General features: G+C 40.1%; 1 protein-coding gene and 2 pseudogenes across 4 annotated transcripts; all 3 read left to right on the top strand.

Moving 5' to 3' along the window:
- Nucleotides 1-25,149: 25,149 nt before the first annotated feature.
- TMEM150C (transmembrane protein 150C) lies at nucleotides 25,150-141,730 on the top strand. 3 transcript variants are annotated; one of them, XM_090266206.1, is made up of 8 exons: nucleotides 25,150-25,497; nucleotides 122,464-122,553; nucleotides 123,912-123,965; nucleotides 124,092-124,124; nucleotides 124,562-124,629; nucleotides 134,407-134,534; nucleotides 137,520-137,697; nucleotides 141,185-141,730. In XM_090266206.1, exons 2-8 carry the CDS (start codon nucleotides 122,474-122,476, stop codon nucleotides 141,391-141,393), a joined length of 750 nt encoding a protein of 249 aa, XP_090122332.1. In that variant the 5' UTR covers nucleotides 25,150-25,497; nucleotides 122,464-122,473; the 3' UTR covers nucleotides 141,394-141,730. The 3 variants fall into 3 exon arrangements, with proteins under 3 accessions (XP_090122332.1, XP_090122334.1, XP_090122333.1); XM_090266208.1 differs by lacking the exon at nucleotides 25,150-25,497 and adding an exon at nucleotides 25,655-25,730; XM_090266207.1 differs by lacking the exons at nucleotides 25,150-25,497; nucleotides 123,912-123,965 and adding an exon at nucleotides 25,670-25,730.
- LOC150019162 (cytochrome c oxidase subunit FA4 pseudogene) lies at nucleotides 103,079-103,332 on the top strand (annotated as a pseudogene).
- Nucleotides 124,571-134,232, top strand: LOC150019161 (small nuclear ribonucleoprotein-associated protein B' pseudogene; annotated as a pseudogene). The gene is made up of 2 exons (XR_016509039.1): nucleotides 124,571-124,629; nucleotides 133,343-134,232. The product of XR_016509039.1 is annotated as a small nuclear ribonucleoprotein-associated protein B' pseudogene (transcript).
- Nucleotides 141,731-144,179: the final 2,449 nt, after the last annotated feature.

The raw sequence follows: 144,179 nt of genomic DNA, 5'->3' as shown, positions 1-144,179 counted from the left end.
ATTGCTGACTTTGGGCCACTTTATTGGGGAAGTAAATGTTGTGCACTCTGGGCTCTCCAGCCTTGGGCAAAGCAGACCCAGTAGCCCTCGGGAGTACTCTGAAGAAGGTGGCAATGGTGAGATGCTGGAAGAGAAGCAGGGAGAAGCAGGGATGGGCACACAACACCTATGAAAGGCACCCTGCTCAGAACAGTGCTCCAAAAGTCCCACTGCACAGTGGGTAAGAGCATAGTCTCTAGAGGCATATCTGGCTTTACATTCTGACTTCACTATGCTAGATATGTAGCCTGTCCTTGCTAAGCCTTGGGTTTTCTCCATTGAGTAATGGGAGTAATATCTTCTGGGGAAGGTGTAAAGATTTAAGATACTTCATTTGAAGGATTATCTTGATGACTATCATAAGCAGGTGCTCAATAAATGGTAGCTATTACTTCTAGCTTGATATAAAGATAATTTTGAAATGTACTTAGTCCAGCTGGATCATATACATAAAAATTTTTTTCATATTATGAAATATGTATAAGTTATATAGAGGGATGATATATTTTTCCTATCACTTCACCTGTGTAGACAACTCTTCCCTTAGAGAAAGTCATAAGTCTGGAAATCAAAAATAAGCTTCTTTTAAGCATGCAAGCAGGAAGAAACCATATTCTTGCTCACCAATGCATTTTACTTCTAACTTTTTATGAGGAAAATCTTTAAACATACACAGAAAGAGAAAAGAGAGCATAATGAACCCCTGGAGAGTAAAACAAACCCAGTTTCAACAATTACCACCTCATGGCCAATCTTGTTTCATCTATAACCCACCATTTCCCTCTCTTCCACATTATTTTGAAGCAAATATTAGATATTGTATAATTTCATTTATGAATATTTCAATATGTATCTTCAAAAGATGAGGACTTTTTAATTTTAATTTTTAAATTAATTTTCAGTAGAACTGCCTCTATGATGTGTGTCGTCGTCGGCAGCCGTCCGTCTCGAGAGACGATGGTGTAGCTTCTTAAGTGTCTATCTGCACCGCCGAGAATGGCTGTGCAGTCCGACTCGGGAGTGACACGGCATCTGTCTCCTCCCGTGTTGAATCGACATCTTGCGATAACGCTGGAGTGTCCTCTCCAGTGGAGCTGAAGCTACAGAGCCTGGGCAGGGTGATATGGAGGGTCTGCTGTTGCCCATGCAGCAGACCCCCCCTCTCTTCGCAGCTGAAGGGTCCAAGGGAAAGACGGAGTCAATACAGCTTGGCTTCAGGTGCGCCGCAGGAGTTGCCGGTGTTGACTACAACGTCAAACCGCCTTAGGGACTCCGGCTCCGGATTTTCTGTCGGGGTTTACTCCCTTAGCCTTTCCCCAGAAGAGGTATGCCGCAAGGCAGCGGAGGTTTTTTGGAGTCAGAGTTTTCCTTCTCTGATGTACCCTGACTGGAAGATCGAACCAGCGACACTTAGCTCGCAGGCCGACGCTCAATCCACTGAGCTAAACATAGTTCCATAAATTATAACACATGTATAGATATATGTAACCATCTTTGCGGTCATGATACAGAATACTCCCACCACCCCAGAGGGCTCTTTTTTTAAAAATCCATAGCCACAATATCATTATCACACCTTTAAAAAATTGAGAGTAATGAATAGACTTTTAAGATATGTATGATCCTATTTCTCTACAATATGAGATAACACACTCTAATTCATAGCATTCCTTTTACAAAGCAACGTTCATGTCAAGACATTCAGGCGTGCCATAAATAGAACATGTTCCAAGCATCCTTCACCTTTTTTCTGACTAGAAGGCCAAACACAGATGCCCCTTTCATAACAATTATTCATTGTCTCCCAGATACAATAACTAACCTGCTCAATATAGATCTCTTTCTTTGATAAACATTTCACAATACCTCAATGCTCCCAATTAATAGACTTATCCACCTTACCATGACTGTTTAGATTTATAAAAGGGTGAGGTAGTCTTAATCAGTTTCAGCTGAGCAATGAAAAGTTTTATCTAAAATAATTCAAGTGTTGCCTTTATTTCTTAAGAAAATAACCTAATACCTTAGATCTGGAAGGGAGTTTAAAAGCTATTCACTTGCATCACCTCATCTTATGGATTAAAAACTCAACTCAGAGAAGTTTAAAAACTTACTAAAGGCATGCAGCTGGTTGGAAGAAGAGCTGAGCTCGGAATGGTGTCTCGTAGTCTTGAAAGCTCTTTCTACTACTTCGCATTGTTGGCTATCCATTCCCCTCCATTCTGCTGTCATCCAACTAAGGGGCACATTTTCAACTGAGTATTCCTATGCCATGAAAAGCAGTTAGGAATATTTTCAGCTACAAAAAATTTTTATGAAATGTCAAGAAAACACAAATATATACAAATAGAAAAAAATTAGCATGGGGATTGGCTGCAGACTGGCACAAGAAATATTTTTGAGGTGATGAAAGTGATCTAAAACTAGGTTGTAGTGGTGACTTCACAACTCTGTAAATTTACTAAAATTGTACACTTAACATGGGTGAATTTTATGATGCTTAAATTAAATTTTACCACAGTAAAGTTGTTTTAAAAAATGATTGCAGACTACTGGCCAAGATGGAGGTGTAGACAGACACTCAACGTCTCCCTCCACAACTAAGAAGGAATGCAACTACCTCAAAACTAGAGACAACGAGGAGTTCCAAAAATTAGGCTGCATGGAAGTCCAGCAAACAAATATATAAGAAGAAATATTTATCCAGACAGGTAGGAGGGGTGAAGCCAAGGCAGAGAGGACACAGTGTGGTGGCAGCAGCAGTGGCAGCAGTGGCAGGCCAGGAGAAAGTGTAGTCACATCTTTAAAAAAGTAGGGAGGAACACCTAGGTGCTCTGAGCACCACACAAGACCACACAGCTCGCGGATCCAGCACAGAGAAAAATGAAGCCTCATTGCTTCTGACTGTGGAAACAAGTGGAGGTTGGGGTGGAGGAAGAAACTGCAGGTCTCTCAGTAGAATTCGTTTGTTTAAAGGGCCCCCACAGTCCTAGAATATCTGCAGGCCCACTCACTCTGGGAACCACAGCCAGGGCAACAGCTACAGAGGTGCCAGTCCCGTACAGAAGTGCGATAAGTGCCTGGAAAGGGGGCAAGTGCTGATCAGGTGGCATTGTTCTCTCTCAGACCCCTCCCTCACAAACAGCGCCATAATGTGATGAAACCAGTCACCCATATTGATGAATACCTAAGGCTCATCCCCTTACAGCATAACAGGTGTGACAGCTCTACCTAAGACAAAGAGGTAAACAAACACAGGAGCCTGTCAAGAAGAGGAGACAGAAAAGTATGGCCCAAAAAGGGAACACATCAATGTTCCAGTGGGAGAACTAAGCGATGAAGAGATAACCAACCTAGCAAATGAGGAGATAGCCAACCTAACAGATGTAGAGTTCAAAACACTGGTGATAAAGATGCTCACAGGCTTGACAGATGTGCTTGAGTATGGCAAATGCATAAGGGGAGAAGTGAAGGCTATGCTAAATGAAACAAAGGAAAATCCACACAAAACCAATGGTGAAGAAAAGAAAACCAGGGTTCAAATCAATGATTTGGAACATAAGGAAGAAAAAAAATCAAGCAGGAAACAAGAATTGAAAAAAATGAGGAGAGGCTTAGGAACCTTGGGACAGCTTTAAACATGCCATCATCTGAACCATAGGGGTGCAAAATGGAGAAGGGGAAGAGCAAGAAATGGTAAACTTATGTGAAAAAATAATGAAGGAGAACTTTCCAAATTTGGTGAAGAAAATAGACATACAAGTCCAAGAAGCACAGAGAGTCCCAAACAAGCTAGACCCAAAGAGGACCACACCAGGGCACATCATAATTAAAAAGCCAAAGGTTAAAGATAAAAAGAGAATCTTAAAAGCAGCAAGAGAAAAGCAGAGACTTACCTACAAAAGGGTGCCTATAAGACTCTCACCTGATTTCTCAAAAGAAACTTTGCAGGCAAGAAGGGACTGGCAAGCAGTATTCAATGTGATGAAAAGCAAGGACCTACAACCAAGATTACTCCATTCAGCAAAGCTATCATTTAGAATGCAAGGGCAGGTAAAGTGCTTCCCAGATGAGGTAAAGCTAAAGGTGTTCATCATCACCAAGCCATTATTATATGAAATGTCAAAGGGACTTATGTAAGAAAAAGATGATCAAAACTGTGAACACTAAAATGACAACAAACTCACAACTATCAACAACTGAATCTAAAAAATAAAAACAAGATCCCACTAAGCAAACCAGAATAGCAACAGAATCATAGGTATCGGGATCATTCAGGGAGTTATCAGCTGGGAGGGAGAAAGCGGAAAAATGGGGATATGGTGCAGGGATTAAGAAGCATAATTGGTAGGTACAAAATAGACAGGGAGACGTTAAGAATAATATAGGAAAGGGTAAGGCCAAAAAACTTATATGCACAACCCATGGACATGAACTAAAAAGGGTGGGATTGCTGGAGGGAAGGGGGGTACAGGGCAGAAGGGAGCAAAGGGGGAAAATTGGGACAACTGTAACAGGATAATTAATAAAATACAGTTTAAAAAATAAGAGACTCAATCTCAGCCCCACCCAGCTCATCGTGTGACCTTAGGGGAGTTAATTAACCACTCTGTGCCTGTTTTCTTCACTCTAAACTAGCGATAATTCTAACACCTACTTCATTGTGTTATGTGAGAATCTAATGTGTTAACACATATAAAGTGCTTAGAACAATGCTTGGCATATGGTAAGCACTGTGTGAGTACAGTTTTGATGTATGTATATGATTACATGTAAATTTGTTATCTTGGCAGTCCTTTATTCATTATCATCCTTTTAGTTAGTAAATATTTCTCTTTTATTTAAAGTATATTTTATTGATTATGTTGTTACAGTACTTCCAATTCTTTTTCCCCTTTGCTACCCTCTGACCAGCACCCCCATTCCCTCCAGCAATCTCACCCCCCTTTGTTCATGTCCATGGGTTGTGCATATAAGTTCTTTGGCTTCACCCTTTCCTATATTAATCTTAACTTCTCACTGTCTATTTTGTACCAACAGATTATGCTTCTTAATCCCTGCACCATATCCCCATTTCTCCCCCTGCCCCCTCCCAGCTGATAACCTTCTAAATGATCCCCATACCTATTATTCTGTTCCTATTCTGGTTTGCTTAGTTGGATTTTCTTTTTATTTTTTAGATTCAGTTGTTGGTGGTTGTGAGTTTGTTGTCATTTTAGTGTTCATAGTTTTGATCTTCTTTTTCTTAAGTAAGTCCCTTTGACATTTCATATAATAATGGCTTGGTGATGATGAACTCCTTTAGCTTCACCTTATCTTGGAAGCACTTCATCTGCTTCCATTCCAAATGATAGCTCTGCTGGATAGAGTAGTCCTGGTTAGAGGTTGCCTTTCATCACATTGAATACTGCTTGCCAGTCCCTTCCTGCCTGCAAAGTGTCCTCTGAGAAATCAGCTGATAGTTCTATAGGCACCTTCCTGTAGGCAACTCTTCGTCTCTCTCTTGCTTCCCCCAGGACTCTCTCTTTACCTTTAACCTTTGGCTTTTTAATTATGATGTATCCTGGTGTGGTCCCTTCTGGGTCCAGCATGCCCAGGACCCTCCGTACTTCCTGGACCTGTATATCCATCTCCTTCATAAAATTTGGGAAGTTTTCCTCCATTTTTCAATTCTTGCTTCCTCATTCTGCACTGGTTAACTGTTTTTTTCTTCCTTATGTTCCAAATCATTGATTTGAACCCCGATTTCCTTCCCTTCACCAATTTTTTTTTTTTGTGGATTTTCCTTCGTTTCACTCAGCATAGCCTTCACTTCTTCTCTTATGTGTTTGCCATACTAAAACATATTTGTCAAGCCTGTGAGCATCTTTATCACCAGTGTTTTTAATTCTGTGATGTTAGTTGTCTAGCTCCTCATCTGTTAGATAGGCTATCTCCTCGTCACTTGTTCTCCCACTGGAACCTTAATCTGTTCTTCCTTTTGGGCCATACTTCTCTGTCTCTTCATTCTGACAGGCTCCTGTGTTTGTTTGCCTGTGTGTCCCAAGTAGAGCTGTCGCTTCTGCTATGTTGTAAGGAGCAGAGCCTTAGGGATTCATCAGTACAGGGTGACCTTGTTCACCACGTTGTGGCACTGTATGTGGGGGATGGGTATGAGAGGGATCAATGCTGCCTGCCCAGCACTCGCCCCTTTTCCAGGCATTTCTCCCACTTCTGTATGGACTGGACCCTCTCTAGCTGTTGCCTTGACTATCATTCCCAGAGACGGTGGGTCTGTGGACATTCTAAGACTGTGGGGGCCCTTTAAACAAGCGGACTCTGCCTAGAGACCAGCAGTTTCTTCCTCCACTCCAACCCCCACTGGTTTGAACAGTCAGAATCAATGAGGCTTGATTTTCTCCAGTGCTGGGACCGTAAGCTGTGAGGTCCTGTGAGGAGCTGGGAAGGCTCCCCAGGTGTCCCTCCCCACTTTTTAAAATGCGTGACTGCACTTTCCACTGGCCTGCCGCTGCCACCACCACATTGAGACCTCTCTGCCCCTCCTACCTGTTTGAATGAGTATTTTTTCTCTATATCTTTGTTTGCTGAACTTCCATACCATTTGAATTTCTGGAACTTCTGATTGTTTCTTGTTTTGAGGTAGTTGTATTCCTTCTTAGCTGTGGAATGAGATGCAGCATGTCTTCAACGCCTCCATCTTGGCCAGAAGTCCTTAGTCAGTAAATATTTCTTGAATATATAATATGTGCCAGGCAGTGCGCTGGACATTTGGATAAAACTATGAACAACATAGTCTTATGACCTTGCTGAGCTTGAATTCCATTGGGAGAAACTGGCAATAAATAAGTCAACCAATACATAAACAAGGTAATTACAGATTGTGATAAATGCTGTGAAAGAAATTAACAAGGTGATGAGAGAGAATAAAAGAAGCTGCCTTATTTTTAATCCTCACCTGAGGATGTGTTAATTGATTTTAGAGAGAGAGGAAAGGGGAGAGAGAAACATTGATCGACTACCTCCAGTATGCTCCTTGATCAGGGTTAGAACCCAAAACCTAGGTAGATGCCCTGAGCAGGAATCATACCCACAATCTTTTCATGTATGGGATAACACTCCAACCAACTGAGAAACCTGGACGGGGGAATAGCAACTGTCTTAGAGGAGGCAGGAAACAATTAAGCTGAGATCTGATGAATGAAAAAAGAGTAGTCATATGAGCAGCCAAAGAAAGAACTTTCCAAGCAGTGAAAACAATTAGTGAAAACACCTGGGGGGGAGAAAGAGTTTGACCTTTTCTAGACTGGTGGGTGCTGATATCACTGAAACCAGGTGAAGAGGGGGTAGGACTGAGGAGATACCAAACCCCAGACCACACAGCACCTTGTAGGCAATGTGAAGGTGATTGGGTTTCATTTTTAGTGTAATGAGCAGCCACTGAAGAGAGAAATGGTCTGCTAAGTATATTTATTATAACTACTCTGTCTGCTGTGTGGACCAAGGAGACAAGATAGATGTAGGGAGACCAGTTGTAAATGATGACAGGTTGAATGACAATAGTGCAAGAGAAGTGGGTAGGAACCCAAGGAACTGTGTATGTGTGTATTTAATAAGGAACATGTGTCCCACCATTAGGCTCAGTGAGGGATTTCAAACTGTTTCAAGTCTTCTCACGTTGATCAGGAGCACAAGCTGCCATTTCATTCCACCACCACTCCTCAAAATGTCTAGAGACCCATCTTCAACTCTAGACAGTGTATCTGGGTGATCCAGGGCTGCTGTACACATGAGGAAGTCATAGGAGAGGCAAGCATCACTGGCTCAAGAATGGACAAGCATGTGCCAACCACTGTCAATTGATGGACCTCAGGTACTGGACACAGAGTTGGAGGCCTCCTGGTGTTGAGAAATGAGGCTTCCTCTGGAAGAAGCTTGACATTTGTCAAACTTAAAATCTTTCTATCCTTATTGCCCTTTCCCCCTCCTCCTCTTTTCCAGCCCCACAATAGTGAGGGGAGACTTACCTACAAATATTCACCTGAATCTCTGGTTTACATGTAGACTTAATAACTGAGTGTTTGCAATCTTGGTGTTTTGTTCTGAAGTGGGTGACCCTTGTCTGTCTGTCTAGGATGGTAGGAAGTCTTCAGGGGCAAATGAGAGAGAATTTTTTTCATAAGATGGGGGAGGTTGATTAATTAATACTTTCAAATGTTAAGCAGACACATGCACATAGGTACACTAGGGATAAGGGTAGAGCTGCTCTTATAGGATAAGACATTGGTTTTATTGCTCTAGACTGAAAAGTTTGGGAGTGAGAAGGGGGAAGGATTGTTCATACATTCCCATGGAAATGGTTTGGGTAGAGTTCCACAGGATGCAATGGTTGAGAAGAAAGCACAGAATGACCCCGCCAATTGCAGCTTTAAAAAAAATCCACTTCAACAAATGGTGTTGGGAGAACTGGATAGGAACATGCAAAAAAATGAAACTAGACCACCAACTTACACCATATACCTGAATAAACTCAAGATGGATCAGAGACTTAAATGTAAGCTGTGGCACCATAAAAGTCCTAGAGGAAAACATAGGCAGGAAAATTTCAGATATCCCACGTAGCAACATTTTCACTGATATATCTCCTAAGGCAAGGGAAATAAAGGAAAGAATAAACAAATGGGACTACATCAAACTAAAGAGTTTCTGCTCAGCAAAAGAAAACATCAGCAAGATGAAAAGGGAGCCAACCATATGGGAAAATATATTTGCCAATGATACCTCAGGCAAGAGATTGATCTCCAAAATATATAAAGAACTTATATGACTCAACACCAAGAACACAGACAACCCAATTAAAAAATTAGCAAAGGACCTGAACACTTCCCCAAAGAGGATATACAGAGGGTCCATAGACATATGAAAAAATGCTCAGCATCACTAGCCATCTCAGAGATGCAAATAAAAACCATAATGAGATACCACCTCACACCAGTCAGAATGGCCATCATCAACAAATCAACAAACAACTTGTGCTGGCGAGGATGCGAAGAAATGGGAACCCTGGTGCCTTGCTGGTGAGAATGCAGACTGGTGCAGCCACTGTGGAAAACAGTTTGGAATTTCCTCAAAAAACTAAAAATGGAACTGCCTTTTGAACCAGCAATTCCATTGCTAGGATTATATCAAAAAAATCCTGAAACACCAATTCAAAAGAACCTATGCATCCCTATGTTTATAGCAGCACTATTTACAATAGCCAAGTGCTGGAAACAACCTAAGTGCCCATCTGTAGATGAGTGGATCAAAAAACTGTGGGACATTTACACAATGGAGTACTATGTAGCAGAAAGAAAGAAGGAACTTCTACCATTTGCAACAACATGGACGGAACTAGAGAGAATTATGCTTAGCAAAATAAGCCAGGCAATGAAAGAAAAATACCTTATGCTATCACCTATTACAGGAAACTAATGAACCACACAAATAAATCAGCAAAATTGAACCAGAGGTATGTAAACAAGGAGTAGACTAACAGTGACAAGGGGGGAGGTGGGAGGGAGAGAAGGGGGTAAGAATGGGAAGGGTCTAGTCAAAGAACATGTATAAATGACCCACAGACATGGACAACTGGGTGGGGACTGAATGTGGGAGAAGGAGGGGCAGGGTGTGGGGAAGCAAGAGAGGGAAAAAAGTGGGACAACTGTAATGGAAAAACAAACAAAAAAATTTTTAGTGGGGAAAAAAATGAAAATATAAAGAATAGAAATGCCAGTTCAGTGAATATTAGAAGGACAAGGATTTTCCTTCACGTTGTATATTTTTCTCCTTTTCTGATCCCTCCAGAGTTTGGCATTCTAAAGAAGTAAGTAATGACCTAACTTTCTTTGCATAAAACTAATAAGACCAGTTGTTAATAGAGGTGTTTTGTTTTTTTTAACTAAGACTTTGACTAGAATGTCATGCCTAAAGGAGACATGCTTGGGCTCTAGTTGTTACTGAAAAGCCCTGAGGAACTGGGATTGACTTTTGAAGGTAATAAAAGCCCATGAGATAAAAGGCCTGGTACCTTGGTTGGTTGTGCAGTCCACAGCAATCTTTCCAGGGAAGAAATGAAGGTTGTTTTCCTGAAAGATGGCTAGATGGGACCTTAAGGCACAATGGAAAACCAGAAGGACTTGGAAAAGACAGGTGTTTACAGGCAAGGCTGAATGCTAGGTATGTGGCTCAGCTTCTGTGCCCTGAAGGACAGACTGAAGGTCACCCTAAATGTTCCTTGCGTAAGTTCCAGCAAAGCAGAGCTAGTAATCATAAGTGATCATTTTCTGCTCTTGTTGTGTTTATGCAAATGAACAGGATAAATTAAAAATGGACTTAATGCAGTCCCTTTAATGACAAGGAGGGTAATCTTAGGGAGAAAAATCGTGATTCAAGGAAAATCATAATGCTCAGTGGTAGACTATAAAGTAGTGCAACTAACCGTCTTTAAAGTTTCTTTTCATTCGAAAGTTAAACTATGTCTGTGGTATCATCAAAGATGTTTAATTTACAGGCAAGAAGAATGTCAAATGCCTTGCAACTGGATGTCTTTCTGATAAGACAGTCCTACAGATTTAGAGATTTGTTTGTGGGTTATGTTACATAAATTAACACGTGTTTTCTGTTTTCAAAGGGCATAAGCCTACGATCTCATTACCTGAGTGATTGTCTGTACGTATAGGCCTCACTTAATCCTGTCTGCATTGCTGCCTCCTGAGACTCAATGGTTCGGCTGAACTAAGTGGCTGGGTTGGTGAAGAATGGGGTGGTCTGTGGGCTTCACTTTAAAACAGGTTTCTCTTTTCTGTCCTAAAGGCTTGGACAGAAAGAGCCCAGAGGCCCAAGAGGGGGGAAACCTAAAATATTTCCCTCAGCCCAAACTAAGTATAATGGGTAAAAGGGTTTTGGACAGGTGAGATGTACCTGGCACACCTTCCTCCAAAGAAGCCCTTCTTTTCCCTAATGTGGGACATTGAAAAATTAATACCTGTCTTTTGTCATCTAGTGGTTATGGATTGAATGATGTCCTTTAACCCTGTTGCCAAATCTGTTGCCTCCAGAATACAACAAGGTTGCCAACCTGTTAAATCAAGCATGCCGTTGTCTGGGGGCAGCCAACCAACCTGGAGTCTGCGCAATCCTTCCCCATGTGGGAAGGCCACCCTCCCCTCCACATCCCCACTCTTATTAGGGATTTCTGGACCCAAGGGTAGGTAGGACAATGACCATGTCCAGCTTGAAGCAGCTAGAGGAGCTTGAGTCCTTCAACTATTGTCCTTTATAAGATTATAAAGGGTCTTTAGTCTGAGAGGGAGGGATTGTTATTTTTTATTGTTAAAATAATTAATTAATTAGAAAAAAGAAGAAGAATATATGAAAGGGTGAGGCAGGAGAGCTTGTATGTATGACCCATGGGCATGGACTTGGGGGGATTGTTGGGGGAAAGGGGTGCTGGGCGGAGGGGAGCAAAAGGGAAAAAATTGGAACTATTGTAACAATATAATCAATAAAATATACTTAAAAAAGAAAGAAAAATTTATTTATTTATTTATTTATTTATTTATTTATTTAAAGAAGAATCTATGAAAGGGTGAAGTGGGAGAGCTTGTATATACAACCCATAGGCACGGACTTGGGGGGGGGATTCCTGGGGGAGGGCGAGTGCTGGGCGGAGGGGAGCAAAGGGAAAAAAAGTGGAACTATTGTCACAATATAACCAATAAAATATACTTTAAAAAAAAGGGAAAAAATATTTATTTTATTTTTTTTTTTAAAAGAAGAATCTATGAAAGGGTAAAGTGGGAGAGCTTGTATGTACAACCCATGGGCACGGACTTGGGGGGGGATTCCTGGGGGAGGGCGAGTGTTGGGCGGAGGGGAGCAAAGGGAAAAAAAGTGGAACTATTGTAACAATATAACCAATAAAATATACTTAAAAAAAAAAATCCAAACCAGCCCCACCCCTCTGTCAAAATGTTGGTGACTGGTGGTCTGCAATCATGATGCACTCTCTCCTTTTAGTGTTAGAAGCCCTAATTAACCAACCAAAGCTGCTCTTAATGTTACTTCTAGTCAGGTTTCAGCTGCATAAACTTATTAATGGGGAGGGACAGGGGATCCCATGGTGACTTGCCTCAGCTCCATTCTGCATGGGTAACTCTGTATCTAAAATCGTAGACCATACAAGCTAAGAGGTCATGTAAGGTCCAAGACTTCAGTTTTATAGCTGAGACCCAGAGAATATGGCTGGCTCAAGGGGACACAACCAGTTGATGACCCAAGGACCACCTTGGACTAACTCCGTTCCCTGGCAGGAGGTTGTTGGGTGGAGTTTAATTGGATTGGCTTGACCCAGTCTATAGGAGGCTGTCATGCCTATTTATAATGCAAAATGGCCCTTTGGAAAGTTGTGCTTGTGGAGTCCTGAACTTAAATTTAGACTCACTAGCTCAAGGTGGTGGGGAGAGCAGACTGAGCTGGTGAAAGTACTGTAGAACGCTTTAAAACAAGAATGGTTCTATTACTTTCAAATATTGTATCTATAGTGACAAAAATGATTAACAAAGAACAGCCAAGAAGAGGAGCAGCCAGCGCCCCCAGGGACAGGATTGTGTCAGCTTGCCTTTTCAAGGCTCAGGGTTCTGTGGGTTTGAAAAGGCTGCCTGCAGGTCAATTGGAGGGCTGGTGCTCTGGAGGGAGAATCTGTAGGGGCCAGGTGCTGAGATCAGTAGGCAGCAATGTTGGATGCTTACTTATCAATTAGTGCATTTGAAGAAGCAAAAGGTGAGGGAGATAATTAATTGTGCATATGCAGTGCTGAGTTGCATATAAAAATTTGACACTCACATAGTGGTGGCTGTGGTCTGAGGCTGCAGGCTCTTGGGAACCTGTTCTTTAGAAATGAATAACCCAAGGTTTGTTCATAACTTTGTCCTAGGAGACAGGCTCCAGGTGAGTTTGGAATCCATGATAAGTCAGACCCTGTGCTGACCAGCTTACCTTCTTTCATAGGTCACTGTGGTTCAAATGAAGGTAGAGGCAGTCTTTAAGGAGATAGGGCAGGAAAAAATGTTGGAAAAGGAAACAAAGTTAGCAAGGAAGCAGCCTCAGCGTTCTGAGTACTTTCACAACTCAGTGAGCAAAAATGAAGTGCCTGCCTTGTGTATCAGGAGCTGTGCTAAGATACTGGTGTACCTGTGGTGACAGGGCTTACTAAGGTGAACAAAGCAGAGGTCTCCCTTCAGTGGCCACACTCTTCTCTGGATGTATGTGTCTGAGGCTCACTTTCTTCTTAGCACCAACAGGTTCTACTCAATCCCCCTTCAATCTTCAGCAACCTGGGGTCTGCCACACTCCCCAAGTGTGTGTACGTGGTGGGGAGGGGGGTGGTTGAGGCAGAGGAGGTAGTGCTGGAAAATTATGGAATATTGTAAAGCTGTTAAACATAATTTAGCTCAACTTTCCTTTTTTAATATCGTTCAGTCTTGGTGGAGTGTAGAGAAGCTGATGTTCTCATCCATTCATGGCAATGGTTCAAATTGTTATAATTTTTTTGAAACTATATCTGGAAATGTCCACAAAAACTAAAATATGTATACTTTTTGAATCAGAAATCTCATATTTAAGGATTTCCTTCAGAAATAAAATCATAAATACATAAATATTTATGTCCAGCACATTGTTAATAGTGGCAAAAATGGAAACACACTAAATGTTTATCAATAGGGCTATGGTTAAGTAAACTGTGTTACATCCTACAAAGGAAACAGGGGACTCATACTAAACCTGACAAGCTCAGGGCAGGCCTGAGTGGCAGCCTTACAACCTCAGAGGCCAAAGTAACCACATAGGATGTTCTAAATATAACACTTCCTAACTAAAAGCAGGTGATGGCGGGCAGTCACTTTCTATGCCTGTAACTTCCTTGACAAAAATCAGTCTTTACCTTAACTGAGCCTGTCTACTGTCTTTTTGCCTCTAAGATAACATTCCCTTGGAATGTCAGAGTAATTTCCTTTTTCCAGACCACTCAGGGCAGACCTGCCATCAGAGTACAAGACCACAGAACTCTTCATTATTCCCTGCAAACCATCTTTATGTGCAGGAAATGTTAATCACTAACTATCCTGTACCCACCAATGTAAAAGAAGTATGTGTCTCTTTGTTTTACTTTTTACCCAATGTCGGAGATTTCTCCTGCCTTGCTCCCTTAATCTACACCAAAAGATTTCATGTAACCTTCCTTACGTCTCCTCCTTTTATTCTAATGTATGAAATAAGCTGCAAAACTGCCATTCTCTGGAGCATTTTCTCTGTCCGTTAAGATTTTGCTTCCCAGAAATGGTCGCCAATTTGGCTCAAATAAACTCATAAAAATTCTCTATAGATTTGGATGTTTCTTACACTGACAATCCAAATTATGAAATTATTTAATAATATTTCATAAGCTGTTAAAAATGACAACTCATTTTTTGAGGCCAGTATTACCTTGACACCAAAGCCAGACAAAAACATCACAAGAAAACTACAGACCAATATCTCTTATGAAAATAGCTACAAAAATAGTCAGGAACATACTATCAAACTGAATCCAGCAACATACTCAACAGATTATTATATACCATGACCAAGTGGGTTGTATTCCAGGAAAGCAAGGTTGGGTTAGTGCCCCAAAATCAATTAATATATCATAATAAAAAATAAAGGACAAAATGGTATGATCACTTTAATAGAGAAGAAAGACTTGACAAAATCCAATACCCCTTCATGACAAAAGCATTCTACAAACTAGGAACAGAAGGAAACTTCCTTCACCTGTTATTAAGCCATTTACAAAAACCCCACAGCAAACACCATATTCAATGGGTGAAAGAATAAATTTTTGCCCCTAAGATCAAGAGCAAGATAAGAATATTTGCTCTTGCCCTGGCCAGTGTGGTTCAGTTGGTTGGAATGTCATCCCATACACCAAAAGGTTTGGAATTTGATTTCCAGTCAGGGCACATACCTAGGTTGCAGGCTCAGGTTGCAGGTTCAATCCCTGGTTGGGGAGGAAACCAATTGATGTTTCTCTCTCACATTAATGTTTCTCTCTACCTCTAAAATTAGTAAACACACACACACACACATATATATGTGTGTGTGTGTGTGTGTATTAAAGTATGTAAAAAATGTTTGCTCTTGCCACCTCTATTCATCACTGTATCAAAGGTTCCAGCCAGGGTATATACGCAAGAGGAAGAAATAAAGGACATCCAGATTGGAAAAAAAGTTGTAAAAATATCTTGATTTGCAGGTGACATTATCTTATATATAGAAAATCCTAAGGATCCACACAAACAAAAACCAAAAGTCCAAACATTAGAACTAATTAGTTCAGCAGGGTTGCAGGTAACAAGATCAATATATAAAAATTAGTTATATTTCTTTTTGTTTTTTAGTTCTCACCCAGGGGTATGTCTATTGTCCTTTAGAGAGAGGAAGGGAGAGAGAGAGAGATGGAGACAGGGAGCAAGAGAGAGAGGGAGAGAGAGAACTCTGATGTGATAGAGAAACATTAATTGGTTGCTCCTCACTCCCATGCACCTCAACCTGGGGTTGAACCTGCAACCTAGGTAAGTGCCTTGACTGGGAATCATACTGGCGACCTTTTGGTGCACTGGATGACACTCCAGCTGATCCCACTGGCCAGGACAATTGTATTTCTATACATTAGCAGTGATGTTGTGATTTATAATTAGAAATATATATTTATCTTTATCCACTGTTCCTGGCAGATAGCTTCCAAAGTCATTAAAATTTCCCAAGTTATAAGAGTAATAAAGGTGTCTTTGTTTTTCATAACAAGATTCTTTCAACCACACCTCAGTTTATGTTAATGAGATTACTTTTGGAAAGCCCACAAGCCAAGTGACTAAGGGGTTGAAATTTTCAGTCCCATCTCCCTGACCTCTGGAGAAGGGAGAGGGGCTGGAGGTTGAATCACGAATGGCCAATGATATAATAAACATGCTTTGTAATGAAGCCTCCATAAAAACCCAAAAGAACAAGTTTTGGAGGGCTTCCACGCTGGTGATCAAATGGAGGTGCTGTGAGAGTAATGTGCCCTGAGAGGGCATTGGAAGTTCCATGCCTCTTCTCACATAACTTGCTCTAAGCATGCTTTCTCTCTGGCTGTTCCTGAGCTTTTTTTTTTTTTTTTTTTTTTTAAATAATAAACCAAAGTCTGGGAAGACAGCGGAGGAGTGAGGGGAGGCTGCGCTTTCTGGCTCCCGAGACTCGTCTGTAGTTTGAACTAATAGCAGACAGAACATCTCAGTGAGCAGCTAGACACTGGCGGAAGTCTAGCCTTGGCACTGCTGGATTAGAGAAAACCATCTGGAAGTGACCTGTTTGGTGAGGATAGCAGAGGAGAAAGGGTTGAGACGGGGTTTCTGACTGGGTTGGCTCTCCGAGCTGCAGCTGGAAGTACACGAAGGTTTTTTGGTGACCACAAGCTTCCCCAGAAAGGAATCGGGAGGAGAGTGGAAAGGTCGGGGGTGATAGGACATTCTTGAGGAGTGCAGGTGCAGAAGTGTGCTCGCCCACTCCCCAACCCTCCCCTTGGGTCACGCAGGCACACACAGGGAAGTGCCCTCATTCACTGGCCCAGGTGCGCAGGGCCGCGCGTCCAGGTGCCCCTCGAACACAGGCCAACAGACATAAGATCACTGCCCCAACGGGCGCAGGGAGGCCCACTGGGCACTCAGAAGACCATGTGCAGACACCCGTGGCCAGCCCCAGTGGGCACCAGGCCGAAGCGCAGACCACTTGCACGGGTGCTGCTTGTGCCCGCCCAGGCGGGTGCGGGAACAGCAGGCAGCTTCGGCTCAGGAACAGTGGGTGGTGGTGACACACAGACGCTCATTTCCACTGTGCACAAGTGTCCGGGGCCCCGCCCAAAGGGGCGAGAGACCAACTCCCAGGGCACGGCTCAGCAGGCCTGAGGCTAGCGCGAAGGCCACCTTGCGCGCGCACGAGCACTCTGGCCGGCTCCAACAGGCGCCAAAGGAACGCTGGCCACCACAGGCACACACCGCTGCTGCAAGGAACAGGAACCTCTGGCCCGCCTCATTAGACCAGCTGTGAATCCAGAAAAAGAAGACGACACACAAAGGCTGAACTGATTATAAACTTTCCTTTTATATATATTTTTAATTTTTATTTCTATTTTAGTTTTTTTATTTGTATTTTATTTTATTTCAATTCTTTTTAATTTTTAATTTTTATTTTTATTAAAAAAATTTTTTAAAGTATCTCTTTAATTTGTTTCATACCATCTCTCCTTCTCATCCTTCCTCTTTAATTTTTGTTTATTTGTTTGTCTGTCTAGTTTAGCCTTCCTTTCACACTAAATCAATAGAATATAACTACTATATAAATCTAATACTGTACAAGTCCACTTTTTTACTATATTCTGCATTCTTTCCTCTTTTTCTTTTATTATTATTAACATACAAAGTAAATATTACCTACTGTCTTGCATAGTCTCGACACTACTTGCTACTATTATTAATCTATCATCCCCTCTCTCAAAAATCATATTTTTCCTCTTTAAAAACAACTCTTATCTCTTCTTCCTATAGTATAAAAGCCGTAATCTCTCTACATTTATATTAATACTGGCTCATTTGCTGACGATAGTGGGATAGAGGGTGGTGGATATTTTTGAAGGTGTGGGTTCTCTGCCTGGGCTGTGTGTTTATGTTTTTAATAGCATCTCCAGAAAAGAACTGAAGACAAAGTGGATAGAGTGACTCTCAATCAACTAGCCAGAGGGTAGATCCTACCAAAAAGCATCTGAAATATAATCAGACAGCATAAACAAATGACATAAAGGGTATCCCAAGAACATCAGGCTCAGGAGATCAAAGAGACTACACCACCGAAACCCCCAGATCTCCTATAAAGAATCTCATACCTCAAAGGTGGGAAGTCAAAGCAGACAAATCCAAAAAACAAAAACAAACAAGAAGAATCCAACATGGTAAGACGCAGAAACAACCACTCAATAAAAAGAAAAGAGGAATCCCCAGAAAGGGAGATAGATGAAATAGACATAGCCCAAATGTCAGACATGGAAATCAAAATAATGGTGGTGAAGAAGCTCAATGTACTCAACAACCTCAAAAACAACTATGACAACCTCCAAGGAAGTTACCAACAGCTCCAAGAAAATTACAGGGAACTTACAGAGAACTACACCAGCATAAAAAAGGACATAGAAACTATTAACAAGAACCAGGAATAAATGAAGAATACAATCTCTGAACTGAAAAACACAGTAGAATCAGTCAAAAGCAGGCTAAAGGAAGCAAAGGATCAGATCAGTGAGTTAGAGGACAATGTAGAAAAAAGTTCCCAGACAATACAACAAAATGAAAAAAAGATTGAAAAATATGAACAAGATGTAAGGGAATTACAAGATAGCATGAGAAAAAACAATATCAGGATCATCAGAATAAAAGAGAAAGAAGAAGAGGAGCGAGCAATAGAAAAGCTGATAGGAGAAGTAATGATATAAAATTTTCCTAACTTGATGAGAGAAAAAGTTATGCAAGTTCAAAAATCAGAGAGAGTTCCAATGAAGAGGAACCCCAAAAAACCCACTCCAAGACACATCATAATTAAAATGGTAACACTCAAAGACAAAGAGAGAATCCTAAAAGCAGCAAGAGAAAAACAGCAAATGACATCTAAGGGAGTTTCAATAAGGATATCGATCAATTTCTCACCAGAGACACTACAAGTCAGAAGGGAATGGTCAAAAATATTTCAAGCAATGAAAAACAAAGGCCTACAACCAAGAATACTCTACCCAGCAAGGCTCTCATTCAAAATAGAAGGTGAAATAAGGGGTTTCCCAAAGAAAGACTAAAAGAATACATCTCCACCAGACCAGCATTGCAAGAGATGCTAAAGGGAATGTTTTAAGAAAAAGAAAAAAAAGAGGAGAGGAACACAGGTACAAAGGGAAATGAATAAATACATGTCAATAATAACCTTAAATGTAAATGGATTAAATGCTCCGATTAAAAGACATAGGGTAACGGAATGGTTACGAAAACAGGACCCTCATATTTGCTGTCTACAAGAAACACACCTCAAAACAAAAGATTTACACAGACTGAAAGTAAAGGGATGGAAAAACATATTCCAAGCAAACGGACATGAAAAGAAAGCTGGTATAGCAATACTCACATCAGACAAAACGTATTTCAAAGCAAGGGCCATAAAAAGAGACAAAGAAGGACATTTCATAATACTTAAGGGAACAATCCATCAAGAAGATATAACACTGATAAACATATACATCCAACATAGGAGCACCCAAATACATAAAAAAAAATACTGGAAGACCACAAGAGGGATATTAACAGCAACACACTCATAGTAGGGGACTTTAACACTCCATTATCAACAATAGACAAATCTTCGAAGCAAAGAAACACCAAGGATATACAGGCATTGAACAACACACTAAACCACATGGACTTAACTGATATATATAAAACTTTTCACCCCAAAGAAGCAAAATATACATTCTTTTCAAATGCACATGGGACATTTTCAAGGATAGACCACATGATAGGACACAAAACAAGCCTCAACAAATTCAAGAAAATTGAAATTATATCAAGCATCTTTTCAGACCACAATGCCTTGAAACTAAAAATCAACCTCAGAGGAAAAAATCAAAGATATCAGAACTCATGGAAAATGAATAACATGCAATTAAATAATTAGTGGGTTAACAATGACATCAAAGAAGAAATCAAAAAGTTTCTGGAAACTAATGATAATGAACACACAACAGCCCAAAACCTATGCGACACAACAAAAGCAGTGCTGAGAGGGAAGTTCATAGCAATACAGGCATACCTGAAAAGGATAGAAGAATCTCAAATAAAAAATCTAGCCCTAAAGCTACAAGAACTAGAACAACAACAACAAACAAAGCCTAGGGCAAGAAGAAGGAAAGAAATCATCAAGATCAGAGCAGAATTAAATGACATAGAGACCAAACAAACAATTCAAAAGATCAATGAAACTAGGAGCTGCTTCTTTGAAAAAATAAACAAAATCGACAAGCCTTTAGCCAGGCTCATCAAGAAAAAAAGAGAGAAGACGCAAATAAACAAAATCAGAAACAAAAAAGGAGAAATCACGACTGACACAACAGAAATACAAAGGATTGTAAGAAATTACTACAAACAACCGTATGGCAAGAAATTTGACAACCTAGAAGAAATGGACAAATTTCTAGAACATATAACCTTTCAAATTGAATCCAGAAGAAATAGAAAGTCTCAACAGACCAATAACAAAGAAGGAAATTGAAACAGTAATCAAAAATCTCCCTCCACACAAAAGCCCTGGACCAGGTGGCTTCACAGGCGAATTTTACAAAACATTTAGGGAAGAACTAACTCCTACCCTCCTCAAAGTATTCCAAAAAATCCAAGAAGAGGGAAAAATCCCAAACTTTCTATGAAGTTAGTGTGACCCTAATCCCAAAACCAGGTCAAGACACAACAAAGAAAGAAAACTACAGGCCAATATCACTGATGAACATAGATGCTAAAATCCTCAACAAAATATTGGCAACAGGATCCAGCAATACATTAAAAAGATCATACACCACAATCAAGTGGGATTCATCCCAGGGATTCAAGGATGGTTTAATATTCACAAATCAATAAATATAATACACCACCTAAACAAAATGAAAGACAAAAATCACATGATCATATCAATAGATGCAGAAAAAGCATTTGATAAAGTACAACACCCATTTATGATGAAAACACTCAGCAAAATGGGAATAGAGGGAGCATACCTTAACATAATTAAGGCTATAGATGAGAAACCTGAAGCTAACATCATACTCAATGGGCAAAAACTGAAAGCATTCCCCCTGAAATCAGAAACAAGACAAGGTTGTCCACTCTCTCCACTCCTATTCAACATAGTGTTGGAAGCCCTAGCCATAGCAATCAGACAAGATAGTATACATAGTATGATAGTATACATAGAAAACCCTATAAACTCCACTAAAATACTACTCAATATAATAAGCAAATTTGGCAAAATAGCAGGGTACAAAATAAATATACAGAAATCTAAGGCATTTCTGTACACCAACAATAAAATATCAGAGACAGAAACAAAAAAGAAAATACCATTTACCCTAGTAACAAGAAAAATAAAGTACCTAGGAATAAACTTAACCAAAGAGATAAAAGACCTGTACTCTGAACATTATGTAACACTGAAGAAAGAAATTAAGGAAGATACAAATAAATGGAAGCATATACCATGTTCTTGGATGGGAAGAATCAACATCATCAAAATGGCCATACTACCCAAAGCAATTTACAGATTCAATGCAATCCCTATCAAAACACCAATGACATATTTCACAGACCTAGAACAAATACTCCAAAAATTCATGTGGAACCAAAAAAGACCCTGAATAGCAAAAGCAATCTTGAGACAGGAGAACACAGCAGGAGGAATCACAATACCAGACATCAACAATACTACAAAGCCACTGTGATCAAAACAGTCTGGTACTGGCATAAGAACAGACATATAGATCAATGGAACAGAATAGAGAGTCCAGAAATAAATCCAGAAATATACGGTCAACTAATATTTGATAAAGGAGGAAGGAATATAAAATGGAGTGAGAAGAGCCTCTTCAACAAATGGTGCTGGGAGAACTGGACAGGAACGTGCAAAAAAATGAAGCTAGATCACCAACTTATACCATACATGAGAATAAACTCAAGATGGATCAAAGACTTAAATGTAAGCCATGACACCATAAAAGTCCTAGAGGAAAACATAGGCAGGAAAAATTCAGATATCCCACATAACAATATCTTCACGGATACATCTCCTAAGGCAAGAGAAATAAAGGAAAGAATAAACAAATGGGACTACATCAAACTAAAGAGTTTCTGCTCAGCAAAAAAAAAAAAAACATCAGCAAGGTGAAAAGGAAACCAACCATATGGGAAAACATATTTGCCAGTCATATCTCAGACAAGGGACTGATCTCCAAAATATATAAAGAGCTTATACAACTCAACATCAAGAAAACAGACAACCCAATTAAAAAATGGGCCAAGGAACTGAACAAACACTTCTCCGAAGAGGACATACAGAAGGTCCATAGACACATGAAAAAATGCTCAACATCACTAGCCATCAGAGAGATGCAAATAAAAACCATAATGAAATACCACTTTACACCAGTCAGAATGGCCATCATCAACAAATCAACAAACAACAAGTGCTGGTGAGGATGTGGAGAAATGGGAACCCTACTGCACTGTTGGTGGGAATGCAGACTGGTACAGCCACTGTGGAAAACAGTATGGAATTATCTCAGAAAACTAAAGATGGAACTGCCTTTTGAACCAGTAATTCCACTGCTAGGATTATACCCTAAAAATCCTAAAACCCTAATTCAAAGGAACTTATGCACCCCTATGTTCATAGCAGCACTGCTTACAACAGCTAAGTGCTGTAAACAACCTAATTGCCCATCTGTAGATGAGTGGATCAAAAAACTGTGGTACATTTACACAATGGAATACTATGCAGCAGAAAGAAAGAAGGAACTCCTGCCATTTGCGACAACATGAATGGAACTAGAGAGAATTATGCTTAGTGAAATAAGCCAGGCAAAGAAAGAAAAATACCATATGATATCACCTAATACAGGAGACTAAAGAACAATATAAACAAATGAACTAAATAGAACAAGGAGCAGAATAACAGTTATTAGTGGGGAGCGGGGAGGGAGAGAAGGGGGATAAGTAAGGGAAGGGTTTAGTCAAAGAACATGTATAAATGACTCATAGACAAGGACAACAGGGAGGGATATGATTGTGGGAAAAGGGGTGAGCTGGGTGGGGGGGAGCAGTGGAGAACACTGGGACAATTGTAATTGAAAAACCAAAAAGTAAAATTTTAAATAAATAAAAAAAAAGTTTTTATGTAATAAATTTCTTCCAAAAAAAAAAAGAAAGAAAGTAATACTACTGCAAGAGATTAGGAGAAGTGGAGAACAGAGGAGTGGCCAGGCTGGATGACTCAAATATAAATGACTGAGAAATTCTTGGTGAAGTATCAGTCTGACTTTGTGCTAAAGTGATGTAACATAGGAATTATATAAAAGGGAAGATTTGTCTGACACTGATCTGTTAGAGAGGTACCTATACTTCAAAGGCTCCTTCACTTACATAGTTAAAGTTCCTAAAATTATGGCTTTTTCCTCCTTTTGGCTATATAGCAAACTGTTTCAATCCACGGTTGTGCCTTATTGTTCCATTAAAACTGTATTCTCTGATCCATCAATAAATACTTATAGTTAAAACAATAAAAAGAAAGAACACAGGATGAATCTTTATGTACATTTTTTTAAAAGACATCCAGCACTGGGATAATATTTTAATTTTATACTCATGCATGATTTAAAATATCTAAGGTCATATTGAACATATGGTGGGAAATTTTTAATGGCTGGGATACCAAGACCAATAAAAGAAAATAAAAAGCACAGTTAAATTTATGTTTTGTCTTCAGTTCTCTTGAAGCTTCACTACAATTCTCATGACATTAACAGAATCTGTGTGTAGCAACCAACTCTCCTTCAGGCTAGCATTTTAACATAATATTTCAGCTGTCAATATTACTGCCAGGGATTTAATTTATTTCACCCTTTGGGTTTATTTAGATAGACATTTTGGAGACGAAGGTGGCAGTGATTTAGGGCTGCTGACAAATAACAGTGAGCTACCTTGCTATCTTCACAAATTCAAGTTGGTTTCTTAAGCAAAAGTGAACCTGACTCTGAGTGAAAATGAAAATGTTCAAATAAATTAAATATAGTACAAGGATTCCCAGTCCTCTCATAGAGAAAAGGAAAAGCAAGGGCATTTCACCATTCAGGGATCCTATTCCCATGAAAGGCAGTGTTTTAGTCATGGGCATGTCAGAATCACCTGAAGCTCTTTTTAAAAACACCCATGTACTGGCACATGTACCCACTTCCTCCTCAATCCACCCACGCCCACTCCAGGTTCTGATGGGGGATCTGAGGTGGACCCAGGCATTTGCGTTGTTCTGAAGTGCCCCCTCCAGTTGAGAGGAATCATACCTGTTTGGATGGATCCAGAAGTTTTAACAAAATGGATTAGAAAGTCTGGCTGGAGAGTTTCTTCATTCATCACAGAGAGAAAATAATGCATAGAGGAAAAAAGGAGTGCTGGGGGTAAGAGGGGTGTCACATCAGAGCTGGGGTTCATTCATAGATAGGCCTCAAGCAAGTCTTAACTTTGAGAAACTCACAGATCACTTTGAGAGTCTAATGAAAGCTATAGTTACACTTAGAAAAATAGACACAGGTCAACACCCACAAAATTTAGCACATAGTTTCAGGGGATTCTAGATTAGAATTAAGTTTCTGTTATTTACTATTTTAACCAAATGGATAACACTCACATTTATTAAAGTAAGGAAAACAAGAGAGGCCAGTATCTGGCCTTAAAGGCTCATAGTCTAGAAGCCAGGAGAAAACAGTAACAACAAATCAATATGTAAATATATACGTAGATAAGAATCACAGGAGTGTGGGGGAAGGGAGAGTTCGAGAATGGAGAATTTGAATTGTGTGCTTCCAGAGGCAACAAATTAATGAGACAGGTGTGGTACGGAGAACCTCCCCCCCCGCCTCCCCCAAAAGAATGAAGGTCAGTCAGGTGTGGTATGGAGGCCCCCCAAAAGAATGGAGGTCAGTCTGACTAAGGCAGATTGATAAAGGAGAACCTACTGTGTGTGGGAGCCCCCTAATGCTACGTTTGGCATAGAAGTTAATGGTGAGCCTGTAACAAAAATGACGCCAATCCAGCTGCTGCTAGAGGTCACTGACATGGTGTAACTGATAGGTCAGGGTCGGGGGTGCGGAAGCTATTAAAATGCTGTTGAATACAGTTTTGAAACAGACTTGGAGGAGACTGGGAGGAAGAGAGCAAGCTGTTGCTGGGAGGGCCTTGAGTCCGCTCTTCATTGCTAGGGTTAGAACTTGGTCCTGTGTTTGTTCTTTAGGATGAAAGAAAAACGCAGGAGAGCGCTGAGTGGCAGAGAGCAACAATCAGCCAGTGGGCATAAAAATGAATCTTAGCTGCTATGTGCAGAACCCCTAGGTGTGTGGACAGAAGGCGCCAGCCAGAAGGTTACAACGCGTCGGGAATAAATAACCACAAGGCGGATTCCATCCTTCCTTTGGTTGGGTGAGGAGCGCCAGGCAAGCGCATCCACAAAGGCTTTGGAAAGAAGCGGTTCAACTGTCCACTCTCGGCTCCAGCCCCGGTAACTATTAGGGACCCCAAGGGGTGGTAGGAGCGGAGGCCTGGGGGGACTCAGCTCTCTCCGGGAGGCCTCGTAGCACGGACCCCAGAATAAGTCGGGGGCGGGCCGCGGCTCAGCGGGAGGGCAGATCCCACCCCTTCCTGAAAGAAGCGCCCTGCTCACCGCTACTGCAGCCGCCAGCGCCGCAGGTCACAGCCCCGCGAGGCTACCGCGGCCCCGCCGCACCAGAACAGGTAGGCGCGTCGCCCACTGCATTCCGTCCTACGCCGGGCCCGCCGGGCAGCCAGGGGGCGTTGGGCCCGGCTCCGCGCCCATCCCGGAGGCGGAGATCGGGGGCAGCGGGCGCGGCAACGGGGTCCTCTCGACACCGGGGCCCTGCCCGGCTCTGGCTTCCTCCCCGGAGCGCCAGGGGCGCGGGGCAGTCTGCCCGAGCCCCTGAGAGCACACGCTCGGAGCGAGGCGCAGGTGCTGGGCGGTGTCCCGGAGTCCCTGTAGACGTTCCCCCATGGATTGAGCGCCGAGCCGGCTCGCGCGCCGCCGCCGCCGCCGCCTTGCTGGCCGCATACCCCCTGCGCCGCCCGCCGGCCGCGGCTCCGGTCGGGGCCTTTGACAGATTCCCTCACCCGCGCCCCAGCCGGATCCCAGGCCTTTTGTTGTCGCATGGACTCGGGTCGCAAGCGACCGCAAGTTTGGCCTCCCAGCCTCACTGTCATTCGCGGTTCACTTTACCGTTACCCAAGTCTGGCTAGCTCAGGGAGCAGGGATCCCGGGAAATGAGGCACAAACTTGCCTTGCCCTGTGCACCGCCCTCCACTCTAAATGCAGTCTTGCGTTCTTTTCCTGGGAGCACGCTGGGGAAGAAATGGGATTTTCGGTTTCTCTGGGGAAACGGTGGTGGGGGATTACCGAGGCTGTTCTGGAGCATCCGTTACAATAAAAAAAGCAATTAGCTTGGGTTATGGAGAGAGCCCTTGTTTAGAGGTTTTCTCCTCCTTAAATAAATCCAGTAGAGGATGAGAGAGTTTTCTCATTTTTAATTCATATTCCTTTTCTCTATTCACCCCTCTCCTCCGTCCACCCATACCTCCACTGCACTTTATTGTATCGCCAAACACTTAACTGATTTTTTTTGGTCAGGTTTATTCTGGCCAGACCTCCTTTGACGGCTGAGCCAGGATTGTGACTGTGAATATGAGAACATAGCCCAGTTGGAAGGGAAGCCCCTTTTCTTGAGTGAACCGATTCCGACATGCGAGGTACTGTTAGGTAACCAAATATACTAAATGATATGTTTTACTTTTTTTTTTTTTTTTTAATTCTTGGATCTATCTTGCACCTCACTTTTCATTTTAAATATATCTTGGGTTTTCTTACTCCATATATGGCCGCTTATTGCTTAATTGGTAAAAAAAATTATTATAAATGCTTCAAAAAGAAGTTATTAGATCTATTACAATAAGAAAGCCTAAACGGTAATGTTGGTTTCTGCTTCTTTATTCCTCTGCTTGAATCAAAGGCAGATTTTTAATAATGCAGGGCCGTAACTCCATTCTGGGCTGCAGCTCATCAAAAGGCTAGGCAAATGTGGGTGTGTAAACTTCATGGTAGCAGTTAATAAGTTGACCTACTTAAAATTCTCAAAGAAAATTGTTGGGCTCATATACATATGATATTTGCAGATCAAAGAATCTTAGAGTCTCTGCTCTCATGCATTAAATCTCAAACTTTTTTTTTCTGTGTGTCCTAGAGACACCATGTTTCCAAGATTAACTATAGCTGTCATCTCTTAATGAACTAGAAATGTGATCTTCAAAGCATATAAGTGTAGGAATTTTAGTGGTGTATCCTTTGCTTATACACATTTAATAAATGTCTTGCAAGCTTCCCAAGTTAGAAGCTAAAAAACTGGATGTGGAAAAAAACGAGTAAGTTTTGCTCACAATAATGACTACATGGCAGATGTTATGACATTGAGCAAAAATAAAATACTTGGAAAAGGCATGTTTATATAATCTGCCATTAGCTGAAGGCAATCTGTTTGGATTATTTACATCAACGTTCAAGTGTCTTTATAACAATTGCTTAATTCAGATATTTCACATCGAATGCCTTTCATAGGTTGCTTTGCAGAGATTTGCTCTGTGGCATAATTTTTTTTGCATGAACATGATAATGCCTGATGGCCTGATGTTAAGCTTTGTCGTAGAACAGTGATTTTCAATGAGTGTGCTGCAAGAATTTTTAATACATGCAATACCTGATTCTTTAGTCAAGGGCACTCACCTCTTTTCCCATGGATTGTTAAATTTAAAAATGACAACAGCCAACACAACAGTAGTCATCTGGTTGTGAATTAATCAAAATTATACCTGTTTTCTTTATCAGATTGGCTAAAAAATGTAATAAAATCTTTGTGTGCTGGAGAATTTTAGTAATTAGTTTATGTGTGCCATGAGATTTAGAAAAAAAAAAAAACTTGAAAAAGCGCTGTTATAGAACTATCACAGTCATTCTTACAATAGCTTTGCAGATTTTTGTTTTCTTTTGTTTTGTTTTTTACACTCTTGTCTATTCTCCTACTTTGTTTCCGCTGTGACCTAGGCACACCACTGCAGAGCAGTGGCCGGATTAGCAGGGCACCTGGAATCATGACAGAGGGAAAACTAGCTGGTTCCACAGTCTTAGCTAGTTGGTTTCTCTATAATCTGCCCACTTGTGATCAGTTCAGTAACCAATTAAGCAAGACAGACATAGACAAGGTAATATGTTTCCTCTCAGCCTTCCACTTAAAGAGAAGGATCTATAGTGCTCAGAATCCACATAGAATCCACAGTGGTGAGTGATTAGGTTCTCTGTGGCTCAAATGAGATACGTGCTGAAGTTCTCAAAATGTGATACAAACACCAGGTATTGTTGAATTTGAGTCTAAGTTTATAAAAAGGCTAGGGCAGACCCAGGTGTGTAATAAATATTTTCTTTATCCTAATGGTAAGAGAAGTGAGTCCCTACTTATTTTAACTATAAACTTCTATTCCTGAAGCTTATGGTACCATATATTTTTATGTTTTTTGATAAATTGCTCTAAACACTTTCAGACTAAGTTAATAGAACTTTAACAAGTCATTGTGGTCATCCAATAATCATTTCCTGGCATGTTTTGTGTTTCAAAGACAACTTGTGACAATGCAAGGTCAGTGCAGATATTAGGTTGGTTGGAATGATATTCTGAGATAAAAATGGAATCATTGGTAGTAGTCTTTAAATTCAACTACACAGTATTCAAAGTCAAGCCAGTTCTGGCAGATAGAGCTTGTAACTATTTTACCAAATGATAAATTAATAATTTTGTTTTTAGCATCTGTAAATGGCTTTTATGTAGGTCAGTGCTCTCCAATAGACTTTCTGCAATGATGGAAATGTTCTATAATCTGCCCAATGTGGCAAACAAGAGCCACATGTGGCTGGCCATTAAGCACTTGAAAATGTCTAGTGCAATTGAAGAACTAAATTTTCATTTTTTAAATTTAATTTTAATTAACTTAAATAGCCACCAAAGCTAGTGGCAACCATACCGGACAGTGCAGCTCTAAATTCTCTCCACCATCTCCAGCAGAGATAACACTTAATGGCAATATTCCTTAGAAGAAAGTGGAACTTAACATTAATAGAACCAGGAATAAGGAAAATCTGACTATGTAATCCTGTCATTACAAAAACAATGCCAAGCCCTGGCTGGTGAGGCTCAGTGGATTGAGCACCAGCCTGTGAACCAAAGGGCTGCCAGTTCGATTCCCAATCAGGGCACATGCCTGGGTTGCAGGCCAGGTCCCCAGTTGGAAGTGCGCGAAAGGCACCCACACATTGACATTTCTCTCCCTCTCTCCCTCCTTTTCCCTCTCTCTAAAAATAAATAAATAAAATCTTTTTTTTTAATGCAAAAAATAAACCCGTGTGTGTGTGTGTGTGTGTGTGTGTGTGTGTGTGGAGATTTACAATGCATAATAGCATGGTAAGAAGAGATACATAGACTTATTTAAATTTTTTATTGTTAAGTGTTTTCAAAAAAAATTAACAACACTTAGAGTATTTTTCAAACTACGTGTCTTGGGTCATGAAATCAATTTAACAGGTTGGGATTAACATTTTTAAAATTAAACTAATTGGGGCAACATGTTTAATAAGATTACATAGGTTTCCAGTGCGCATTTCTATGATACGTTATCTGTACATTGCATTGTGTGCCCACCACCCACAGTCAAATTGTCTTCTGTCACCATATATTTAACCTCCTTTACCCTTTACTATCCCCCACACCCTTACCCTCTGTTAACCACCATACTGTTGTTCGTATCTATGAGTTGTTTTTCTTGTTTGTTCATTTGCTGCTTTCAATTTCACATCCCATATATGAGTGAAACAATACAGTTCTTGACTTTTTCTCTCTGACTTAATTTTGCTTAGCCCAATAATCTCAAGAGTGATCCATGTTGTCACAAATGGGAGTATTTCATCTTTTCATATAGCTGAATAGTATTCCATTTTTTATATGTACCATGAATGGCAACAGATGAAAAGATACTCAACTGCACTAACTACTAGGGAAATGCAAATAAAAATTACAATGAGATAGCACCTCAAACCAGTTAGAATGGTTGTTATCAGCTTGACAAGTAATAACAAGCGTTGGAGAGGTTGTGGAGAAAAGGGAACACGCATTCACTGCTGGTGGGAATGTAAACAGGTACAGCCACTATGGAAAACAGTATGGAGGCTCCTCAAAAAATTCAGAATAGAATTACTATATGACCCAGCAACCTCCCTTCTGGGTATGTGCCTGAAAAATTTGAAAACTTTTACTTTGCAAAGATACATGCCCCCTATGTTCATTGTAGCATTATTCACAATGGCCAAGACATGGAAACCACTGAAGTGTTCATATAGTAAACACTCTATAATCATAGTCATTATTTGTATTACTATTATTATTAAATGTGTGTGTATATAATAGATTATAATGGAAAATACTGCTTCTGAAACTAAGCTTGGGACCCACTTTGGGAAGTACTGATGTAAGACATATGTAATGAAGATAATATGTAGGCATTATTGAGTACTTACCAAAGGCTCCATGCTGAATGTTTTACATATATTGTTTTGGTTGTTTCTCACAGCAGTCCTTAGATGCTCGCACTGCCATAATCCCACAGTACCTACATCCCAGTAAGTCATAGAGGCAGAATATGAACACTGGGCAGTTTGGTGACAGAGCCCACGAGTTCAACCACTTCACCTCTCATATTACAATGTGATGTTGATATATAGATGGACATCTATGGGCCTGTGAGACTCAAATGTTGTACAGCATTGCACAAGAGCAGAAATGAACTGACAACAGTTGTTTTCCGTGTAAGACGAGGCTTGATCTGTGAGAGGGGAGTCATTGCACATTTAGGCTGGAAGAGACCTCACTGCTGCCAGCCTGTGGCCTCTGAAGGTTAATGCCCTTGGACAGGCAACCTGGTGGTGCACAAAGAAACCCAAATGTACCAACACAGTTCAGTCTTTCTGTCCTAACCACTTCCAAATATGACAAATGGTCTAAATAGGTATGTCCATCCCATCCATAAATTTCCTACTTTTACTACGTTCTAAATTTTTTTCAAAATCACTGCTTGCCTGGAAGTGCTTCATTTTATAGTATATTTGACAATATAGCATTATATTAGTTTCAGGTATACAACATAATGATTCGATATTTGAGTCTATTGTAAAATGATCACCACAATAAGTCTAGTTAACATCTTTCACGATACATTTACAAACTTTATTTTCTCATGTTGAGAACTTTTAAGATTTACTCTCTTAGCAACTTTAAAATATACAATACCGTATTAGTAACTGTAGTCACCCTGCTGTACATTATATCCCCAGGACTTGTTTTACACAGGAAGTTTATACCTTTTGATTTAATTTTTAATGTAATACATGGAAAATGATGTTTTAAGAATTTCATGTAAAAGATGTCTGTAAGTTGAGGCTGGAAATCTTTTTTGTTTTCCAGTGCAATCTAGAAAATAAAACTAATTTCACTTTGGAAGTAGATTTCAGTTTTCCTTAAAGGCCAAATTACAATCAATAGAAGTGATTAATGTTCCATAGATTTTGTGAGGTAGAATAGAAGAGGCAACAGCTTGTCATCATGGTTACTTTTCTTTTATAAAAAGTACAGAGGCAGTGTTTAACATACTGAAAATCCTTAAGATATTCAGATTTTTGTTCAAGGCTGCAGAATCATCCACCTCCGGGGACAATGATACCAACTGTCTCTAGAATATAAAGGAGTGACTTGAAGTGTCTTTGAAAGTCATGTAATACTTTTAGGCAAGTGTAAACAAAGCTTAAGGAGTAATATTGTAATTAACTATGGCAGTAGAGGAAATTAGCCTGTAGTTTAAATGGTCTTATTTAACTCTGAAGTAATTATAATGAATTATAATCATTTTCAACTGAATGTAAACATAAATGTCTCCAAAAATAGCATAGCCTTACTGTTCACAGACATTTCATTTATTAACAAAGTAGACTTCTTCCTAGTTTTTTACACTTATGATGTAATTTAATTGCCAGGGAAATATTTTTAAATGGTAATAATTGAAAGTTTTAAAGCATATGTGGATAAAATGGTATTATATTTTTTAACTGGGCTGCTTAATGAAATAATCATTTAAATTATGTTCCATTTTATTGATCCATGAAGAAAAGGTTTTATTTAAGAAATGCTGATAACATTATAAAGCAGTTGTTATAGAAATGTAACTTTTTACTGAATTTGAGGTGGATAAATAGAATTAGAATTCTCTAAAGTAATTGTCCTGAAATTTCTAACAGAAATACATCTCCTGGAATTTCTAAATTTCTAATTTTCCAGTCTTGTCAATGAAAGTACAGTTTTCATATTTATCTCTCTGTAATTTTAGCAGCTAAAGGAATTTTTCTTGAGAAAGCTGATTATCTTGTCTGACATTTTGATTAGTGTTTTTCCATTTTAATTTGAGCTTGTATGTGGCATAAAAAAAATGGATTTATGTGAAAAATAGTGGGTTGTAATTTGTATACCAAAATTTTTATAATATGTGTATGCTATAAAAATAAAGACAAAAATTTCCATTACTTGATTTGGAGAAAGGACACAAATGTAATCAAATAGTGACCACTGAACCACGTGAATGTTCAATTACAATGCCATACATTTGACAATTCAGAAATGATGTTCTTTATTAGCTATTGGATAATATTTGTGAAATCCTTAGCATGGTCCCTAGACAGAGTAAATTCTTTTTTCACTGTCACTTTTTCCTTATCTATAACACAGGTTTTTAACTCATTTTATCACATGGGAAATGAGAGAGGATTGTTCTTTATAATAACTGCTCCCCTATTGCGCATCTAGGGCTAGAAAAAGCCTTTGGAAGTCACATAATTTATTTCTTAGAGCCTTGGCATGAATGACCACAGCCATCACAGAGAGACTCCATTCTACTTGTAGCCTGTGAACATTTTACATTAGTTCTTGGCATATCGTTTACCCAAGCTGATTTAACAGTGATCTGAAGTTAAACCTAGGCTCACTTCAGTTTCATGTATCTTCTGGTTTGCTTGCTTGTTGCATATTTACCTTGTCTTTCCAATTAAATCAGTGTTGATTTGTGTGTAGAAATTATGTAATCTTCTTGTATCCCACTGGTTTATCTGAGGAAAGGGATTGGCAAACAATTTTGTAAGTAAAATTTTATTGGCACACAGATATGCCTATTAGTGACTGCTACCTGTGACTGCTTCTGAACTACCACCACAAAGGTGAGTAGTTGAAACAGAGTGCATCTGGCCCATAAAGCTGAAAATCTCTACTCTCGGCCCTTCATAAGAAAAGTTTGTAGACCCTGTTCATAGGATATTCTTCTTACAGGGTCCTTGAAAAAAATGTGGAAAAAATGGTTTGTTACAAATTATACCTACCTAATTCCTTTCTGTAGTGACAGATTTCACATCTGAATAACTGACTGAATGACAAATAGCTTTTCTTTTCCTGTTGTTGCACTGCCCATTTTCTGTGAAAGAAAGTGTCATCAGCATAGGCTTAGGTGTCATATAGACTTGGGATAGTAACTGCATAACCTTGAATATGTTACTTAATCCTTTTTAAGTTATTGTTTCCTCATGTACAAAATGACAGTTCTCCATGTGTCCCATGCATTTTGTTAGGTCTAACTAAGAGAGGCACTCACTGCCTTTTTGTTCAGGACTGTCTTTTCAAGGATGTTTGTAGTGAACAGTCTTGGATGATAGAGATAGTGTTGCCCTCAGAAGCAAAGGGCAGATATGCTTATATCCTGTAGGCTTGTGTTTCCCCAGATCAGAGTTCCTCTCCAGTAAGGCTACTCACTGCATATGCAGGTGTCACATGGTCCTCTTGGTGACACCCTATGGGAATTGGAGCTGAGGAGCTACAAGGAAATGCTGATAATGCATGTTACTGCTGGTGCTGTGAGTAATAGTCCTTTGTCTCTAACCCAAGAGTCTTGTGTCTTCTGCTATCATCTATGAAGGTGGCAGGCCAACTTGTGCAAATAGCATTAAGCTCTTCATAGTTCTTGAGCACCTATTGTATGGCGTTATTATGAGACTTGAATAAGATAATATGGGTTGGCATATAATAAGTGCCCCCAGAATGTTAGCTATTAATTATCACCTAGCTGGCTGTTAACCCTGCAGTGTGAAGTTGAGTTCCAGTTTTATGTGGAAACATATGTTCTGACAGTAGTTTTCAAACTGAAGTCACTAGGGCTATGAAAACAATTAAGCAGCTTAATTTTTTTAATGAAGCAAAACAATATAATAGAATGATAAAGAAAAATCGACTGCTAGCTTCAGCCCTGGTTGGTGTGGCTCAGTTGGTTGGAACATCATCCTATAACCTAGGGGTTCAAGGTTTGATTCCCAGTCAGGGCACGTACCTGGGTTGTGGGTTTGTTCGCCAGTATGGGTGGGTACAAAAGGCAACCAATCAGTGCTTCTCTCTTACATTAATGTTTCTCTCCCTTCCTCTAAAACAAGCAATGAAAAAATGTCCTCAGGTGAGGATTTAAAAAAAAAAAAAAAACTTTTACCTTCAGTTATACAAGGTATACATATATATTTGTATACTGGGTTGTGACATATTTTTTATTATTGGTCATGGTCAAGAAAAGTTGGAAAACTGCTGCTGCCCTAATACATAAATGGAACTGTTCAGAAAAACTTTTGTTCTTCAGTCCCATAAAGAGGTATAAAGAGCCACCCTGAGTCATCTAGATGTGGTTGCTGAGAAGAAATGATCAGAGATTCAGTTTACCTTCTGCATACCTCAGGTTCATTTTGTCCATGATTAGCAGAAAATGAATATAATCAGGTTATTTTCTGAAGAAAAGTTTGTTTTTATTGTTGAAATTCTGCCTTTTTTTCACATTTGACTTTATATCTCTAGGTAACACAAATTCTCATAAATTAAAACGACATATTTTGATAATTTCTTTTATTTTCCCCTCAGGGGGAATGCTTTCAGTTTTTGTCCATTGAGTATGATGTTGGCTTCAGGTTTCTCATTTATGGCATTTATTATGTTGAAGTATGCTCCCTCTGTTCCCATTTGCTTAGTGTTTTCATCATAAATGGGGGTTGTGCTTTATCAAATGCTTTTTCAGCATCTATTGATGTGATCATGTTTTTGTCTTTCATTTGTTTATGTGGCGTGTTACGTTTATTGATTTGTGAATATTAAACTATCCTTGCATCCCTGGGATGAATCCCACTTGATCATGGTGTATGATCTTTCTACTGTGTTGCTGGATCCAGTTTGCCAATATCTTGTTGAGGATTTTAGCATCTATGTTCATCAGCGATATTGGCTTGTAGTTTTTTTTCTTTGTTGTGTCTTGACCTGGTTTTGGGATTAGAGTAATACTGGCTTCATAGAAAGAGTTTGGGAGTCTTCCCTCTTCTTGGATTTTTGGAATAGTTTGAGAAAGATAAGAGTTGGTTCTTTACTAAATGTTTTGTAAAATTCACCTGTGAAGCCATCCGGTCCAGGGCATTTGTGTGCCGGGAGTTTTTTGATTATTGCTTCAATTTCACTAGTTATTATTGGTCTGTTCAGGTTTTCTGCTTCTTCTTGATTCAGTTTTGGAAGATTATACATTCCAGAAATTTGTCCATTTCATCTAGGTTGTCAATTTCTTGTGATACAGTTGTTTGTAATAATTTATTACAATCCTTTGTATTTCTGTGGTATCAGTCGTGATTTCTCCTTTTTCATTTCTGATTTTGTTTATTTGGATCTTCTCTCTTTTTTTCTTGATGAGCCTGGCAAAAGGCTTGTCAATTTTGTTTATCTTTTCAGAGAATCAGCTACTGGTTATATTAATCTTTTGAATTGTTTGTTTGGTCTCTATGTCATTTAATTCTGCTCTGATCTTGATGATTTCCTTTCTTCTCCTCGCTCTGGGCTTTGTTTGTTGTTGTTCCTCTAGTTCTTGTAGCTGTAGGGTTAGGTTTTTTATTAGAGATTCTTCTATTCTTTTTAGGTAAGCCTGTATTGCTCTGAACTTTCCTCTCAGGACTGCTTTTGCTGTACCCCATAAGTTTTGGGTTGTTATGTGTTCATTATCATTTGTTTCCAGAAACTTTTTGCTTTCTTCCTTGATGTCATTGTTAACCCATTTATTATTTAATATCATGTTATTCATTCTCCATGAGTTTGAATGTCTTTGAGTTTTTTCCTTGAGGTTGATTTCCAGTTTCAAGACGTTGTGATCTAAAAAGATGCTTGATATAATTTCAATTTTCTTGAATTTGTTGAGGCTTATTTTGTGTCCTGCCATGTGGTCTGTTTTTGAGAATGTTCCCTGTACACTTGAAAAGAATGTATATTTTGCTTCTTTAGGGTAAAAAGTTCTATATATATCAACTAAGTCCATTTGATCTAGAGTGCTGTTCAGTGCCTCAATATCCTTGGTGTTTCTTTGCTTTGAAGATCTGTTCATCGTTGACAATGGGCTGCTAAAGTCCTCTGCTATGAGTGTGTTGCTGTCTATATCCTTCCTGAAGTCCTTCAAAATTTTTCTTACATATTTAGGAACTCTTATATTGGGTTTACAAGGGTTATATCTTCTTGATGAATTTTTCCCTTAAGTATTATGAAATGTCCATCTTTGTCTCTTTTTATGGCCTTTGCTGTGAAATCTGTTTTGTCTAATGCAAGTATTGCTACACCAGTATTTTTTTCATGTTCATTTGCTTGAAATATTTTTTTCCATCTCCTCACTTTCAGTCTGTGTAGATCTTTTGTTCTGAGGTGTGTCTCTTGGAGGCAGCATATATGTGGGTCATGCTTTTAATACATTCAGCTACCCTATGTCTCTTGATTGGTACATTTAATCCATTTACATTTAAGGTTATTATTGATAGATACTTATTCACTGTCATTTTCCCCCTTTGTACTTGTGTTCCTCTCTGTCTCTCTCTGTTTCTTCATCTCATTAAAGCAGACCCTTTAGCATCTCTTGCAATGCAGGTTCGGTGGAGATGTATTCTTTTAGTCTTCTTTTGTCTGGGAAACTCCTATTTCACCTTCCATTTTGCTGGGTAGAGTATTCTTGGTTTTAGGCCTTTGTTTTTCATTGCTTGGAATATTTTTTGCCATTCCCTTCTGTCTTGTAGTGTTTCTGTTGAGAAATCTGATGATGACGTTATTGGAGCTCCCTTGTGTGTTATTAGCTGTTTCTCGTTGCTTTTAGGATTCTCTCTTTGTCTTTGAATGTTGCCATTTTAATTATGATGTGTCTTGAAGTGGGCCTATTGGGATTCATCTTCATTGGGACTCTGTGCTTCCTGGACTTGTGTGACTTTTTCTCTCATTAAATTAGGGAAGTTTTCTCTCATTAGTTTTTCAAACAGGTTTTCTATCCCTTGCTCCTCTTCTTCTCCTCTGGTATTCCTATGATACAGATATTATTACATTTCATGATGTCCTGCAGCTCTCTTAAAACCTCTTCATTCTTCTTCAGTCTTTTTTCATTTTGTTGCACTGTCTGGGAGTTTTTTTCTACATTGTCCTCCAGCTTGCTGATTCAATATTCTGCTTCCTCTAGCTTGCTTTTAATTCCTTCTACTGTGTTCTTCAATTTAGAAATTGTATTCTTCATTTCCCTCTGGCTCTATTGATAGCTTCTATGTCCTTTTTCATGCTGGTGTAATTCTCAGTAAGTTCCTTGTAGTTCCCCTGGAGTTCCTTGTAGTTTCCCTGGAGTTCTTTGTAGTTTCCTTTGAGCTCTCTGAGCTCATTAAGCTTCCCTATAATCCATGTTTTGAATTCCATGTCTGATAGTTTGCTTTCCTCTATTTCATTTAGCACTCTTTCTGGGGATTCCTCCTTCATTACGATGGGGGGGAGGGGTTCTTTCGCCATCTCCCCATTGTTGTGACTCTTCTTGTTTGTTGCTACTTCTTAGATTATCTGCACTTCCTGGATCTGCCCCTGGTGCATCAGACTGTGTACCAGTATGGACCTAGGCAGCCTGTTGGAGACTACCAGAGATCTACTGCCTTCGTCTGTCTCCTTTAATTGTTAATCTATTCAATCTGTTATCAGTCATCAGGCTTAAGCACTGAGGGTGGGGCAGATTAATTCCTGCAGGAGGTGCTTTTGCTTCCCCTCAGGCTGATGCCACTTGGAAGGGAATGGTTTGCCTGCAATATGGGGAATGAGTCAGCACTGGGACCTGGTTGGTTGCTCCCTCAGTTCTCTCCTCAAAGCTCCACCTCAAATTCCCCCCAAGCATCTCTAGTCCTCTCTGCCCTCCCTCTGTTTGAGCCCAGGGTAAGTGGGTGCCAAAATATTTTCACACATGATCTGTTTAAGAGATCTTTGTCTACAGCTGTTTCTTGCAGGCCAACAAAAAACCCTGTGGCTTTTCACATTTCACAGCTGGATACTGTTTTACTTTTTACTCTGTTGTTGTAGGCTGGAAAGCCCTGCTGGGGGTTAAGATACTGCCCTTCTCAAGGGGGAACCCCTGGCTGCTGAGCTGTTTCTCAGTCCCTTCAGCTGCCACCTGTGGGAGCCCAGCCATCCCTTTTGCATCTCCGCACTTCCTACCAGTCACGTGATGAATCAGCCTTTTCTGTCTCTCTGTGGTTATAAGACTTCTCTCCAGCTAGTGTTCAGTTCATTACTCCAGATGATTTCTCCACAATTAAATTGTAATTTCAAACTGGTCCTGGGAGGAGGTTAGTGTAGCTTCCACTTATTCCTCCACCATCTTGGATCATTCGCTGATTTTGATGATTTCTTGACTTCTTAACTTATATCCCAAGTCCATATTGTTTCTCTAAGTGTCAGGCTCAAGACCCAGGCTTTTATTTAACATCTTGACTTGGATGTCCTTAGACATCAAATTTTACATATTTTCTTTGGTTGGCTTCCCTGGAAGCAGGTCCTGAGAGGAAGATTTGGGAGCAAGTAATGTATTAAAGAAAGTGTTCTGTGTTTTTTTTTAATGTTAGCATTGTCCAACAAAACTTTCTATGGTGATGGAAATGTTCTGTTTCTGCACTGTCCAATGTAGTAGCCACTAGGAGCTGTTCAGCATATGAATGTACAACTGAGGAACTGAAAAAACACTCCTGGCACACAAAAGCCCTGAACTGGATGACTTCACAGGTGAATTTTACCTTGTATCCTTCTCAAGCTATTCCCCAAAATTCATTAAGCAGGAAGACTCCCCAACTCTTTTTATGAGGCCAGCATTACCCTAATTCCAAAACCAGGTGAAGACAACAAAGAAAGAGAACTATAGGCCAATAATCACTGATGAGCTTAGATGCTAAAATCCTCAACAAAATATTGGCAAACCAGATCTAGCAATGCATTAAAAAGATCATACCCCACAATCAAGTGGGATACATCTGAGGGATACAAGGATGGTACAATATTTGCAAATCAGTAAACATAGTACATCACATAAACAAAATGAAAGACAAAAATAACATGATAATATCAATCGATGCTGAAAAAGCATTTGATAAAGTACAGCACCCATTCATGATAAAAACACTCAACAAAGTAGGAGTAGAGAGAGCATACCTCAACATAACAAAGGCAATATATGAGAAACCTACAGCCAACATCATACTCAACAGGCAAAAACTAAAAGCTTTATCTTTAAGATCAGGAAAAAGGCAAGGGTGTCCACTTCTATTCAACATAGTGTTGGAAGTTCTAGCCACAGCAATCAGACCAAAAAAAAGGAAAGAAATAAAAGGCATCCAAGTTGGAAAGCAGGGAGTAAAACTTTCATTGTTTGCAGATGACATGATAGTGTGCATAGAAATCCCTATAGGCTCTACCAAATAACTACTCGACCTAATAAGTGAATTTGGCAAAATAGCAGGGTACAAAGTCAATATTCAGAAATTGAAGGCGTTTTTGTACACCAACAATGAAATATCAGAAACACAAACTAGGAAAACAAGAAAAATTTACTATAGCAACTAGAAAAATAAAGTATCTAAAAATAAACTTAACCAAGGAGGTAAAAGAACTGTACTCGGAAAACAGCAGAACATTGAAGAAAGAAATTAAGGAAGATACAAATAAATGCAAGCATATACCATGTTTGTGGATGGGAACAATCAACATCATTAAAATGTCCATACTGCCCAAAGCAGTCTATAGATTCAATGTAATCCCAATTAAAATACTGATGGCATATTTCACAAATATAGAACAAATATTTCAAAAATTTATATGGAACCATAAATGACCCCAAATAGCCTCAGCAATTTTGAGAAAGAAAAGCAAAATAGGAGGGATCACAATACCTGATATCAAACTATATTACAAGGCCACTGTAATCAAAATAGTCTGGTACTGGCATAAAAACAGGCACATAGATCATTGGAACAGAATAGAAAGCCCAGAAATAAACCCAAATGCCTATGGTCAATTAAAGTTTCACAAAGGGGGCAGGAACATAAAATGGAGTAAAAATAGCCTCTTCAATAAATGGTTGGGAGCTCTGGACAGGTACGTGCAAAAAAAATGAAACTTTCCACCAACTTACATCATACACCAGAATAAACTCAAGATGGAGAAAAGACTTAAATATGTCATGACACCATAAAACTCCTAGAGGAAAACATAGGCAGTAAAATTTCAGATATCTCATGCAGCAATATTTTTATTGATATATCTCCTAGGTCAAGGGATATAAAGGAAAGAATAAAGAAATGGGACTACATCAAATTATAAAGCTTCTGCATGGCTAAAGAAAAGAGCAAAATGAAAAGGAAACCGACTGTGTGGGAAAACATATTTTCCAATCATACCTCAGACAAGGGTTTGATCTCCAAAATATGTAAAGAACTTGTACAACTCAACACCAGAAAGACAAATAATCCAATTAAAAAATGGGCAAAGGAACGGAACAGACACTTCTCCAAGGAGGACATACAGAGGGCCCATAGGCATATGAAAGAATGCTCAACATCACTAGCCATCAGAGATGCAAATTAAAACCATAGGAGATACCACCACAGAGGGTCAGAATGGCCATCATTAAAAAATCAGCAAACAACAAGTGCCAGGGAGGATGTGGAGAAAAGGGAAGCCTAGTGTATTGTTGGCGGTAATGCAAACTGGTGCACCCTCTGTGGAAAACAGTATGGAATTTCCTCAAAAAACTAAAAATGGAACTTTCTTTTGACCCAGGGATCCCACTGCTGGTATTATACCTTAAGAATCCTGAAACACCAATTCAAAAGAACCTATACACCCCTGTGTTCATAGCAGTGTTATTTACAATAGCCAAGTGCTGGAAACAGCCTAAGTGCCTATCAGTGGATGAATAGATTTAAAAAACAAAACAAAACTGTGGTACATTTACACAATGGAATACTACACAGCAGAAAGAAAGAAGGAACTCCTACGCTTTGCAACAGCATGGATGGAAATGAAGAGTATTATGCTAAGTGAAATATACCAGGTAGTAAAAGACAAATACCATATGATCTCACCTATAAGTGGAACCTAATGAACAAAACAAACTAATGAGCAATATAGAACTGGTGACATAGAAATAAGGAACAAATTGACAGCAACCAGAGGGGAGAGGGGAGGAGGATAAGGGGGGAAAGAAGGGGAAGGGTCTAGTCAAGATACAAGTATAAAGGACCCATGGGTGTGCACAAGAGGGTGGGGATTGACTGTGGTAGTGGGGGGTGAACGGAGCAGGGGAGAACAGTGGGGGGGAAATTGGGACAGCTGTAGTTGAACAACAATAAAAATATATAAATAAATAAATATAAATAAATTTCGATTAATTTAAACTTAAATACTCTTTGTGGACAGCACAGTTTTAGACTGAACACAAAAGGTGTGGTTTCCTTCTGGACAAGTAACTGTATGGTTTGGCTTCTGGTATTGTCCTAAGGAGCAGTGTCTTCCATGGGGTTGTTCAAACAACCCTTGACCCTTACCCAGGGCTGGCTTTGGCAAACATTAGGGTGTAGAAGTGCTTGACACAATGCTACTTTGGACAGTGCCACAGCCAGGAGGAAATGTCAAGGGGCCAAGGGGCAAAGGTTCTCAACCGAGGCTGTGCAATAGGAGTCATCTGAAGAGCTGTAAAAATCCAAGCTGCACTTAACACCAATAAAATCTGACATTTTTTAAAAGCTCCCAGTGTTCTGTTATGCTCTGTATCACAGGTGAGCAGAGCAGCCCACGCCCTTCACGGCTCCATTATGGCATCACAGATGGTTCAGGAAGTGGGGAATGGGCACATGAAAGACCATGGACCCCTCTCGTATCTTAAACAGAAAGACTCCCACTTATCTTTGGTGTTGGGAGCTGAGCTGATTTCCCACCCATGTGCCTTGGCACAAAGGCCCCCTTGCTCAGCGGGGCCAAAGTGTGAGTTTCTGTATGGCAGATTTGAGCTTCAAAGAAGGAAAAATACAGGCTCTTATTGACCATCTCACATGACCATCTTACTTTCTGTTAAGTGATTTCTGTATATATCTTCAGCAGACATTTATGGAGTCCCTACTGTGTGTTCCAGATATGCTATTCTTGCTCAGTATGGTGGGGGAGACCAACATGTAAACAGTTATACTGTTGACTTAAGAATGTCCAAACTTGTAGAGAATTTTTATGAGTTTATTTGAGCCAAACTAACTGCATATGCCAGGGAGCAAGATCTCAAATGTCCCAGAGAATAACAGTTTTACATGTTCTTTTATGCATTTGAAATTAAGGAGGGAACATAAGCAATATTGCATGAGGGGGAGAAGCAAAGTGGGGGCTGGATTGCAGGATAGTTAATAATATTATGTGCTTTCTTGAGGTTGCTTATTTCAAAGGTGTGTTAACCTAGATGCTTAGAAACAATGGACAAGGCTTGCTTAAGGCAAAGATATACCTTTTACTAAAATGTTATATGCCTGAGGTGTGACTACCCACCATGACCTTCCCTGTTAGGAATTTATCATCAGACCACCCTGTGAGGTTACTTTCCACAGAACCTTTTTTTTTTTTTTTTTCATCCACAATACAGTAAGCATAACAGAAGAATCATCAGGTGCCTTGAGAGCACCCAAAAGGGGGCAACTGTCCTGGATAGGAGGAGAGGCTTGAGGAGGGCTTCCCAGAAGTGGTGACACTCAAGCTGAGTCCTCTAGGATCAGAAGGCGTAGTCACATGAAGAGCAGATACAACCTGGGAGGAGGCTAACATGTCCTGTCCCTCTAAGATGATCACCCTAAGATAGCTCCATTTGGGGAAGACCCTACCAGCTATTTTATCAAACCTCATGGGATATCCTTATCATAACTGGCCTTCATCATTTACTCATTCATTCATTCAAAAAATGTGTTTTATTGAGGCATTACTAAGTGCACACATGGTCTAGGTGCTGGTGATAGAGCAATGAACAAAATAGATGGCGTCCCTGCCCTCAGCAGGGTTTATATTCTAGTGGGGAAAACTGATCAGAAAGGAACTAGAATAGTGTATGGGTAATGTGCTCCAGAGAAAACTCAATCATGTTAAAGAATGTGGAGGTACTAGAAAATGTGCTCTGAAAGCTAGAAGTCTCATTGCTGTCTCTTGCAAACTTAATAGTGATTCTTACCAATTTTCTGAGACTAGACCTGGGTCTGCAGTTATGTTTTTTCCTTTGTTCAAGCCTGGCCATCCACATATGTCCATAACTATATGTCCTACAGCACGACCTCTCATACCTAGCCCCCCTACTCCCACATATTATATCTCATATTTTTACTCCCTCTTAACTCTTTCATTTCTAGTCCTCTTTGATTTCCCCCCAACTCTTTTCCTCTTCACCCTAGGGAATCCATGGTTGAAATTCTCAGCTGTTTTGCTGATTGCTCTTTCAACCTTTTTGAGTCACTGCATGAAAGGTGTATCACCACCAACTTTGAGGCAACTTTTCTTCCAGCTCCCAATCACCTCCATTCATTTCTTGAGGAATTGAAGACTTGGCTCTATGCCTTCTCATACCTCCCTGTCCTCTCCAACTCCTGTTGTAACCTTGGCAGTGACACCCTCCTAGATGATCTGACCATGAACCCGGTCTCAGAATCCATTAGACCTTCTTCATTAATGAGTTCACTTTCACTAAACCACAGCTACTCACTCCCAACCCTCTACCCAAATTCTTGTCTAGCTGGTACTTATTCACCTTAGAAATCTTAACCCCAGTATCCCATTCTTTGAACAAATTTGTGTATGCTTCTAGCTCTTTCATTTATACCCCACTTCCTCTATCTCTTTGACTTTACTGGGATGTTCAGTCTCTCAACTTCCTTCAACTACCCTAACTCTCCCTTACACATGTAAATATTTTCATCTTCATCTTCATCTCCTTTTTCATCAGAGCATGTGGTATCCATATAATAATCCCCATGTTTAAGGTGGGCCCATTATTTAAACCTCAAATACATCTTCTCGTGCCTCCTTTAGAACTGTTGCTCTATTAATATTCCTCTCTCTTCTGTGGTCTTATATCTCTCTCTGTTCTTTATGGGCTCCTCATCATCAACCAAGCATTCATAATTTTCCTCAATCATAAAAAATAATTCTCCTAAGTTAAATAAATTAAAGTGGATTTCTACAATAGGATGCTATGCAGTCATCTGAGATATCGATAGAGGTGTATATGTCTCACATGGAAAGATAATCACAAAAATAAGTGAAAAGAGTATTAAAAGTTTTATTAATTTGCTTATATTTTTGTTTTTAATTTTAGTGAAATACATATAACATAAAGTACACCATCTTAACCATTGTTTAGTATACAGTTCAGTGGTGTTAAGTTTATTGGCATTGTTGTGCATCTAATCTCCAAAACTCTTGTCATTTTGCAAAACTGAAACTCTGTACCCTATTTCTCCCTCCTCCCCCAACCAGCATTTTACTTTCTATGAATTTAACTATACTAGGTACCTCATATAAGTGGAATCATGCAGTATTTATCTTTTTCTGATTTGTTTCACTTAGTAAAGTGTCCTGAAGGTTTATCCATGTTGTAGCATATCTCAGAATTTCCTTCCTTTTGTAAGGTTGAATAATATTCCATTGTATGTATATATCACATTTTAAATAATTTCACTTTTGAAGAAAAATATATTTGTTAGTATATGTAAAGATAGATATAATATATAAATACACACACTGGGGTGAGCAAAAGTAGGTTTGCAACTGTTCCTATGGAAAATGCAATAATAAATAAATAATAATACAAGAATAAACTCTGTTTTGCATGCTTGCAACCTACTTTTGTCCACGTATGTGTAAAAGATTATACATCTAATTGTTAACAGTGGTTATCTCTAAGTTTTGGAATTTTGAATGCTTTTCATCTTTTTCCTGGTCCATACCTTCTGAATTATTTACAAGAAGCATATTTCCCTCTTGGAAAAGCCAAAGGAGACAAACCTTCAATGGCTTCTCCTCAGCTACAATCTAGTCAGCCCTGTAATTGCGCAGCAGCTCTCCTCTCTTGCTCAGCCTTCCCCACTCCATGACTTACCCATTGTGCTCTGGACACCACAAAATTCTGGTTCTTGCACACACAGTGGCTGGATGCTAGGGAAGCCCTGGCTATGCCACATCCACAGCCACATGGGAAGCCTTCATGTCCCTGAAGATTCAGCCCAGGGTCATTTCCTCCTTGCGTGCCCTCGCTGCTCTTAGTGCTGGCTCAGTTTCCTCCCTTACGAGCTCCTGATTCTCTGTACCCATCTCTGCTGCTGCACTTGTCTCCTCATTACCTAGTAGCTGCTTGAGGATAGGGACCATGCTTTCATCTTTGTATTTGCAGTGCTTAGAACAGAGCCTGGCATACAATCTAGGCAGCTTGGGGAGCCACTGATTGTTCAGAGAGGCTGGATCACTAGATGCCCAGAAAAGAGGCTGGAAAAGTAGGTGAAAGACTTGCCCCATGCCCTTCATTCCACTGTGCCCTGCTTCCCCTTGCATGAACCATGTAAACATTTAAAAACACTTTGCATTATACTAAAAATAAATTAGATATTAAAATTATTGAAAACACTGCATTTCTACCTTAATGATATTGGTGAACTCTGGCCCTGTCTTTGGTCACATGGGCCATGCTTGGTTTCCTATTGTGTTGGCTTCATAACACATATTCAGTAAATACCTGTTAGCCTGCTTAATAACTCTAGTAGCACTGTATGATTAAACCTCTCATCCTCAAATTCAGCTACTTTGAGAGACTGGGACAGCATTTATTTAGGGGAACTTGAGGCCTTTATTATCACCCTCCACATCATATGATAGTGACTGGCTGCCTACATTACATGTATGATGGATTCTGATTAGGAGCTTTTAAGAAATAAAAAAGTAGTGAAAAGATCTACTACTAACATGGCTTTGAGTGCTGTGTTAAAGCACTTGGTGGGAAAAAAGGGCTAATGAATCCTTGCTGCCCTTGCTGTTGCCAGCTACACCTTGGACTGAGAGTGGCTTAAAGACAAATTGTGAGTAATGGTAGCTCACACTGAAAAGCTGGAAGGAGCCATCCAAATTTGGTAAAACAAATTGTGTACAGTTAGATAGTTTAGGACAATTCTCTAACATATAAAAAGATTCTAGGCATCCTTTAGGGGGCATTAAAAGGACAGAAGGAAAAATTTAAAAATAGGTTTAATTACTGTGGAACTGAATTGGTTGGGGCCATCTTTGGCTTCTCAGCCCACAAGGATTTATTTTGGTTTTCCTTGAGAAAGCTGGTCCAGTGTGAGTGATTCACCCAAAGCATCTCAACTAGTTTTAGACAAAATTATTGGTGACAGGACATATAATGTTTGAAGTGATACATTTTTCACCTGTTGAACCAACATGTAATATATAGGCATAGACAGCCTGTGCTGTTTGTCTCAGAATCATGACGGCTTAATTTAATTTTTCTTCTTACCAAGATCAGGATTTTTTTGTTGAAGTTTGGCTAGACTAGATAGTCCTAGTTATGGTATTGTTTTGTTTTCTTGTGGTTTTGCCCAGTAGGCCAAAAAGGGAAGTAACAAAACCACCTGAAATAAATATTAGACCTGAAGGTGTATAGTCAACATATAAGTCCTGGCCTAATCACCCTTTATACTGGCTGCATGCTTAGATGAGTGATTTAATATATGGAAGCTTAGAGTTTCTGTTGTTCATCAATAAAATGTGGATTTATTTGTCTGTCTTGCTCACTGGACTATAAGCTTCTTTGGAGTAGGGTCTGTGGCTCACCCATAGCTGAAAACTCAGTACATGGAATGGGGCCTGGCAGGTAAGAACTCTAAATATTTGTTGAACAAATCTGACTCTTCTTAATGCTTCATGGGTTGTTTTAAAAAGCAGCCATCGAATGTAGTGTTCAGAGTACAGGCCCTAGTGTTAGCCCCCTAGATTCTAATCCTGGCTCCAGCATTCCCAGCAACATTGGGCAGGTTACTAACCTCTGTGCATCTGTGAAAGTGGATGACTGTTCCTACTTCCTAGGGTTGTGAATATTAGATCTGCATGCCACACAGTAAGTGCTGTATACATGTCAGTTATTAATATAACACGTGAAAGGGCTTTGCATAGTGCTAGTCACATAAAGGTTATATTTATTTGATGCAGTCTTGCCATGTACTGGACACACTCTGAAATCCTTTCAGTACTACGTTTTTCCCTATCTTAACCAGCAGTAATTCTGTTCTGTTCCACATTTCCTAAAGCCCAATTAGGGTGTCTTTCACCTGGACCCCTTTGATGATCTCCCTGACTACCTTGATGCAAAGTACAAGTTCAAAGAATAGCTGATCTTGGGCTGCCAGGCCTGGAACTGCAATTTGCTCTCGTTCTTTACTGTTTGCTGTGTAGAAATAACTCCAGTCAATTCCCAGGCTACACATATTTTTAAGATTATGTTAAGTAATAATGATTTCATATGTAAAAACACTACAGTAGTTTCCACACTGGTTTCCCTGCCTCCTTCCTCTTGGCTAGTTGAGTGCACAGTGCTGTCTGCTCATCTCCCCAGCATTTCACTTTTATTCAGTATAAGGTCTTCCACACCCAGGAACACTCCTGAGATAGTATCTTATTTATAGGACCAAATCTAAGCTACTGGTGTTGGCACTGAAGGCAATGCATAATCTGAACCCATTTTATCTACCCATGTTTTTCTTCCATTTCTTCTCTAATGTAGACTTTTACTGGCCACTCACCTGGATGTCGTCTTGTCTTCTTACATTCATCGTCATGTTTCCCATACTGAAATGCCCTCCCTGGTCCATTCTACTTATTGACATTTGCCCATAGATTTAAAGCCCACTTTTTTCATAAGACCTACCTCTTCATGAACATTGATTGGCTTCTTCCTATATTTTTGTGTTAGATTTTTATTTCAGAGCTTTATTAGGTACCATTTTTAAAATTAGTATCTTCTCTGAATGGCTCAGATTGTTAGCTTGGTAATATTAATATTATTATAAGCTTACCAATTAGGCATTTGGGAAAATATACTGGTTTTATATGATTAAGTAAAAACATAATAATAATATTGTCCTCTTGGCAGCTGTAATTCCACCCGACTATATAAATAAAGCTCTGGAGTCCATTCCATATGTAAAACAAAATAATATTGTAGAGAAAGGCAGGGCTGCTATTGCTATTATGGGACTATTAAGTCTTTTTTCACTTTTATAATACATGATATTTTGACTGCTTCAGTATATCAACATTTCTTTACCATTAAACCATGGATAGACTACAGAATTAAGAACCAAACCCTGAAATTATTTAAGTACATTGTGGGAGTTCAATAATATTTATATGGACAAATTGGTTTCTAGTATAGTTTTGTCTCCTCATTGATATAGTCAGATTTGTACATGTCAATTCACCTCTCTGTACTAATATAGCATTCTCCTAAAATACTAAGATTTTATTAAACAAGATATAATGAAATATTGGGTTAGCCAAAAAGCTCATTTGGGACTTCCAGTCAGGATGTATGCATAGGTAGAAAGGTTTTACCTTCTCACACAACCACAGAAAGAATTACAACTAGACCTCAAAACAAGTAACACCCAGAACCATCAGAAAATCAAATATATGGAAGTCTGACAACAAAGGATTTGAAGAAGCCACATTCATCTAGTTGGGTAGGAGGGGCAGAGATGCAGTGTGGCACAGAGTGATGGTGATGGCAGTGGTGGTGGAACAAGGCATCCCACATTCATGTGTGGTGGATAAAAATCAGGAGGGATACCTTGGGAGCAAGCAATCCCAGCCCCAAGCCAAACCACACAGCCCAGGGTTCCAGTGCTGGGAAGATAAATACCCAAAACTTCTGGCTGTAAAAAACAGTGGGACTTGGGGCAGCAGAAGAAAGCACCAGATCTTCAGGAGATTCCACTTAAAGGGCCCGCACAGAATATACACAAATCCACCAACTCTGGGACTCAGCACCAGAGTAACAGCTGGAAGGGCACCAGATGCATAAGGGGGTGTGTGCTGTGACCAGAAGCTGGGCAAGTGCTGGGCAAACCTCCAGAAGCCAGACAGGGGCATTGTCTCCTCTCTAAGCCTTCCCCACACATAGAGCCACAAAGTGGTGAAGCAGGTGGCCCAACCCTGGTGATTACCTAAGGCTCCACCACACATAATTTATAGGTACCTTTTCTACAATAGACCACACTACTAAGACAGGGAGTCAAAACAGTTCTATCTAATACACAGAAACAAATACAGGGAAGGTGCCAAATTGAGGACATAAAGAAATATGGCCCAAATGAAAGAACAGAACAAAACACCAGAAAAATAACTAAATGAAACAGAGGTAACCACCCTATCAGATGCAGCGTTCAAAACACTGGCAGTCAGGATTTTCAAAGAACTCATTGAATACAGCAGCAACATAATGGAAAATATGAAGATTACACTAAGTGAAATGAAAGAAAATCTACAGGGAGCCATCAACGGAGGGGAGGAAGCCAGGATTGAAATGAATGATTTGGAACATAAGTAAGAAATAAGCATTCACCCAGAACAGAAAGAAAAAAAGAATACCAAAAAAAGGGGGGGGGGTAGTATAAGAAGCCTTTGAGACATCTCCAAATGTACCAACATCCAAATCATAGGATACCAGAAGGAGAAGAGGAAGAGACCAGTCTAGGAAGCACAGAGAGTTCCAAACAATTTGGATCCAAAAGAGGACCACACCAAGATACATCGTAATTAAAATGCCAAAGGTTAAAGATAGAGAATTTTAAAAGCAGCAAGAAAAAAAGTAGAGTTACCTACAAAGGAGTTCCCATAAAACTACCCTCTGATTTCTCAAAAGAAACTTTGCATGCAAGAAGAGGCTGGCAAAAGTATTCAAAGTGATGAAAAGCAAGGTCCTACAACCTAGATTACTCTAGCCAGCAAAGTTATCATTCAGAATGGAAGGGCAGATGAAGTGCTTTCCAGACAATGTAAAGCAGTAAAGCTAAAGGAGTTCATCATCACCAAGCCATTATTAAACAAAATGTTAAAGGGACTTATTTAAGAAAAAGAAGATCAAAACTATGACCATTAAAATGGCAGCAAATTCACAATTATCAACCACTGAATCTAAAACAACAAACAAAAAAAATTTAAGCAAACATCCAGAACAGGAAAAGTATTATAGATATGAAGATCATTTGGAGAATTTTCAGCTGGGAGGGGGAAGGGGAAGACTGGGGGAAAGGTACACAGATTAAAAAGCATAATTGGTAGGAACAAAATAGATAAGGGGATGCTAAGTATAGTAAAGGAGATAAGACTACCAGCTAAGATGGAGATGTAGGTAGATACGCTTTGCCTTCTTGCTCAACCATAAGGATTACAACTACCTCAAAACAAAACAACATCAACAACAAAAACCCAGAATTGACAGAAAATTGAACTATATGGAAGTCCAATAACCAAAGATTTAAAGAAGTAAAACTCATCCAGATGGGTAGAAGGTGTGGGTTGAGGGAGCCAGGGCAGAGAGGACATGGTGTGGCAGACGTGAGGCAGCAGCTGTGTCCAGACAGCAGAATGAGTGGTCACACATTATAAAAGCCAGGGGTGGAGGGACACCTGGGGAGTGATTCCAGCCCTAGGCCAGTGAATGCAGCTCACAGTTCCAGCTCTGGAAAAATAAAGCCTCATTGCTTCTGCTTCTGAAAACCTGTGTGGGTTGGGGCAGCAGAAGAAACTGCCCATCTCTCAGGAGTGTCTGGTTTGAGAGCCCCTGTTTTCCTGGAATGTGTGTAAACCCACCCACTCTGGGAACCATCACCAAGGCAACATCTAGAGGGGCACCACCTGCATACAGGAGGTGGGGAAAATGACTGGGAAAGGGGGGAGTGCTGAGAAAGCAGTATTGTTCCCTCCTTAACCCCTCACTCCATGCAGCACCACAAAGTGAAACTGGTCACCCCACACTGATGAATACCTAGGGCTCCACCCCTTATAACAGGTGCGTCAGCTCTACCTAATACATGGAGGTAAACACAGGAAAGCTGTCAAGTTGAGAAAACAGAAGTATGGCCCAAAAGAGGGAGCAGATCAAGGCTCCAGAGGGAGAACTAAGCGACAAGGAGATAGCCAATCTAACAGAGGTAGAGTTCAAAACACCTGTAATAACAATGTTCATAAAAATGATTGAGTATGGCAAATGCATGAGGGAAGAAGTGAGGTCCACACTAAGTGAAATAAAGAAAAATCCACACAAAACCAATAGTGAAGGGAAGGAAGCCAGGGTTCAAATTAATGTATTGGAACATAAGGAAGGAATAAACAGTCAACCACTAGAGAATGAAGAAACAATAACACTGGGGAACACAATTTTCATTGAGTTAGATCTGACACTTGTTTTTGACTAACTTTTGGCATCTGAATCCAAAAATAACCCCAGTTTTTCTCTATTACATCAACTTTTTAAGGTACAGGATACCCTCCCTTTGTCCCCAAAATTATATGAAATGTGCATACAAAGGAAAATAAAGAAAAAATTACCTGAATATACTGTTTATTTAGAGTTATTTTATTCATATAAAGGCTATATATTGTTACTGTAAGTCAAATTGTGTACAAGTAGTAAAGTTCTGCTACCAAACATACATATTAAGGGATTCTATCTTTTCAAATGACAGGCTAGGTAATGCCAAAATGAGATACTTGAAACAGTTTCCTTAAGTTGGCAAAGCTTTAACAAATTGTTTCATGAGACCCAGTTTTATGTACAGAGGTGGGAATATAATGTTCTTTCTGTCAATGAGTGGCTCATGTAGAATGTTTGGATCACCAGGTTTGAGGTCAGATCTTGGAGGCCAATTTGACTCCACCCAATGCTCCTCACAAGCTCTGCTGTCCCACATACACAGAGAACAGGGATACTTGGTGTATCCGCGTTGCTGACCAAGAAGGAAGCAGACCATTTGAAGGTCGACACAGATGGTCCAATTGTGCTTGTGATATTGCAGTTGATAAATTACTCTCTATATCGTCATATTCTTCATGAAAATAAACTGCATGGCCAATTGGGACTGCACCAAATAAATTGCCAATGTGGAGGAGGACACACTTCAAGCTCCGCTTTGAGCTATCAATGAACAGTCAACAGTCAGTTGCGTTATAGATTGGAATTCCCAATTCCTCCATTAAATCATGTATGTTATGGCACATAACACATACACAAAGCCACAGTCACTTTGAAGGTACTACAGAAATGCACTTTCTCTTGATCAAAAGTAGAATACCTTTGCTCCTTTTCCAAGCAAGTTTTTCTCATGCAGTCTTGATGCTAGGAGTTCTGAAGCCTTTTTCGATAGTCCCAAATCTCATGCCAAATCATTCAACTCATGCTGATCAAATCCCTTATGAACTTAGGCATCTTCAATTTCAAAATCTTCGTCATTGCTATAACTTAGTTCTTCACCATAATCCTGTTTTTTGAAAGAGGGTAGTTCAGTGAAAACTGGCACTGGGATTTCAGCTGAATGAGGCACTGGGCATATAGCTGATGGTAGACTAGGATACTCTATTTTACATTTATTTTTTCTGTTATATCCTGACATTTTCACTATACAAAAGTAACAGTCATTTGAATGATCTCTGGATGCTTGCCAAACCATAGGTATACCAAATGGCAATATATCACGTGTTCCCTTTGTCCACATCCATAAACTCTCAACACACTGCTTGCACACCTTGTGAGGGACCTGAGACTTATCTTGATCACCAAGTTTTACTTTACAATGTGCAAAATAAGCTTGCCTGACAAATGCGTTGATGTTTGTCCTTTGACTGCGAGCGGTGAAACTGCCACAGATATAACAAAATAAATCAGGGTTGTTTAGGCACTTACGATGATAAATAGCAGAGGCAGACATGATCTGAAGGAAATAAGTACGTATGTACATATGTAAATAAAAAAATAAATTCTGTTAACTCCTCGTATACAGACAAGAACTCGGACTACACTTCGGAATATGATTCACTATATAGAGCAGCACACAACCTCTCACCACATGGTCTCATGTGTAACTGAATAGCCTAGACAAGTATGAACCTGTCGCTGGTCTCCAAGGTCATCCCCCACCCCTCCCCACTCAAGGGAGGTTTGCTCTCAGCCAATAGGAAAGCACTAGTGCTTCCTTCAATCCAGGTTTGACCCAGCCTAGAGTGGTCGCATTAAGATAAGCTGTAGAGAAAAACTTGACATGATAGAAGAAAACTAACTGCAGTTTTGAAATCAGCATGCCTACTTAAGTCTAAAACAGCTGAAAAATTGAATTCAACATGAATTATGTTAAAAATTGTTCCCCTGTGTATTGTAAAAAAAATGAGGACAGAATTAGGAACCTCTGGGACAACTTTAAACATACCAACATCTGAATCACAGGACAAAAGGACAAGAGGAAGAGCAGGAAATTGAAAAACTTATCTGAAAAAATAATGAAGGACAGCTTCCCTAATTGGTGAAGGAAACAGACATACATGTCCAGGAAGCATAGAGAGTCCCAAACAAGTTGAACCCAAAGAAGACCATACCAAGACACATCATAATTAAAATGTCAAAGGTTAAAGATAAAGAGAGAATCTTACAGCAAGAGAAAAGCAGGAAGTTACCTACAAAGGAGTTCCCATAAGGCTATCAGCTGATTTCTCAGAAGAAACTTTGCAGGCAAGAAGGGGCTGGCAATAAGTATTGAAAGTCATGAAACACAAGGACCTACCACCAAGATTACTCTATCCAACAAATCTATTATTTAGAATGGAGGGGCAGATGAAATGCTTCCCAGGCAAGGGAAAGCTAAAGGAGTTCATCATCACCAAGCCATTATATGAAATGTTAAAAGGACATAGTTAAGAAAAAGGAGATCAAAACTATGAACATTAAAATGAGAACAGATTCACAACTATCAATGAATGAATCTAAAAAACAAAAACAAACTAAGCAAACAATGAGAACAGGAATAGAACCATAGATGTGGAGATCATATGGAGGGTTATCAGCAGAGAGGGGAAGGTAGAAAATGGGAGGAAAGGTACGGGGATCAAGAAGCATAACTGGTAAGTACAAAATAGGCAGGGGGGAGTTAAGAATAGTGAAGGAAATGGAGAGCCAAAGAACTTATATGCATGACCCACAGACATGAACTAAGGGGGCTATTGTTGGAAGGAAGGAAGGCATTAGATAGAGAGGGGCAAAAAGGAAAAAATACTGGGACAGCTGTCATAGCATAGTCAACAAAATATACTTTAAAAAAATAGTAAAGGAAATGGAGAAGCCAAAGAACTTATATGCATGACCCATGGTCATAAACTTAAGGGGAGTGGAGATTGCTGGAGGGAAAGGAGGTACAGGGCAGAGGGGGCCAAAGGGGAAAAAATTGGGACAACTGTAATAGCATAATCAATAAAATAAAAAGTTTTTAAAGTTTGGTTTTTTGCTGTAAAATGGCTCTAGTAGCACTTAGTTGTCGTTAAATTTATTCAAAACAATTTTGTTAGATTGTACTGTAACAGCTGTCATATCAGCATGAATTTATAAAATTTATCAAAATTGGTGACTTTTAATATAGAAGATGGAAGAAAATAAGCAACATTTTTGGTATATAATGCTTTATTATCTCAAGAAAGATAAAAACACATGTGAAACTCCACAAAAGATTTCTGCAGTGCATGAAGAAGGTGCTGTGACTGTTCAAATGTGTCAAAAGTAGTATGTAAGTTTCATGCTGGAGATTTCTCACGGGATTATGCTCCATGATCAGGTAGACCAGTTGAAGTTGATACCGATCAACTCTAAACATTGAGAACAATCAATATTATATCTACCACGTGGGAAACAGCAGACATACTCAAAAATATCCAAATCAGTAGTTATTGGTGAAAATGAAAAATGTGTCTTTTATTTTACAGAAGAAACTAAACAGACATTTTGGCCAACCCAATATAATTTTATTGTGATAGTACAAACATATTATGCATATCATGAGAATCAACATTGTTTTCTTTTCCTTTCTCCTTCTCTTCCTTCTTTTTCTTCTTTTCTTTCACCTCAAGGGGCATCCAATATGTGGAAAGCATTGGACTAGGAACTGTGTGGACTTGTAGATGAGTAAACATTTTCTTCTGTAAGAAATTACAGCCCAGCACAGGAAACACCTATATGAACAACTCACTATGTTCTAACCATAATAGAAGAGTGAATTAAAATGGGGTAAATAGTTACATAAGTAAACTAGGGAGATAAAGAGAAAGAAGGATACTTTTGGAAAATATATAATTTACAATGAACCATACTGAGTTTCTAATATGTGTCAAGCTTTGTGCTAGGTAGTAATCATGTGACTATTCTCACCACAAATATTTGAGGTAGGTATAGTAATCTATTTTTCAAAAATATTAGAGCACCCTGGGAAAGAGGCAGAGCTAGGATTCAACTCTTGACCACTCTTTTATTATACCAATCTGTCTTTATGACAGTATAAAAATAAAGTTTAATATATTTTTTAAAACGGTTAGCAATGGGTACTTTTAAATAGCCACAGAGCTTTGCAGGGATTTGCATGTCCCTAGAGGAAATTAGTCAGGATAAAAAGTAATAAAGTACAAAAGAAATAATGCACAGGGGGGGAAAAACTTAAAACATCAGTTTTGAAGCCTCCCAAGTGATAAATGCTAATCTCTTATTAACTTAACTGCTAAAAGAACAGGTAGAGATGTTGAATGACTCATTTTGTGAATTTCCAAATAAAACTTTCTTCAGAATTATTAAGTAGATTGTAAAGAGGGACTTAGATGCAAATTTTTGTACGTAGTTATGTGTTTCATCAGTTATTTGAGATGAATGTTAGAAACATTGTCAAGTCCCAAATTAATCCCCTTAAAGTTTTTAAAATTGAATTATCTGATGTTTCTAAATTAATTTGGAAAGAATGGCTTTCTTCACAACATTCTAATTAACCCTCCAGGAATATCCATTCAAGTTTTTGTGGCTCTCAGAGCTTTGTGGTTTTGTTTTGTTTTTTTTTCATGTACATTTTGCATTACAGATAGTCCTAGATATTTTATGGTTTTTGTTGCTGTTGTAAATCTCTATGTTTCCATTTTCTGCATAAAGACTGAATTTTCATCTTTTATACAATCCTTTATATTTCAATGATATTTTAATCAATCCTATGGTCTTATTGTTGCTAATAATAATTGTTTCTGTATTTTTTTATAACTAGACCCCTTATTTCTGTTTCTTGTCTTACTGAATTGGTAAAAACTGCCAGAACAGTGTTAATCATGATAATAGTATTTATTCTTTCATCCTAGTTTTGCTTAATAGTGAAGCTGTTTTTTTACACTAAAAAATGATATTGGCTTATGGTTTGCAGGAGACACTCATTACAGAATCCTTCTATTCCTAGTTTTCCTGGATATTTTGTAAGGTATGAGCACTGAATTTTATCAAATGTCTTTTTAACATCCTCTTAGAGTTTCTCTTATTTTACTTGTTAGTGTATTGCATTATGTTTCTAATAATAATTATATATTTCCTGGGATAAACTCTCCTATGATATGGTTTATTTTTCTTTTAGTGTCTGTTGACTTTTTGTGCTGTTTTCTATTTGGAATTTTTTACTATGTTATTCACCAGGGTAGTAAGTATGTGTTATATATATAGTTGCATTTGGCAATCACATTGTACATATACATATTTGTATCTTGAAGTTTCTATTTTCTACACTGTAGCATTTTCCTATGCCATTATCTTCAAAACATATCTTAGTGGCTGCACAATATATTATGCATACATTATAACAACCCTTCTTCTATTTTTTCATTTCTTTTATGTTATCCCTAATTTTTTGCTGTCACTAGTAATGTGCAAAGGTGAACATCTTTATATGTTTTTTATTCATATCACTTATTGTTTCCATAATGTATTAGTTTCTAAGGGCCACCACAACTTTAATGGCTTAAAATAGCAGAAATTTATTCTCTCACTGTTCTGGAGGTCAGAAATTCAAAACCGAGGTGTCAGCAGGGCCATGTTCCATTTGGAGGCTCTAGGAAGAGAATCTTTTTTTGCCTTTTCCAGGTTCTGGTGGATCCTGGCATTCCATTGCTTGTGGCAGCTTACTTCTAATCTCTACTTGGTCTTCTTCTCTATGTATGTCTTACTGTATTCTCTGCTTGTTTTATAAGGGTACCATGATAGTGTCTTCCCAAGATACTGAACTAATTTTACCTGCAAAGGCCTATTTACAAATAAGGTCACATTTACAGGTAACAAGGGTTAGGACTTGAACATTTCTTTTCTGAAGGGGGCACAATTCAACTCCCTACACATTTTGTGACTAAAAATACAGTCAAAGGACAGGAGCTTTCTTAAGTCTCTTGATACTTAATACTAAATTGGTTTTCAAAATGTGTAAGAGTCCAGCTCATTTATCACCAGTGGGGTATAGAATACCCATTATCCACATCTTCACTTGCATTAGGTATAATATTACCATTTAAAATAAATCTTTGCCTCTTAAATAGGACAAAAATGGAAACTCATTATTTTTAAAATTTCATTTCATTAATTGTTGGTGAAATTAACAAAAATGTTGTGTACTTAATATAGGCATTTGTAATTTTTCTACTTTAAAATCTTTTTTCACATCTTTTGCCCATTTTTATTTTGATGCATTAGTCATTTTCTTTTTTCTTTTTTTGTATGTTTTATTGATTATGCTGTTACAGTTGTCACAATTTATTTTCCTTTTTCTCCCCTTTGCCCAGCACTCACCCTCCTTCCAGCAGTTCAACCCCCCTTAGTTCATGTCCATGGGTCATGCATATGACTTCTCTGACTTTACCCTTTCCTGTACTATTCTTAACATCTCCCTGTCTGTTCTGCACCCTCCTACTATATTTATTAATTCCTGCACCATTTCCCTCCTTCTCCCCCCTTCCCCTTTCCAGCTGACACCCTTTTACATGCTCCCCATACCTATGATTCTGTTCCCACTCTGGTTGTCTGCTTAGTTTGTTTTTGTTTTTTAGAATCTGTTGTTGATAGTTGTGATTTTGTTGTCATTTTAATGTTCATAGTTTTGATCTTTATTTTCTTAAATAAGTCCCTTTAACGTGTCATACACTAATGGCTTAGTGATGATGTACTCCTTTAGCTTTCCCTTGCCTGGAAAGCACTTTATCTGCCCTTCTTTTCTAAATGATAGTTTTGCTGGATAGAGAAGTCTCAGTTGTAGGTCACTTTGAATACTTCTTGCCAGTCCCTTCTTGCCTGCAATGTTTCTTTTGAGAAATTAGCTGATAGTCTTATAGGAACCCCTTTGGAGGTAACTCTTCTTTTCTCTTGATGCTTTTAAGATTCTCTTTTTATCCTTAACCTTTAGTGTTTTAATTATTATGTTTCTTGGTGTGGATCTCCCTGGGTCTAGTTTGTTTGGGACTCTCTATGCTTCCTGGACTTTTGTGTGTGTGTGTATATATATATTTCAAATTAGGGAAGTTTTCCTTCAATATTTTTTTCACATAGTTTTTCTAATTTCTTGCTTTTCCTCTTCTCCTTCTGGCACCCAGTACAATTGAAGTTATCCCAGAGGTTCCTAAGCCTCTCCTCATTTTTTTTTTCAATTTTTGTTTCCTCCTTCTGTACTGGTTGTTTATTTCTTCCTTACGTTCCAATTCGTTGATTTGAACCTTGGTTTCCTTTCCTTTGCCACTGGTTTTGTGTGGATTTTCCTTCATTTCACTTAGTATAACCTTCATTTCTTCCCTGTCATGCTTAATCTTTTCTGTCAAGTCTGTAAGCATCTTTATCACTGGTACTTTGAACTGTGCATCTGTTAAATTGGCAATCTCCTTGTCTATTAGGTTGGATATCTCCTTGTCGCTTAGTTCTCCCGCTGGAACCTTGATTCTGCTCCCCCTTTGGAGCCGTACTTCTCTGTCTTCTTATTTTGACAGCTTTCTGTGTTTGCCTCTCTGTCTTAGGTAGAGCTGTTGTACCAGTTATGTTGTAAGAGGCAGAACCTTAGGTATTCATCAGTACGGATGACCCATTCCACCACGTTGTGGCACTGTATGTGGGGGAGGGGTCTGAAAGTGAACAATGCCGCTTGCCCCACACTCATCTTTTTTCCAGGCGCTTCTCCCCCTTCCCATACTAAACAAGCTGCCTCCATTGAGAGACTGGCAGTTTCTTCCTCCACCCCATCCCCCATTGGTTTTCACAGTCAGAAGCAATGTGGTTCTGTTTTCCCCGGTGCTGAAATCACAAGCTGTGCGGTCTGGTCTGGGGCTGGGACTGGTCTGATTTAGGGCTGGAATCACTTCCCAGATTTAAAATGTATGACTGTGCTTTTCACCATGGCTACAGTCCCTGTGCCACTGCCACTGCTGCCAGCTGCCACTGCTGCAATGCCACACCTCAGTCTCTCTGTTCCGGCTCTGCCCCTCCCACCTTTCTAGCTGAATATTTCTTCTTTATTTCTTTGTTCGTTGAACTTCCATGTAGTTCTGTTCTCTGGGTCTTCCGGGTTTTTTTAGTTTTGAAGTGGTTGTAAATTCCTTCTTAGTTGTGAGGAAGATGCAGTGTGTCTACCTATACCTCCATCTTGGCCAGAAGTTCTAGTCATTTTCTTATTGAAACTATCATTATATATGAAAAATATTAGATCTTTGTCATATTGGTTGTAAATATTTTCCCAATTTGTCACTTACCTTTTAATTTTACAGAAGTTAACCTTATGTGGTCAAAGCTATCAATAATTCCTTTTTCTCTTTCTTTCTTTCTTTCTTTCTTTCTTTCTTTCTTCTTTCTTTTCTTTCTTTCTTCCTTTCAACTTCAGAAAATGCTTCCCTATCCAGACATTAGCTAAATATTTACCTAAATTTCCTAGGCATGTCATAGTTCCAAGTTTTACATTTTATTATTTAGTAACCTGAAATGTATTTATGTATATGAGATGAGATAAGGATCTAAATAGATGGTCCCCCCACCCCCATTTTAAATTTGATTTTCCCAGCACACTTATTAAATAATTTCTGTATTCTTCAATGATTCCTTTAAAGCAGTGGTCTTAACTGAAGGTAATTTTTGCCACCTGGGGATATTTGACAATGTTCGGGTAACTTTTTGGTTGTCATAACAGATGGGAATGCCATGGGCATCTAATGAGTATCCAATGGGTAAAGACAGGGATGATGCTAAACATCTTACAATGCCTGGGTACGCCCCACTACAAAGAATTATTTAGCTCAAAATGTCAATAGTGGCCTGTGGAGAAACCCTATTTTAAAATTTATCTTAGATTAGCAGACCTTTCCCATATTAGATACTAGTTGTTAAATATGTAAGCCACTGCTGCTACTCACTCTAGAACCTATTACCTAGGGTTGTCCCTGTGAAAAGCCACCCAGGTCAGTGCCTACCTTTCCTTGGGACTTCCTTCCCCCACTCCCCCGGTTAGAGGTCCTTTTTGATTACATCTTTTTACATCTGGAATGCATCTCCTGACTAGGAATAGCATGGCCTCACCTTGTTCTCATTTTTGTGGTACTTCTGAGGTGTACTATATTCTAAATCTTTATATTTTTCTGCTTTCTCAGTATCCCCACAAACAGGCCGCATCCCTTGCTGCTGTCCCTTTTCTGGCCCCCAACCCCATGGGGGTCTCATGGATCCCATTCATGCAGACTAGTGCCTTAATGTAAAAAAAAAAAAAAAAAAGGAAAAAGGCAGAGGGGGAGCATGAGGGAAGGAGCTTTTCCTTTTAAATATTTTATTGTTTATGCTATTACAGTTGTCCCAATTTTTTCCCCTTTGCTCCCTTCCACCCATTCCACTCCCCATTCTCACAGACAATCCCCACAACATTGTCCATATCCATGGGTCCTTCATATATGTTCTTTGTCTAATTCCTTACCTTCTTTCAATCAGTCCCTCTCTCCATCCTCCACTCTTACAGCTGTCAGTCTATTCCACATTTCTATGTCTCCGATTCTCTTTTGGTTGTTAGTTTATTTTGTTCATTAGGTTCTACTTAAAATTGAGATCATATGGTATCTGTCTTTCATTGGCTGGCTTATTTCACTTAGCATAATAGTCTCCAGTTTCATCCATGCTGTCACAAAATGTAAGAATTCCTTCATTTTACTGCTGTATAATATTCCAATGTGTAAATGTACCAGAGCTTTTTTATACACTCATCCATTGATGGATACTTAGACTATTTCCAGCACTTAGCTATTGTAAATAACACTGCTATGAAGATAGGGGGTATATATTCATTAAAATTGGTGTTTCAGGATTCTTACAATATATTCCTAGAAGTGAAATTGCTGGGTCAAAAGGCAGATCCATTTTTAATTTTTTGAGGAAGATCCATGCTGTTTTCCATAGTGGCCACATCAGTCTGCGTTTCCACCAACAGTGTACTAAGGTTCCCTTTTCTCCACATCCTAGCCAGCATTTGTTTGTTGATTTATTTTGACAGGTGTGAGGTGGTATCTCCTTGTGATTTTAACTTGCATCTCTCTAATGGCTAGTGATGTTGAGCATCCTTTCATATATCTATGGGTCATCTCTACATCCTCCTTGGAAAAGTGTCTATTAAGGTCCTTTGCCCATTTTTTAATTGGATTGTTTGTCTTCCTGGTGTTGAGTCATATGAGTTCTTTATATATTTTGGAGATTAAACTTTTGTCCCATGTATTATTGGCAAATCTGTTCTGCCGTACAGTGGGTTCCTTTTTCATTTCGATGATGGTTTCTTTAGCCATGAAGAAGCTTTTTTAATTTGATGTACTCCCATTTGTTTATTTTTTGTTTGTTTCCCTTGCCCTAGAAGATACTCTCATACATCAGCAAAAATATTGCTATGGAAAATACCTGAAATTTTACTGCCTATGTTTTCCTCTAGGATTTTTATGGTATCATGACTTATATTTAAATCTTTTATCCAGTTTATTCTGGTGTATGGTATAAGTTGGTGGTCTAGTTTCTTTCTTTTCTTCTTCTTCTTTCTTCTTTTTTTTCTTGCAAGTACTAGGACAGTTCTCCCAATATCATTTATTGAAGACTTTTTTAAAAGATTTTATTTATTTATTTAGAGGAAGGGGAAGAGAGGGAAAAAGAGATATAGAAACATCATTGTGAGAGAGAAACATCTATTGGTTGCCTCTCTCACACCCCCAACTGGGGACCAGGCCCACAACCCAGGCATGTACCCTGACCAGGAATTGAACCATCAACCTTTTTCTTTGCAGTACAATGCCCAGCCAACTCATCCACACCAGCCAAGGCTGAAGAGACTATCTTTACTCCATCATATACTCTTGCTTCCATTGTCAAATATCAATTGACCTTAAAGGTGTGGGTTTATTTCTGGACTCCGTTCTGTTTCATTGATTTATGTGTCTGTTCCTATGCCAGTACCAGACTCTTGATTACAGTGGCCTTATAGTATAGTTTGATGTCAGGTATTGTGATCTCTCCAACTTTGTCCCTTTTTTCTCAAGAGTGCTGAGGCTATTCAGGGTTGTTTTGGTTCCATATAAATTTTTGGAATATATTTTTAAGATCTGTGAAATATGCCATTGGTATTTTAATAGGAATTACATTGAATCTCAGAGAAGGAAAACTCTGACTCCAAAAAACCTCCGCTGCCTTGCGGCATACCTCTTCAGGGGAAAGGCTAAGGGAGTAAACCCCGACAGAAAATCCGGAGCCGGAGTCCCTAAGGCGGTTTGACGTTGTAGTCAACACCGGCAACTCCTGCGGCGCACCTGAAGCCAAGCTGTATTGACTCCATCTTTCCCTTGGACCCTTCAGCTGCGAAGAGAGGTGGGGTCTGCTGCATGGGCAACAGCAGACCCTCCATATCACCCTGCCCAGGCTCTGTAGCTTCAGCTTCACTGGAGAGGACACTCCAGCGTCATCGAAAGATGTCGATTCAACACGGGAGGAGACAGATACCGTGTCACTCCCGAGTCGGACTGCACAGCCATTCTCGGCGGTGCAGATGGACTCTTAAGAAGCTACACCATCGTCTCTTGAGACGGACGGCTGCCGACGACGACGACATTGAATCTGTATATTGCTTTGGGTAGTATGGACATTTTAATGATGCTAATACTTCCAATCCATGAACACAGTATATGCTTCCATTTATTTATATCTTCCTCAATTTCTTTCTTCCGTGTTCTGTAGTTTTCCAAGTACAGGCCTTTTATCTCCTTGGTTAAATTTATTCCTAGGTACTTTATTTTTTGTTGTTGTTGCAATAGTAAATGGTATTGTTTTCTTAGTTTCTGTTTCTGATATTTCATTACCGGTGTATAAAAATGCCATCAATATATAAGTATTAATTTTGTATCACACTACTTTGCCAAATTTATTTACTAGGTCTAGTAGAGGTTTTTTGTTGTTGTTGTTTTTGTGGTTTTTTGTTTTGTTTTGTTTTGTTTTGGTGGAAACTTTAGGGTTCTTTCTATATAGTACCATGACAACAATAAGCAATAACAGTTTTACTTCCTCCTTTCCAATTTGGATGCTTTTCATTTCTTCTTGTCTGATTACTGTGGCTAGGCCTGCCAGTACTATGTTGAGTGAGAGTGGTGAAAGCAGACACCCCTGTCTTGTTTCTGATCTTAAGGGAAACACTTTTAGGTTTTGCCTATCGAGTATGATGTTGGCTGTAAGTTTCTCATGTATGGCCTTTATTATGTTGAAGAGGTATGACCCATCTGTTCCCACTTTGCTGAGAGTTTTTTTCATATATGGGTGCTGGATTTTATCAAATGCTGTTTCTGAATCTATTGATATGATCACGTGATTTTTGTCCTTCATTTTGTTTATGTGATGTACAACATTTATTGATTTGAGAATATCATACCAAACTTGCATCCCTGGGATAAATCCAACTTCATCATGGTGTATGATTTTATATATATATATATATATATATATATATATGTATATGCTTTATTGATTATTCTGTTACAGTTGTCCCAATTTCTTTTCCCTTTGTTTTCCTCCATCCACTGACCCCCCCTCCAGTTGTCCACACCCCTTAGTCCATGCCCATTAGTTGTGCTTGTAGTTCTTCTCTACATCTTCCTATCTACTCCACTCCCACCTACTATGCTTCTTAATTCCTGTACCATCCCCTCCCCACTAACCTCCCCCCAATATGTTCCCCATACCTATAATTCTTTTCCCCCTCTCGTTGCCTACTTACTTTGCCTTATTTCGATTTCATAGCTTCTGCTGTTGGTTGTAGTGATACAGTTTTCATTTTAATGTTCATAGTTTTGATCCTTTTCCTCCCAAACAAGTCCCTTTAACATTTCTTATAACAGTGGTTTGGATCTGATAAACTCCTTCAGTTTTTCTTTGTCCTGGAAGCACTTTCTCTGCCCTTCTATTCTGAATGACAGCTTTGCTGGTTAGAGTAATCATGGTTGTAGGTTTTTGCTTTTCATTACTTTGAATATTTCTTGCCAGTCCCTTCTTGCCTGCAGAGTTTCTTTTGAGAAATCAGTTGATAGTCTTATTGGGACCCCTTTGTATGTAATTCTCTTCTCTCTTGCTGCTTTTAAGATTCTCTTTTTATTCTTAATTTTTGACATTTTTATTATAATGTGTCTTGGTGTGATTCTCCCTGGGTCCAGTTTTTTTGGAACTCTCTGTGCTTCCTAGACCTATAAGTCTATTTCCTTTCCCAAGTTAGAGAAGTTCTGCTTCATTATTTTTTCACATAATTTTTCAATTTCTAGTTATTCTTCACCTTCTGGCAACCCTATGATTCAGATGTTGACCCACTTATAGTTGTCCCATAGGTTTCTGAGCCTCTCCTCATTTTCCTCACTTCTCTTTTCCTCTTTCTGCACTGGTTGACTGTTTGTTCCTTCCCTATGTTCCGATTTGTTGATTTGATCCCTGATTTTCTTGCCCTCACCACTAGTTTTCTAAGTGTTTTCATTCATTTCAGCAGGACTAGCCTTCATCCCTTCCCTGTCTTGTTTAAGATCTTCTCTTAGGTCTGTAAGCATTTGTATAACCAAAGCTCTGAACTGTGCCTCAGAAAGATTTCCTATCTGCTGCTTTGTTAGGTTAGATATTTGCTGTCTGGTCAGCAGTGTCACAGGGATCTCTATCATGATCTGTGCCATTCTGACAGTTTTGTGTTTACCTTTGCTTCCTGAGCAGGACTGTCACACTTCCTATGCTATAGAGGGTGGAGCCCCGTGCACTCATCACTACCAGGTGGCCCTTCTCACCACACTGTGGCATTTTGTGGGGGGGCAGGGGTTCAAGATGTATTCCTGCCATTCACTCTCCACTGAGAGGCCAGGAGCCTCCTCCTCTGTCCCCACGCCCTCCGGCCCTCACAGTCCAAGACAATGGGGGTCTGCCTTCCCTGGCATTGGAATCGTGAGCTGACGAGTTTGGTCTGCAGCCGGGGGTGCTCCCCAGGCGCTTCTTGCCTCTTTTTAAATATGGGTGTCTATGCTTACCGCTGTCCCGCCACTGTCACCGCAGCTGTCACCGCCAGCACCGCTTGAACTCTCTGCCCTGGCTTCGCCCCTCCTACCCGTCCAGATGAGCACCACACTTTTATAACTTCATACATTGGACTTCCATGTAGCTTTATGTTCTGGAACTTCTGGTTATTTCTGGTTTAGCAGTAGTTGTATTCCTTCTTAGTTGTGGAGGGAGACGGAGCGTGTCAGTCTACCATGGTGTATGATCTTTTTAATGTATTGCTGGATCCAGTTTACTATTATTTTGTTGAGGATTTTAGCATCTTTGATCATTGGGGATATTGGCCTGTAATTTTCTTTCTTTGTTGTGCCTTTACCTGGTTTTGGAATTAGGATAAGAGTGGCCTTGTAAAAAGAGCTTGGAAGTCTTCCCTCTTCTTGAATTTTTTGAAATAATTTGAGAAGGATAGGTCTTAGCTCTTCTTTGGATGATTCATACAATTTGCCTGTGAAGCCATCTGGTCCAGGACTTTTGATTCCTGGAAGTTTTTGATTACTGCTTCCATTTCATTAGCTGTTATTGGTCTATTCAAATTTTCTGCTTCTTCCTAATGCAATTTTGGAAAAGTATAAGTTCCTAGAAATTTATCCATTTCACCCAGGTTGTCCAATATCTTGGCATATAGTTGTTCATAGTATTTTCTTACTATCCTTTGTATTTCTGTAGTATCAGTTTTTACTTCCCCACTTTCATTTCTTATTTTATTAATTTGAGTCCTCTTTTTTTCTTGATGAGAAGGTTAAAGGTTTGTCAATTTTGTTTATCTTTTGAAAGAACCAGCTCCTGGATTCGTTGATCTTTTGAATTGTTTTTTAGTCTCTATATCATTTACTTCTGCTCTGATCGTGATTATTTCCTTCCTTCTACTCACTCTGGGCTTCGTTTGTTGTTTTCTAGTTCTTTTGGGTGTAGGGTTAGATATTTGATATTTGATATTTTTCTATTTTCTTGAGATAGGCTGGCAATGGTATGAACCTCCCTCTCAGTTCTACGTTAGTTGTGTCCCTTAGGTTTTGGGTTGTTATGTGTTCATTTTCAATTGTTTCCAAGTACTTTTTGATTTCTTCCTTGATCTCATTGATGACCAGTTCATTATTTAATAACATGCTATTTAGCCTCTATGTATTTGAATGCTTTCGAGTTGTTTGAATTGAGGCTGATTTCTAGTTTAATGCCATTGTGATCCAAGAAGATGCTTAATATAATTTTAATTTTCTTGATTGGTTCAGACTTATTTTGTGTCCTACATGTGGTCTATCTTTGAGACTGATCCATGTGCACTTGAGAAGTATGTGTATTCTGCTGCGCTGGGGTGAAATGTTTAGTAAATACCAATTAAATCCATTTGATCTAGTGTGCTGTTTAAGGTATTTGTTTCCTCGTTGATTATTTTGTCTGAAAGATCTACCCATTGATGACAGTGTGCTGTTAAAATCCCCTACAATGACTGTATAGCTGTCAATCTCTCCCTTAAAGTCCACCAAGATTTTCCTTAATATTTAGGTGCTCCTATTTTGGGTGCAATACAAGGGTTATATCCTCTTGTTGGACTGATCTTCCTAGTATTATGTAGTGACCTTTGTCTCTTGTTACAGCCTTTGTTTTGAACTTATTTTGTGAGATATATCCCAGCTTTTTTTTTTTGTTGTTCCCATTTGCATGGAATACTTTTTTCCATCCCTTCAGTTTCAGCCTATGTAAATCTTTTGTTCTGAGGTGGGTCTTTTGTGACTAGCATATATATGGGTCATGTTTTCTATCCATTCTGCTGTCCTTTGTCTTTTGATTTGAGCATTTAATCCTCTTACATTTAGTATAATTAGTGATAGATACTTATTTGTTGCCATTTTATTCCTTTATACCTATGATCTTTTCTCTCAATTTTCTCTTCTTTTTCAAGAAGTCCCTTTAACATTGCTTTTTTAAAAAGAGTTTATTTATTTATTTTCAGAGAGAGGAGAAGGAATGGAGAAAGAGGAGAAAAGCATCGATGTACGAGATAACATCGATCACTTGCCTCTCACACACCCCAACCTGAGGACCTGGTCCAGAACCCAGGCATATGCCCTAACTGAGAATCAAACTGGTAACCTTTTGGTTTGCAGGCTGGCACTCAGTCCTCTGAGCCACACCAGCCAGGGCCTTTTAACATCTCTTGCAATGCAATTTGGTGTAAATAAACTCCTTTAGCCATTTTTGTAAGGGAAGCTCTTTATTTCGCCTTCCACTTTAAATGATAGCCTTGCTGGATAGAGTAGTCTTGATTGCAGATCCTTGCTTTCATTACTTTGAATTCCACATGCCAGTTTCTTATGGCCTTAAGTGTTTCTGTTGAGAAGTCAACTGACAGTCTTATTGGAACTCCTTTGTATCTAACTGTCTCTATCTTGCTGCCTTTAAGATTCTCTCTGCCTTTAAATTTTGCCATTTTAATTATGATGTGTCTTTGTGTGAGTCTCTTTGGGTTCCTCTTGATTAGGACACGCTGTGCCCCTTGAACTTGTGTGACTTTTTCCTTCACCAGGTTAGGGAAGCTTCCTGTCATTATTTCTTCAAATGTTTTCTATCCATTGCTCACTTTGTTCTCCTTCTGGTGTCCCTATGATACAGATATTTTTATGTTTCATGTTGTCCCAAAGTGCCCTTAAACCATACTCACCATTTTTAGGTCTTTTTTCTTTTTTCTTTTTTTAAATTTATTTGTATTGTTTTTCTATTACAGTTGTCCCACATTTTCCCCCATTGCTCCATTCCCACCCAACCCATTCCTTCTCCCACAGTAAATCCCCACCCCATTGTCAATATCCATGGGTTATTTATACTAGTTCCTTTACTAAACCCTTTTCCTACTTACCCCTCTTCTCTCCTTCTCCTCACCCCCATGGTAACTGTTACTCTGTTCCTTGTTTACATGCCTCTGGTTCAATTTTGTTCATTTGTTTGTGTTGTTCATTAGTCTCCTGTATAAGGTAATATCATATGGTATTTTTCTTTCATTGCCTGGCTTATTTCGCTAAGCATAATTCTCTCTAGTTCCATCCATGTTATCACAAATGGCAGGAGTTCCTTCTTTCTCTCTGCTGCATAGTATTCTATTCTGTAAATGTACCACAGTTTTTTGATCCATTCATCTACAGATGGGCACTTAGGCTGTTTCCAGCACTTGGCTATTGTAAATAGTGCTGCTATGAACACAGAGGTGCATAAGTTCTTTTGAAGTGGGGTTTCAGGATTCTTTGGGTATAATCTGAGCAGTGGAATCGCTGGTTCAAAAGGCAGTTCCATTTTTAGTTTTTTGAGGTAATTTCATACTGTTTTCCATAGTGGCTGCACCAGTCTGCATTCCCACCAGCAGTGCACCAGGGTTCCCTTTTCTCCACATCTTTTCCAGCACTTGTTGTTTGTTGATTTGTTTATGATGGCCATTCTGACTGGTGTAAAGTGGTATCTCATTGTGGTTTTTATCTGCATCTCTCAGATGGCTAGTGATGTTGAGAATTCCTTCATATGCCTATGGGCCCTCTGTATATCCTCCTTGGAGAAGTGTTTGTTCAGGTCCTTTGCCCATTTTTTAAATTGGGTTGTCTGTCTTCTTGTTGTCCAGTCATGTTTTTTATGTATTTTGGAGATCAATCCCTTGTCTGAGGTATCTTTGGCAAATATATTTTCCCATATGGTTAGTTTCCTTTTCATCTTGCTGATGTTTTCTTTTGCTGAGCAGAAACTCTTTAGTTTGATGTAGTCCCATTTGTTTATTTTTTCCTTTATTTCCCTTGCCTTAGGAGATGTATCGGTGAAAATATTGCTATGTAGGATATATGAAATTTTCCTGCCTATTTTTTCTTCTAGGACTTTTATGCGGTCACAGCTTACATTTAAGTATTTGATCCATCTTGAGTTTATTCTCATGTATGGTGTAAGTTGCTGGTCTACTTTCATTTTTTTGCATGTTTCTATTCAGTTCTCCCAGCACCATTTGTTAAAAGAGATTCTTCTCACTCCATTTTATGCTCCTTCCCCCTTTTTCAAATATTAGTTGACTATATAGACCTGGGTTTATTTCTGGACTCTCTATTCTGTTTCAATTGATCTATATGTCTGTTATAATGCCAGTACCAGACTGTTTTTGTTTGTTTGTTTTTGTTTTCTTTGGTGTATGAGTCACCTGTAATTTTTTTTAAAGTATATTTTATTATGTTGCTACAGTAGTCCCAATGTTTTTCCCTTTGCTCCCCTCTGCCCCATTCCACCTTTCCCTATGGCAATCTCACCCCACCTAGTTCATGTCCATAGGTTGTGCATATAAATTCTTTGGCTTTACACTTTCCTATATTATTCTTAACTTCCCCGTGTCTATTTTGTACCAGCCAATTATGCTTCTTAATACTTGCACCATTTCCCTATTTTTTCCCCTTCTCCCTCCCAGCTGATAACCCTCCAAATGATCCCCATATCTATGATTCTGTTCCTATTCTGGTTTGCTTAGTTGGATTTTGTTTTTATTTTTTAGATTCAGTTGTTGATAGTTGTGATTTTGTTGCCATTTTAATGTTCATAATTTTGATCTTTTTTTTCTTAAGTAAGTCCCTTTGACATTTCATATAATAATGGCTTGGTGATGATGAACTTCCTTAGCTTTACCTGCACTCGCATTCTAAATGATGGCTTTGCTGGGTAGAGTAATCTTGGTTGTAAGTCCTTGCTTTTCACCATCTTGAATACTTCTTGCCAGCCCCTTTTTGTCTGCAAAGTTTCTTTTGAGAAATCAGCTGATAGTCTTATAAGCACTCCTTTGTGGGTAACTCTCTGCTTTTCTCTTGCTGCTTTAAAGATTCTCTCTTTATCTTTAACTTTTAGTATTTTAATTATGATGTTTCTTGGTGTGATCCTTTTTGGGTTTAGCTTGTTTGGGACTCTCTCTGCTTCCTAGACTTGTATGTCTATTTCCTTCATCAAATTTTGGGAGTTTTCCTTCATTATTTTTTCACAGAAGCTTTCAATTTCTTGCTCTTCCTCTTCTCCTTCTGCATCCCTGTGGTTCGGATGTTGGCATGTTTTAAGTTGTCCCAGAGGTTCCTAAGCCTCTCCTTGGTTTTTTTCAATTCTTGTTTCTTTATTCTGTATTGGTTGACTGTTTTTTTCTTCCTTATGTTCCAAATCATTGATTTGAACCCTGGTTTCCTTCCCTTCACCGTTTGTTTTGTGTGGATTTTCCTTCGTTTCATTTAGCATAGCCTTCACTTCTTCCCTTAAGCGTTTGCCATATGTAAGCATATCTGTCAACCCTGTGAGCATCTTTATCATTCATGTTTTGAACTCTACATCTGTTAGGTTGACGGTCTTCTTGTCTGTGAGATTGGCTGTCTCCTCGTCACTTAGTTCTCCCACTGGAACCTTGATCCATTCCCTCTTTTGGGCCATACTTCTCTGTCTTTACATCTTCACAACTTCCTGTGTTTGTTTGCCTCAGTGTCTTAGGTAGAGCTGTTGCACAATTACCTTGTAAGGGGTGGGGCCTTAGGTATTCATCAGTACAGGGCAACCCGTTTCATCACATTGTGGTGCTGTATATGGGGGAGGGATCTAAGAGGGAAAAATGCCACTTGCTCAGCACTCGCCCCCTTTCCAGGTACTTCTCCCACTTCTGTATGGGACTGGCACCTATCTAGCTGTTACCCTGGCTGTCGTTCCCAAAGTGGGTGGGTTTGTGGATGTTCTAGGACTCTGGGGACTCTTTAAACAAAGGGACTCTGCTGAGAGATCAGCAGTTTCTTCCTGTGCCCCAGCCCAACTGTTTTGCACAGTCAGAAGCAATGAGGCTCTATTTTCCACAGCGCTGGGACCATGAGCTGCACAGTATGGTCTGGTGCTGGGAACACACCCCAGGTATCCCTCCTGATTTTTTTAAATGTATAACTGCACTTTCTGCCAGTCTGCTGCTGCCTCTGCTCCTGCTGCCACCGCGCCACATCCTCTCCACCTTAGCGCTGCCCCTTCTACCTGTCTGGATGAGTATTTCTTCTTTATATCTTTGTTTGTTGGACTTCCATGCAGCTCAATTTTCTAGAACTTTTAGTTGTCTCTAGTTTTGAAGTAGTTGTATTCTTTCTTAGTTGTGAAGGAGGATGCAGCATGTCTGTCTAGGCCTCCATCTTGGCTGGAAGTCCCCAGACTGTTTTGATTACAGTGGCTTTGTAGTATAGTTTGATGTCAGGTATTGTGAGTCCTCCTACTGTGTTCTGTCGCAAGATTGCTGTGGCTATTTGGAGTCTTTTTTGGTTCCATATAAATTTTTGATGTATTTGTTCTAGGTCTGTAAAATATGTCACTGGTATTTTAATAGGAATTGCGTTGAATCTATAAATTGTTTTGGGTAGTATGGACGATTTTAATGATGTTGATTCTTCCCATTCATGAACATAGTATATGCTTCCATTTATTTGTATCTTCCTTAATTTCTTTCTTCAGCGTTATGTAGTTTTCCTAGTGCAGGTCTTTTATCTTTGGTTAAGTTTATTTCTAGGTACTTTATTTTTCTTGTTGCTATAGTAAATGGGATTTTCTTCTAGTTTCTATTCTGATTTTTTATTGTTGGTGTACAGAAATGCCTTCAATTTCTGAATACTGACTTTGTACCCTGCTATTTTGCCAAATCCACTTATTATGTCGAGTAGCTTTTTAGTGTGGAGTCTATACCGTTTTCTATATACACTATCATGTCATCTGCAAATAATGGCAGTTTTACTTCCTCTTCTCCAATTTTGATGCCTTTTGTTCTTTTTCTTGTCTGATTGCTGTGGCTAGAACTTCCAACACTATGTTGAATAGGAATGGAGAGAGTGGACATCCTTGTCTTGTTCCTAATCTCAAGGGGAATGCTTTAAGTTTTTGTTCATTCAGTATGATGTTGGCTTCAGGTCTCTCTTATATGGTCTTTATTATGTTGGGATATGTTCCCTCTTCCCATTTTGCTGGGTGTCTTCATCATAAATGGGTGTTTTACTTTATCAGATGCTTTCTCAGTATCTATTGATATGATCATGATATTTTTGTCTTTCATTTTGTTTATGTGGTGTATTACGTTTATTGACTTGTGAATATCAAACCATCCTTGCATCCCTGGGATGAATCCCACTTTTTTGCAGTGTATGATCTTTTTAATGTGTTACTGGATCCGATTTGCCAATATTTTGTTGAGGATTTTAGCATCTATGTTCATCAGCGATATTGGCCTGTAGTTTTCTTTCTTTGTTGTGTCTTGACCTGGTTTTGAAATTAGAGTAATACTGGCTCCATAGAAAGAGTTTGGGAGTCTTCATCTTCTTGGGTTTTTTGGAATAGTTTGAGAAGGGTAGGCATGAGTTCTTCCCTAAATATTTTGTAAAATTCACCTGTGAAGTCATTCCATCCAGGGCTTTTGTGGGCCAGGAGTTTTTTTATTACTGCTTCAGTTTCAATCTTTGTTATCACTCTGTTCAGGTTTTCTACTGCTTCTTGATTCAGTTTTGGAAGATTATCTGTTTCTAGAAATGATTATATGTTTCTAGAAATTTGTCCATTTCATCTAGGTTGTCAAGTTACTTGTCATACATTTGCTTGCAGTAATTTCTTACAACCTTTTGTATTTCTGTGATATCAGTTGTGATTTCTCCTCTTTTGTTTCTGATTTTGTTTATTTGGTCCTCTCTCATCTTTTCTTGATGAGCTTGGCTAAAGGCTTGTTGATTTTGTTTATCTTTTCAAAGAACCAGCTCCTAGTTTCATTGATCTTTTGAATTGTTTGTTTAGTCTTTATGTCATTTAATTCTGCTCTGATCTTAAGAATTTTCTTCCTTCTACTTGCTCTGGGCTTTGTTTGTTGTTGTTCTTCTAGTTCTTGTAGCTGTAGGGTTAGATTTTTTATTTGACATTCTTCTATCCTTTTTAGGTAGACCTCTATTGCTATGAACTTTCCTCTCAGGACTGCTTTTGCTGTGTTCCATAGGTTTGGGGCTCTTGTGTGTTCATTATCATTTGTTTTCAGACACTTCTTGATTTCTTCCTTGATGTCATTGTTAACTCATTCATTATTTAATATCATGTTATTTATTCTCCAAGAGTTTGAATGTCTTTGAGTTTTTTCCTTGAGTTTGCCTTCTAGTTTCAAGACATTGTGATCTGAGAAGATGCTTGATATAATTTCAGTTTTATTGAATTTGCTGAGGCTTATTTTGTGTCCTACCATGTGGTATATTTTTGAAAGTGTTCCAGTTGCATTTGAAAAGAATGTATATTTTACTTCTTTTGGATGAAAAGTTCTATATATATCAACTACGTCCATTTGATCTAGAGTGTTGTTAAGTACCTCAATATTTTTGTTGTTTCTTTGCTTCGAAGATCTGTCCATTGTTGACAGTGGGGTGTTAAAGTCCCCTACTATGAGTGTGTTGCTGTCTATATCTTTCTTGGAGTCTTTCAGAATTTTCCTTACATATTTGGGTGCTCCTTAGTTGGATGCATGTATATTTATCAGGGTTATATCTTCTTGATGGATTTTTTTCTTAAGTATTATGAAATGTCCTTCTTTGTTTCTTTTTATGGCCTTTCTTGTGAAATCTGCTTTGTCTGATATAATTATTTTTACCCCAGCTTTTTTTTATGTCCATTTGCTTGGAATACTTTTTTCCATCCCTTTACTTTCAATCTGTGTAAATCTTTTGTTTTGAGGTGTGTCTCTTGCAGTCAGCATATGTGTGGGTCATGTTTTCATAACCAGTCCACTATCCTATGTCTTTATTTGGAGCATTTAATCCCTTTACATTTAAAGTTATTATTGACAGGTATTTATTCATTTCCTTTTGTACCTGTGTTCCTCTCCCTCTATCTTTTTCTTCTTTTTCTTAAATCATTCCCTTTAGCTTCTCTTGCAATGCAGGTTTAGAGGCGATGTATTCTTTTATGCTTCCTTTGTTTGGGAAACTCCTTATTTCACCTTCCATTTTGAAAGAGAGCCTTGCTGGGTAGCGTAGTCTTGGTTGTAGGCTTTTTTTTTCATTCTTTGAAGTATTTTTTGCCATTCCCTTCTGGCTTATAGTGTTTCTGTTGAGAAATCAGTTTATAGTCTTATTGGAGCTCCCTCGTGTGTTATTTGCTCTTTTTCTCTTGCTGCCTTTAGGATTCTCTCTTAGTCTTTGAATGTTGACATTTTAATTGTGATGTGCCTTGGAGTGGCCCTTTTTGGATTCATCTTCATTGGGACCCTCTGTGCTTCCTGGACTTGCATGACTTTTCCTGTCATCAAGTTAGAAAAATTTTCTGTCATTACTTTTTCAATCGGGTTTTCTATGCTCCTATTCTTCTCTTTCTTGTTTCCCTATGATACAGATATTGTTTCATATCATGTTGTCGTGCAGTTCTCTTAAACCCTCTTTATTCTTTTTCAGTATTTTTTCATTTTGTTGCATTTTCTGGGAATTTTTTTCTACACTGTCCTCTAACTCACTGATACAACCCTCTGCTTCATTTAGCCTGGTTTTGATTGCTTCTACTGTGTTTTTCAGTTCATAAGTTCTATTCTTCATTTCTTCCTGGTTCTTATTGATAGTTTCTATGTTCTATTTTATGCCTGTGTATTTCTCAGTAAGTTTCTTGTATCACCCCTGGATTTCTTCGTAGTTTCCCTGGAGTTCTTTGTAGTTCTTTGTAGTTCCCCTGGAGTTCGTTGTAGTTTTCTTTTAGTTTGTTGAATTCATTGAGCTTCCTCATTACTATTGTTTTTAATTTCATGTCTGATAGTGTGCTTGCCTCTATTTCATCTGTCCATCCTTCTGGAATTTCCTTCTGGGGTGTTGTTCCTGTTTGGTGGGGTGTTATTGCACTTTCCCATTTTGGGTGGCTGTTCTTGTTTGTTTCTGCTTCTTAGATTGACCTGCTTCTATTTTCTGCCTTTGTGGTGTGACCTTCTGTGGTAGGAATCTGTGTGATTCAGTGGTGCAGACTCCTTGATCTCCTCAACTTGATGCTCTTGTGATCCCTTTATGCCTTTTATTTGGACTCTGGTAGTATTTGGTTTTGTTTGTTGTGTTGCTCTTTGGTGGGTCTTTCCTTTGAATTAGCTGACTGAGTGTCACTCTGCCCATTTATGACAGTTGTTGAGCTGCCACTGGCTAATGCCTCTTGGAGGGGAGTAGTCTGCTTATGAGATTTCTCCCATAGCACTGAGGTTGAGTCTGCGCTTGGATCTGGTCTGATGCTTCTCCAGTTTTTTCTCCAGAACCAGTGCCCAAAGTTTTCCAAAGCTCCTCTAGTTCATTTCACCTTCTTTAAGCTGCAGCCCAGTTTGAGCGTGGCAAGTGCACTTTTTTCTGCCAGCTGGCAGGTGGGATGGGGTGGCAGGCAGGTGCTAGGGTGGTGGGTCGGGAGGGGGGCTATTGTTCCCCTGTGGTGGCACACATGCTGGGGGCATTCCTCTGCACGCTGGCAGGTGAGTCAGGAGCATTCTTGCACGCTGCCGGGAGGAGGCGTTCCTCGCTCTGGCTGGCGTGCACACAGGCAAGGATTGATCCCCTGCTCTGGTGTGTTGGCAGGCCAGGCCAGGGGTGTTCTACCACGCTGGCTGGCGGTGGGTGTGGGGGCCGAGCACATCTCTGCAAGTGGGCTCATGTGTGTGTGCTCCTCAAAGATCTCTCTCTACCCTTAGCCTTTCCTCCCATCTGCAAAAAACAATCAATAAATTATTTAAAATTTTAAAAAGAGAAAAAGAAAAAAACAAACCACACCAAAAAAAAAAAACTAAAAAAAAAACAAAACCACTGCTCCCAGTCTCCCAGAGCCAGACGTCACCCAGCCAACTCCTGGCTTTGCTCATGGGCACAGGCTGGATCTCCACCTCCAGCTTCTCTCAGGGGAGACTAAGAGGCATTCAGAAAATTTTGTGCTCCTCCAACCGCTGCCCAGGGAGCCAAGCCATCCAGAACTCGTGGCTCTCCCACGTCCCCTCCACAAACCTCACCAGACAGGTCGCTCAAAGGTGGCCTCCTCCACTGCCAGCAGCGCCAAGGCTCAACTCCCACCAGTATCCATATGTTAACAGATGCTCTGTTCACATTCAGCTGAAACTATAGACCAGTCTCAGGAGCAAGCAAGGGCAGCCTCTCCTCACTCATCCGCCATCTTCACTCTCATCTTGTTCCTTAAATCTTTTTTCTTTTTGTTGCCCTGACTGGATGTTTTTTCTACCTTGCCTTCCAAATAACTGATTTGATTCTCTGCTTCATCTAGCCTGCTTTTAATTCCTTCTAGTATTTTCTTCATTTTAGATATTGCATTCTTCATTTCCAGCTAATTCTTATTCATAATTTCCATGTCCTCTTTCTTTTACTTTTAAGATTTTATTCATCTATTTTTAGAGAGACGGGAAGGGAGAAAGAAAGAGAAGAAGAGAAACATAAATGTGTGGTTGCCTCTTGTGCACCCCCAACTAGGAATTTGACCTGCAACCCAGGCATGTGCATTGACTGGGAATCAAACCGGTGACCCTTTTGTTCACAGGCTGGCACTCAATCCACTGAGCCACCCCAGCCAGGGCTCTATGTCATTTTTCATGCTGATGTAGTTCCCACTAAGTTCCTTATAGTTCTCACTGAGTTCCTTGAGCATCTTTGTAACCATTACTTTGAACTCTATGTCTGATAAATTGCTTGCCTCTATTTCATTTAGCTCTTTTTCTGAGGATTCCTCCTTTCCTTTCATTTGGTGTTTCTTTCTTTGTCTCTTCATTTCAGCTGAGTTTGTTTACTTATTTCTATGTATTCAATAGACCTGGTTTGACTCCCTGTCTTCATGGGGTGGCCTTATGTGGTAGGAATGCTGTGGAATTCAGTAGTGTGGTCTTCTTGGGACAGTGCCAGCCCCTTTCCCATTCCCACCCTTCCTACTGGTCTCAAGGTCATTTCTGCCCATTCTTGACTAAGGATCTCCTCTTCAAGTAATCTTTGGTTATTTATTCCTGGTGGCTGTTGCCCTCTATTTTTATTTCCACTTTTGGTCTAGGAGCCAGTGCATGACAGATCCTCCTACTCTGCTGCCATCTTGCCCACCCCATCCAGGAAAGAGCATTTTGATCCTGTTTCCCTAAAATATCAGAGGAGGTTTCTCAGCTCATTTGAGATTATTAACCTCCTGGTCGATATGCCTGGGAACTTTTAAATGCTGCTACCTATTGACATGCTAAGAGTCTCCTTAGAATTAAATTGTCACAAAACAAAGAATTTAAGACAAAGTTAAGGCCACTACTGCTCTCCTACTTGTAGATCCGAGCCCCTTAAAGGTTGATGCAAACCCCTCAACACACAGCAGGGGTCACTCAGAACCACCAAGAATTTGTCAGGTAGACAGCCAAAGAGAGGAAAAATCTTAACTGCTTAGAGATACAAAGCACTCTAAAGGATTTTTGTTTAACAAAACAAAGAAAAGAGGTGGGGCACTGATTATCCTGGGGTTGGTGGAGGATTGTTCCAGAGAGAAACTATAGCCTAGAGACACCAGGGGCCTTCCTCTTTCCTCCTTTCCTCTTTATCAATCTGAGGCAGAAATAAAGTCTTCACTTTTCAGGTAGCTAAAAGCCTAAAAGAGAAAAAATGGGGGGTGGAGGGTGGGAATCAGGGGTAGGGGGGTATTGCTACTTCAAGCATCTACAACCCCAAGGGGGAAAAAGAAACTTAACACCTTACATGAAGAACAAACTCATGTCTAGCAAACACAATGCTAGTCCTGCATTACTTATTGGTTAAAACAAAACAAAACAAAACAAGAACAACAAAATGCCCTAAATACAGGAAAAAGTAAATAAATTAAAAGTAATTAAATACATTAGGTATATGTGTGTATGTATAACTCGGTTAAAGCAAGGCTTTATAATTTAATCCAACTGGAAATCCAGAATGAATATACAACTTTTATATACTGAAGAATTCCTATAACGCAAAGATTAAAAGGGTGTTACAGAACCCCTGGGCTGCTCCAATTGAAAACAAACCCATGGGCTCTTTAGTTAGGGGCCCGATTGCCCGCCGCCAAAATTATAACTCTCAATACCAGAATTTAGTGAAAAGAAAAAGAATTGTTTATTTAACAGTTATATAGATTTAGTTATTTGCAGATTTCTGTTGTTAAGTCTTATGTTCTTTGAAACACCCATAAACACATATCCTTGCCTCCCCACTACCAAACCAGGCTAGTTTTAGAAAAGTTAGAGAAACCGTTTCCCCACTTTCCAAACACAGTTCAGCTTTACCAGCAGCTGCCAATCACTCTTCTGATTGGGGAGGTCCTTTCTGTGCTGTGGTGCCCTCCAGCTCTCAATGCAGAACCGCCTGAATTCTCAGCCTCCTTGCAAACTGCCTTCTTCCTGCAAACCACATGGATCTCCTCTCCTCAAAACCACATGGCGAGAGCCTCTTAAAGCAGCCTGGAGACCCCCTCTCCAAGCCACACGGAGAACTTAGCTTCTTTATTCCACATGGAGAAGGTCCCTTCACCAAGCCACATGGAGGGGGCGAGAGAGCGAGAGCGTGAGAGAGAGAGCTAAAATGTCCGCAGCTGCTTATATGTCCCTGACTGCGTCCTCTGATGCAGTGGGCGTTGCAAACAGTTCTGACCATTCACAGAACCTTACATAGGCTCTGTGTGCTTTTTCCATACCATCCCCTGGTTCAAGACTCCTCCCATCTACCTGAGGCTTTAGATGCATTAAAGCCATTTTGCATAAGAAAGACACTAGCCACCAGCCTCAGGCATGTGGAGGCATTCTAAAAGCTGCTTCCTTCTCCCTATCCCCCAGCCGCAAACTCTGGGGATTTTTGGACTCCCCTGTTTCTGTAACAAGGGTACTGATTGGATTTTGTGCCTCAGCATCGTGACTCTACATTAACTTGAATGTTTGCTAAAATGCACCAATTAATAAAATGCCTCAGACTTAATACTAGGGCTCAAATTAGAGTTGCATGTGGGCATCCCACTAAATTTAAACATGTTCCCTCTATAATCTTGGAAAGCTAATTAAATATAAAACAGAGAAAAAAAAGGTATTCCTCACTTTAACTATAGCCTTGCCTAAATTTCCCATAGTCACAGCACTCATTGCCCTAAACTATTCCATATTAGACATAGATACTCTAATATAGTGGATAATAAAAATAAATGAATGTAAGTTTTTGGCACTTACTAGTTGGTTTGATAAATGGAGCCCCTTTAAAATAGTTAATATGGCCCAAATAAAATAGGACCTTCAAAGATTAAAATATATAAAACCTAGTCAGTAAAGGAGTGATTATCCCCACTGCTTCTCCATTTAACATTCTGATTTTGCCTGTTCTTAAATCTGAAAAGCAAATAAATAAATGGCACCTCAAAGGCATTACTGCAACCCTAATGCTATGGTCCCATCCATCAAGGCCCCCACACCCAATATTATTGAAATTACAGATTCTATTCAAAGAACAATGAGTAAGTAAATGCTTTGCTCTTATAGATTTGGCTAACATGTTCTATTCAGTGCCTATTTCAATAGTCAACTGCAGTTTGCCTCCACCTTCGAAAGGACAGAACATACTTTTCCAGGCTACCCACAGGGTACCTTAACAGCTTTGCTATCACAGTCTTTGCAGACGAGACCTTGACTACATCTATCTTTCTCCAGTAACACACATGTGACATTACATTGATAGCATCCTCCTCCAAGGAGATTCATATGACACATTTGTTAATGACACATAAATACAACATCATTTAGTCCTTTTTGGGTCTGGTGACAACATAGTCCTCATTTACAAATTTTATTTACAAATTAAAATCAACAGGCACTCCTGTTAGTACCTTCAAAAATTCCCTCACTGTAGAGCCTTTGACAACCTCATCTCTTGCCTCCTGGAGTCTCTGAACCACTTCTGATGACCATTGGTTGCCTCAGGGCTTCTGATGCAAGGACTTCCACCTCTTGGTCTCTCCATTAAAACCACAAATAACTAGCTACCTACTGGGCTGTTCTGGAAATAGAGGCTCTCATAGACCCTGAGCCTGTGACCCTGCATATCCATTGCCCCTTATTCTTTGAATCATAAATACTGTATCCCACAAGCTCAACACAGCCAACAGGCCTCCTCAAAACAGGTTGGAGCCAAATTTTGGCATTCTGGCATATTCCACCTGCAAGAGGGGGTGACTTTCCTTGTCCTCAGTCCCTTGCCAGATGCCAGACAAGGTACTAAAGGAAGTCACTTCTCCCCCAGACCCCCTGCCTCCCTGGGGAACCTCTTGGGATTAAGTGAACAATAATGGCAGTGGCACAGCTAACCATCATAGGTGATGGAGCTCCGTAGAATGTTGCTGCTTTTCATCCCTTAGCCAGAATGTCCCTGGTAAAGTATGGGACCCAAGAAACAACATACTTAGCCAAACTTCATGTAGTCATCTTGTTATGGCTACACAGGCAAGATTAAACACTCTGAAGTGGTGTATAAAGTTAAGCAAAGGATTTTAATAATGGCCAGGAGTTGGGCAGACCCTGAGCTGGTCTTTAACATGCTCCAATCTACAGTGGAGTCTAAACGCCAGGTTTTTATACTGGTGCAGTCTCTTTGTTTCTTCTTTGGCGGGAAACAGCCTTCGGAAGAGGGGCGGGGCTGGGCAGGACCAAAGGAATGTCTTGGCAGTAACAGGAACAGAAATTTGCAAGGCTATAAGGTTATCTCCAATGGCAGCATAGCTCTTCAGCCAGAGAGGAACTCCCTGCAAAGCAATCTATTTTCAAATGGCTAGACACTCTGCAAAGCACAACCTTCACAAATGTTATAAACCAGACACAAGCAAGCAAATGGAAGGTGATAGAGGCTGAAGTGCTTTTAGCTTGTATAAACAAGACACAAGCAAATACAGGCTGAGGTGCTTTTAGCTTGTAAATCACTAATTGCTATAACACTCCTTCTTACATTCCTTTTTCCAAGGCCTTTTAGCAAGTCCTTGCTACTTCTTACAAAGAACATTTAAAGCCCTTACATACTTACATATTGAAACTTTTTACAGGGAATATTTGGTGCCCCTACAATCTTAGTGCCTGGGTGCTCTGGCCAATAATGTCCCCATTTTCACATTTATTATAAACTGTTGGGCTATTTCCTAAAAGTTATCCCCTTCAGGGTAAAATATTTTAGAAATCTCTTTCCTCAGATACCCAAAATAAAACTCAAAATTACACTTGCGTCTGCATATACTAGGGCCACAACACAAGGCTTTGCCAGGACATTCCTTATTCCCTTCAGAGTTATAGACATTATGGGTAGTAACCACAACACACAGTTTCACTTTTCAAAATACACAATGAATGCTGGGCTTTTGGAAGAGGTGCTCAATAGAACTTTCATGTCCCTGATAAGTCCCACATAGAGACACATATGGTCTTCTAAAAACAACTCCTTTCCAAATTCTAGTATAATGAACTCTAAAGTTCTTTACTTGCCCCAGGTCTTAATTTAGTTTTATAAATTTTCTGTCTTACCCCCAAAGCCATAGGACTGGAGGCCAGAGCAATGACACATACTATACTCTTAGAACTCATTAAACTTGGGTTGTCCCACAGGCCAGGCAATTGCTCATCTGATAAGAGATCCATTTGAACCCTGATTTCCACCAAAACCTAAAACAAATACTGTACACTATTGTGTTGACTGCTGCTGTTATTACTACTGGTCTGGGTGCTTTCATTGGTTTACAGTCTGGAAGCTCACAGCAACTAAGTGAGCACCTTCTTGGAAAGGATGATCCAGTTCCACATCCCAGACAACATTGTCCTGACCCAAAATCTCATGGCTGGAGTTGACATTGCCCCAGATGACATCACTTCAACACAAGACCTAGTCATTGGAGATGACCACCTCTTACACTAAAATCTCCACCCCTGGGTCACCCATGAACCACCTCTCCTGTGGCACAGAGTGGACACAGGACATTTCTCCGTTTCTTCCTGAGTTTGCTATCTACTAACCCATGATTCCAGTTTACTCCTTGTTCTCTGCTAAAATGTATACCCTACATGCCTAAAGGGATATCTGATAGAAGTTACTAATATTAATGGAGATTATTGCTTTCCCTTGGAGGTGTCCACCTTCTATCAGTCAATCCCTTAACTCCCTGGGGAGAGGACCACCCACTGCCTGGTGCTTTTTCCTAAATCTGTGTCCCCAGAGGCAGATTAAGGTCAGTTGAGGCCCTGGGCACAGAAGAAAATATCGGGCCCCTTTAAAAAAAGAAAGAGACAGGGAAAATAAAAATACATGTTAACCATATTTTTAAATAAATAAAAAATATTATGTACTATTAATGTTTTATTTCCAATAAAATTTGAATATAATATATGTATAATAAAAATAATAGCATAATAATAATCACAGTTTTGAACTAATAGTTGAACATATGTAAAACTTGTATGTAAAGATGCAAATTGTAATTAAAATTGCACATATGAAACCAAGTTTGGTGTCATTAGAAAAAAGTGTAAAATTGGGGTTTTGCGGGGCCCTTCAGAAGTCAGGGCCCAGGGCGCCCACCGTTAAATCCGCCTCGGCCCCTCCCCAGTTTTTCACCATCTCTTTCTTTGTATCTTTTACTATGACAACCACAACCACTCTTTCCCCTTGGCTAAACACACCGCCACTTTTTAATGGATTCATTATGCTCTAAATAGTGGCACCTTCAGGTACTATTGTGGCCCAAACTCAGGCACAGCACCTTATATAGTTCTTGTTGACCCCCCAACAGGCTTTCCCTAATGAAACCATAACCCAGTGTGCGATGGTCATACTGGGGGTTCCTGTAATTCTTTATCCACTGGGTACTTCCCTGAGTCCATCAATCCAAGGATGATACAGAGAGATCTGATCAATTCACTGGGGAGAGGCAGGGAGGGGCCGTAGGAGGAGGTTTGCCAAGGCAATGGAAAACAGTCTAGGATGGGATTGGCTGAGAAGCTGAATGCCTCCAGAGCACTGGAATTATGGACTAGAATATTTTAAATAAAAAAAGGACTCTCGGACTGGCTGGCTCTGGCTCTCTGGCTCTGTCCTCTTCCTCAGTGGTACCTGGATGATGGTGCTGCAGCTGCCTGCGTTTCCCAATGGACAGTATTTTGGATGCAAAGGAGCTCTGGGCACACCCTAGGAGCAGGCTGGCCTGGTAGAGGGTGGCAGGGTTATTCTTCTTTAGGTGTCCTAGAAAGACTGAGCTCTAAGGGAGAAGCCTGCCATTCTTCCAAAATTTTGTAGCTTTTGTATTTTACGTTCTTTTAGTTTGTAAACTAACCCTATAGAAATAAGATAATTTAAAACTAACGGGGAAATGATAGAACTCAGGTGTTAAAAAAGACTTTAGCCTTAATTGATAGGCTGAAGTGATTAAAGCTGTAACTTGTGTAAGGAGTTTAGCCTTAGTTGATAGGCTTAAGTGACTAATGCATGTGGAAAGCTGTTATTCCAAAATCGTGGAGCTTTTGAATAGACTCCTTTCCTTTATCACCAAACTTTTGCCTCTGGAATTTTGCCTAGAGGCTGGCGGCAGGCAGCAGGACCCCCATTGCTGTTCAGTAACAGGAATGCCAGGGAAAACAGACAGTATTTATTCCCTTCATGATAGCACTGGCCATAACCACAGGAGCAGCCAGCATTGGCAACAGTGTCGTGTCCTTTTTCCAACAAAATCTAATCATAAGTGCCAACCAGCACCTTTTCACGGCCTTAGAGATCATTCAAAAGCTGCACAAAACACTGTCTCCCATGCAATAAACCTGAGTCTCTAGCCCAAATCATAATGGATAACAGGCTATCTTTTGACTACTTACAACCCAAGGAGGGAGGGTCCATGGCTACTTACAAGTCCATGCAGAGTCCCTCCTGCTATATGAAATTATTAACTCAGGACAGGTACAGGCCTAACTATGAGAAATGGGCCAAGAGGTAAAGATCTCTCATGACATAACCAACAGATTTCCTTAAAATCAGAGATGTTTGGCCTGTTCTCATGATCTTTGCCCACAAAGTAGAATGGTTATGCATATTCTTGTCATAGTCCTGCGAGGACTCTTCTCGGCTATCAACTTTATCAAAGTTTGCCTTCCAGTGGCTTAAGTCAAGTTGTCCCACTTACCATTAACATCTCCACAACCCAGGTGGCAAAGTCCCAGTTAGTATTGTTATTGATGTTGAGGCATCACAGTGTTGATCGCATTATAAATTTTAAAAACTTAATTTTTTCTGCTGCCTCAATATTCCCAAAAACAGGCTGTGAGCATCCTGAAATCCCCTCACACCTTTTGCTTGTACCTTCACACCCCACCCCCCAATAAAGGCATTTGACTATGGGTTCTCTTTCCCTTTCCCTCTCCCTCTGTCTCTCCCTCTCCATGTCTCTCTCTCCCCTCCCCACCTGCTTAGTTGAGCCCACCCCCTGGGCATTCTTCCCTGTGCCCCCCCTGAGTAGTATGCTGTGCCTTCCTCTTCTAGGACCTGGGAGTAAGATGAGTCTCTCACTTTCATATGCTTCTCTGTGGTATTAGTCCATGTTCTCAGCGAACTGGTCATCCAAAACTATATACATGTATAAGTAACAGAATTATTCCTTACAACACATGGACCTCTGGCCTCCCCAGCCAAACTGCTTCGATTGCATGTAGCATCAGATCTTTCCAGACAAACCCTCCAAATCAGGTAAAGAAAGATGCAGTTTTCTGGTGATGCAGTAATGGACATAAGAACAATTTTACTTCCATAACTTAATGTGGGAGTTTGTCTTGGAAGTATTTTGTTTAGTTTATTAATTTGTTGGCTTATGCAAAAGGCCACATTATTTTTATTACTGAAGTTTATGATATACCTTCTGCATATACTTTAAGTTTATAATATTCTTTGACATACGTCAGGGCAGCCCCCTTCTTGGCTCTTATTCCAGATGAATTTGGAAATTTACTGAAGTTTTATGAAATCTACCAAAAGCTGTGGTTGCTAAGCTTTAAAGTGTATATTTGAATCACTTGGGTAACTTGGTAAAAAGACAATTTTCTTGAAAACTTAACCCTACCCTTCTTGTGATGCTGTCAAGTCTAGGCTCAGCCCAGGAATCTGCATTTTAATAAACATCCAAGGAATTTTGAGGCAGTAATCCCTAGACCTTATTTAAAGATTCACGCTGTAATTTGCACAGAATTGGCAACTTGTTACTCTCTTCCATTTATTTAGGTCTTTTTTATCTTTTAGCAGAGATTTCCCTCCAGATGTTACATCTTGCACATTGTGAATATGTTTTTTCCCCCTATTATATCGTAATTGTTATTGCTAGTACACAAGAAAGCTATTGGCTTTTAGATGTTTGTTTTGTATCCAGCCACTTTGCTGTGTTCCCATGTTAAATCTAATCGTTTTCAGTTAAACCTTTTGCAAGGGTGAAGTGCGAACCAGCCCAGTAATGGGAACACTTGATTTTTGCCTCCTCCTTTAAAACCTTATACCTCTCGTACATTTATACTACTATCTAGTGCATTGTCCAAAGTGCTAAATAAACACTCTCAGGATCCATCCTTCATTTGTCCCTGATTTTAAAGGAAATACCTTTATTAAGGTTTCATGCTTAAGAATGGTTGTGGCTATTGATTTTAGATAGACCTTTTAAAAATTATGTTAAGAAAATAGTTGTCTATTCCTACTGTTAAAGCTGCCTAAATAAAAAAATAAGAATGGATATGGGATCTGTAGGGAGGAAATTCTTTTCACTTTTACCCTCATAGGTTCTCCACTAGGATCCTGTAAACTGGACTGACAAAAACAGATGAACCAGAGAAAGCAAAAAAGTTTATTAGCATGTGCATCCCACTTACACATGGGAGCATCGAGAGACGAGTAACTCAAAAGGGTGTTTTGAATTTGGGGTCTAATATAATGTTGTATGTCAATTATACCTCAATTTAAAAAAGAAGGAATTTGGGGTCTATATACCTAACCACCTAGGGGCAGGGGAGGAAGGGCACTAATGGCAAGCATATGACTTTTTGGAAAGATGACTAGGCTGCTGGGAAGATAGAGAGGATGATGCTAGTGTGTGACGAGGCCTGCCTGGGTGTGTTGCTGACTTCTTTCTGAGAAGAGTTTAATTTGAGTCATTCTTGGGGAGGTGTTTTATGACAGTTGAGTCCTTTTGGGAGGCTCTTCTTTCAGTCAGATAAGGGATTTTAGGAACTCCAAATCTTTTATCTCAAAATAATTCTTATGTCGTCTGGCCAAGATGGAGGCCTAGATTGACATGTTTCATCTCCCTCCACAACTAAGAAGGAATACAACTACCACAAAACCAGAAATAACCAGAAGTTCCAGAAAATAAATGGAAGTCCAACATATGAAGTTATAAAGATGTGGTGCTCGTTTGGACAGGTAGGAGGGGCAAAGCTGGGGAGGAGAGTTCAAGCTGTGCTGTCCGCAGCAGCAGTGATGGAGGCAGGACAGTGGTAAGCACAGACACCCGTATTTAGTGGGAGGCGAGAAGTGCCTGGGGAGCACCCCTGGCTGCAGACCAGACCTGTCAGCTTGAGATTCCAATGCCAGGGAAGGCAGACCTCCATTGCCTTGGACTGTGAGGCCTGGAGGGGGTGGGGATGGAGGAGGAGACTCCCAGTCTCTCAGCAGAGAGTAAACAGCAGGAATCCATCTTGGACACCCACCCCCGCAGAAAACACCACAGCGTGATGAGATGGGTAGCCCAGTTCTGACGAGTGCACAGGGCTCTGCCCCCTATAGTGTAGGTGGTGTGACAGCCCAGCCCAGGAAGCAAAGGTAAACACAAAACTGTCAGGATGGCACAGATCATGATAGAGATCCCAGTGACACAGCTGACCAGACAGCAAATAGCTAATCTAACAGCTCAGCAGATAGGAAATCTTTCTGAGGCTCAGTTCAGAGCTTTGGTTATACAAATGCTTACAGACCTAAGAGAAGATCTTAAACAAGACAGGGAAGGGATGAAGGCTAGTCCTGCTGAAATGAACAAAAACACATATGAAACTAATGCTGAGGGCAAGAAAACCAGAGATCAAATCAGCAAATTGGAACATAGGGAAGGAACAGTCAACCAGTGCAGAAAGAGGAAACGAGATGTGTGGAAAATGAGAAGCTCAGAAACTTATCGGACAGCTATAAGCGGGCCAACATCCAAATCATAGGGCTGCCAGAAGGTGAAGAATAAAAACTAGAAATTGAAAAATTATGTGAAAAAATAATGAAGCAGAATTTCCCTAACTTAGGGAAGGAAATAGACTTACAGGTCCAGGAAGCACAGAGAGTTTCAAAAAAACTGGACCCAGGGAAAACCACACCAAGACACATCATAATCAAAATGTCAAAAATTAAGGATAGAGAATCTTAAAAGCAGCAAGAGAGAAGAAGAGAATTATGTACAAAGGGGTCCCAATAAGTCTATCAGCTTATTTCTCAAAAGAAACTCTGCAGGCAAGGAGGGACTGGCAAGAAATATTCAAAGTAATGAAAAGCAAAAACCTACAACCACAATTACTCTATCCAGCGAAGCTGTCATTCAGAATAGAAGGGCAGAGAAAGTGCTTCCAGGACAAAGGAAAACTGAAGGAGTTCATCAGATCCAAACCACTCTTAAATGAAATGTTACAGGGACTTGTTTAGGAGAAGGAGGATCAAAACTATGAACATTAAAATGAAAACTCTATCACAACAACCAACAACAGAAATTAGGGAATTGAAACAAAGGAAGACTAAGTAGGCAACGAGAGTGGGAAAAGAATTATAGGTATGGGGAACATTTTGGAGGAAGGTCATTGGGGAGGAGGAAGGGGAGAAAGGGAGGGAGATGGTACAGGAATTAAGAAGCATAGTAGGAGGGAGTGGAGTAGATAGAAAGATGTTGAGAATAACTATAAGCACAACCAATGGGCATGGACTAAGGTGGGGGACTACTGGAGGGAGCGGGGTCACTGGGTAGAAGGGAACAAAGGGAAAAGAAATTGGAACAACCATAATAGCATAATCAATAAAGCATATTTTTAGAAAACCTTCCCCTCCTAAAAAAATAGTAATAATAATAATAATTCTTATGTCACAGAGGCATATTTTGGGGTGGCATATCCTTATACTTTCCAATCTGAATGCCTTTTCAGTGTCTATTGAAGTGATAATATTTTCCTATTTTAAAATAAAAGTGTATATTAATAAAATTTCTAATACATCCTCGCCCTTCTGAAATAACTCATATGTACCTAGTTGTGGCTTAATTTTTCCATGTATTGTGAATTTTATTCCCTGCAATAGCAGTCTCTCACCAACTGTGAGAGGTTTAGTTCTAAAAAGTAGCTTACCTGGCAAAACTTACAGATGTCAAAACCAAAGTTTTAAAGAGATTAGGGTAAGGCACTGACTTTAATTTTTCATATGTAACTAAATTCAGTAAAGCAAAAGTTTTAGGTGGTTCTAACCTCTTCCAAAACAAACTGAATCTGTTGATATTAAAAACTGTGCTGAATGATTCACATTCTTTAATTGATGAGGAAATATTTCTGTGGTTTTATAATTCATTGCGAGACTGAATGTGATTTGGACTTGAAACCTCCCTTGGGATTCCAAACCTGCCTTGTTTGTTTTTTTACAAATTTGGCTTACTATTCCGTAAACTAAGGCCATTTAAGAAAACTATCAAAGTACTTACTGGCATGTTTTGGGAGTCCGGATGGTGAGTAATCCATGTATTGAAAAGATGGAGCTGAAAGAGATCTGTCTGAACTGCGCAGTGGACTTTCCCTCAGGATAGAAGGACAGCAATCATTGTTGTCTTGATTTTGTATTTAAGGGCGTAAACTGTGACTATGTTTAAAAAAAAGAATTTATAATTTTTGGTAATTATACTTCATCAGTTCAAAACTGTAAGATTTGATATCTTTTATTTTTATTCATAAAGAATTAGTCTGTAGTTTTCTTTTTCTGGAGATAAGTTTATGAGTTTTTAGTAGCGGAAATATTCTATTTTCAAAAATTTTGGAGTTCCTATATTTTTCTGTGTTCTAGTATATTTATTTTTAAAATTTGTTTTTCCTTAAGTTTGCTACTCTTAAAGGATAATATTCAGAAAAAGGTAAATTTGTGAATCATATAGATATAAAAATGAACGTGTTAAAGACTTTATTGTATTCATTAATCAGTGAGGGCATCAGTTCAAAGAGAATTTCTTTAATGGACACGTTTATAGACCAAGAATATTGAATTATAGTTAGGCAGTATTGAAATGAATGACTAAATGGGCAAATGGAAGCAAAGTGGTTTTCTTATAGGGAAGAAGGGGCAAATCAACTGAACTTCTACCAGACAGAACAGAATTTGCATGTCTATTGAAAAGAATTATTTTTCATTGCTCCCAGTTACCTATAACTTGCAGTTGTAAAACAGCTCCCTTAGAATCAGTTAACCTGGAGGGCTCTTCTCTAGATGACACATAGTTTTCCCTTGAACACAATTTTTTTCCTATAAAAATTACACCTTAGTAAGCTGAAGAAATCATTCATTCATGCAATGAAAGTTGGCTTTCTGTTCAGTGCCAACTGAATTTCCATTTCTTCCTGAGTTTGTTTCATTTGGGCATGGGCAACAGCAGACCCTCCATATCACCCTGCCCAGGCTCTGTAGCTTCAGCGTCATCGCAAGATGTCGATTCAACACGGGAGGAGACAGATACCGTGTCACTCCCGAGTCGGACTGCACAACCATTCTCGGCGGTGCAGATAGACTCTTAAGAAGCTACACCATCGTCTCTCGAGACGGACGGCTGCCGATAGTCCATTTCATTGAGATTTTCAAATGTATTGGCATTCAGTTATTTATAATATTCTGTTAAGATTTTTAATCTGCATTTTTTAGAACTTTCTTTTGAATTATTTGGAATTTTTATAATTCAAATATCAAAAAGTATTTAAAGCTTTAGTGAAATATATCTCCTGTCTTTTCCTCATCTGCCTAATTCTTACTTCTCCCAACAAGTAACTGTTACAGAACCCCTGGGCTGCTCCAATTGAAAACAAACCCACGGGCTCTTTAGTTAGGGGTCCGATTGCCCACCGCCAGAATTACAACTCTTAATACTTCAGTTGAGTGAAAAGAAAATTGTTTATTTAACAGTTACACATATCCTTGCCTCCCCCCTACCAAGCCTAGCCAGTTTTAGGAAGTCCAGAAACACCGTTTCCCTACTTCCCAAACATAATTCAGCTTTACCAGCGGCTGCCAATCATTCAATCTGGTTGGGGAGGTCCTTTCTGTGCTGTGGTGCCCTTCAGCTCTCAATACAAAACCGCCAGGATTCTCAGCCTCCTTGCAAACTGTCTTCTTTCTGTAAACCGCGTGGATCTCCTCTCCTTCTCCAGAGCACCCCTGCAAACACCCGCCATCGAGGGAGACAGCCCCAGAGCGCGCCCTCCCTAAAGTGTTCACAGCTGCCTATGTATCCCTGACTGCGTCCTCTGACGCAGTCGGTGTTGCCAATAGTTCGGACCATTCACAGAACCCCACATAGGCTCTGTGTGCTTTCCATACCGTCCCCTGGTTCAAGACTCCTCCCATCCACCTGAGGCCTTGGAAGCATCCAAGCAATTTTGCATAATGAAAGACACCAGCCACCAGCCTCAGTCATGTGGAGGCATTCTGAAAGCTGCTTCCTTCTCCGCATCCCCCAGCCTCAAACTCCAGGGATTTTTGGACTCCCCTGTTTCTGTAACATAACTACTACTTGTTATAGTTATAAGTGTGCATGTACTCATATTGTTTTCTGTGTGTGTCTATATATATACACACCAATCAGTATAAATACATATTACAGGCATTTTCTAACAGTATTTTTGCTTATTTTTATTTTTAAGATATTTGATTTGTCAAATTTTCTGTAGTGGAAGTGGTTTGAGAGCCAGGTCTTAAATTTCTTTACATTGATTTGCTCCTTTTTTAAATTCATTGGTTGTTACTTTTAACTTTTATTATTTCTTCCCTCTCAGTTTCCTTACATTTGTCTTTTCCCCCTAAATTCATGAAGAGAGTGCTTCCTTTTTCTTCTTCTTCCTTCCTTTCTTTATTATTATGAAAATTTTTAAGACCACCAATTTATAAGTAGGCTGCACCTTCCTACATATTTGACAAATCTTGAACGATTATACCAATATTCATTATCACCTACACTGAGTATTGTCATTTTTAGTAAATTTTTGCTGACTTGATAAGCAAACATGTTATTGTTTTATTCACACTCTTTTAAAGATTCTCCACTGGCTTTTTATCATCAGCTGGAACAAACTATTATACTCAATTTCATTGTTGTTTCCAACCAAAAAGGTCTTTCTTTCATCCAAACTCTTCTATCACTCCATCTGTCTACTTACAGCCAAAGCTCTTGAAAGAGTGCCTCCCATTCCTTTCTCAACCCAATTGAACTGTGGCTTCTGACCCAGGACTCTATAAAAACCAATGTTCATACCAATGTCAATAATGACCTCTAAATTACCAGATACAATAATCTCATCTTGTTTCTGGTCTTTGTTGAGCTCTCAGAACGTTTGATGTTTTGATCATCTTTTATCTTGAAACTTCCTTTTTTCTTGACTTTCATGACAATATTCTTTCCTCCATTACTTGGCCTCCATGACCACTTTTTCAGCCTCTCACCCTTCTTTGCCCCCTAAACATGAGTGTTCTCCTGGCTACATTCTCTCTCTCTCTCTCTCTCTCTCTCTCTCTCCCAGCCCGCCCCCCCCCGGCCCCTCCCTCCCCTTTTTCTTACTTTCACAGAATAAATGGAGATAATCAAGCATGAACTGCGATTTTCACTCTCCTGACTCTGCCCTATTCACTCTCCCCACTGTGGTGGATAACCTTAACTGCACTTGAGAGCCACCTCCTCTGCCTCCTGCAGGTTCTGGAACCATGTGTACTCCCTCCCTCTCTCCATGTTTTCAACCTCTAACCTTTCCCATTGGCTATAACATATGCTCGAATCTCCTTTAAAAAAAAATCTTCTCTTTTTGACCTTTACCTAGATCTCCCTTTATTTATGACTGCATATCTTTCCTTCTACATCACTGCAGTGAGACCTCTCCCTCCACAATTCAGCTGAAAAAGGTCTGAGAAAGGCCACCACTGATCTACTAATTGGAAAAATCCCTCAGCCTCTCATCCACCTTCAACTTGACCTTCCTGCAGCCTTTGAGATGGTTTACCACTCCCTTTTTCTCAAAACCCTTCCCTGCCTTCCATAACAAGACTCTTACGCTCTTCTCCTGTCTGGCTGATTATTTCTACTCACTCTCTTTTGCAGCATTCTTTTTATCCTGCCACTCCCGGTATTCCTTGTCCTCTGTCCTGCTGAGCTCTCTGCTCTGCTCTCTTTCCCTTCCTTCCTACGCGCTCATCTCCTCCCTTTACACATTCTCCTTAAGTGATGTCTCCCCTGCACTTCCACGGCTCCTTCTATCACAAACTGGCCTAAACTCCCAAGTCAAAATACAGTCTGACTGTTTTCCCGAGCTCCAGCCCTAGGTTGCCTCCTGTCTGCTAAACATCACCACTTTGGTACCTCCATCCAAGACACCATAATACTTGATTCATTCAAGACAGTGAGCAAAGAGGGCAAAGAAAGTAGAAACAATAAGAGAGAAAAGAGAACAAGAGGGGGAGAGCTGTGAGAAGGGAAAAAACAATTGTAAATGAATTCTTATGCCTCTCTCGCTTTGTCCCAGCTGTGTCTAGGACACTGGCCACACCCATCCCCACTTTTCTTCACTAGAGCTGTGGTTCTCTGAATGTGGTCCCCAGGCCAACAGCATCAGCATCACCTGAGAACTTGTTAGGGATACAAATACTCAGGCAGGCCTAATGAACCAGGAACTCAGAGGTGGGGCCCAGTGATCTGTGTTTTATTAAGCCCTCCAGGTGATTCTCTGCCTGCTGAAGTTTGAGAATGCCTGCATGAGTGAATTTCCTGTTCATCCTTCATGGCCCAGTGTCAGTGCTACCTCATCTGCTGGGCCCTCCTCGCTCCCCTCAGACAAAATTAATGACTTCCTCTTCTATTCTCCCATAATACTTTATTCATGCCAATTATATAGCACTTATTCTATTATAGTTTGCTCTTAAAGAGTCCTTCCTCCCCCATAGATGATAAGGTCTAGGGTTATTATTGATTTTTTATTTTCAGTGCCTGGCATGAAGTAGACATATGTTACATTATCACAGATTACTTTTATTTTTCTGCTCCCGTGACCCCCTTTTCTCATTCCCTACTTACTCATCAGAATGAGATCCTATCATCCAAAAGCAGTGTTTTCATTGGATTTAAGCTTTCAGCCTCTTCATATCTATCACTGAATGTTTGAAGAGAGAAGTGGAACCACAAATGGAGATGTGTAGATATACAGATATATGATTGTTTGCAGGGATTTGAACTTAAGCAGTTGTAGAACTGGTTAAATTGTCTGTGCAAAGCTGTTGTCTTCACTTTTATGATGGAGCTTGAACTTCAGTGGACAGACATTTGGGAAGGGAACAAGAGAGGAAAAGAGGGCGTGCGGAGCTAGTAAAGGAAAACTGGATCCACAAGCACACAGTGGATCTCATGAGTGTGATCTGAAACCCACAGAGAAAGACTAGAACTGAGTCAGTTCTCCTGTCTCTAACCTTGATGAGACCGATATCCCCCCAGAGAAGCAGGTGCCTCCATCCTGACCCAGCAGTTAGGGCAGCAGAAGGAGAATCCAGGGAACGGGGAGCAGCTCCAGGCCTCATGGCTGCCTCATGCTAAGGAGGGAGCCAGCAGAGAGACAACCACATGTAGGAGCTACAAAACATAAAGGAAAGCCCTTCCTGGATTGGCTGGCAATGGAATTGGTTTCAGAAAGATGGGTAAGAATTACATGTGGGAGACTAGGACATCCCAGGGGAGACAAGATCATGATTCTCAACAGAAGACCCTCAGTCACCAGTGAAAGGCATAATTATGCTGACTATATTATCTTTACTGAGGTAAGATAGATTTTAGAAAGATCATTTGTAAGAATTAAGAGCAAAGCCATTTATATTTAATTAGAACATCATCCATGCATTATAATTAATTGAGGGGTTTTTTTGTAAGTAGTGGGTGTAATAAAGAATAATAGAGTTTAATAGAATGTAGTGGGCAAGAGCTTGGACTTGCCACTTACTAGATTTGTGGCCCTGAGCAAGATATTAAACCTCTGTAAGCTTTGTATTCTCCTTTATAAATTGGTAATTAGTAAAAGTCTTTATCTCATAGTTATTATAAGGACTTAATAAGAGAATTCATGTAAAGTACTTGGCAGAATATTAGACACATAGTATATACATTAACTGCTGCCAATATCTCATTATTGTTATTGTTGTTACTGTTATTATTATTTCCCAAGGAAATTCTTTCCAGTCAGATGGATTTCCAAGGCTCAGTAATACTTTTGCCCACTCCAAATTAGTCGCAGGCCAGTTTATTATATAAGATCCAGCACTGATTGTCAGAAGAAATTTGCTCTACTTATTTTTGTGCTTTCTTTGGATTAAGATGTAGTTGCCCTTGTCTTCTCAGCCCAATGCCAAATGCATTCCTGCACTTTCCTGTAAGAGTTTTCTTTCATCTGTCTAAGGAATGGGCTCTGCAACTTTTTTGCACTACCTGCTCTACCAGCCCTTGAGCAAAGATTGTTTTAAAACTCAGGGTGCATTGGCTAGAGCCCCAGCCACCTTGCACATTTGCAACGTGGTCTCCAGATCCACTCTCAAGTCCTAGCAAGAGGGAACGGGATGAGGTTAAAGTGAACATGTGGCTTTCCTGTAGCAGAGTTTAGGAATTTGTTTTATGGGGCCATGAAAAAACAGACTGATATTCACCCATAGTCCTGGGTGTTAGTTTATAATGATAATCAGAAGTGGTTAAGCATTTTTACTTCATGAAAGAAAGGACTGGATATCTCTTTAGCTTTGTTAAACAATAAGAAACAAAGAATGGAATGTTGTCCTTTCATTAAAGAGCCTTCTAATCTCTTTCTTTATCCTGATTATCGATGAATTTTCATGAATCTTTATCTTCTTTAAATCTTCACTCTCTTTTTCTCCCTGGTCTTTAATTAGGTTTTCTGGTTTGTGGCCATTTTAATCAGAGAAAAATCACTGAAGTAGAATTTGGAAATAATACAGTCCCTTCTGGTTTTATTACTCAATTTCAGTATTTATTGGATCCCCAGAATGTACTTTCATTGACATATTTCTCTTATAAAACAAAATCTATGTATCCTATTAATGCAATATTTTTTCTCCTTCACCAAGCCCAAACTGACATTACTCCAAATACAAAAATTTCCTCATCAGAATAAGTTGAAGGTTTCTATTCATTGAAAGGTGCATACTGCAAGCCCCATTCAGCTATGTTTCCAAGAATGAAATGTACCAAGAATTACTTCTGCTTTCACCCCTCCACCCCCATAATATTTCTTGAGTTCCTCTGTTTTATGATGTCCCAACTGCTACTGCTGTGGTTCAGGATACCAGTGTCTCCCTCCAGGGACACTGCATAGCTTCCTGCTCCCCTCAATCCCACTGCCATGCTGAAAGCCTCTGTGAATCCACAGGTGAATAGGCTCATCATCAAATCGTGTTTCCATGGCTTTATTCAAGCTGCCCCTCTGCCCTGAATGCCCATTTATCTTTGCCTGGTGAATTCCTTCAAGATCATGTTAAATGTCACCTCCTCTCTTCCCAGCTTCCTCAGGTGGCATTACGCATGCCTTACTTTGGCCTGAATTAAGTTTGTTTGTATTATAAAAGTTTGTTTGTATTATATAATTACAAATTGGCATTTGTAATCATTTCATTGTGTCTGTCTCCTCCTCTAGACTCCTGAGGGCAGAATCCTTGCCTTCTTCATGACTGTACCTTCTGCACTGCCCAGTGCAGCACTGTAACAGAACCCCTGCGCTGCCCCAATTGAAACAGAACCCACAGGCTGTTCAGTTATTAGGGGCCCGATTGCCCGCCGCCAGAAGCATAACTCAAAACCAGAGTTTGGTGAAAAGAAAAGGAATTGTTATATAGATTTAGATTATTTGTGGATTTCTGCTGTTAAGTCTTATTTTCTTTAAAACACCCACATACACATAGTTCTGCCTCCCCCTGCCAAACCAGGCTAGTTTTTGAGAAGTCAGAGACACAGTCTTCCTACTTCCCTGACATAGTTCAGTTTTACCAGCAGCTCCCAATCATTTGAGCCTGATTGGAGAGGTTTTCCCTGTGTTGCGGTGCTCACCAGCTCTTAATGCAGAACCACGTGGAGTTCTCAGCCTCCTTGTAAACCGCATGAAGTTCTCCCTTTCCTTTCAAAGCCGCATGGAGTTCTCCTCTGCCTTCCTCGAAAACCGCACAGATCTCCTCTTCTCTTCTCTTCTCAAAACCACATGGAGATCCTAGCTAAAATAACTGCTGCCTATTTTTAAACCCCTGACTGCGTCCTCTGACACAGTGAGTGTGGTAACCAGTTCTGACGATTCACAGAACTTGGCTCAGGCTCTGTATGCTCTTTCTGTACCATTCCATGGTCAAAACCCCTACCATCTCCTGGGGCCTTTGAAGAACCAAAACCATTTGCATAACTGAAACACTAAGCTACTAGCTATAGTCATGCAAAGGAATTTTAAAAACTGTTCCCTTTTCCGCATTCCCCAACCCGCAGGCTCTGGGGATTTTTGGCCCCCAGTTACAGATTTTTGGCCCCCACTCTGTAACAGTACCTCACCAGGGAAGGCACCCGGTAAATACTTACTCAGTAAATGTTATACAGTTTTTTCAGTGGGTATACAAATAAGAAAGAGCATAATAATGAAGACTATTACTTGGATATTTTTCTGAAGAAACTAGAGAAAGCTGCAAGTAACTTATGTGAAATGTAAGAGAAATGGGCTGTTCACTCACAGGTAAAGGATGAAATGCAGGGCTCCCAAGCCACGCTTCTCTCTTTTTAGAAATGTACAATGTCTACCTAAATGTATAAGGAATGTGATTAGAGAAAGAAAAAAACAGATTTTTTTTATGTAAAAGATAACCAAAGAATAAAATGTTACTTCTGAGATAACTTTAGCTTTTGCAGAATAATTTTGAATTATGGTTATGTTTTAGTTGTGTTTTAGTAAAGTTGGTAATTTTAACCCAGCCCACTCTTTCCTCTCTTTCTTTAAACATTATGTACAATGCTGAGGATCATAGTGTTGGCTATCTGATGCCCCTCGGAACAGTACACGTGTTGATTCCATGTATTAAGATGCCAAATGTTTTTTGTGCCCCCAAATAAACCTAGAAGCATCTCTTTGTCTTTGTTAACCTATCATTTAATTCCTCAGGAAATGAAATTGTGAATACTACTGACCCATAGCTGATTTCCAGAATGCGTTCAGGGTTGCTTTCCTGGAACTTATCCCATCATGTGAACCATTTCAAGGATCTCCACCACTGTGACCTCTCCACATTGCTTGGCCTTGGCCAGTTGTGGCTTTTGGTGACCTAACAAGAACGGAGCACATTAGGCTAGCTCACCATTCCCAACCAGAAAACTCCTTTGGAAGAGATGAGTGTTTAATCTTCCTAAAGTGTCATCCATACCTTATCACTGGTAAAGGAATGCTCAGTGCTCCCCTATTACCCAAGAATGTAGTTCTCTCCTGAGCATGCAGCCCAAGCTCCACTCTGCCTGGCTGCAGATACCTCTCCAGCCTCACCTCCTCACTCACATCTCTTCAACCAAATAAATGCCCTGTGCATCAACCCTACTACTCACAAACTTTTCCCCATGAATACTTTCTCCTTCCTTTTTAGGGGATTTCTCTTGCTTGATAGCCTTCCTTTCCCTCTCAGCATCTTGCAGTTCTGTTCATCACCCAAGGCCCAGCTCCAAAGCCACCCTCTCCACAGACCCTGTCCTAAGCCCTGAGGTCAGAATTAATCACTCTTACTGTAGTATAGGCAAAGAACTTTGTTTTCATCTTATGGATAGCAGTTATCAGGTTATTTCTTATACTGTAGGTAGTTATTTGTGTTCACATTTATGTTCCCTTGAGCCAAGTTTCCTACTTTGGTCTTGCTTTTTAAAATTTGTATATCTCCCATTTTCTCCCATAGTACCTTTCACTCATTCTTCACCAAATACTCATTGGGCACCCTGCTTTGGGTCGGGCCGTATTCTACACACTGGTGATAAAATGGAAACAAAGATTAAAATCTCTACCATCATTTAAAGTCTGTTAATAAAATATAATAGATAAAATATAGTTCTAGGTGTCATGGAGAAAAATATAGCAGGGTAGTGCAGGGAATTCTGGAGAGAATGAGGGGTGAGGGTGACTTAAAATGGGTTTTCAGGGAAGGCCTCACCAAAAAAGTACCATTTTGGTGAAGATTTGTGGTGATGAGGAAGGAGTCATGTGCATTTCTGGGGGCTGAGGGTACAAAGGGAGCGGTCAGGAGTACCCAAGGTCCACATGGAGACCAGAGCGGCCAGTCAGGTAAAAGCAGTGGATGAAGTCAGAGAAGAGAGGGAGCTCTAAGGTAGGGACCTGAGGAGTTACCCTTAGCAGAGAGTTGAGCTAAAGAATGCCATGATCTGATCTGTATTTTGAAAGGCTCTCCCTGGCCACTGTGGTGAGAAATGGCTAGGCTTTGGACCACTTTTGGATCAGGATTTTCTGGCACATTGAATGTGGAGTATGTGAGAAATTGAGGTGTCTAAGGTGACCCTGAGGCTTTTGGCCTGAGAAACAGGAAGGACAGAACCACCATCAATGGAGAAGCAGAGACTTCAGGTTTGGGGGAACAAGATCAAAAAGACATCTGTCCATTGACATTTAAAGGTGCCCACATATTGTTAAGTAAAACATGTCACATTTATACATATGGGGGGAAAATACTGGGAGGATATACGTTTAACTGTTAATAAATAGTTAACTGTTTAGGGTGTGACATTAGTGGGGACATGACTTTCCACTTTCCATTTTTAATTCCATGTGTATACAATTCACACGTCCAAGTGACATGAAGGGAACAAAGATGCCTAAGACTGGGCCCAGCCCCAATGTGTGTAAGAAGAAGGCAGCAGGCCTTGGCCAGGTAGCTCAGTTGGTTAGAGCATCAGCCTGTTATGTCAAGGTTGTAGGTTTGATCCCCAGTCAGGGCACATACAAGAATCCACCAATGAGTGCATAAATAAGTGGAACAACAAATAGATGGGGTTTTTTTTTCCTCTCTCTCCCTTCTTCCCTTTCTCTAAAATCAATCAATCAATAAAAGAAAAAGACAGCAAAGAGCAGACCTGGTTAAGTTTGCATGATTGTACCCAGGGAATCCAGCCAGGTCTGAGGCCGAGCTCTCAGCTTTGCAGGTTTCCTTCATCATTCACCAGAAGTGCTCAAACACTGGAGGCCAACTCTCAATAACAAATTCATAAGATAATTCTAAACCAAAATAGAAATGTATTCACAATGGAGTTAAAATAACATTAGTTGTTTGCTTAGGAAAATTCTTTCTTACAAGTAACTTCAGAAAACCATGTTATAAACCAAAAGTGATTTGGTAAATATAGATTTAGAACAATAGAAGAGAGGATATTTCTATCAAGCAAGATTAGTTTGGTGAATTGCTATTCTTTACTGTTGAGTTGTTTCTTTCCAGAAAACTTAACAGCCTCAGAATTGAAGCAACATTTTCCTTGTCCAACACTATTCAGATACACTAAGAATTATAAATATTCTTTTTATTTATTTTTAAAGAGAGGGAAAAGGAGGGAGAAAGAGAGGGAGAGAAGCATTGATGTGTAAGAAATACATCGGTCAGTTGCCTCTCTCACACCCCCAACTGAGGCCCTGGCCTGTAACCGAGGCATGTACCCTGACTGAGAATCACACCAGTGACCTTTTGGTTCTCAGGCTGGCACTCAATCCACTGAGCCACACAAGCCAGGGCGACACACTTAAGAATTCTAATGGTTCAATCTCCTCAGTCAAAGAATCCACCCTTAATTCATACCAGGCAAGGAGAAATTCAAGATACTGGGGGGAGTGTAACTGATTTGAGACTAATATGCTATAAATTTGTTATCTGCAGAAAGAGAACAGGCTATGAATTTCCTGATGAGCTATTTCTAAAAGAGAACCATTTCTCAGTTTGTTCTTTGTAAGGGGATGAACTATTTAGATCCGTGAAAGGGAAATGATAGGTACCAGAAATGGAAGGGGGAAGAAGGAACACAGGCAGATGGCAGGTCCTGAAAGGTAGTAAGGTGCTTATTGTGCAGAAACCAGGTAGTTAAACTCCACTGGGGAAGAGACTGTTGATCTAGGTGTGGTAACAGGAATGAAAGGGAGGAACTTGAGAGAGACTATATGTGTTTCATAGAGGACAATTCCCCCACCTCCACCCTGCCCTCCCTCCCACCCTTGGGAACTGGGTGTCAATGTCTGATCCATCTTTACAGGGAAGTAGAGATGGGCCACAGAAGGGAGCTAGCGTCTGAGCTCCGAAAGGAGCAGTTGGGAGAGCAGAGCCCTGAAGAGGTGACCTGGGGCCAAAGCCAGTGCATCCTTGGGCTGGTGAGATACTGGAGCCTTTGGGGAGCCCTCTGTGGGCCGACGGGGGGCCAACGCACTGAGCAGTTTAGAGTTCCAGTTTCACACCAGCCCCTACTCTCTAAGACATGTGAAACATGTAATTCCTCTCAGCAGCACACTTGTAAGTTGTGCAGATGTGTTATAGATATGCATGTTTAATTTTATTAACTAGAGCTACCTTTATTGATTTCCCTAATGCTGTTTCTATTTCTACAGGCACACCTTTGTTTATGCCTTGTAACCTTCTAAGTGCTTAAAATGAACATCTAGTGACATCATCTGTGGGAATGAGGGACTGAGGAAGACAGAGAAGGCTGATAACTTACTAGGTCTGTCTCAGGTGGTTTTTTGTTACGAGTACTGTGTAAAATGAGAAATGCATCAGATCACCTTTCACCAGGTGTGTGGAAGTCAGTCAACTACATTTACAAGTCCCTGGTTTTGGTGCTTTTCATTTCAGTAATGTAGTGGTTCTGAGTGTTTGGAGGAGTTCTGGTTCTCAGGTGCTGATTAGTTCTTCCAGGCATGGGAAGAATACAGGGTGATATATAACCTCTCCAGCACCAGTCTGGACTCCACAAAGCAACCTCTAATCTGGTATATTTCATGATTGTTGTTTTTTTTGTTTGTTTGTTTTTGTTTTTGTCCTTTCAAAGAAGTCATCAGCATAATTTCTAAGAGACTGAAGCATTTTTGTACAAGGTCATATCCCACTTCACCAAGAAAACATTAGAAGTCTACCCTAGCCCTGACCAGTGTGGCTCGGTTGGGTGTCGTCTGGCAAAGCAAGTTTGCAGGTTCGATTCCCAGTCAGGGCACATGCCTGGGTTGCAGGTTCAGTCCCTGGCTGGCGCACATAAAAGAGGCTATGGACTGTTATTTCTCACATTTATGTTTCTCTTTCTCTGTTTCTTCCTCCATTTCCATCTCTCTAAAAATCAGTAAATAAAGTTACTTTTAAAGTCTAGCCTACATGCTCTTTCAGGTTCTTCACTGAATTTCTAAGCAGTCTTCGTTAAGCTGGAATAAATCTGCAGTTCTTTCTTTTTCGGGACCACAAAAAGGGTGGGCATCAGTGATATTAACACAGCCATTTATGCTCAGTGCACGTACTACCTGCTTCCTGGCCTTCAGTTTTATTTTTCTCTACTTGCAGACCAAGCTCTCTACCACAACCATGCTCTGCTAGACCCTCAGTCAGGCCAAGAAACATCCATGTTTGATCCCCTCTTTGTATTTATTGGAGCCAGAGGTACTGGAGCAGCACTGTATATCTTACACCTGGCATTGTTCAATCCAGATATCTGTTGGGACAGAAAGAATAACCCAGAACCCTGGAACAAACTGGGTCCCAATGATCAATACAAGTTCTACTCAATGAATGTAGATTACAGCAAACTGAAGAAAGAAGGTCCAGACTTCTACGTATAATGTTTCACTATAAAGCTGCTTAGAATGAAGGTCTTCCAAAAGCCACCCACACAATTTTTCACTTAACCAGGAAACATTTCTCCTCCCAATGTGTTGGGGTTTACACTGATTAAAAAAATCTGAAACTGAAAAAAAAAAGGACAACTATTTATAATAATAGGCTTCCAATTATTGAGCACTTGCCATATGCTTATCAAAGAGCCTTTTGTGTTAAGTTCCTTAATCTTCATGGAAGCCCCATAAAGTAGGTACTACTGTGATCCCCATGTTATAGATGAAAAAATTGAAGCTTGGAGAGGTTACACAATTTGTACAGCATCATCCAGCAACTAAGTGACAGAGCCTGGATTTGAAACCAGAGAGTCTGAATCCAGGACTGGTTCCAGCTCTGTTCTGTATTCCTACAATAATGACAGTGGAAAAAATTACCATTTTGGCCATCACTTCCAGTATAACACATCCAATGAGCAGCTGCCAGTTTGTTGGATGAGAAGATCCAAGTTCAAGGTTTGATGTTTGATGGTCCTGTGCATTAGCTTAGCATTTCTCAGCCTTAGTGCCCTACCACTAGCCACATAAAGTTCTACCTGAATTTTCTTCTCAGGTCCCATCTCTTGAACTTACTGGATTTATCTGTCCCTTGGGGATTTCTTATTTGATCTGGCTGGTTTCATGTTTGGTTGTTTTTCTTTATGGAACCAGGCCTGAGGTATTGGTGTCAGAGTCTAGCAAGAGACAGCCAGCATCATGAGTCATTATTTGTTTTGGCACTTAGAGCTGGGACTGTGAGCCAAAAAAAGGTTGCTGTGATGGGATTTCAAAGCTGCTGACAAGGGACTTCCAGGCACAAGGATTTCATTTTCAGTAAGTTTGTGGTCAGACTGCTTCATAGCTTTTTGTGTGTTTGTTTGTTTTTTTCTTAGGGATAAGAAAACACATGAAATAATTGTGATAGCAAAGGATCTAGAAAAGAGTCTTTAGTATTGCTGAATCAGGAATGTTGGGAGCAATCATGCCATTGTCATCTACAAAATAAAATCAGTCATGCTACCCAGCTTTTTTACACTTTGTAGGATGCTGTATTTTTTGCTGTGAGTATTCATTTGATTTCAGATCTATAAAATACAGCTAGTTCTTTAGGGAAAAGTTATGTGTATATATTTATAAAACCTTTGTAAAAATTATATGTAAAGGATTCGTCACTGCTAAGTGAGGAAATTATTTCCTGGCTTTAATTCTTCAATGCACTTGGAGAAACCACCTCATCACTTGGCACTCATGGGTAGCATCTGATTCACCAGGGCAAGATTCTGTAAATATTACCACCTATAGGTACAATGAACAAATTGATGGTTGCCAGGTAGGAGGAAGTTTGAGGGAACTTTCCTCTTTAGCTAAATCTGAAGTGGGTGAAAAAGATGAAGATTGAGAAGTACAAATTGATGGTTACAAAACAGTCGTGGGGATGTAAAGTACAGCATATGGAATATAGTCAGTAATATTGTAATAACTATGTATGGTGCCAGGTGGGTACTAGACTTATTGGGGGGGATCACTTCATGAATTATATGAATGTCTAACCATTATGCTGTACACCTGAAACTATTATAAAATAATATTGAATGTCAAGAGTGGCTTAGTCATTTTTATAGGAAATATTGTGAGGTATCAGATAAGATTTTGGAGTTGCAGCTAACAGAGTATCTGAATCTATTAGCTAGAGTAAAAGTTCAGCTGCTGTATCAAGAAACCCAATAATAATGTGGCTTAAAAATGGTTATTTTTTTCTTCATGTAACAGTCCGGGGTGGGTGTCCCATATTAGTGGGGGAGGAGGGGTTCATGGCAGCCAGGCCATGCTTAGCATAGCTCCTTTCTTATGGTCATCACAGTTTCAGCCCATTGGAAAAGTGTTTGGGAGGTGTGTGTGCACACCAGGCCAGGAAGTGGCACACATCTCTTCTGCTCACACTCCATTGGCAGGAACTTGGCTACTTCACGGTGTAGACGAGGCTGGGGAGACAAATGCCTACCTATTATACTTCTAACACATTGGAAGAAGGGGAGAATGGGTTTTCAGTCTTGCCAGTCAGGCCTCTGGCTACCAAGAGTCAGTGAACACCCTACTTCCAACACACTCACTTCATCCCAAGCGAGACAGACAAAAAGCCCATCCAGTAAATGCACCACCTGAAATGCCTGGTCTCTAGGTAATGCCTAGTCCTTTCCATCAGGTTTAGATGTGGTTCCTAATGGTCTGGCAATCTGTCAACTAAAAAGCAAATTATCTCTCCTTCTATCCTCATACACACACTCCATATACAATGATGGAAAGTGAAGTAAAAAAAAAAAAAAAACACACATTTAAAACTTCCATTCTAAAAGGAGGAAAAAGAAATGCACACAGCAGCCCCCAGCCCATAGGAATGCTGGGATCCTGGGGAAATGGGAAGGCTACCTGCCCTGGCAGGGAAGGAGATTCCCTGAGTAGACCCTGGCTCTGCTCTTTAGGAGCACTCCCTTGTCTACAGCTCTGTGTGTCCCTTGGACTTGCCCTTGGGGCATGGTGATTCTTCCTATTCAGTTTCCTCTTTAGCTGAATCTGCAGTAGATGCCATCCTTGGTGGCTATACAGCTTTTGCAGCCCACTGCCTGCTAGCGCAGATTTGGAAATATGAGAGACAGCAGCCACAAGGTTTTTTTGGCTTTGCTTTGTTAATACAATTCCCTCAGAAACTCAGCTGGCTTCTGATCTATTAACTTCCAAGCAGGTCATATGCCATCAATCTCCCAAAATTCTTTCCAAGACACAGGTCTTGAGCCTGCTTTCTTTCTTGGCTTCTGCACCCTCCATACTCCTGTCTCTCAATGTAATGTGGCTGTAGTGAGGCCTCTGAAACCACAGACTTTGGAGGAAAGGCAACACACTTTTTTTCTCATCTCTAATCCCACACTGTCTGAGGTGTAGAAGCCATTGGCTTGTCCACCCCTCCAAGGCCTCAAATTTCTAAACTCTTCTCTCTGTAAATCAGTCTATTCTATTCTGACCTGGGCTAGTCTCTTTCTTATAACACCTTGGTGAACAGCAAAGAACAGCCAATTCATACTAATATACAGATGCTTTTCAATCATATTGATAAAGTTATAAGCTTAATAGGAATGTGGTCTGTCTTCCAAGTCAGACATATCAGGTGACTGTTTTTGATGTTTGTTTGTTTTAAAGAATCAAGAGACTTGGCACAAACCAGATTTTTGTAAGATAATATTTTTTGTGTTTATTATTTTTTTAAATTGTGGTAAAACTATTATAACATAAACTTTACCATTTAAATTACTTTAAGTGTATATGTAATTCAGTGCTGTTAAATACATTCACATTGTTTTGTGACCATCACCACCAGCCATCTCCAGAATTTTTTTCATCTTACAAAACTGAAACTCTGTACCTATTAAATAATAACTTCATATTCCTCCACCCCCCCAGCCTCTGGCAACCACCATTCTATTTTCTGTTTCTATTAATTTGACTCCTCTAAGACCCCATGTAAGTGGAAACAGACAGTATTTGTCCTTTGTGCCTGGCTTACTTCATTTATCATCAAGTCCTCAAAGGTCATCCATTTTGTGTCATGTGTCAGAATTTTCTTTCTTTTTAAGGCTGAATAATATTCCATGTATGTATAGACTACATTTTGTTTATCCATTCATCCATCAGTGGACACTGGGGTAGCTTCCACCTTATGGCTATTGTGAAAAATGCTGCTATGTGTCTCTGCTATCAATCTTTATGTGTATATTGCCAGAAATAGAATTACTGGATCATATGGTAATTCTGTGTTTAATTTTTTCAGGAAACATCATACTTTTTCCCACAGTAATTGCACCATTGTACATTCCCAGCCACAGAGCACAAGGGTTTCAATTTCTCTACATCCTCACCAATGTGAGAAATGCTCACAATAAAAACCAGGACACAGGTCTTGAGCAGCAAAGCACGGCATTTATTCATGAGTCTGCAGAGTCAGGCGCATCCTCAGCCAGGAGAATGTGCAGACAAAGTAGACAAAGAAAGCTGGTTTTATAGTAAAGTGCCCCACCCTAAAGTGAAATTGCCACTCTAAAGTGAAATTGATTAGCTTCCCTGCCCTGATGCAATTAGCTCCCCCACCCCTTCCCTTCTTCCCCATTTCTCCATTACTGTTTACTCCGGAGTTACAATCTAACATGATCATCTAAATGCCCCTTTTGTGATTTGCAAATATGCTAATGCTGTCAACTCCCTTCTCAGAAATCCTCTAATTACATTTTCCCCTGAGACCCTTTAATTACATTTGCCCTTTGTTACTAATGACTTTCTACTGGTTTGGGAGTCACTATGTCCTTGTTTCCTACAATTCCCCCCTGTCTCTTTTGGAAAATTGACTACTCAAACCATTCTGTTTATCCCTTCAAATCTAAGGAGGATTTCTCAACTTTCTTCCTCATAGTTAGGATTCCCCTTGGTCTCTAGGAGGAGGAGATTATGAAAAGTTGCTGGCATTTGTTTTGTTAGTGCAGTCTTAGTTAGTCTCTGAACTGAACCTCTGACGCATGGAATACAGCAACCTAAAGCTGTGAGGACACCTGCTACCACTATGAGGGATACAAGAGCTGATGAGATCATTCCTTTCCAGTTGCCAAACCAGTTTTCTAACCATCCTGTTATGGGATTGTCAACACCTGAGTTTTCCACTAGTTCATTTGCTAAGGTAGTTAGTTCCTGCAGGGCCTTAGTGATAGATCCATAAGGGGCTGTATTATTAGGGATAAGGGTGCAACACTGCCCCCTAAGCATTGCACATACACCTCCCTTTTCTGCCAACATCATATCCAGTGCCATCCTCTTCTCCCAAGCCACTCGACTGGTGGCATCTAATTGTTGAGCAATTCCTTCTATAGCACTCCTAGTAAAATTGATAAACCTCTGCTGGTTATAATAAATATAATTTATCCAATCAACATTTTTATTAATGGTCGACCACTATAAGAGCACTGACTCATACCCTGCTGCGATTTGATGTCTAGCTTTAAACTCATCTGGAACTCCTCTAGGGACCCCAATGGTATCAATATAGATATGAGGATCGAAAGATCCACCAGGTGCCACTGACCTCTTTTTCCTAGCAGGGGCAGTCTGGACCGGTTTTGGAAATGCTAGGGTAAATGGGAGAGCCAATTGAACCAAGGCACAGGTTCCACTCCACCTGTCAGGTAGGATTTTCCAGAGACTCCTCTGCCCACAATACCACCAGACATTCGCTCTAGGGATTCAGAGGGGAGTATAGTTGCCTGCCCCACTGTGAACATGGCTCGCATTTCTGGTATGAGTGCATGTTAGGAGTTCTCCCACAGGGGTACCCGAATACGCTTCCCACCTAGAGAGGTAAGAAGAGTAATTCATGGGCCCCACTGAGTATGAAGGGAGGGATAGAGTCCCATTTCTCCTTATAGAGGGAAAGAGGAGAGACAAGCTTCTGCAAGTCTCATTTCCCCATGCATTCTCATTCTGGTAGAGAGCGAGCATACAGGCCATTCCCAAGGGGTCAGAGTCCCAACCTAGTGGAAATGGTACAACTTGTGCCTGGGGTCTCCCTGTGGTACAAGCATAACAGTTGCTTTTATTCGGGGATTTAACAGTAAATTTGACCCATTCTACCCAAGCATTTGTGCCCCCGTACCCAGTCTCTATCTCTAAGGTTTGTCTGAGATTTAATACCTCAAAGACTTTTACCTTGACTGGATCATTCTGGGGTCTTTTCTGAGGTGTTTCTGAGGTCTGGGTAGGGGAAGTTAGATTTTCTAGGGAAGGAGGAGTTGTCACTAAGTGAAGACCTAGCCACCCTACTGGATTTATGCCAGATATATCAGCTCCTAGGCCATAAACTCTGGTAGCCACATGGGGTTCCTGACTTAAGGTTTGTGGCTGGCTTACTGTCAGAAGACTAGGGTTGCACTGGAGAGGCTGGCAGTTTGGGGGAGGAGCTCCTTTGCTTAAAGTTATTTTAGGCAAAAGAGAGACCAGTTTTAAAGTAAGCCCACAGACCAACCCATACTTCACCAACACAACCACTTAGTTCAGCCAAACTGTTGAGTCTCAGGAGGCAGTAATGCAGATGGGCTTCTTAAGTGAGCCTTGTATGTACAGACAGTCACTCAGGTAATGAGATCATAGGTTTATGCCCTATGAAAACAGAAAGAACACACATGTTAATTCACACAACACAATTCACAAACCAGTCTCTAAATTTGCAAGACTGTCTTATTGGGAATGTTAGAAATAAGGACATAGTGACTCCCAAACCAGTAAAAAGTCATTAGTAACAAAGGGCAAATGTAATTAAAGGGTCTTAAGGGCAAATGTAATTAGAGGATCTGTGAGAAGGGAGCTGACAGCACTGGCATATCTACAAACCACAGAAGGGGCATTTAGATAACCGTGTTAGATTGTAACTCTGGAGTAACCAGTAATGGAGAAACAGGGAAGAAGGAGAGGTGAGGGGGAGCTAATTGCGTTAGGGCAGGGAAGCTAATCTCTCTCACTTTAGGGCAAGGAAGATAATCACTTTAGGGTGGCAATTTTAGGGTAGAAAAGATAATCACTTTAGGGTGGCAATTTCAGGGTGGGGAAGCTAAGACTATAAAACCAGTTTCCTTTGTCTACTTGGCGCGCACATTCTCCTGGCTGTGAGGGTGCGCCCGGCTCTGCAGACTCGTGAATAAAGGCCTCGCTTTACAGCTCAAGTCCTGTGTCCCAGTTTTTATTGTGAGCGTTTCTCACAGGAAGACATCCAGTTGCAAGGCATTTGACATTCTTTTTGCCTGTAAATTAAGCATCTTTGATAATGTCACAGACCTGGTTTAACTTTTGAATGAAAACAAACTTTTAATTAAAATTAACTTTATAGACACATTAGCTGCACTAGTTTATGGTCTACCACTGAGCATTGTGATTTTCCTCAAATCATGATTTTTCTCCTTAAGATTACCCTCCTTGTCATTAAAGGGACTACATTCAGTCCAGTTTTAATTTAGCCTGTTCATTTGCATAAACACAACAAGAGCAGCCATTGATAGCATAAATCTTTTAAGTCTGCTTTGCTGGAACTCACACAAAGAACCTTCTGGTTGACCTTTAGTCTGCCCTCTGAGCACACAAGTTGAGCCACACACCTGCCATATGGCCTTGCCTGTAAAACTCATGCTTTTTATAAGTCCTTCAAGTTTTCCATTGTGCCTTAAGTTTCCTCCTAGCCATTTATCAGGGAAGCAACCTTCGTTTCTTCCCTAGAAAGATTGCCATGGACCGCACAACCAACCAAGGTGCTAGGCCTTTCCCTCATGGGCTTTCATTAGCCTAGGCATGCCTCCTTCAGGCATGACATTCCAGTCAAAGCCTCAGCTAACAAAACCACCATTAGCAACTGGTCTTATTAGTTTTATGCAAAGGAACCTTATGTCATTTTTTACTTCTTTACAATGCCAAATACTGGAGAGTTCCGGTAGGGAGAAAAATATAAAGGCATGAAGGAAAATCCTTGTCCTTCAAAACTGCATTTCCATGCATTATACCTTCCATTACTAAAACCATAAAATTTCTTCTCAAAACCTTTATAAACTTCTAACAAATCTTTTCATTTACATGCCTTACACTTTCCCTGGTTCCCTTTTTTTCATGTGAAGTTTTAAATATCCCTGGGAAACCTCAGTTTTTCCTTTCAGAGCATAAACAGAGCAATAATTCAAAGCACAGGTAGCTAGGCCCTCTCTTTCCAGTATGTCCACTGGCCTCCTAGAGAGACATGCCCTTGGCAGAGACATGTTCACTTGCCCAGGCTGGAGCACCCAGCAGCCCTGAATGGCCCTTCCTGGGTCCTGGGTGGCAAAAGGAATTTTTGCCAACTAGTTTACAGACAACCTTTCCTATGTCTCATTGGTCAAAAACAGATACAGAGAATTCCACAGCAGAACAGACAAAGGTACACTTTTATAAAATCAGAACACAAGCAGCTGAGGTTTCCTTTTCCCAGGTTTAAAACTTCCATAACTTTCCTTTTTATTACTACAACTTTTCTTAGACCTTCTGCAACATTTAGAAACTCTAAATACTCTTTACTTCTTTAGATTTAACCATAACATGCTTCCAATCCTTGTTCTTTTCCACATGGTGAAGGACTATACTCAAACTCAGATCTGGGAGCCAAAAGTTCCTAGATTTGCAGAGATACCCTGCAGCTTTTTGAAGTTCCTGCTTCTCCTCCTGTCTTCTAACATACATTTTCTGAGCTTTCCTGAGGAGTTTTTCAATTGCTCTATCTGGCCCATTCATCTACCTTCTGCAATTTCTTACAAATATATGGCCAGTTTCTGTTACAATGATGACTTTTAAGAGTCCCTGTCCTACAGCATTCTCTAAATTTAGACCAGAATACTTTCTCATCTGGTCCCTGAGCTTCTGTAGGAATCTGATGGAGCTGTATCTCGAATGCCTTGGAGACATTCCGTGCTGGGGAAATGGACTCCTTGATTCCCCTGATGGTGAGTCTCCTAAGGTCTCTCATCTGAGCCCTATCCTCCAGCCTGTTATCCCATTCAGGGTCTATACTGGGAAACTTTTGTTAGGTCGGGACAATTCCCTGACTGGGAGGATGTTCCCTTTCCCATATCCTCATAGCAGCCCGCCTGATCACTCCTTTCTCTTCCCCACTGAAGATGTCTAGTATAGACTTTAATTCCATCCACATGTATATGCTGGGTCCAGGGAACTGATCTAATTGTTCTGCCAATCCAAAGGGGTCCTCTACCAAGTGCTTCATATTGCGCTTGATGTTTCTAACTTCAGTGCTTGTTGAAGGACCATTTGACATATATAATAAGTCCTGGACCCATGGAGATTTCCCTAAGGGGAAACATCAGCTGCTTGAGGGAATGGGGAAGTTCTTTATGTCTTGCTTACATTGTTCCAATTCCTTTCTTAATTTAGAATAAGTTCCCACCGGCACCGTAGGTGTCATGGGAGCGGATACTGGTGGGGTATCTGCTAGGTGTTCCTGGCCTCTTCCATCTGTACTGTCTGTCCTGGTGCCTCCGCCCAGTTGGCCACCGGCTGGCCAGGGCTATAAGGCAGTGGGAGACAGGACAGAGGGTCCCAGGCTTTATCTTCTTTCTCTTTTATAGGAAAGAGGCCTGTGGATCTGCTGGTAGATGGTGATCAGCAGAGAGCATATTCCATTTCTTCTTTAAAAACTGATGCCTGGCCCTGGCTGCTGTGGCCCAGTGGACCAAGTGCCGACCCATGAACCAAGTGTCGCTGGTTCGATTCCCAGTCAGGGCACATGACCAGGCCGCATGCCAGGTCCCCAACTAGGGACACAAGTAAGAGGCAACCACACAGCGATGCCTCTCTCCCTCTCTTCCTCCCTTCCCCTCTCTCCAAAAGCAAGCAAACAAACAAACAAACAAACAATTCTAAAAAAAGCTGATGCCTGATCACTCACATATAAAACCAGGGCTTGACAAACCCAACATTCATCAGACCCAAATTGGGGCCAGAAGACAGATTTCCCCTAAATGGGTTCCTTTGGCAAAAGGAGACAATAATATTTTACCATTTTCTGTTTTTCCTTACTTTTGGTCCAGGGATCCTCTCCCCAGTGCTCTAACATTCTCCCTAATGGACCGTTGGGTGGAATGTCTGTGGGGCCTTCCTTGGCCCCACCCTTTTAATTTCCCTAGGCCTAGAATTTCTATTTCCCATCCTCAGCTGATTGCTGTGGCTGAATCTGGTTGTGTTCTCAGCCTCCTCTACCAGAGATTTATTGAACACAGACCCCATAAGCTCAATCCCCATATCCCTGTATACTCAACCCCCCTTACTGAAAGTTTCTTGTATACAGTCCTGTGTGCTCAACCCTCTTACAGAGACTTTGCACACAGCCCGAAATGCTTTGTCCATCTCCGGCTGTTTCCCTTACAGGAGAATGGAACCAGCGGAGGGGCAATCCACAATCACTTTGTGTCTAGAGACACGTACCAGCCACACACACGCAATCAGCTTCCCGAGGATGCCCAACCACCAAGGCAGTACTTAAGTCCAATTTTATTACCTTGGCCTGTGCACGAGGTTGCCTGGTTGCCGCGGTGTTTGCTTTTGTTTCCCCCCTGCATCGATCCACTGCTGTCCCAACAAGAAGTCTCGTGTCATTTCCAGACACTGTGAGGCGGGTGGGCACTGGGTCAAGCGAGCCACCCAAAAGCTGGTAGGATGCGTCTTCCCACCTTGGCTCAGAGCCCCTTCCTGCACACAAGTGGAGGATCCCGGACAAGCCCCCAAATTGTGAGAAACGCTCACAATAGAAACCGGGACACAGGACATATGCAGCAAAGTGAGGCATTTATTCACGAGTCTACAGAGTTGGGCACACCCTCAGCCAGTAGAATGTGCAGGCAAAGCAGACAAAGAAAGCTGGTTTTATAGTAAAGTGCCCCACCCTAAAGTGAAATTGCCACTCTAAAGTGAAATTGATTAGCTTCCCCGCCCTAACGCAATTAGCTCCTCCACCCCTTCCTTCTTCCCCATTTCTCCATTACTGGTTACTCCAGAGTTACAATCTAACCCAACCATCTAAATGTCCCATTTGTGATTTGCAAATATGCTAATGCTGTCAACTCCCTTCTCAGAGATTCTCTAATTACTTTTGCCCCTGAGATCCTTTAGTTACATTTGCCCTTTGTTACTAATGACTTTCTATGGTTTGGGAGTCACTATGTCCTTGTTTCCTACACCAACACTTGTTATTTTCTGGATTTTATTGTTTTTGTTTTTGATAATAGACATCCTGATGTGGGTGATATTGTACTTCTTTTTTGATGATGTGTTTATTTTTTATTTACTTTTTTATTATGGTGAAATATATATCACATAAAATTTGCTATTTTAACCATTTTTGGCATATTGTGTTTTATTATTTCAAGAAAGGTAAAAATGCAACTGAAACAAACAAAAAAGATGTGTACAGTGTATTGAGAAGGTGCTGTGACTGACTGAACATGTCAAAAGTGGTTTGTGAAGTTTCGTGCTGAAGATTTCTTGCTGGATGATGCTCCAAGGTCGGGTAGACTAGTTGAAATTGATAGCGATCAAATCAAGACATTAATTGAGAACAATCAACATTATAGCCGACCTACTACTCAAAATATCCAAGTCAATAAAGATATTAGTAAAAATGAAAAATGTCTTTTGTGTTTTTTATTTTTTTAATTATTTTATTGATTATGCTATTACACTTGTCCTAATTTTTCACCCTTTGCTCACCTCCACCCACACCCCCCACTCCCTCAGGCAATCCCCCCACCATTGTTCATGTCCATGGGTCATGTGTATAAGTTCTTTGGCTACTCCATTTTCTATACTGTATTTTACATTTCCATGGTTATTCTGTAACTACCTATTTGTACTTCTTAATCTCCTCACTTCTTCACCCCTTCCCCCACACCTACCTCTCAGCTGGCAACCAACAAAAAGCTCTCTGTAACCATGATTTTGTCTCTTTTTTTCTCATTTGCTTACTTTATTTTTTATATTCAGTTGTTGATAGATATGTATTTTTGCCATTTTTGCCTTTTCCTTAAATAAGTTCTTTTAACATTTCATATAATAATGATTTGGTGATGATGAACTTCTTTGTTTTTTCTTGTCTGGGAAGCTCTTTATCTGTCCCTTGATTCTAAATGTTATCTTTGCTGGGTAGTTCATGACTTTGAATATTTCTTGCCTATTCCTTCTATCCTGCAACGTTTCTTTTGAGAAATCAGCTTACAGTCTTATGGGAACTCCCCCATAGATAACTAACTTATTTTCTCTTGCTGCTTTTAAGATACCCTCTTTAGCCCTAGCCGGTGTGTCTCAGTAGGTTGAGCACTGGCCCATGAATCAAAGGATCTCTGGTTTGATTCCAAGTCAGGGCACATGCCTTGGTTGTGGGCCAGGTACCCAGTTGGGAGTGAAAAAGAGGCAAACACACATTAATGTTTCTCTCCCTCTCTTTCCCCATCCCTTCCCCTCTCTCCAAAAATAAATAAATAAAATCTTTTAAAAGAATTATCTCTTTTTCTTTAACCTTTGTTATTTTATTATGATGTACCGTGGCGTGGTCCTTTTTGTGTCCATCTTATTTGGGACTCCCTCTGCTTCCGGGACTTGCATGTCTTATTTCCTTCACCAAATTAGGGAAATTTTCTTTCATTAGTTTTTCAAATAGATTTCCAATTTCTTGCTCTTTCTCTTCTCCTATGATGCAGAATGTTGGACCTCATGAAGTTGTCCCAGAGGCTGTTCATACTATCCTCATTTTTTGGATTTTTTTTTTCTTATTGTTCTGATCAGTTGTGTTTTGCTTCCTTATGTTCCAAATAATTGATCTGACTCTCAACTTTATCCACTCTACTGTTGTTTTCCTATAAATTGTGGATTGAGCGTCGGCCTGCGAGCTAAGTGTCGCTGGTTCGATCTTCCAGTCAGGGCACATCAGAGAAGGAAAACTCTGACTCCAAAAAACCTCCGCTGCCTTGCGGCATACCTCTTCAGGGGAAAGGCTAAGGGAGTAAACCCTGACAGAAAATCCGGAGCCGGAGTCCCTAAGGCGGTTTGACGTTGTAGTCAACACCGGCAACTCCTGCGGCGCACCTGAAGCCAAGCTGTATTGACTCCGCCTTTCCCTTGGACCCTTCAGCTGCGAAGAGAGGGGGGATCTGCTGCATGGGCAACAGCAGACCCTCCATATCACCCTGCCCAGGCTCTGTAGCTTCAGCTTCACTGGAGAGGACACTCCAGCGTCATCGCAAGATGTCGATTCAACACGGGAGGAGACGGATACCGTGTCACTCCCGAGTCGGACTGCACAGCCATTCTCGGCGGTGCAGATAGACTCTTAAGAAGCTACACCATCGTCTCTCGAGACGGACGGCTGCCGACGACGACGACGACGTTCTTTATTTCAATTAGTGTATCCTTCATTTCTGACTGGATCTTTTTTATGCTGTTGAGGTCCTCATTAAGTTCCCACACATCCTTATAACCAGTGTTTTGAACTCTGCATCTGATAGATTGCTTACCTCTATTTCACTTAGCTCTTTTTCTGGCATTTTGATCTGTTCTTTCATTTGGGCCATGTTTCTTTGTCTCCTCATTTTGAGAGCCTCCCTGTGTTTGTTTCTATGTATTAGGTAGAGCTGCCTTGATGCCATGTCTTCATAGTTTGGCCTAATTGTAGGTGTCCCATGGGGGTCCAGTGGCACAGCTTCCCCTATCACCCAAGCTGGATACTCCAGGTCCACCCTTTGTGTGGGCTGAATACACCCTCCTCTTGTATCATAGTTTAGCCCTCTTTGCCATTGGAAGATCAATGGGAGAGATTTACCCAGGCCAGTCAGCTGCGAGGATTGGCTATGACCACTGACCCCCAACCCTTTACCCCTGTGGAGGATCAGCAGTGCAGAGGCAGGATGGTGGTGTTCCTACATGGTCTGTAGCTGTCCACTGGGTGCACTGGCCCTGGGGTTTCCCATGTGGTGCAGACCAATATCAGCCCCCATGTGTGTTTTCCAAGGCACCCTGCCTGAGCTATAAAGCAATCTGATATGGCTGCTACTTGTGCTGGGCTTGGAGATTCCCAGACAAAGCCAAGCTGTGAATCTAGGCTAGCTACTGGTAGTGCCAGGCCTGGGGCTCACTGAGGCCAGCTGTTGCTTGTTTGAAAGGATTTAGGAAGTTGTGCCTGAGCCAAGATTAGCCATTCATATGGAAAATCAGCTTGGGTGGGCCTATAAATTGGGTGGGGTAGAGTCCCTGGGGACCTCAAGGTGGGTCAAATAGTACATATTAGCCAGGTTGATGGAATTTCAGATATGGTACCGGCTTGCTGGCTCTGTGGCTCTGTTGGGGGAGGATTTGAAAAAGGGACTATGGCCTCTGCTTGCCTTGATGCCAGACACCAGTTTCTCCCAGTATGCTGGTGCCTTTCAAGCTTCTACCCATTGCTGGAATCAGAGGGAGTGAGGCTGAGTAGGTGAGTCCATTGTGGGTTCTTTAAGAGGAACCGCTTGACGTTCCAGCAGTTTTTTTTTCACCAACTCAATCCCTGCTGGTTTTTGCAGCCAGAAATTGTGGGGACTTACCTTCCTGGCACTGGATCCCTGGATTGGGTGGCCTGGTGTGAGGCTGGGATACCTCGCTCCCAACATATCCCTCCTGAATTTTATTTTTTCAGATTTAATGTGTTTTATTGATTAAAATATTACATTTGTGCCAATTTCCCTTCCCTCTGCTCCCCTCCACCCGGTGGCCCCCCTCCCTCCAGTTGTCCCCCCCTTTTAGATTATGTCCATTAGTTGTGCATACAGTTCCTCCCAACCTCTCTCCGTCTATTCCATTCCCTCCTACCTTGATCCCCAATTCCTATATCATCTCCCTCCCTTTCCCCATTCCCCCTCCCTGTTGACCTCCCCCCAATATGCTTCCCGTACCCACAGTTCCTCTTCCACTCTCGTTGCCTATTTAGTTTGCCTTTGTTTCATCTCCCTAGCTTCTGTTTTTTTTTAAACCAGTCCCTTTAACATCTCATATAACAGTGGTTTGGATCTAATGAACTCTTTCAGTTTTATTTTGTCCTGGAAACACTTTCTCTGTCCTTCTATTCTGAATGACAATTTCGCTGGGTAGAGTATTCGTGGTTGTAGGTTTTGGATTTTCATTACTTTGAATATTTCTTGCCAGTCTCTTCTTGCCTGTAGGGTTTCCCTTGAGAAGTCAGCTGATAGTCTAATTGGGACCCCTTTGTACATAATTCTTTTCTTCTCTCTTGCTGCTTTTAAGATTCTCTCTTTATCTTTAATTTTTGACATTTTGATTATAATTTGTCTTGGAGTGGTTCTCCCTGGGTCCAGTCTCTTGGGAACTCTCCTTGCTTCCTGGACCTGCAAGTCTATTTCCTTCCCCAAGTTTGGGACGTTCTGCTTTATTATATTTTCACTCAATTTTTCAAGTTCTAGTTCATCTTCCTCGCTCTCTGGTAAACCAATGATTCTTATGTTGGGCCTTTTATAGCTGTCCCAGAGGTTTCTGATCCTTTCATTGTTGCTTCCCATTTCCTCTCGCTGCATTGGTTGACTGCTTGTTCCTTCTCCATATTCCAGTTTGTTGAAATGAACTCTGGATTTTATTTCCTTTCCTTCTGTCTCGTATGCGGTTTTGTTCCTTTCGTTATGAAAGTTTTTCGCTTCTTTCATATCTTTTTCCTGCTCTTTTGTGAATTCTGTAAGCCATCTGTTAACAATGGCCCAGAACTGAGCCTCTGACAGGTTTCTTATCTGTTCATCTGTCAGGTTCTCTATCTGCTGTCTGGTGAGTTGTGTCACCGGGATTTCTATAGTTGTCTGCCTCATTTTGACAGATGCGTTTTGTTTTCTTGGGCCGGCTGTCGGGGGCAGTGCCTGTGTACGCGTCACAAATCAGCGACCGGCCGGCGCCTGCCTGTCCGCGACCTATTTCGCAGCCCTGTGGTGCTTTCTTTGGGGGCGGGGGTCCAAGATGGATTCACACAGTTATTCAGCTAGGAGACCGGGATCCGTCCTCCCGCCCCCCTGGGCCTCACTGTTCAAGGCGATGCGGCGGCCGCTCTCCCCAGCGCCGGAGTCGCGCACCAGCAGGGGCTTGGCCGCAGCCGGGATTCCTCGCTGGGGTCGCGCACCGCCAGGGGCTTGACGGATCCGGGATTCCTCGCCTCCCGCCCTTGTCCAGGTGCGACCGCAAACAGCACTGCCCTCTTTAACTCTTACCTACCCAAATGGCACCGCTGGTTTATAATTTCATATGTTGGACTTCCGTGTAGTTTTATTTTCTGGAATTTCTAGTTATCCTTTGTTTTGAAGTAGTTGTATTCCTCTCTAGTTGTAGAGGGAGACCTAGCGTGTCCGTCTAAGCCTCCATCTTCCCTCCTGAATTTTTATCCACCACACATGGATGTGGGACAAACCTGTTCCACCTTTCTGCCCCCACCTACCAGTCTGGATATATGTGGTTCCTTTAATTTCATAGTTGTCAGACTTCCATTAAACTCAATTTTTGCTGGTTATGAGTGATGGTTTTTCTATATTTTAGTTGTAATTTTGATGTGGTTGTGCGAGGAGGTGAGCAGTGTTTACCTACGCCTCCATCTTGACCAGAAGTGGAAAAACGATATTAATTTTATAATGGCTATGAGCATTGCAAAAAATTTCTTCCAGGTATTTTTTGGGAGGGAGTGTTTTATTTTTCCTCCACACTTTGGAAAAATTAGGCCCAAAATGGGTTTTAAAAAAAGCATTAGAGAAAAAGTCACCATTGGTTCTAATTAGAAATAATCATATGCTTTTGGAAATGGTAACTTTTTACAGAAATCCTTTATTAATTAATACACTGTTTCTTGCCAGTACTCATGAAAATTATTTTGGGGCAAAATAGGCCTCATACATTAGATAATATTGTATACATCTGTCTGGTTAGAGGAGGTCATATAGTCTTAGGGTGACACCAGGTCACTCAAACTATGAGCTTTCCCAAACTTAGGGTTCAGTTAAAGCAAAAATTTAACTATCAGCATAATGAGTTGGTTGGATTACAGAACTCTCCATGTTGATTTATATCTGAGAGCCTGTAAACATTTTAGGAACAAAACAAAACGAACAGTCCTTGTGATTACCACTTATAATTGTAAATGGATTACAAAATAATACAAGCCTTCCATATTGGCTCATGACATACATGGAAATAACAAGATTACCAGAAGGTTAAAAAAAAATCAAGGAGACTTCCAGCCAAGATGGAGGTGTAGACAGATACGCTGCATCTCCCTCCACAACTAAGAAGGAAGACAACTACCTCAAAACTAGAAACAACCAGAAGTTCCAGAATATCAAACTACATGAAAGTACAGCAAACAAAGATATAAAGAAGAAATACTCATCCAGACAGTAGAAGGGGCGGAGCCAGGGCAGAGAGGACGTGGTGTGGTGGTGGAAGCAGCGATGGCGGTGGCAGGCCAGCAGAAAGCTCAGTCACATGTTTTAAAGTCAGGAGGGACACCTGGGGAGTGTTCCCAGCTCCTCTCCTGACCTTGCATCTCCTGGACCCAGCACCAGGGAAAGATCAAGCCTCATTGCTTCTGACTGTGCAGACCAGTCGGGGTTGGGGTGGGGACAGAAACTGCTGGTCTCAGCAGAGTCCGCTTGTTTAAAGGGCCCCCATGGTCCTAGAACATCGCAGACCCACCCAGTCTGGGAACGACGGCCAGGGCAGCAGCTAGAGGGGCACCAGTCCAGTGCAGAAGTGGGAGAGGTGCCTGGAAAAGGGGCGAGTGCTGGGCAGGAGGCATTGTTCCCTCTCGGGCCCCTCCCCCACATACAGTGCCACAATGTGGTGAAACAGGTCACCCTGTACTAATGGCTCCATCCCTTACAATGTAACAGGAGCAACAGCTCTACTTGGGATGTGGAGGCAAACAAACATAGAAGCCTGTCAGAATGAGGAGACAGAGAAGTATGGCCCAAAAGGGGGAACGGATCAAGGTTCCAGTGAGAGAACTAAGTGATGAGGAGATAGCCAGCCTCACAGATGAGGAGATAGGCAACCTAACAGATGCAGAGTTCAAAACACTGGTGATAAAGATGCTCACAAGTTTGACCGATATGCTTGAGTATGGCAAATGCATAAGGGAAGATGTGAAGGCTATGCTAAATGAAACGAAGAAAAACCCACACAAAATCAATGATGAAGAAAAGGAAACCGGGGTTCACATTAATGATTTGGAACATAAGGAAGAAAAAAAACAGTCAACTAGTGCAGAATGAGGAAGCAAGAATTTTTAAAAGTGAGGAAAATTTTCCAAATTTTGCGAAGGAGATGGACATACAAGTCCGGGAAGCACAGAGGGTCCCCACTGAGCTGGACCCAGAGGGAACCACACCAGGATGAATCATGATTGAGATGCCAAAGGTGAAAGATAAAGACAGAGTCCTGGGGGCAGCAAGAGAGAGGTGGAGAGTTGTCTATGGTGGGGGGGGTGCCTATAGGACTACCAGCTGATTTCTCAGAGGACACTTTGCAGGCAGGAAGGGACTGTCAAGCAATATTCAATGTGATGAAAGGCAACCTGCAACCAGGATTACTCTATTCAGCAAGACTATCATTTAAAATGGATGAGCAGATGAAGTGCTTCCCAGACAAGGTAAAGCTAAAGGAGTTCATCATCACCAAGCCATTATTATATGAAATGTCAAAGGGACTTACTTAAGAAAAAGAAGATCAAAACTATGAACACTAAAATGACAACAAACATAACTATCAACAACTGAATCTAAAAAATAAAAACAAAATCCAACTAAGCATACCAGAATAGGAACAGAATCATAGGTATGGGGATCATTTGGAGGATTATCAGCTGGGAGGGGGAAAGGGGAGAAATGGGGATATGGTGCAGGGATTAAGAACCATAATTGGTTGGTACAAAATAGACAGAGGGAAGTTAAGAATAATATAAGAAAGGGTGAAGCCAAAGAAGTTATATGCACGACCCATGGACATGAACTAAGAGGGGTGGGATTGCTGGAGGGAAGAGGGGTATTGAGCAGAGTGGAGCAAAGAGGGGAAAATAATTGGAACTACTGTAACAACATAATCAATAAAACATACAAAAAAAAAAAAAGGTAGGTTGGCGTTTGCCTTCAGTACCTAGTCCTAATCCAAAATCTTCTCCAAGTCCTAACCCAAACCCTCTGTAGTTTCATAAATGCATGGATGCTTGTATGAGGACAAATGTCACTATGAGAAGTAGAAGTCTTCGTCAGTTTTCAACTAAGACTCTGGAATATTTGAGCTGATACTAGATAACAATCATCCATGTTACTTTCTCAAGCATTTCCCACATTTATAGGTGGCCTTATGATACTGATTTAAAGCATGGTTTCATAAAATGCACTCTTCTTCAGTTAAACTTCCTGTCTGTCTTGAAAGAGTAAGGTAAATTTCTGTCTCAGTTATTAATACCTGTTCATTTTATTTCAGCGAAACAGGTATGGATGGGAAGAAATGCAGCATATGGATGTTTTTACCTCTTGTATTTACTTTGTTTACTTCAGCTGGATTGTGGATAGTGTGAGTATTCTCTTATTTAATTATTAAGGACTAAGGTGCTATGTATTGAATTGGCCAAAAAATCCATTTAGTTTTTTCCATAAAATAAAAGACACATTTTTTATTTTCACCAATAACTTTATTGACTTGAATATTTTGAGTATGTTGGCTATCTCCATTTGGTCACTATCAACTTCAACTGGTCTACCTGATCATAGAGCATTGTCCAGCGAGAAATCTCCAGCACAAAACTTTGCAAACCACTTTTGACACATCCAGTCAGTCACAGCACCTTCTCCATACACTGTACAAATCTTTTTTAGCATTTTAGTTGCATCTTTACCTTTCTTGGAATAATAAAGCATAACACGCCAAAAATGTTGAGCATTTTCTTCCATTTTCTACATTAAAGTGGCTACACAGAAATTCACCAATTTTGGTAAGTTATTTTTAAGTACTTGCTGATATAACAGCTGTAACAATATTATCTAACAAAATTGTTTCAAATGAAGTTAAAGACAACTAAGCACTACTAGAGCCATTGTACAGAAAAAAACCAAACAAACTTCTTGGCCAACTCAATAGATTAAAAATGTGATTTTTATAGTACATGGCATGTTTTTATGAGTGTATTTATAAATACTTTGAAATAATGTTTATGCATTCAACCCTGCTAAATTCCCCATTTCTCTTCCCTTTTTCTGTTACCCAAAGTAAATAATAAGAGTAATAAATTGTGCAAAGCAAGTAGTGAAGCATAATACTTATTTTTGTGTTCCTGTGTTCTTCCAGTAATGAACATTATATAAACTAGTGATATGGAGTCATTTTTTGCAAGATTTGCTAATTTGATGCTAACATCTTAAGGATTCCACTATAGTCCAGTTCAGAGTCCAGCAGGGTTTTATGACTGGGTCTGGGATGTTTATAAAATGTGTATCATTACATTGGAAGTCTTGGCTTACCACAAAATGCTCCCACTCTTGCTTATTTCAAATAATATTCATTTGTAGAATATTATTTTAGTTCCTTCCAGTTAATTAAGAAAATTAGACTGAGAAATAGAACATCTGAATTTGAATTTTAGTTTGCCCAAATTTGTAAGGTCTTATTTCTTTGTTTTCCAGTTTTCGGATTATAATGATTTCCATTATTTGGGGGGATGTTTTGAAAATTAAAGAAATATTATCAGTAATGACATTTGAGCTTCAAAGAGCAAGATGATCTATCAGTAAAGCATTGTAATAAAAGAGCATTTTTCCAGTTAGGAAATAAAATGAATGTGATTTAATGTGGTTAGTCTAATAAAACTGGGAAACAAATGATTCTTTTTTTTTTTAATTTCTGTTTTGTAAGCTTTTATTGTTCTTTCTTAATAGATACTTTATAGCTGTGGAAGATGACAAAATTTTCCCATTAAATTCAGCTGAAAGGTAAAGTTTATCTCTGGGTAATTCATTGTTCATCAGTAGACCTAACAGACTCTTTGCACTGGTGAAATTAAACTGTGCACAAAAGAATGGGCTTTAACCTGAACTTCTATGTTTTCTGTTGTCCAGAAAACCTGGTGTGAAGCATGCACCATATATAAGGTAATTTGATAATTCTCTTCTGATCTGCTGGATCTTAGAAAAAGTTGGGGAGGTCTTACTTCAGGCTACTATAACAACATAGCATAGACTGGGTGGCTTATAAACAACAGAAATTTATTTCACACAGGCTGGAGGCTGGAAGTCCAAGATTAGGGTGCCAGCGTGGTCAGGTTCTGATGAGAGCCCTCTTCTGGGTTACACACAGCCATCTGTTCATTGTGTCCTCACATGGTGGAAAGAGAAAAAGAGAGGTCCCTAATCCCATTCACGAGGGCTTTGCCCTCATAACCTAATTACCTCCAAAAATTCTACCTCCTAATACTATCATATTGGGGGTTAGGATTTCAACATACAAATTTTGAGGGAACACATTTAGTCCTTTGAATAGAGTTATAGATTTTAATGTAGTACTAATAAAGCATTTCATATATTTCAAGTATTGCTGGTGATGAACCTCCTGCAAGCTGTGTGTTTAGTCAAGTTATGAACATGGCAGCATTCCTAGGTAAGCAGATAATCAAGAATGCTTTGTGTGCTTCGATACATTTCTGTTATTTTCAATTCTTCCAAATCCATATCAAAAGCATGGTGGGCTTAGGATAATTTGGGATCATATCATGGTGAGGCTAGCTTTTTGTTTTGAGTGTCTTTTTTTCTCATAAATCCTTTCATATTTGCCCTGCTTACCTTACATTTTCTCTTCCCTTTACCATCTTTATCATTTCAGTGCATTCTTGACTTTCTTTTGCAGCATGAAATAATATATTTCACATACCATTAAATCCTGTGTGAGAATGTAATATTGTACAATATGTTTGCTTTAAAAAGAATGCCTTATTTATTTCTTCACTGGAAAGGATGAAAAAATGCCTAGGTTCTGTGATAAATATTGATATTTGTAGATATGGTTTTTTAAATCTAAAGATTATGCTCTCCCCTGTATCTATCCTATACACAAATCAAGCTGGTGAATGAAGAGATAGGTTAAAAAAAGAAAGAAACTGTATAATCATGTCCGGCCCCAATTTCCCACTTTTTCTTCAGGGCCCAAGACCCTCATTTAATATCCTGTTCCTTTTGTTCTGTGAGTGCTTCTATGACCAGGTGGCCCTCTGAGGACCATGGGAACCAGCCGTGCTCTCTGTCCTTTTCCAGTCGACCTTATATATCATCTCCTCAAGGCAAGGTCTTCTCAGTTTCTTTCAAAGGGTCAAACAGCTATCATCATTTGCTTGCTGTGGGGGATAGGCTAGTGACAACAGTGATTTTCTGGAAATGGTTCTTTTGGAAGGTGAAACTTTTTACTCCAAGTAAGAGATAAAGATGATGTTAGCACTGAGGGAGTATTCAACTTTTTTGTCTTCCTAAGAGGTGACTTGTTATTTCATCTAGGTATAATTCCCTGTCTCCTCCCCCCAAAAAACATTTACATTCACTCATACCATATTTTTTAATTTTTGCTATAGGAAAATGGAAGACCTATAGACCTCATTGGAAAATTAAGGGAGATGATTGGTCCAACATGCAACACAGGCAAAATCTTTGGTCAGAGGGTTCAAATAATGAGAAGCATGGAGGATGTTCCCTGTGAGGGCCCAAGAGGCCTCTCTTGAAGCTGTGAGGTTTAAAGAGACACACACCGGGGGCTTCTCTACAGTCAATAAGGTTGCTGCCTACCCAGGCTTCCCAAAGCATGTCCCATTCACTTAAGCAGGAAGTGTCTGGAAGGCATGGATGGCAACACTAGCACTAAGGAAAAGGTTAGGTATCTCCTGATGCTGAGGTGACTGAATCTTTAATGAAATTCTTTCTTCATGCACTTAGCAGGCAGTATTTTCATGTCTCTGATATTCCCAAGTTCTGAAAAACGTAGACTTTTCAGCAGCTGGTGCACATGTGGACACCAGTGCCTGTTATTTTTACTCAGTTTTTGTCTTCAGTGCCTTCAGCCTCAGAGAGCTGCCAGGAGCTTTATACTTGACCTTTTTTCTACTCTTGATACCACTCTTCTGAAAAGACCTAATAAATTTAGTCATACCAAGGCATGCATGACTGCTAAGGAGATATTTGCATTTAATAGAGCACAAAGCTCCGAGAGTGACTCTTCAGTTGCAGCAACTCCAAGCAGGCCTGCAGGTTGCTACCTACTCCTATGATCATCCCCACAGGGTGCAATGATAACAACAACAATGACAGTCATTTATATTCCAGGCACAATGCTAAGAGCTTTGCAAATGCTATCTCATCTAATCACAATACAGAGAAGAGTACCCTTTTATAAAAAGTTATCATAAGCTGTCTGTCCTCCAGTGGAATGGGCTTTAAAGAAATGAATGAACATGTTGGAAGCTACGTATTGTTTCCTTTATATTTTTAAGAAAAATCAATATTTCCCAATAGTCATTAGCATATAATCTAAAATATACCAGTTTTCACAGCTCAAACTTATCCGGTTATAAAGCTTATGATTAACTAATTATTAAAGCATTTCCAACACAAGGTAATGAAAACAAGTCCCCCTTTTCCAGATGACACTTGTCATCGTCCAGTCCTTCCCTGCTCCATTAAAAAGCAATTAAGTTTTTCTAGCTTTCCTGCTCTAAAGTATCATAGCATCCAGTGTTTATTCTTTATTATCTTTCATCATATTATTTTTAGTGCCATCTGGTTAAGTTTTGTGCCAACTGATTAACATTAGTGTTCAGTGGGAGTTAACCAACAATTATTTATTTATCAACTCTGGTAGTGAAAGTCAATTTACCTATTATTCTTGCTCTGAACTGTGGACACCTCTGTCTCCCCAGGCTCATCCTGTTAGGCCTCAGCTATTACTTTAGATGACATAACTGACTTTAAAAAAAAACCTACTCTGCTTATAAGTCACCTCTTTTTGGCACCTGTATAGATTATAATTTTCAATCTACGAATGAGTTGGTTTAATATTGATTAAAATTAGTTACCAAAGATCTTTTATGTTTTTGATGGACTAATCGAAGACCAAATGCTCAATTATTTTCTTTACAGAATTACTTATGCTGTTTGTCCCGAGTCAACACTTTGTCTCCTGGCAGAGAAAAAAACCTAAGACAAATTTCTTAAAGGGAGTATTATTTTCTGCCCTGGAGAGGTTGCAAGGATAAAGCTAATCACTGAATGATTTAAATCACCTAAAAGCAGCCACTCTTCCTCCTCCAGCCAAAACACATTGATTGTTGTGGTCTACTGCAGTCATAAATAGGAATTATTAATGCATAACCAATAAAACTAAACAAAACGAAAAAGAATTTGGCCAGGCACCAGTTTAGAACTGCAATGAAGAGCTGTTATTTTGATTGAACTTAAAAAACCAAGCAGCCTCAAAGTAAAAATAATTAATAAAGAAAATAAGCAATTTTTTTAAAGTTGGTATTTTTTTACTTTTTATGTATATTTTGATTATGTTGTTACAGTAGTTTCAGTTTTTTTTTCCCTTTTGCTCCTCTCTGCCCAGTACCCCCGTTCCCTCCAGAAATCCCACCCCCCTTAGTTCATGTCCATGGGTTCTGCATATATGTTCTTTGGCTTCACCCTTTCCTATATTATTAACTTCCCCCTGTCTATTTTGTATTTACCAATTATGCTTCTTAATCCCTGCACCATTTCCCCATTTCTCCCCCTTTCCCCTCCCAGCTGATAACCCTCCAAATGATCCCCATACCTATGATTCTGTTCCTATTCTGGTTTGCTTAGTTGAATTTTGTTCTTATTTTTCAGATTCAGTTGTTGATAGTTGTGAGTTTGTTGTCATTTTAATGTTCATAATTTTGATCTTCTTTTTCTTAAATAAGTCCCTTTGACATTTCATATAATACTAACTTGGTGATGATGAGCTCCTTTGGCTTAACCTTGTCTGGGAAGCACTTCATCTGCTCTTCTGTTCTAAATGATAACTTTGCTGGATAGAGTAATCTTGGTTGTTAAATCCTTGCTTTTCATCACCTTGAATATTTCTTGACAGTCCCTTCTTGCCTGCCAAGTTTCTTTTGAGAAATCAGCTGATAGTTGTGAGAAACGTTCACAATAAAAACTGGGACACAGGACTTGAGCAGTAAAGCGAGGCCTTTATTCATGAGTCTGCAGAGCCCGGCGCACTCTCACAGCCAGGAGAATGTGTGCACCAAGTAGACAAAGATGGCTGGTTTTATAGTCTTAGCTTCCCCACCCTAAAATTGCCCTGAGGTGATTAGCTTCCCCACCCTAAAACTGCCACCCTAAAGTGAGAGGATCAGCTCCCCCACCCTAACGCAATTAGCTCCCCCACCCCTCTCCTTCTTCCCAGTTTCTCCATTACTGGTTATTCCGGAGTTACACTCTAACATGGTTATCTAAATGCCCCTATTGTGATTTGTAGATATGCCAGTGCTGTCAACTCCCCTCTCAGAGACCCTTTAATTACATTTGCTCTTTGTTATTGCTGATTTTGTACTGGTTTGGGAGTCACTATGTCCTTGTTTCCTACATAGTCTTATAGGAACCCCTTGGTAAGTAATTCTCTACTTTTCTTTGGATGCTTTTAAGATTTTCTATCTTTCACCTTCAGCATTTTAATTATGATGTGTCTTGGTGTGGTCCTCTTTGGGTCTAGCTTGTTTGGGACTCTGTGCTTCCTGGACTTGTATGTCTATTTCCTTCACCAAATATGGGGAGTTTTCCTTCATTATTTTTTTCACATAAGTTTTCAATTTCTTTCTCTTCTTCTTCTCCTTCTGGCACCCTATGGTTTGGATGTTGGCATGTTTAAAGTTGTCCCGGAGGTTCCTAAGCATCTCCTCATTTTTTTCAATTCATGTTTCCTCATTCTGTACTGGTTGACTGTTGTTTTCCTCCTTATGTTCCAAATCATTGAATTGAACCCTGGTTTCCTTCCCTTCACCATTGGTTTTCTGTGGATTTTCCTTCATTTCATTTAGCATAACCTTCTCTTCTTCCCTTATGCGTTTGCCATACTTAAGCATATTTGTCAAGCTTGCAAGCATTTTTATCACCAGTGTTTTGAACTCTGCATCTGTTAGGTTGGCTATCTCCTCATTTGGTAGGTTGGTTATGTCCTCGTCGCTTAGTTCTCTCACTGGAACCTTGATCTGTTCCCTCTTCTGGGCCATACTTCTCTGTCTCTTCATCTTGACAGGTTTCTGTGTTTGCCTCTGTGTCTTAGGTAGAGCTGTCACTCCTGTTAAGTTGTAAGGGCGGAGCCTTAGGTTTCTTGTCAGTAGAGGGCGACCTGTTTCACTACGTTGTGGTGCTGTATGTGGGGGAGGGGTCCGAGAGGGAACAATGTCGCTTGCTCAGCTCGCCCCTTTTCCAGGCACTTCTCCCACTTTGTATGGGACTGGCGCCTCTCTAGTTGTTACCCTGGCTGTCGTTCCCAGAGTAGGTGAGTCTGCGGATATTCTAGGACTGTGGGGGCCCTTTAAACAACTGGACTCTGCTGAGAGACTGGCAGTTTCTTCCTCCGCCCCAATCCCGACTGGTTGCATGGTCAGAAGCAATGAGGCTTTATTTTCCCCAGCACTGGGACTGTGAGCTGCATGGTCTGGTCTGGTGCTCTGAGTGCTCCCCAGGTGTTCCTCCTGACTTTTTAAAATGTGTGACTGTGCTTTCTGGCAGCCTGCCACTGCCACCACTGCTGCTACCACCACACTGTGTCCTCTCTGCCCCAGCTCTGCCCCTCCTACCTGTCCAGATGAGTATTTCTTCTTTATATATTTGTTCATTGGACTTCCATGCAGCTCGACTTTCTGGAACTTCTGGTTGTCTCTAGTTTTGAGGTAGTTGTATTCCTTCTTAGTTGTGGAGGGAGATGCAGCATGTCTGTCCAGGCCACAATCTTGGCCAGAAGTCTGTGGGGTTTTTTTATTATTTTATTTTATTTATTTTTAAATTTATTTGTTTGTTTCTTTGTTTATTTTATTTTTAGAGAGAGGGGAAATGAGAAAGAGAGGGAGAGAAACATCACTGTGTGGTTGCCTCTCACTCACGCCCCCGACTGGGGACTTGACGTGCAACCTAGTAATGTGCCCTGACTGGGAATCGAACCAGCGACACTTGGCTCGCAGGCTGACGCTCAATCCACTGAGCCACAGCAGCCAGGGCTTGTGGTTTTGTTTTTTTTTTAAATAGACTAATTAAATAGAGGACACCTGTAGAACAAAGGACTATTCTAAATTTAAAAACAACAGCAACAGCAACAACAGGAGGGTGAGTTTTAAAAATCCTGTCTAAAACTGTTGATAAAATTTAATATTTTTAATGCAGCTAAAAATGTGTTAGCTTATATAAAGATGGCTTTGAAATTGCCCTACTGCCCAAAGTCTTTTTCAAGAAGGTATAATTAAACCACGGCTTGGCTGAAAACAGACTTTGTAATGGATAGTCCAATTCTGCTTCTATTTAAACCCAATTGTTAATAAAATTGTTAAAGGACTAGAATCCTTATTATTTTTACCACCCTAAAAATTAAATTAGAATCTACTTTAAAAGGAAAGTGTGCCTAGTCTGAGTGGATTAATAATGTAATTAATAGATTAAAAGGACAAAGGGTGGGTTGAGAATGCAATTCTGAAAGTTCAGAGTATTGTTTTGAAATCCTGTCTTCAAGTAGGTTTCCGTTTCCTGCTTAATTTCATCATCTGTTCATGATAAAATGATTTTTATCACCCCTATTAAAAATGGGAAGGCCAGCTATGCTGGGTCCAGGGGACTGATACATGTCTCAATTTTATTGGAGAGATGGCTAATGCAGAGAATGTCCATCAACTCTCTTCTCTTGGACACAGTAGAACAAACTGATGATGGGTGTATGTCAACAACAATTTCAGTGTCTGATTCAGCAGCAGTTTAGCACTTAGGTGAAAGTTCCAGGACAATCCTGTCCTTCCAATTTGCATGTCAACCAGAGTTCCCAGAGTAATACTTTTCACTAATCATTTTTAGAAGAAATGAAATGTGCTGTCTTGGTGTTTTGTCATTATGCCCTTGACTGATATGCACACTCAATTATTGGCACCCTGTGTTTGGATTTCTGGATTTAATCTAATTGTTTCTTTATCTGATGATCACTTTGTATCAGAGTGCTTATGTTGAATTTCTTCTCTCCCCACTTCCTCTTCCTTTTCCCATCCTAAAAAGTAAAAAGTTGTGCTGATTTTTTTATCCTCTAGGTTAGTTACTGTCATTATTAATAGACATCTAATATATTATAACTCTTAACTAGGTTCCTTAAACAAGTAGGTTGGAAAGCTATTGTCAATTCAAGTATAATTTATTAATTTTATGATCAATAGTGGGCATTAGCTGAAACATAAATATACTAAAAGCTAAATCAGAACAGAAGTTTGAGATTTCATAAGTTGTGGTTTATTTCTATTTTGTTTCCAAAATCCAAATATTAACCAAGTTGCATACCACTCTTCAATCAGAGGTACTTGAAAGTGAGTGTTAACTCACTGAGCTCAACTTTGTAGCTTGAAACTATGAAATTCAGCATACCTGAAAATGCAGATTTTTGGATGGGTTTTCTTTATTAATGGCTACTAATAATGGCCTGTGATCAGGGTAAAATCTTTAGCACATAATTACCTAGTTAACTGCTATATAAATAAGGGTAATTCTTGAATTTCTAATTGTCTTCCCTGCTAAACCTTAATGTCAAAATAAATTATCTTAGGAAATAGTAAGTGCACTTCCTTTTATGTAGATATAATTTACATTAATTGCAAGTGTTTTTTTATCATTTGTAAACTTATCTCTCTCAGGTTTTTTGTTTGTGTTTTTAATCCTCACTTAAGGATAATTTTTCAATGCTTTTTTAGAGAGGAAGGGAAAGAGAGAAACACCAATGTGAGAGAGAAACATTGATTAGGTTGCCTTTTGTGTGCACTTGGACTGGGGATGTATGCACACAAATCGGGGATCAAACCCACAATCTAGGCATATGCCCTGACCATGAACTCAGCCTACAACCTTTTGGTTACAGGATGATGCTCCAACCAACTGAGCCACACAGGGCAGGGCTTTCTCTCAGCTTTTTGTATAAAAATATGAAAATATCCTTGCACTAAGCAGCTAATAAAAGGGGATCCTTAGATTAGTGGTTTGAGTATGAACCATCCTCAAGGTTAGAGTAACTTATTTCATTCTCTCTTCAGGATCTCCTATGACAATTTGCTTCAAAGATAGAGTGGTCTTTTAAAATAAGTAATTTACATCATTTGGAAGAATTGAGCTTTCTTAATATAATCAGTGTGATTTTTAATACATACCAGACCTCCAAATACGCTATGTTAAAATCCATATTTCATAATTTGGTTACTATAACTGCTCTCCTTTGACAATGAATACCTCCAGGTGAAATTAGAGGCAAGTAGGAGCAAACCAGTAATAAAGGGATTTATACACTTGCCTTTATCTTCCTTCCTATCCCCAGAAATGATTTCTGGTCCAGGGACCACCAAGTGTGCCTAGATATGGAACTTCATCTTCTCCGTGCTTTCCCACTCTGTCTGTTCTAACACTGTTCCAAGCTAGAGAATGACTGAGTCAGCCATGGGCTGTCTTTATCCCCACCTCACTTGCTGTGTGTCAAGCTTCTGCAGTGCTCTCTCTCCTAAGCCAGCCTGTCCTGTGCTGAACTCATTTGCGAAAACTCTAGAGGACTATTAACAGTTCTATCATCCTGCCATCACCCAAATGACACAGAGTGCTGCTGCTTCAAATCCTCTCTGCTTACCTCGGGTTAGGTACAATAAAACATCAAAATAATCATAAGCAGTGCATGAAAATGTTCTTTTAAATATTGCCATTTCACATCAGTGGTTTGAGGGTCTCCAGGTGGCCATCATGGCAGTTTACAGAGTACACAAAGTTGACCACGGTGGCCATGGGACCACTTTTACTTGAGAAGGACCACAGAACAGCACATACCCAAGGTGGAAGAGCAGGTCAAATGTAGGAGGACAGCCTCCCTGAGCAACCAAGAGTGTCAGCTGTACCTGAGATGATCCCAGCACATGGTGCATTTCCAGGTGGAACTGAGCTTTCCTAGCTGAGACACCTAGAGGTGGTTAAAGCAGTCTTGGGAGCTGATTCCAAGTGAAAAACCAGCCTCCACCTACTGTTTGAAGCTTCTGCCCCAGCTTGCATTGTTTGTAGCAGAACCTACATCATACCTTTATCTGTAGCCTTCCCTTAGGTCTTAAGGATCCTGAAACTTAACTGTGGACATTGGATTTGGTGGAAGAGCAATCATGACTGTGGGAAAGAGCAACAAGATGCTGCAGCACATCAACTCTAGGATGAGGTGCATCCTTCAAAACCGCCAGATCTTCATCAACACCTTTAAGCCTTTTGACAAGTATATGAACTTGATCATCAGTGATTGTGATGAGTTCAGGGAGATCAAACCAAAAAATGTGAAGCAGCCACAGCATGAAGAGAAGCAAGTCTTGGGTCTGGTGCTGCTGCATGGGGAGAACCTGGTTTCCATGACTGTGGAGGGACCTTCCCCAAAAGATACTGGCATCACTCACGTACCACTGGCAGGAGCCACAGGAGGCCCTGGTGTTGGCAAGGCCACAGACAGAGAAGTCCCAGCTGGTGTTCCAATTTTACAGGTTCCTTCAGGATTAGCAGGCCCAGTCCGGGGGGTAGGGGGACTCTCCCAGGAAGTAACGACTCCACAGGGACAAGGCACTGTCGTAGTTACCGCTGTGGCGGCTACTGCCAAGATTGCTGGAGCCCCAACTCAGTACCCACAAAGTTGGGGGACTCCCCCACATACCTGTGGGCTGGGCAACTCCACCTCCAGGCATTATGGTTCTTCCACCTGGTATGAGAACACGCACGGGACCACCAACTGGGCTTCATCCTACTCAGGGAACACTGACAGGCATGCCTCCTCCAGGGATGAGACCCCCTCCACCAGGAATCAGAGGTTCACTTCCGCCAAGCATGCATTTACCAAGACCCTAGGATACTGTTGGTCCTTAGTCACTCTTTGTCTGCACTGTGTCTTGTGAAACTGTGTAGAGTGTGAGCTTCTGTCCCCTCTTTGTAGCATTAATATTTGCTAATAAATGTATAGAGCAATTAAACTGTAAAATATTAAAATTAAAATTGTCTTTTCAGAGATTTAAAAATGAACTGTGGTGAAAGTAATTTTCCACATTGTAGCTTTAGAACTCTGCCTCATGGTCTGAGTGTATGATTTCAGTTTTTCAATTTTAACACTTTGTTTTATCCCCAGCTCTTGTGGTAGCTGTTCTGCGCTTCATACAACTGAAACCAAAGGTTTTAAATCCGTGGCTGAATATTAGTGGATTGGTGGCATTATGTCTGGCCTCCTTTGGAATGACCTTACTTGGTAATTTTCAGGTACTTCATTTGACCTTTTTCACCTCCATCTCACACTTCACCTATATGATTATCTTAGCCACTGAGGGACAATCACTGTATGGCCCATATCATTCTGCATGAATCTTTAAAAACATTGCTAATAGTTGTTCCTGATAGGCACATGTTCTCCAGCAGTTGGCCCTTATGGTCTCTCAGCCTGGTTTACCTCAGTTTGCATTGCACACGTGAGGGTGCTCATTGTGCATTGAAAATAAAGCACGGCTACCGGGGAAAGTAGCTATGAAAATTGTATATTTTCTACAAAAGATTTCAAAGTGCTTTATACTTTTATTTTTATAACAAACTGTATCCTAATGGACCTTTCTAAAAAACTAATAGGATCATTGCCTTTCTACGTTAAACACTGAACATACTTTTTGGATGAAAGTTTGTATTTCAGATTAGCAAACTCAAGTTTGAAAACCCAGAATGTCTCCAGAACACCTATGACTTGTATAAAGATACATAAATCTTCTTTCCAGAAACTCAGAAGCCCAAGGTCACAACATTTTAGAATAATTTCCCTTGCCAATACCATCACCCAACTCTTGACTAAATGGCATCATCTGTAAAATAGACAAGGAAACCCCTATAGTGTTAGAGCATTTGCCTGATTTCCCTACCTCCTAACCTCCCCAGCATCCTCCAGACTATGCTGTACACTGCTACTAGACACTTCCCTCTTGTAATTAAGCACCTGATCCTGGACACCCCTCTCCCTTCTATTGAGTGAAGTCCAAATGACATAGACATTCAAGAAAATATGGTAGTGGGTTCTTGGAGTGTCTCTTGTCCTAATCCTCAGTCCTGATCATTCATTAAACCAGGGTTATTTGACAGAGGCAATCCCACCAATTCCTCTAACTATTCTAGGTCTCATCCCATATCAAGCCAGACTACAAGAAAGCTGCATTCAGAATTTCTGAGAGTTTATCCTGTTAAACTCCAAAATGTAGGGCGCAGAACATTTTTATTGAGATTTTGGTGGGAGTCTTCCCTTCATTTTCTAGCGTGGAGTAAAGTGCTCAATAACAATTATGTCTCTCACCCTGGCTGGTGTGGCTCAGTGGATTGAGTGCCAGCTTGCAAACCAAAGGGTTGCTGGTTTGATTCCCAGTCAGGGCACATGCCTGGGTTGCAGGCTGGATCCCCTGTTGGGGGTGTGTGAGAGGCAACCACACATTGATGTTTCTCTCCCTCTTTCTCCTTCCCTTACCCTCTCTCTAAAAATAAATAATTTTTTAAAAAATTATGTCTCTGAACCAGGATTTGGGTGAAAGTTAGTAGACATTTTGCTCTTTGCTAAAGTCCCAGGAGAAACCCAGAGATTAGGTTGTTTTATTGAATCACAAATAGTCAAACCCATGAATGATGATGTATAAAAATCACTTTCTGGAATACCTACAGAGCATACACAGGAAATTACAAATTGGATGCCTGTGGAGAAACCAGGTGACTAGTATATAGGATGGGAGACAGACTTTTCAATCTATACATTTTGTAAATTTTTAAATGTTAGAACCATGTAACTATATCATCTGTTTTAAAAATTAGGTTAAAATAATAAATGGATAGAGTTTAGAAAACCAGTTTTCTAGAAGTAAAATTTGACTTGAGGAAGCATTACTTAAAATGAATTTTAAGATAGGTCTTTTGAACTATGAGAGAAGAAAGTGGCTTCTTCCAAAAAAGAGGGCGGGGATGGGGGTAGGGGACGGAAATCCTATAACAAAAATAAAAAATTAAAAAATGTAAAAGGAGCCCTGGCTAGTGTGGCTCAGTGGATTGAGTGCCAGCCTGCAAACTGAAAGGTTACCAGTTTGATTCCCAGTTCCCAATCAGGGCACATGCCTGGGTTTCAGGCCAGGTCCCCAGATGGTGTCATGTGGAGGCAATCGATTGACGTTTCTCCCGCACATTGCTGTTTCTCTCCCTCTCTTTCTACCCCCCTTTCCCTCTCTGAAAATAAATAAATAAAATCTTTTTTAAGAAAAGAACCTTGTATTTTAAAAAAGCGTTAAAAAAAAGTAGTATTGATTGAATTACAACCATTATTCACAGCAATGTCAAACAAAACATCTGAAGGCAATGGCAATTCAAAAAAATGTTTTCACCATGTTTTGAAAACCACCTCTTCAAATAGATTTTATTTTCCTAAGTATGTATTTTAAAATGTATGCAATTACTAAAAGTGTGTTAAGTGATAAATAAGTTTTTTAAATCAGTGGGTAATGATTTGAGTTTACATCTCTAATGCCCAACTGAAACAACCTAAATTGGTCTCCTTTAACCCCTTAACTCTATCAACTCTGTAACCAGAAATCTTCAAACACTCTTATCCCTTAATGGGTGTACAGATATGGCAAAAGCTCATAGGTGTCAGTTTTATTATAATAAAACAAAATCCCATTAACAATGGACTGGTCATACTCTATGGACAGCCCAGTTTCGTAGAAATAATGAACAGCCCAAGTGTTATTTGTTGTCTATACCAATGAAATATTGACTTGTTTAGAACTGGTCTTCCTTAATCAGTAAATACACAGCCAGATCTCAGGTCTCATTTCTTAGTCTAGAAAATGAAGTGTGGGGTGTATGTTTATAGAAACTTCAACATCTCTCTTTTTTGTTTATGTAACTTTACTGCTTTTTTCTTTTACTTTCCCACAAAGCTTTTCTGGAAAATAGATTCAAGGAATAGATTACAACTGCCTCGTATAGTTTTTCTAAACAATGTTTTGAGGTTTGGAGGTACTATTTAATTCCCTTCTTCCTGTCAGAGTTCAAACGAACTGAGAACTGACACAAGGAGCCAGTGGAGATTAAGGACCCTAATCTTTCTAAAATTCATCATTTCATTATTGGGATGTCACTTTACCTATTTTTTTCTCCCTCACATACTCCATTGGCTTTTATGTCTTTTCTAAATGGGCCCCCACAAGCCATTATCTGTTCATCCCTTAGCTCACGAATGATGAAGAAATCCATAATGTTGGAACCTCCTTGACCTTTGGATTTGGCACATTGACATGCTGGATCCAGGCTGCATTGACACTCAAAGTCAACATCAAGAATGAAGGATGGAAAGCTGGAATTCCACGAGTTGTTCTCTCAGCATTTATCACTCTCTGTGTGGTCCTATGTATCCTTTGAATGTGAAAAGGTTCCTGGCCAGTGAGATTAAAATACACATAACTTGTCTATGTAGGAAATGAGAAAATTGTGATTTTGGATTGGTTAGGATATAGATAGATCATTTCAGAATCTTAGATAAAATGGAAAAGTAAATGAACACAAAAACAAAAACTCTCAGACTATTTTTCAATGCCAAAGAGAACTAAAAATAAAACAAGCTCCGCCTTCTCAAGATTGTTTCAATCTGTAGAAATGGTGTCATACATTCTCAAATCACTAATGATGTAAAAGTTTCCCTTGATGAAAAACACAGAGTGCATAACCAAAAAAGAGTTGTGATTTCTTCCCTCCATCTTAAAAAAATTTCACTTGTGACTTTATTAATGATCCTATTATTTAATTTATTAACTCTAATATGAATTTCAAGAGACAAATACATGTATATCTTTCAGGAAAATAAGCTTTTCTGAAAAAAAATTCAAGAATTATATTACCAAAACAAAAAACATATGATTTCACTCATGTGTGGAATCTAATGAACAAACTGAACTAACAAGCAAAACAGAGACAGATTCATAGATAGAAAACAGATGACAGCTAGTGGGGGCAGGAGGAAATTAGGGGGTGGAAGAATTGAGCAAAAAGGAAAAAGGACTCATGGACATGGACAACAGTGTGGTGATTGCTTGTCAGGGAGAGGAGTATAAGGGGACTAAATGGTAATGGAAAAAGATACAATAAAGATTAAAATTTTTAAAAAGAAAAAGAATTAGATTACCACTGAATGTAGTTCTAAAAATTGAAGTTTTTGGGTGCTATTTATTTCCCTTCCTCCCTCAGTTTAAAACCAATGGAGAGCAGACATGAGCCAGATGGGAAGGAAGAAATGAGCCTTTACTCCTGGTAAATTTGGAAAGGAAAATGCAGCAGGCCTCCTATTTCACACCCTGGAATTCAGCTTATCCACCCAGTAACAAGTAGAGAAATCTGGGAAAGGAAGAGGAGAGCACTTCACTCAACGCCCCCACAGATCCCAGAGAGAAAGGCTAGTCTAGAATAGAGCACAGTTGACTCCTCCTACTGGCAGCATGGCCCAATGGAAGCTGGCCAATTCCAATCCCACCAATCAGGTTGCTCACTCATTCTGTGGGGTGGAGTGATCATAAATGTTCAGTTCCATAGGTTCCCCCTAAGGAAACCAGAGAAGAACCAGGGTTCCTAGATGGTAGACTGTATAGGTAATACAATTACACATCTTCAGTCATGTAATAGTCAATATTTATTAAGCACTTATAATCGGCAGCCGTCCGTCTCGAGAGACGATGGTGTAGCTTCTTCAGAGTCTATCTGCACCGCCAAGAATGGCTGTGCAGTCCGACTCGGGAGTGACATGGTATCTGTCTCCTCCCGTGTTGAATCGACATCTTGCGATGACGCTGAAGCTACAGAGCCTGGGCAGGGTAATATGGAGGGTCTGCTGTTGCCCATGCAGCAGACCCCCCCTCTCTTCGCAGCTGAAGGGTCCAAGGGAAAGACGGAGTCGATACAGCTTGGGTTCAGGTGCGCCGCAGGAGTTGCCGGTGTTGACTACAACGTCAAACCGCCTTAGGGACTCCGGCTCCGGATTTTCTGTCAGGGTTTACTCCCTTAGCCTTTCCCCTGAAGAGGTATGCCGCAAGGCAGCGGAGGTTTTTTGGAGTCAGAGTTTTCCTTCTCTGATGTACCCTGACTGGAAGATCGAACCAGCGACACTTAGCTCGCAGGCCGACGCTCAATCCACTGAGCTAAACCAGCCAGGGCAGGCACTTATAATATGCTATGTGTTATCCTAAGTACTTTAGATGTATATTTACCCAAGATCACACACATTATGTAGTGATGTTGATTTAATGCCAGGATCAGTTCTTGCACTCTTAACCAAGACATGATCTTACCTTAGAGAACGTGGCTTTAAAATATAAAAAGTATTTAGCGTTTAGTGCTGTTCTCTAGTTATTGGAGTATTAGTCTTTTATTTCTTGTTCTTTCATAAATTACCACTGAGTCACTTATTGGGGTTTTGTTTGTTTCTTTTTGAAATTCTGTAGTTGCATTAGAGAACATTTAAGGACTTGAAAATCAAGCCAAAAAATTTTATTGCTAGCAACCTGATAAAATATTTTGATTGAAAATGTCAGAATTCTGCCAGTATGAGATTTGAAGATTTATCTCTTCCCCATTAACTTAATAATATTGCTTTGGCAATATTTTGAACCCTCAGTCAGAAGAGTATGTACAGACTTTAAATTATTCTGAGTTTTGAGCTTATACCAAGAAATTCTGATCCATATTATTTCTGAACACAAAACTACTTCTTGGTTCCCAGGTGAATGGATCTATGTCTAATCTGGAGAGCAAAGTTTAGCTGAAGTAGTTTCACATACTCTGTGAAAATTTCCCAAGATCATAAGTCTAAGTTCTGAAGATAGAACTAATTCTAAGGGGTCATTTCTGATTTTTCTTTTTAAGTTTTATTTATTGATTGTAGAGAGAAACATCGATTTGTTATTCCACTTATGTATGCATTCATTGTTGCTTCTTGTACATGCCCTGATGGGGATCGAACCCACAATCTTGGCATATTGGGATGATGCTCTAACCAACTTAGCTACCCAGCCAGGGCCTGACTTTTCTAAATAAATGTATTTAGTCCTTGGCCTCTCATCCTTTCACTAAAGCATGCTATGAACCTTTCTCAACACATACTCCATATGTATTCAGGCATAGGAGTCTTAACTGTCTGTTATTTTAATTGCATATTTTCACTTAGGCATAAGTTTAAATATGATAACAGGAATGAAACTAACCTATACAGTATTGTCTGAAGGACTAGACAGAAAAGGAAGAAGGACCACTTAGACATTATTAGTAGCACTGCAGAGTCAAATGCAGCTTATATGTAAGTGGTTAGTAATTCATATGTTCAAACTTGTTTCTTCAGATAAAATGATGACTGTGAATCCACAGTCACTTGTAGTGACTTTTAAAAAGATACCTTTATTTTTCTGGCCAACTACTTACTTTGGAATTGTGACTCTTACTAATCTCACAGTTCATTAGGTGGCCATTTGGTGGTCAAATGCAAGGCCTGGGAGTCAGAGTGCTTGTGTTTGAATCCCAGATCAACCAGCTAACATCTGTGTGACCTCAAGCAAGTTACTTACCCATTTGGCCTCAGTTTCCCTATTTTTAAATGAAATGATGATAATAGGACTGTCATGAGGATTAAGTTAGATTCTCTGTAAAAGCACCTAGAAACATGTCTGGCACAAAGTAATAGCTTGATATTGTTATGAAATATTATTCATGTAGGTGTTCATGTTTAGCAAGCTCTGTCAAGATAACTTGTTAGTGAGGAGCAGAGCCAGACTTTTTCTATAATCTTTCTCTGCCCAGAAAAGATCCCAGTTTTCATGTGGCCGATGGGGGTACATTCCTTGACTGCTCCTTCCCAGACTTCATCCTCATGGCTCAAGGCATCCACATGTATGCAGCCAGGGTCCAGTGGGGCCTGGTCATGTGCTTTCTGTCTTACTTTGGCACATTTGCTATGGAGTTCCGTCATTACCGTTATGAGATTGTTTGTTCTGAGTACCAGGAGAATTTCATAAGCTTCTCAGAAAGCCTTTCTGAAGCTTCTGAATATCAAACTGACCAGGTGTAACTTATCAGTTTTTCCTTGCTGGTGAGGTGGGTGTGGCAATGGGTGAGGGGCCAGGAGGACACACCCATTAGATTGATACATAACCTGACACATTTTACATACACACACACACACATGTTCATGGCCACATTTGCCAAATGACCTTTTCAGGGCGAGTTATTTCTTTAACGAAAAAGCGCAAGCCCTATGTGTCAAAATACATGCTGTTACACTGAAATATAAGCACGACAGAGCAAATAGCTTGTGCATGATCACCTCTCTGTTCCTACTCTCCCAGTATCCCTGCTCCTCTCATTCTCTTCACACATTTCAGATGTTGGGATCACCCTACCATGGGGTAGATAGAGCAGACCAAATGTAACATGGGAATAATGCTAACTCCCAAAGTTGCCTTCAGATCCAAAGGGCTTGGGACCAGCTCATGAGGAAGTTCTGAATCTGGCACTAATATTCTTGAATGCGTAGGTATCATCTAACTGTATGGAGATGTGACCTGTGTACCCTGTGAAAAGACATGGGATCAAGGATAGAACTTTCTCACAAAAACTCTGTCACTCTTCAGTGGTTGGCTGTGAAGATTCAGTGAAAGAGGAATATGCTACAAACTGTGAGAGTGAAGCCCACCACCACGATTCGGACTTGACTATGAGAAATATTTCCAAATGTGAATATTTGTGGTCTGCTAGGCATGGAAGAAGATGGGGCAGTGAGGGTGTGGTTTCATTGTTACTTTTATAGTATGCTATGTACAGTTTTTGTTTTATATTTCATGGCTTGGCTTTTTTAAAAGTAACTACCATGAGTCTCTTGAGGCTTCATGGACAAAGATGTAGGCCAAATGCAAAAGATGGGCTTGTTTTTGGTTCAATCATGATAAAATAAAAAGAAAAAAGGTGCCCTGCAGACTTAATTTTCTGCTTTTATGTTTCAAGCTAAGGAAATGTTCACAGAATAGCACAAAGAAATGTGTGTGGAGATAATAAACAGAGCTCCTGCTGGACATTTATTAAAGATAGGAGTTTTTGAGCATCTTGTTGCAAGTCCAAGTCAGGGGAGAGTTTCTTAATATGTGTCTATAGCTTAAAGTTAGTATTTGGGTGGGGAGGGTTAAGGGCTTTTCATATTTGGAATTTGTAGAAGCCAATTAAAAGATTACCATCCCCCCCAAAACAAATGGGCACAGCTACCTACCATGTAGTCCCACCTGCCAAGAGTGTAGAACTCAAACTGTAGGCCTGGGCTTGGGCCCGTGCTTAATAGAGAAGAGCAGAATTCTAAATTTAACAAGTTTCGAAGTAGGCCACATTGACACACCCTCCAAGAGTGCACTTTGTTTCAAGAAATTCCCAAATTGACTTTATAGGTGCCTGGGATTTCATGGAATATAATGTGAAAAACGTTGTTGTTGTTGTTTTAATTCAACCCAAAGTCGGCTTCTTAAGGAGCGGGGGGGTGTCAATAACTTTTCATCTCTATTTACCTCCACTTCCTACACAGTGCCTGGCACATATTCGGTGCTCGTCAAACATCTGTTGAATAGAATTATTGGTAATTTAAGAGTAGGAAAAAGGAGTATCAGAGAAAGACTCAAAGACAAGAGAGAAAATAGAAGATGACTGTTTCAAGGAAGACATGAATGGAAGAAATCATGAATGAGGGTCAGATGGGGGAGTGAGAACACATAAGTAAATTTGTGAGGAAAATAAGCAGAGAGAATTATATTAAAAAGGTATCTTACTGTAAATAATCCAAGGTGACTTTTATTCTTTTGGAATACTGCTTTTGGGTTTTTCTTTAATTTTTATATTTTAAAATTTTTATCAGAGAACAAAGATTTATGAAGTTCTCTGTCAATCTATACAATCCAAATTAACAGCTTTTGGTGATGCACTGTACACTTTCTTAAGAGCATATCTTATAATAGCACATTTTAGCAGAATCAAGCAATGACTGGCATTATTCATTGGGATTTGATCAGTAAATAAATTCTTTTATGCAGAATTATGATTTGTTTTTTACACCAACATCTCTAATATTGAAGCATGTGTAAACTCAATAAGACAGTATGTTAAAAATGAAGTTCAGTGTTACCTTGGTAACATATTTCCAGGGTGTTTTCCAACAGCAACAACCAATTCTCTGACTCTATACACCAATAGCTGTTCTACAATTCACTTCAATTCTGACACTAACAACCCGGGGTTATTGTCAGACACCACAGGTTTAAGGGACTCCACAAGACTGCCCTCAGTTCAGATGCCAGCTACTAGTATTGGGTCCCAGCATACCCATACTTCTAACTTGGTTATAAAATTGGGGAGTTCCCACTACTCCCTTCATTTTTAAGCTCAATAATTTGCTAGAATGGCTCACAAAGCCAAAGAACACACTTTACTTCCATTTGCCCGTTTATCATAAAGGATGTAACATGAGAACAACCAAATGGAAGAGATGCATAGAGCATGGAAGGGGAAAGAGGGGTTCAGAGGCATGCCATCCTCCAAGCATTTCGAAGTGTTCAACCCAGAAGCTCTCTGGATCTCACTGTTCAAGAGTTTATAGATCTCAATCTCCAACACCCTCCCAGACACCCTTCCTGGGGGGTGGTCAGAAGGTCTAATCACTTTCCCTTACTGTTGACCAGCTCCATCCTAGGGCTGTCTAGGAGCCCCACCCTAAGTGACCTCGTTAGCATAATTTCAGTGGCTCATTATGAATAACAAAATACACTCCTATCAGGAAATTCCAAGAGTCTTAACTCTATAGCAGGAACTGAGGACAAAGAC

This window comes from Furipterus horrens, unplaced genomic scaffold (assembly GCF_987537825.1).
Source record: "Furipterus horrens unplaced genomic scaffold, mFurHor1.1.pri manual_scaffold_2, whole genome shotgun sequence".
Lineage (NCBI taxonomy): Eukaryota > Metazoa > Chordata > Mammalia > Chiroptera > Furipteridae > Furipterus > Furipterus horrens.
Note: the sequence above shows the minus strand (reverse complement) of the source record. Positions and strands in the feature narration are given on the sequence as shown.

Bases quoted from the DNA above. Each gene is read 5' to 3' on its own strand.
- TMEM150C (XM_090266206.1), top strand. From the start codon at position 122,474: ATGGATGGGAAGAAATGCAGCATATGGATGTTTTTACCTCTTGTATTT. The intron at 122,554-123,911 runs GTGAGTATTCTC...CTTTCTTAATAG, and splicing joins TCAGCTGGATTGTGGATAGT to ATACTTTATAGCTGTGGAAG. The intron at 124,125-124,561 runs GTAATTTGATAA...ATATATTTCAAG, and splicing joins AAGCATGCACCATATATAAG to TATTGCTGGTGATGAACCTC.